This window comes from Excalfactoria chinensis, chromosome 6, assembly GCF_039878825.1.
Source record: "Excalfactoria chinensis isolate bCotChi1 chromosome 6, bCotChi1.hap2, whole genome shotgun sequence".
NCBI lineage: Eukaryota > Metazoa > Chordata > Aves > Galliformes > Phasianidae > Excalfactoria > Excalfactoria chinensis.
In genome coordinates this window covers 31,773,553-31,908,320 of record NC_092830.1, presented here as the reverse complement: position 1 = coordinate 31,908,320, position 134,768 = coordinate 31,773,553, and the positions used below count along the sequence as shown (strand labels likewise).

The following is a 134,768-nucleotide window of genomic DNA, read 5'->3' as shown; positions in this document are numbered from 1 at the left end:
CTGACGGAAAATGCTTCTGTGAGTCAAACTTTGCATCCATCAGGACATAATTAGCATTAAAACTAAGATCTGAGCTTTATTTCTGCCTTTTTCACCTGTAGAAGAGTCAGGCACATGAATCTAGGTGGGGAAGACACAATGCAATCATTCAGAGCACCAGCTCATCCGATGAGGACAAAGGTATCCCACGTTCAGACAGAAGCCTTTTGTACAAGTGTCCTGAGCACCAATAGTGCTATTGAAAAAAATAATAATAACAACATCAATAGTGTCTCCTTTATGCATGTTCAGAGAGAAGCCTGCTCCCATGCAGCGTAGAAGGCCCAGTTGTCTCTGGTAGGCTTCTGTTGGACTTTGAGTTGTCCTTCTCCACAAGGAGCCTGATGAAGGCATAGGCATCTCTTAACTTGGGATCTAACAGCATATCCGTGGCCGGCTACACCAAACACAGGCGCAAGAAGCGTGACAGAGAGGCATTTCCCCCGTGCACAGGGAGAAGCGGAGCACCGCCGGGCCGCTCCCGGGGAGGTGGAGGCGCGGACCTCGGGCGCCGGACGGGCTCAGCACCGCGGACAGCGCCCGCTCCGCTGCGTGGCCGCGTCCCCGCGTGTGCGCGGAGCCTCATGGGCTTCAATCTGAAGCCTCCGCTGCTCTTTCCAAACCTATAGTTGTGTCTTGGAATCTGCTAGGAATATCACACTGTGACAGTCAGTTGGGCCAGACGGTGCAGACCTAGTCTGACATTCACAAAGCTCCAGTTCTAGCACTTTGTCCATTTGTTTTCCCTATATGTACTCCTCCCACGCTCGTTTATACCATTTGTAGGTATAAACTTTCTCCTGCTATGCATTTATATAATTAGGCTAGTCAGTAAGCGCTGCTTTAATATGAATAATGACAATAAACTGCTTTTCTATACTTCAGCATATGGTAAAAGCTGAAAACTATAGCTTCAACATCAAGCTATTTAATGAATTGTAATGCTAGTTTATTTTAAAACCAAGATAAATGATCATTTTCTACCTGTGGATACACTACCACAATTAAATGCAATTGTTAACTTCCATGAGACCATATTAATAAAAAAGAGATTTAAGGAATTCAGTTGAGAGCTTCCAAGAAGTTAACTTGCTGAGTATATTTACCAATAAACAAGCTTCTGCTAAGAGAGTCCTTGAAACAGCCCAAACTTCATGACTAATTGGCATGCTTATGCAGATAACACAGAAGGCAAGATGGAGAATTTCAGTGACAAATAAGATTTGCATTGTTCAATTCTGTTGGCCAAAGCAGTGAAAATTCCAACAGCAGAACAAATCCAGGGCAAACAGGTAACAGTAAAGGAATAAAAGCATAAAGCACTTTATCTCCTGTGAGCTGCATCAGCATGGAGGAGTCCTTGAGAAAGTATTTCTGCCTCTACATGGCTCCATGAAGTATGTAGATAGGAAGTATGATCTCTTTCAATCAAGGTCCTGAATAGCTCTGGTGTAGTAGCTGGTGAAAAGCTGAATATTTTTATCCTGGTTATCCTAAACTTCACTGCTTAAGATTCTAAAGCAGACACAACAAAAGTTTCAGCTAGGATTTTCTTGACTTTTCATACAGAATTAATACATGTACTGCTGTAAGTTCTGGATGTTTGAAGATTTGTAGCATTAGAGACAAGAGGTCACAAACACCAGAAGAAAGAGAAAACCCAATTCAGTTTATGTAAGATACAGTTCTTATATGTGATGTGTTTCCTGTTTAACAGCTGCAGATTGAGAAAGTGGAGGACTTCTGTACTTGCAGAGTTTGATTTGGCAGGCAGTGGTAGTTGGCACAGCATGGTGATTACCCAACTGTGTATAGGTTAATATCAAATCTATTAATTCCTGACAGTTCTTGAATACCAATCAAATGAGTTTGTTTCTTCTAACAACACTAGCAAGAAGTATCTTTAGTCTCAATTAATGTAAGAGTTCATCTGCTGGATGATTTCTGAAGTACTTTTTTAGAGCTGGTGTAGCAAAGGGCTGTAGGACTTGCATTTATCATTTTTCCGTCGTTGGAAATGTTTATGAAGAATGGACAAATTTTCCCCTGCATTTAGGATTCAGGTTCTGAATCCTGAGTGGGATTCAGTGTATATGAGGAGCTGTGCCTTAGTCTACCTAACAATTTAAAGAGACATCAAAGAAAATTTGCTTTTGGAGCAATGTGTTCTATAACTTAACAATTGCAGGTCAGCTGAAACGCTGGACATTGGCTGAAGTAGAATACTCACCAAATGATCACTAGATAATATAATGTGGCCTATTGCTATGTAACAAACACAGTTCCAAGCATAGCTGAACACAGGGTGCACTGAGAGAGGGGAAAAAAAGAGAGTGGCACAATCAGCACCTCTATTTTCATTGATCACAATAGGAAAAAAAAGAAAAGAAAAAAATAGTAGTAATATTTTCTAAAATTACATAGAAAAAAGAAATATTCTTATGAGCAGGAAATTACCAGCCTTAATGGATGGTTATTTTTTACAGGAGAATAATTCTTTTCAAAAAAGGTGTTTAGGAATTCTGCAGTGGAGAACTTCAAACTTGAATCACACAACTGCACTAGAGAAAGCTAAAGGGAACGCTTGGAGAGTACAAGCTACCATTTACCTGATGCTAAATACTAGAGTGTGATCCTGCAGCCCTATTTACAACAAATTCTGTCTGACTGTATTTGGCATCGTAAGGCCTTTGGGGTCAAGATGCTCAGTTTCTAGTTTTGCCTTTTGGGTCTCAGAAGTACGGAAGCATTTCAAACCTTGTGCTTCAAAAAGAATTTAGGAAATGCACAAGAGAGCCAACTTTTAAATGAACTGGAAAGATTCTATGAGGACAGAAGATCAACAAGTGACCAGGACTCCAACTGTGAAAGAAAATGTGAGAAACAGGCACCTCTTCTACTGTGAAATTGGTCTAATTCTTGGGGCCTTTAGAGTGGCAGTATCAAACAACTGGCCGATATCGTGTACACTTTCTGCCATCCACATGGCATCAACTCCATTACCACATTCTGTGAAGCACTCAAATTTGCCACAGGTTTGTTTAACCCTTCATTTGAAAGTGGAGGTGGAAATTTCTTCCCTCACTGGAAGCTGAATGTGCTTTTTCTAACACACCTGGGAAGCCCATGGCTCCATCCTACATAGAAATAGCTCTTTAGAATAAAAACAAAAAACACCTATACAGCTAGGAGCCATATGAAGTGAGGAGGCAGAGGTAGCTGATCCATGGGCTGTAAGTGCAACCCCCCTTTTAGGAGACTGCAGGGTAGGCACATGGTGTGGTACCCCCCAGACTACAGCTGCATCGCTGGCATGCTATTTATTTCAACATGACAAGTATTTGCGGGGTTTCATTTACAACATCTGATCATTTTGACAATTTGGGAGAATTCTATGTATCATTAATGAAACAAGCTAGAACTTTGGTAAATGTAGTCACGACCTATGCTTCACAGACCTGCTGTGTCTTTCCCTCCTGTCCTGCACTGTCACCTGGAGAAATGAGTTTCAGTGGGTCTGGTTGACAGTTCTGCTTTAGTTTTTATTCTGTGCTTGTGTCGCTAGGACTTAAATGCTGCAAGACTCTATGGAAGGAAAAAAATGCAGTGTGCAGAATACCTCTTCCTTGTTCCTTGGGAAGCAGCTCTTGCTAGCCTAGCCACCCTTACTGTTTACTGACAGCATGCGGGAGTAGCTTTTTAACGAATGTATGTGTTCTTGTGTGATCGTCTTTCTGGAGGGCAAGTCAGGTAAAACTGCTTTTTAGTAAAAGTGCAAACACAAAGAATTGTGAGATTCCTTAAACAAGCGATCTGATTCCTTACTGTCACAAATTCATAACAGATCCTGGTTCACAAAGCTGTATTGATCATCTTTCCAAAGGAAGGAATCTCCACAACGATATTATTGAAGAAAGGAGGAACATTTTGTTGAGGAGCTGTATTTCAAGCAAAATAACCCTCCAAAGAGCATTCACTTTCAAATCAGTAACATGCAAGTGTAGCTAACTCACAAAACAGCAGCCAGTTACATGGCAGATTTCAATGAGGCTTTTACAAGAAACAATGGGTCTGTTTTTAAGGGCGGTCGCCCTGTTGAAGTGCATTTCTCTGAATGGATACAATGCTGTAGTGCTGAATGGATTCAATGGTTCTGTCTCAAACATGTCCAGGAGTGTCTAGAAGTGGGTGGAGGTAGAAAGAGCTGGTGAGACCCTTCTGGTGGTTGACTCAGGCTGCCTCTTCCAATCCTTTCTTTGCTCTCGCTGGGGCTGCGGTTTCCTTTTCCTCTGCAACAAGCTTCCTTCTCTGCATGAATTTTCCCTGTCTGGATATAATAGACTGAATTTTGTAAAAGTGGACTTAAAGAATTCAGGCATAACTTTGCCCGAATGAGATGTCTGAGTAGCAGAGGAATCTCTTAGGAGAAGTCAGTAATGCCTTGGTTGTCAGGTGCCTTGGCTATTTGAAACTGGGAAGGAAAAATACGTGCACAGATAGAATATAACGTAGGAATCAATCCTGCCTTGGCCTCTGTAAGGAAAACAAGTGACCTTAATGATCTATTCTCTCTCTAGAGCACTCACAGAGAAAGCCGTGCTCGTTCCAATTCAGCTGTGTGCCCAGCACACAGCACAATGGATCTCACTCCTCGGGAAGCTCTAAGTGCCACTGCAATACAAATAAACAAGTTCTGCACAAGATGGTGAGGGCATCAGCAGCCTACAAAAAGCAGCTCTTGGGGCCACATGGAGACTGGAAGTGGGGGCTGTTTACCAGCAGTGTTTACTTAAGGAAATTCACTTCCCTCGTTGAAGACTACAGTTCAAAATGTATGCTTCCCTTTTACCTTTATCAAATTTCGCATGCGCACTCCTCTACATGTCAAAATTGGAACACAATGACTGCAAGCTTATGGGGGACAACAATGAACAATGCCATAAAATACAAGAGATGAGGCAGAAATATATAAATAGCTGCAGGCCATGATCTGCTCTCACTGCTTGTGTGCAGCTCTATTAATACTAATAGGAGTTAAGTGTGCAGAATAAAGTGACAGCTATTGCCCCTCAGCTCTGCCAGCAGTTTTTAAGTACTGCAGTGTCCAGCCAGCACTTCTACATGCACTACAGGGCTGCCTCTGCCATCATGCAGAAGCTGCCTCAGACCTCAGGAATAACACATTCTTCCGGTCCTGCCTTCTGCTGTAGGATGTTTTTTAAGGTTCTCACCTCCAGTCTCTTCCAGGCTGGGATGAAGCTGCTGAGTATGGCCTAGATAGGACAGGGAGTTTTTTCAGCACTGTGTAATCCTCCCAAAGAAATCCTTGGTCTGTTCTTGGAGTGGGATTAGAGGGGTGGGAGGGGTCCTGACTACTTCAGAAGATGAAGTCATTTGATGTTGGAAAGGATGTTGAATGAATAATGTATAAAATAAGGATGGTGGCTATTTCTTTGTTCTTAGACCCCGTTTTTGAAACCAATTTCCAATAGATTTTAAAATGCATTTTAAGTGCAGCTCACCTACATTCCAGTCCCATTCCAGTGGTTAGCAGGTTTTTATGTACTGAGCCAGACCTTCAGGGGAAGTTGCTGCGCGAATTACTTGAAGCTTTTATTCATCCTGGGGTCTAAATATGTACATGTTAGCTCACACACAAATAAAAGAAGTTGTAGAGCAGATTGCCCTGGGAGGTTCAGCGCACTTGGACACCTGTACTCTACTGCCAGCATTCAGGGTACAGGTCGACCTACTCATCTCTGCTGCTGACATGCCATCATAGCCCAGCCCCATGCAGTCACAGCACTCACACCCCTACGGGCCTGATGATCCCATGCAAAATCGTGGGAGCTTGGGACATGATTCACACATCACCCTCAGGAGGATTCTGGGGACCCGGAAGGAGGGAGATGCTAAGACAAGGTTGTTGCTGCAAAATTAAAGCTACAGGCAGAACTGTGAGGTAAATATTCTTCTAATCCACAATTTAAAGGGAGTGCTTTCTCCCTCTTGCCCTTACTGTGATGCCCACTATGCAGGCAGGGTACTTAGACTTGGCTCCAGAAGCAGAACTTGAAGCTTACTGTGCCTTTTGAAAGAAAATATTGAAGGGCCTGTTATATCTCTTTATTAATAGGTTTTGACTAATCCTCTATTCATTGATGTCCATTATGAGATTATACGGCTAAAATTAAGTTAGTACATACAGTATGTCTACAATGAATTCAATAATTGTGTGTTTCTAAAGGAAAAAATGGTTCAATAATTATGGCTGAGACCAGCAACTGGCATCACAGTCTTTGTTGGCTGAGGAATATTGCTAAAGTGGGGCAGCTTTTATTTGCCTTTACAAGTTAAACCCCAAAATTGAAGTGGTTCAGCTCGCTTGGAAGAAATGTGAAGGAGTGGAAGTAGTGTGCAAAGGGCACAAGCATGCATTTTTAGGAGGAATCAAAAGCCCCAAGCTGGCATCAGCGAGATGTCTGGTGGCAGGAGTTATTCTCGGAGGAGAAGAGATTTATTAGCGGTTACATTTGCTGTTTATTTCTGTCAATAGGATTTGTGTGATCAGAAAATATGTCATACGGTCTAAATCCTTTTCTGAAATGGCTGTATAAGTGAAAAATTAAATAGTTTTGTTTTGTTTTGTTTTTTTCCCCAACTAATTGCATGTATTTTTAAGAGGCCTTTTCAGTGCATATAGTGCATATATTTGCTTTTGACTCTTGCTATTTCTCATAGATCAACAGGTCATTTTCTGCAGAACTTAGATCTAAAATGAGATAATTCCCTGACAAAACAAAAGGGAAGGGGAGGATGTAATTAATGATTCAGTCCTTGGGTTTATAAACTAATTCCATGTGGTAGCTTGGAGATGGATTTGTGACTGCAGCAGTGGACCTGGAGGCCAGGGAACTGGTATGAATCCAAGCTCTGCAGCTGTCTGACAGCAATGACAGCAAGACCCTCTGCTCCCTTAGGGCACAATGCTAGTCGTTGCTCTGCTCCTCAAAGAAGGACTTTCTCACAGCTGTGCCTGTGTAGTAGCCCACCCTTGTCTATTCAGGTGACCTCTTTGAGATGAGGGTTATGTGTCTGATAAGCATCTACTGCAGTTGTGCACAAATGTGGTAGCTATAGTCACCAACAAAGCCAACCTGCATTACTTGCTCCTGGGAGGTTTCGTGGATCTGACACACAAAGAACTACATCATCTGGGGACCAAACTATGTTCATGATATTTAGAAGAGAAGATGAGGTTTGTTTGCTGCTTTGTATGATGGAAGGTATTTTTGTGATGCTGAACTAGCTAAAGCATTGCTTTCTATTAATTGTAGTTTGCTTTATATCTGGTTCTCATTATGATCAGGCTTGGATGACACAGCAGTTCTCTGTGCTTAAGACAAAAACAGCATACCTAAAATATTGTTCCTGCCTGATTACTACTTACATAGATAGAATATGGGCACAGGTGCCTTTGTGAGGAGCTTCCAGGAGATGCAGAATCTCACTATAAAAATAAACGGCCCAATACAAGATGTAAGTAAATGCTTCCGGGCAAAGTCAATACCGTATGCTACAAATGGCTACTTGCTGTGCTAAGCAGATGAATTGCAAGACTTTTGCAGGATGCTTGCTTCTAACCATAGCAGGTTTTGGTTCCCCCAAAATCTCTCCCTCTGTGTTGGCCCTGCTCCTGGCTGTGCTGCCTGCAGGATGGTACCCAGGAACCAGGCAGAGTGACCTCTGCAGTCCTTAGGCACACTGTTACTGACCCGTGCAGGTGTTATTTGTACAGTCAGGGTAATACCTTTGTTTTGAAGGGGAATCATCTAAAGGGCAGCTGCAAAGAATGAAACAAGGCAACATGAGAGCTCCCATCTTCACACTGCATCTTGACAGTGGGTGAAACCCTGCCCTCATCAAAGTCAGTGAGATTATTGCCTCTGACTTGCAGAACCAGGAGCTTCACATTTTAAATAGATGTGATATGATCTCTGCAGACGCCTGAAAGAACTGCAAGACTGACCTGAACGATTTCCCTCTCCAAATATGATATATTGATCTGACTCATGCCACTCACATTAGCTGTGTTTCCTTTTAAATCCTAGTCTGCCATCTACTCTGGTCCCTGGTGTGTGCACCAGGCCCAAACTGATCTAGATTTCATTTTCTGCTGCTCCTCCTTTTGTCCTTATGTTTAGTAATAGAAATCGGTCAAATCTTTGAGCAAAGGTTGACTGGTACTGAGCTTGGATGGGATGCATAGCACCCTAGACTGGCTAAAGAATCCTCACAGAGAGATAGCGTCCTCGGTAAAGCAGGCAGTGAAATTCACATCCAAATCCACACAGCGAAGAAGCCTCTTAGCAGGCAGCGAGCTCCCTACAGACCACAGAAGAGCAAGGAAGGAAGGAGAGACGTGCAGCAGAGCAGGCAGCTGAAGAGTAATTCTCAGAGCCATAACATTTCAGGCGGGGGTTTGTAGTTCCTGAATCATTCCAAATACTCTTTGTTCTTGTTCTATCAGTCTAAAATCAGGAGCAGCGCAACATATCAGGTATAGCTGGTGCTGCCAGTTCTCCTCTTTTGTGTGCTTGCACTCATCCAGTGAGAGTTTGCACTCTGTATTACAGAAATGGCAAACGCTAAAACCCTGCTGTATGCTGTCTCTGGAGAGATGCTCATGCAAGACATTCACCTGGCCATTCTGAACAGCAAACCGATTTGAAAACAAACAAACAAACAAAAAAGAGCCCCAGCAAATTATTTCTCTTGTATACTCATGAAAAGAAATAAGAGAGAAAGTCCTTGAGTACATTACTGGCTATAAATCATGCCAGCCTTCATAATCATGTTCAGAGACAGTGGAGGAGAACAAATGCAAATGGTGTACGCCTGTTTGCAGAAAAACTAACCTGGTTGGGTAACAGGAAAACAAGTAGGAAAAAACCCATTAGGAAAATATTTTACATTCTGTCAGCTTTTGCCTTTGTCAGACAAGAAGTAAAAAGGCAGGAGAGCATGATATTAAGATGCCACTACCTAATAATTTCTTGATAATTGCCCTTCAAGAGCAAATGACAATGAAATGAGTAAGGTAGAGCTTTCACCCACTCTATCCTGATTTAGGCAGTCTGCTTTGGTACACACTTCCTTTGAGTAAACAGTACCTATAGTTATACGGGATCTATTCACCCATTGATGTACCAGGGATTTATGTAGGTGAGTCCCATTAATGCTAATGGAAGTTATGTGTGTAATTCCCCTTTTTCAGCAATGAGAGAATAGACCTTTATGTTTCTAAAGTAATTACAGCCTTAGCTCTGGCGAAGCTGTTCTCCCTTCCCTCCCCCCTTTGATAACTTCTTTGCTTCCCTCCCCAGCATTGACTCTGGGAGAAAAAAAAGGGATAAATTCCTCCATTCAGAAAGGAAAATTGGAGAAATAGCTGAAAGGTGAAACAAATGTAACTAGATCCACTCATTGTGTGGAGGAAATGCAAATACAGGAAGCCAAGCTACATCCCCTAGGTTTGCTGTGCTTTTGGGGACAGAAGTAGATTCATTTTCCTTAAATTGTGTATTCACTGCGTATTCAGTTTTCTGAGCATGTCGGTTATTTAGAGAGAATGAGTTGGGGTTTATTTTTGGCACTTTATCCTCAATCTGCTTTAGAAAAGCTTCACGTCCTGATACTGCCAGACTTTTGCAGAAGGTGAAGGGTAAAGTGAATGGAAAGTTTCAAGAATGAATTAGTTGATTCATAGAAAACACTGTTATCATCTGGGACTGAGCTGGGGGATGGCATAACCCATCTGGGAGCTCGAGCAGCCCGGAGTTTTGTGACACCTCCTCTTAATGGGGTTTCTCAGCCTGGGGCTCAATGCAAGTATCACAGGGTGTGCTGTACATACAATCAGACTCCCAAGTTGTAATGTTACATTCCCGATTTTGTGACAGTTTATCTCCAACAGTCACATGCCAGCCCTTTTATTAAGCCACCCCATCTCTAACATATAAGTGCTAATATTTTCTTAGTGCGAAGAGAGGGAGTCAGATTCATTGATGCATACGGGGTGTGCAAAACACAGCTGCTTTATTTACCTGTTTGGTCACTGGAGGTTTATCTGCTTAGAAAAACATGGGCACAATATTTAGCATCCTTTAGAAAGCCTAGGTCAGTTTTGCAGCAGCTGACATCATGTGCACTGTGAGCCCTCCTCCCCAAACTCAGCACAGCTGCCTGGTTTGGGGCTCACTGTTTCCTACAAGTAGGTAACAAGGACTGTTCTGCATCCTGCTTTGTCCATATCTTGGGGCAGCCCCAGCACCCTGGGAGCCGATGAGAGCAGGTGTGAGCGTGGCTGTGGAAACCCTCCTTCCGGAAAAGCCACAGATGTAAATCCAAAGGCTGAAAATGCAACTTTAGGAATTGACAGAGGTTATATAGCACACAGCTCAAAGTTTTTGGATCCCACAGCACATTCTGCCTCCACTGCTTTCTTTCATTTAAATTCTTTATCTTTTTTTTTAATCTGCAATAGAGATCAGCAGGGACAGACAGGACCCAGCAGGATCAGTTCCTCATTTAGGAATCCATCTATTTTGTTAATCTGTCATAAAAATGAGCTGTATACTCTTGTGGGTCTTTGCCACCTGGCAGGGCAAGCAGCAAATATCCAGTAGTTTCCTATAGGCTCACCCAGAGTTTAATACCCCTCCTGCCATGTCAAGAGAAGAAAGGAAGAGTGGGTGGAAACTTTTTTTTAAGTATCAAATCAGTCAGAACGCTGATTTATTTTCTTAAAAGCTCGGTAGAGATTAACCCCAGTGACATTTACAACACACATACATTAACTGGATTGAAATACCACTGGAGCTGTGACTGTGAGGGGGAGTGATGGGAAATGATTGGAATGGGGAGGAAAAAAAAGTTCAACCTACACACTATGCACTCACCTCCCCAAGGACACCAGAGTGGTGTTCAGAGGCCACTTCTCTCCCTGTTATTTTTTTTTAAGTGCAGTAATAGCAACGGGAAGGCATGGCTTTATGTATCTTGGACAGGTACCAGACCACAAGCTTCACCTGAAAGCCCAAGGAAAACCAAGAGCTGCTTGGTGCTTTGGGGAAGTTACTTTTTCGTTACTCTGGAAATAAGTAAAATGTGGATTCTTCTCTCTATTTTTTTTATTTATTTTTTTAAAATTATCCAGTCTGTTTTTCAGGGGAAACCTTTGCTTTGCTATAAACTTCATCTTCTGCTCTGGATCCCATGCATCTCAAGAGCCCTGCAAGGTCTGTGGGAAGCACAGGTGGGTTCACAGCAGTATTACTCAGCCAGTGCATTCCATCTGTTTTGCTGACTTCAGGCTTGGTTTATAACAAGGACTTTTTTTTTTGTTGGAATGTCTCAAATATGCCTCTGTTCCTGGGGACAGATACCTTGTGCTAGTAGGCAGCTCTCCAGGTACATCACAGGACAACATGTGGTAGCTGCACCCATCAACATCCTGCTCCACAGTCACTCCAAATTCCTTCTTCTTGCCTTTGTTCATGCCATGAAGAAGTCAATTAAAACAGAAATAATCCCATAAAACATCCAAAGTTATCGACATATGTGCCTGTGCCTCACGGTGACAAATAGACTGAGGGCAAAGGATTGGTAATAGTACCTCAACATTGGCAATTAATTTTTGGTATTTCCATTCACTTCATTGTTCAGCTTCTGAGAAAGAAAAAAAATATTCAGCCTGATCATCTGCTTTTCTATCCCTGTTTTATGGTATTTTAGTGGTCCTGCGCTGTTCCCAATATATATTCCTTACCTTAGCATTTTAAAGCATCTGGCACAGAGATGATGATAGCGATGAATCAGCCATTCACTTTGAAAACGCACCATGAGATAACCACAAATGACCAAATCCTAACTTCTACCATTTCTTTATTTGGCATTAAAAAAAAAAAAAGCTCATTTTTCAAAACACAAGCACGGAAGATGCTGACAACATCATTTCAAGACCTTCCTACATCAGAGATCTTTTTTGCTGCTATGTCCAAATGGGTACTCAGCACATTGTATTCTGAAACGTTAGTTGGTTGGTTTGACACAATTAGTGCAACCATTGTGCCTTTGTCTCACCTTGCATTTCTAACTACAGGTCCTTGTTCTTTAAACAAGTTTGTTGGTTAAGGGATCTATCATTTTATATGCCTCGAGTTTTTTCTTGCATTGCAAATGCTCATGGAAAAGGCGTTGTCCTTTGGTGCAAGAATTGCTACTGTATTTTCTTTCCTGTGTACACTCTTGTTCTATGGAAGCTTTTATTACTGGGTTTTTGCATTTAACACCTTGAAACACTTCCATGAAAAGACTCCTAAGTGTTTTGCCCTTGCCTAGAGCAAATGTCTAATGAAAAAGATTCATTACGAACAAATGCACAGATGAAAATATACCAAATGTATTCTGTCTAAAAACTTGCGTTCAGCAAAATCATAATAATACGCACACTTCATATCTTTCTGCTTTATCAGGCTGTGGGAGGCAAACTCCTTTGACCTATGAAGTTGATCTGTGAACTGTGTCAAAAAATTCAAAACCTCGCGGTTGAGGTTTGTGCATTCTATTAGCATAATTTACCACCCAAGCTGTAAATGTACACTTTGTACAATGGCATGCTGAACAGATAGCATTTTATAGCGTCCTGAGGGGGATTGTTTACACCTAACATTTCTTCTGCAGGTTTGATTACAAGATTGCAGTAATAGCTATTTTTTTTTCTCCATTTTTCCTCCCTCACCTCTTCTTCCACTCCCCCCTGCAGCTGCTCTGAAAGTGCCTAATAGCAATGTCTTCTCGACTTCATACTCTGGATGTTTATTTGTGGCCCAGAAAGGGCAAGTGGAAAGCAGAGGGAAGCATGATTTGGCTTGGGCTTATGCCACTCTGCTTGGGTGATGGAGAGGCCATTTTGGGCCCTTATTCAGACTAGTCTTGTGCAGCTCCCCCCAGGTGAAGGGAGAGGCCATGTTGGACCCTCACACTGTGTTTGGGTTTCTCCTTCCACAGCCCCCAGCCTTCCCAGATGTGGTCTGTGCACTGGCAATGCCAACATGGAAGAAGAAAATCCAAACGTGGGACTGACACGCATGCAGCCCTCAGCTTTTTGTGTGGAAGGGATGTTTGCTGAGCTTACTTCACTGCTCCTCCTGCTTTGTACACCCAGCTCGGAACCAGGAGGATGTTGTGTGCCGTCCCCCCGCTGCCACAGCCCTCTAGCTACACCCTCCCTTTTTTTTAATTCCTGAAATTAAAATGTGTTGGAATGCTCAGTGCCGCTTTTCACTCTCTTTTGAATGGGCCCTTTAGTTTTTCACACCAAGGTGTCCTTTGGGGTGCCAGGTCAGGCTACCAAAACAGCTTCTAGGAGGGGATTAGGACCAATTAACATCTTTGTACACAAAAGCCACTGGCAGCTGAACAGGCGGCCTGGTGGCCTGCTCGGGAGCTGCATTTTAAATAGGGGCCTTCTGTACTTGAGCTCAAGTGGGAAGAGGCGGAGAAAGTTTTTATTTATAATTGAAAATGCTGCTCCTGGATGAAGTCTAATGAAAGGCAGAGTGGTGTTCAAAAGTATCTAACAAATACCATTTGAATATTGGCCTTTATTGTATGATTTCCATCAAGGATAGCGCAACAATATAGTCATTTCTCCTACATATTGAGATGGAGTGATTTTTCTTGTAGAGGAAAACAGCTAAATCCACACGTTGCATCGGCCCTTCTAGTTTTCATTTCTTCTTTTAAAATCAGCTATACATTAAAGGCGGTTGGCAGGGCGGCTGCTCGGGAGTGAGAAGCATCCATCTCGGTGCTTTCTAGGGGGAATTCTGCTATTCATCCACTTGATCCACCAAAGCTCAAGCCCATAGGAAAAAAATATATTAAAAAAGCAAATTTAACTACATACATCAGGATGGAGTGGGAAGGAGACCTACTAGGGAATCTCCGTGTTTTACGCAAGTAAATTTGCATTTCCACCCCTTCAGTTAGTGCAGAGGAGAAGAAAAAGGACTCAGAGTCTGAACCATTGAATTCAGCTGAGCCAGATCCTCAGTAGAGGTAATGGACTTCTTAGCTTGGCCTTGGGTATTTTGCACCTGACTTAATATCTTTACTCATGCCCTGCTTTGTTTTCAGCACCTATCACTTCTAAATCATCACTCTTGCAATCTGGTCAGGCATTAAAGCCGAGGAAAGGGAAGGAAATATATGGTGTGTGAATTACTATTGTACAAGACCCAGTAATTTACAAAGGTTTGTAAGTGGGAGTTTTGTGAATTCTAAGCGTTACTATGTTATAAAGATTGTAATGAGACTGATTTCTGTTTGTTGAGGATGAGTCTTTCTCAAATACAATATTTGTAATCACAGCATAAACATCCAACCTCACCCTTTCATAACAGTAATAGCAGTGCAGTTTTGCATATTTTTATCTCTCGGAATGAAAAGTCATTTCTAGAAGTTTTCTAACCACACGTTTTGTAGGGAGAAGATTCATGATAGGAAAAAAATTGCATGACTTCCAGGCAACCTGGAACCAACATCCTGATTGATATGGCTAAAAGGAAGGAATCTCACTCTGGAAAGATGGTGCACAAAGTTTCTGAGAGGCTTGCAATCGGATAAAAGAAAGCAAATTAGAGGGAGACCATGAGCCCAGTCTGTGCTGGCTTAGCTGCAGTGATGTGTGTGAAGGATGGGGTGTGTTAGAAGAGCGCTGAATGTCATTTGATATGGTGTTTATACATTCATTTTTGGTATGTAGCTAAAATATGGATTTTTCTCCAGTTGACGTGGGTAGAAAAACCCTAATCATGATCATTTTCAGCCTCCAGGCTCAAATAAATAATGAGAGATTCCACAGTGTGGTGTTCTGCAGCAAACATTAATACACTCTATGTGTGGCTTTGCCCCGTCCTACCCCCTCTTTAGTTTCAGATACTGTATTGTATTTCTTCCGACATGTTGATTCTACCTAATGTTAAATGGTAATTGGTAGTAGTATAGGTGGGGAGAGAAACATTGTTATATTTTGTTCATTTTTCACACTTCAGCAGTTATCCCTTTCTCTCTCTGGCTGTACGCTTATTAGTGTATGAAATGCAGGTGTGTGGGAAATGGCAAGCACACATTGACAGGTTATTTTGTTGGCCACTGCCTAATTAGTAGCATAGTGGATGCACCCTGCTAAGCTTTAGTGTGGTGCAGTAGAGCTGGTCTGTTCTAATTTCCTCACAGCTTTGATATTCAGCAAGAGATTGACGGTTAGCACAAAGAGCCAAAGCGCGACGGAGGCCTGCAGAAACAATGGCCCTTCTTGCTTGTAGACACCACAGATGTGAGAGAAAGCTGACTAAAAACAATTGGCCGACACTGTCTAATTGTCTCCAATGTCAGCATCATTAATGTTTTCCCATGTAAAAAGTAAAAGGCCAAGGTTGTATCCTCCCTTTATTTTGAGTCACATGATTATGTAACTTACTGAGATTCAGATTAAGTGTTAATTGTATTTGTGCAATAAAGAAACTGAAGCTACCTTGAATTTAATGAATATGTACTTAATTAATTTTGACAGCCTTTATCTTTATTACCTATTGAATAATCACAATCAGAATTAATAACATTTATAGGCAATTAAAATTACAGCCTATTTAATGATAATATATGTTTACATCTTTTGCTGAGATACAAATTATGAATACTTATTAGCAAAGAAGTTGTTTCCCTGCCAGGAGGGTTTCTTGTCTGTGTTAACAGCAACAAACAACAATAATCAGTTCAACGTGTAATAGTGCTTTTCACATCAGACAATCTCCCAAAGCACTACACAAGGGCACACGAGAAAAGGCTTCACAGAATTTAAAGGTAATCACTAAATGGCAAAAAATTGTAGTGTGCCTGGAACAAATGCTTCAAAATTACACACAGTCAGACAAGTCCGGCAATATTTTAGCAGTTTTAAAGCTTTATTTTTTTTTTTTTCCAAAGAAAATACTAAAAATATAGAAGATCTTTAAGGGTGCAACATCAGATTCAATGGCGATGGCGTAATATCTGGCCAGAGCCATAACAGACAGCATCCAGAATGGCTCCACCAACGTCACCATGGTTTTTCTGGCTTGCGAGAGCTAACAATTCTTTTGGGCCCAAGGTTTTACACAGAAATCCCAGTTCTTTGGTACCAAAGAGTTAGAACAAGTGCAGCTCTGGTTTTACCAGTGTCCACAAGAGCAGGCAGTGTGATGGGAAAAGCATTAAATCTTATAAATAAGTAGGTTCTGAAACCACGAATCCTTTTTGCCACCACCAAAAAGCAGTAGGGCCACCACAAATGAAAAGGTCCATAAGCAGCAAGGATACAAGCCAGCCTGAGCCCCTTGCCTTCAAGAATACTGATTTCCCTTGGATCTCTTTTGTTTATTGATATACATATAGGCATTGTAACACATTTCCTATGAGCAATCTTCAGAAACCATCAGTAGCTGACAAACTAACAGTATCCCCAATAAAACCAGCCCTGTCCAGTACGTGAAGAGAACAACAATCTAAAAAAGGGGAGAAAAAAAAAAAAAGAAAACCAACAAAAGGAGCAAATAGTGTGACACAGGTGTGAAAAACAGGAGCTCTAGAACTGAGGCTCTAACAGCTGTTGCAAAGAGGTATGAAGAACCCCACTGTTCTCAGGTGGCTGTTTTCCTAGATGGATGGGCATGGGGCTCCTTAACTGGGAGCAGGGCTGCCCCAGCTGAGGCCACCTACCAATTACTGGGGAAGAAAGAGCCTTCCCTGGATCCTAACTGCACCTGTGGGTACTCTGCTGAGTGCTGGTATTTAAAACAGCCCCATGGGAGAGGGTGTTTTTTTTCAGTTCACATCAACTTGGTCTGAGTGTTCTTCAGGTTTGTGACTTGTGTGTTTGGTTTGGTTTGACTTTGCATTACCGATGCGTGTTTCTTGATCTTCTATCTCAACTACTGGGCAATTTAGTTTATGCATTAATTTATTTCATTTAAGCAATTTTTGTATAAAAACCTTTAGGTTCTAAACAAGCAGTGCCTTTCTGGAAAGTAAGTGTGAAGGTAGTATCCTATACTTTGTGCCACTGTAATCCTAGTTGAACGCAGCTGCTAAGTGGTTACTGGTTATGGTGTCTATGTGGAGCTCATGGGATACTGTGCTTGAGTGGCTGCTAAGGAAGCAGTTGCCTATGTGCTGGAAAGGAGGAGGGGAGTAGAACCAGTGTGCTAGGGGCTAGAGAAGATTGGGGAACAGGGAGCCTATCATTCAGGGAGGTTGATGGCTTTGTTTGCTCACCTTATCAAGCTGAGAATGGAAAAGTTGAGCATGTGTGGGGAAAAAAAAACCTTAAGAGAGAAAAGCTGCTTAATCTATAAGCTAAGGTTGGTGCAGTTAACAGGTAGCTAAATGCCACCTAACCTTTGGCTTATCATCTGCGTGGGCTGGTAACCAGGTAAGTGTGAGCAGAGTCTACCTGGTCCCCAGAGGGAAGTTGGTAAGTATACGAAAAGTGTGGTAAGAGATGATGTACAGGGCTGGACAGGGTATCCTGCATGATCTACTGCAGCTCAGGTTTCCTGAGTACTGGAGGATCTGGTCAGATTGGATGTGTGCAGGCATCTTTGGTGTGGAATAAAGGGTTTTCTGTCTGTCCTGACCTGAGAATCTGGGCTGTTAAATTAAACTGAAGTAACAAACAAAATGGCAAAACTACCTTTTTTCCAAATAAATGCATGCTAACATTCCTAAAACTGAAGTAGCGTATTCGAGGGCTTCTTGCTTACCACCTAAAAGTTAGTCATATGACTGACTCCCAGATAGGCCTTTGGCTGACTGGCCTCATGTGCAGGGAGGGAACAATCAATAACCAGTAACTGCTGGGTATTGACAGAAGCAAAACAGTGCATTGCTTTAGAATAGCTATAGTGTATGAAATCATTATGTTACCTTATAAAATCAATCAGCACATATATTAGTACACCACTCATTAAGCTGCGGAGCGCACGATCAGTATTTTTGCAACCCTGAATGTCTGATGCAGTCTCTTGTATTCAAATATGAGACCCAATTTGTTAATGCCATAATACATCAACTTTGTTATACTTGGCTTTTCTTTTTGATCAAGCATAAGGAACAGAATTACTCATCCGTTCTGCAGCTGTATGTACTTACATTAGCTTCACTCACCTTAGAAACATGTACTTAGTTGTATCTAAGATAATTGAGAGCTCAAAGACAGATTACTTCAATTTAGGACTGAATGTTACCCTTTTCTGCAGTGCAAGCAGGTGCAGGGAGGCTGTGCTCCTTGCATACCTACTCAAAAAGTGTAAAACAGGGGCAGATGCTGCTTGTGTCAGAGAGCGACCTGGGAGGGCAGAGGCATGTTGGCCTTCTGATGGAATGACAGCTAAAGGTGAGACCTTGCGGGGCTCTCTTAGACCTGATTATTTCCAGGGATTTTATTTCCTATTGTAGAGGTCCTAGGGCTCAAGTCTTACCAAGCAGTTAATTTTTAGTTGTTGGGTGAGTAACTGCTTTTCTCAACTTGCCCAGCTGTGTGCTGCAGACAGAGCATGCCTGCAACTGTGGCTTACATTAAAAAACAAAATGAGTATTCAGCTTGGTTTTCCTTACTTGATCTCTAGGCAAAGGGTAAGCTACAGGGGTCTGCAACTTCTAGGGCATCATCTTTTCCTTGGTGTGGCAGAGTAAGCAGTGCTGCTGGATGGTTGTTCACAGTGAAGCACTGCCCTTGCCTTCCTCAAAGCTCTTCAGTGCCATACTTGACAACAAAATGACAGAAGGTAAGCGCTTGTCAAAAACACTGAAGCCATATAAAAATAAAAACAAAACACAGGTTCTATCTGAATTGTACATCTCTAGGGAAAATGCTCCCTCCTTCTGTAAGGTGCTTTGGAAAGCCTTTAAAGGACAGTGCCTTCGCTATCTGTGCTGGGAGGCCTGAGCCCCAGATGTTGTGGGACACAGGATCCCTGTTCCCAGCTAGGAGCTTCTGCACCTAGTAAATACCAGTTTTCTCCTTTGAAGTGGTTGAAGCTTTGCCTCTAGAAATTACACTGTGTTTCCTGCCAAAAGTATGGACTATATCTAGGTTTCAAAATCTAATCCTCTACAAGTACTTCCCTTATCATTTATTTATTTATTTATTTATTTTTCTTTTCACCGTGTCTGTTTTCTTAGTGCTCTGAGAGTTTACCTGTATGCGTTTTGTTTATCTTAATAAAAGGCAATTTAAATAAATGGTCACGTTTCATCCATTACTGTAGCACCCATCAGAGAGATCAACAAATGAAGTGAATCTTCCTGGAAATAAGGAGGCCAAGGAAAAAATGTAGGTGAGTTTTCTAGTATCATTCACTTGGATAATGGCAGCATGCAGTAATGTATGCAGGAACAACAGTATCGACTTGTAATCCATTATGAACCAAGGTGTTAACTTTGTTTCATGGTCTTGTTTTCGTTTTCTAAGACTTCCCAGTGGCTTTTAATACTTTACATCTTCATTAAGGATTTTAAAAGCAAAGATCTTTGCTTACATTTAACATACTTTCCTAGTGCTGTGATGAAGCAGTCACTTGCTAATGGATTTCTGAATGCCATTTTCATTACAATATTTTTCTAAGACCCCTATCTTCCTCTATTATTACATTTGCTTTAGTAAAATGGTTGAGACTGCTCATCATGTACTTTAGGTCCTTTAAACATTGTTCATATTTACCATTATGTGAAGAGTCAGTGTTTTATTTATGTTAGAATAAAGCCATAATCCAGTTTGTATTTGGCAGCTAAGTGCGTTTATGTAGCACATATGTTTGTTCCCAGGACAGATAATAGACCATCCTCCTTCAGTATGAATCAGTTGTGTAGTTCACTTTGAACTGCATGTGTGGAATATTGGCTGAAGTATTAGTCAATGCAGACTTGTAAGTGTTTAGGGATACCATGATGCCATAAAACCAAATTCATCTGCATAGGATAAATGGTGTTACTTAGGGGAGATGGAGCAGCGGCAGCTTGACCATCTCAAGCCTGACTGTGTAGCCTGTAGGAGCAAAGGAGGATGAAAAGCTATGAAGTCCTACTCATACGTGAGTAGCTGCTGATAGCAGAGGACACATGAAATTACCCTAATTAAGGCACTTTGGAGTGGTTTAGCTAAGGAGACCTTGGCACAGAGTCCACCCTTTAGTTAATGAATTAGTCCCCAAGTCTGGTAAGATGCTACCAGCCCAACAGACTTTTCCTTGGCTGCTTTTCTCCATTCTCCTCAGACAGCTCAGAAGAGCAGCTCATGAGATGGGGACTGAGAGCCCAGATCTTCCCCCTTTACTCCAGTGCCTCGGAAATGAAACAGGTCCTTCACTGCTGCTGGCCAGGCTGGTACCTTGGCAGAGGGTTTGCCTCAGTGGTGGTTCTCCCAGGGTGTCCTGTACCTCTCTCTGCTTTAAAATTCTCTTCTGAACTGTATTAAAACACAGAGGGAAGGCAATTGTTGTTATTAAAATACAAATATCTCTCTGTCATCATCCTATATTGCAGCTATCTTGTTAATGTTAGTCCAATAGAAAGTAGAGCTGGCTGTTGTTGTTGTTCCCTGGATGTAGTTTTCCAAGTTGATGGCCACAGAGATGCACTTGTATCTTGTGTAAGAATTAAACTAAAATGTATATTGCTTTTGGTTCCCCAGGGTACTGAGCAATTCTGTGGAGTAATGGTGAAGAGTAACACTAGTAACGTTAAGATGCATCACAAAAGCTCTGCAATATAATTCTGTATTTTTACTAATCTTTTCCAGTTATTCCTGAACAAGTATGTTGCTGATTCAGCAGCTCAGGATTTGCTCCAGTGGGTAGAAGTCAAGGAAAGAAAAGCAATTCTTGGGCTTGATGAGTGTTACGCTCTACCTTAATGCATCATATAACTGATCTGTCAGGAATGTTTCAGACCTATTAATCCTGAAAATCTTCTCTCAGTTCATCTGTGATTCATGCTGATGGCTCTCCTCTCTTGGAGCAATGATAACAATGCTTCATAGAATTCCTACACAGTAAAAAGCAAATGCTACCCTTACAAAGGTGGTGAATTCCACATGTTGAACGTGCCAAAGCAAGGACAAAAGGCCCAGAGCCTTGAGCCTGAGGGCTGCTGATGGGCAATAGGAGTTGTGAAAAACAGCAACAGAGGTTGTTTAATGACAGTACTGGTTGTGCTTCCTTTCTGCAGATTTCTATTCTCATTATCTATTGAAGATGTCTCTTTTTTTGGAGGTGGATGTGGGTGGAGAGGCGTAATTGCTACATACTGTCTCCAGGCATTTTTATGACAGGTAGGATGATGAGCATAGGGCTTAGTGAGAGCTGGATAGGTGTCACTGTAAAGCAAGCACTGGTTATTGAATGCAACCCCAAACAATTCCAGGTGGGGAATCCCTGCCCCAAGCTCCAAAGGGTGGGCATCGTGAACAGTGCAACCCACTGGATCCCTGTCATGTTTTCAATCTGCTGAGCAGGTGAGAGAAATGAAGAGGGCAGGAAGGCAGGGGGAGACAAAGTACACACTAGAAGGCTGATTCTTATTACACTGCTCAATATTGTCTGCCTTGTTGAACTCTCATTCCTGTGATACGATCTGACCTTTTGCTTGACTTTTTCCCTGCATCGGTTCTGCTTCTAACTTGCACTGTTTGACCATCTGTAGACACCCTGAACCTGTAGCACTGCAGTGGGGCGGGTGGCTTTGTGTTAGACAGGAGGGCACTGAGTGTTCAAAAGGTATTTTTCTCCTGCGCCCTCGATGAGAGGATGATTTTTCTGATGTTTGACAAAGCCAGTTTGTTCTTAGCTTGGAACTCATAAGTGAAGACATGTTTTGAAAGCATTACTCAGATACTAACTGTACAGCCTAGAAACAAACACTGTGGAGCATTAAAAGCAGCAGAATAAGAAAAACTATATTGAAAGTGCAGCTGGCTTTTAGTAGCTCAGGTTGTGTGGGAATGTGCTCTGGTGCAATGGTGTAAGAGGAGATGGAAATTCAAATACCAAACTGTTCATCTTTAGGCTGCCAGCTCAGACTGGGTCAAGGTTTATTTGCTGGTGTCAATAGCAAATAAAATTCTAGAAAGAGAAAGACATTTGCATCTGTCAGTGCTGCTAAATTTAGATGTGAGTTGTGGGTGGAACAGTTTGTAGTGGCTTTTAACTGCAGTGTGTTATTCTTCAGTGGAAAGAGTAGGGACTATCTCACCAATGGGGTATGCTAAGGGCTTTTGTCAAATCTGGATGGGCTTTGGGCCTGCTGTCATGCTTACAGCAGAGCTTACTGGAGGGGTGCTCTGGGACCAGCAGCTCTGACCTTGGCAAGCTGTCTGAGACTATTGCCTGCAGGTTTGGTTGGAGAATCCATTATCACTTCTACAAAAAACACCTAGTTTATAAGTCAAGTAATGCTTTGATGGTGTAGAACATGCTGTTCAGACCAGCTTCTCAAGATGGACTATGATCCATGCAATACACAAAAGTCTGTTTCTCACTAACCATGCCAGAATGTTGCCTTTACCAGCTTAATGAGTGTGTGCTCTTAAAACAGACACTACTCTTGATGTTGTATAGGAAGTAAAATATAAAAATATATTCTTGCCAAGCGTTTGTTCGAAGAAATCTGCTGCTCACTGAAGGCTGCGTGTCCTTGGCTTTTCCACTTCCAGGCAGGCTCATAGCCATGTGTGCATGTTTGTATTTGCTGGGAGGAACAGCAGGGCTTTTATACTTTCTTTTTTGTTGTTGTTGGTGGTGAAATCTATTGTGGCTGTCGGTCAGTTCATCCAGCATGGGACCCAGAGCCAGGATGTGTCAGTATAACATTTTTATTGCAAGATTGTGCTATGCCTATTTGAACAGTTTGGCTGCAGACTTCTAAGCTGGTCCAGGATGTTACTGTACAGAAGGATACCCTGCCCCAGTAGTCTAGTGCCATGAGAAGGGACAGCCTGACTGGCTTGTTTAGCTTGGAGAAGAGAAGGCTCCAGAGAGACATCATTGAGGCCTTCCAGTACTCAGAGCTTACAAGCAGAATCAGGACTGACTTTTTATATGGTTTGATAGTGGCAGAATGCCTTTAAACTAGAAGAGGGGAGATTTAGGTTAGATGTTGGGAAAAATTTTTTACTCAGAGGATGGTGAGGTGTTAGAACAGTGCCCAGAAAGACTGCAGATGCCCCATCCATGGAGGCATTCAAGGTCAGGCTGGTTGGAGCTCTAGGCACTTAATCTAGTGCCTGGCAATCCTGCCTGTGGTAGGAGAGCTGGAACTGGATGACCTTAAAGGTCCCCTCCAGCCGAAGCCATTCTATGACTGCAGTGACAGTAGAGAATGAAGCAGCTTTGCATCTCCCCCTGCTCAGCCTTGTGGCTATTGACAGGGATGCATGCTGTACCAGCTCAGGCTAAAAGGGGTCATTGCCCCCTTGGCTGTGTTCCCCCTTTCACTTCCTTTCTCCCACACCTGCCACTGTAAATTCCTGTTCCCCTGAGGAATTGTGGAGATTAGATCCTTTGTTTAGGGCACTCTGACCCAAATCTTTTATTTGCTATGCTGAGTGCCTAAGTTAAGCTCCTTGTAAGGGTGATAATTTTGTGTTTGTCTTTAGAATACTACCTAGAGGTCTTAGCTGACTTTGGGTGGGCAAATGCTCAGGTTGTTTTTTGTTTCTGTCTGGAAATCACAATCCTTCAGGCTTTTCTCTAATTAGATGCTTCCTGGCAGAGACCAGAGCAGCTTCACTGATGTTACTGAGCTGTGTAAACCTCTTGCAGCAGGGATTACTGCTTTGCAGTGGCAGCCTTGCAGATGTTCTACTCCAGATGTGTATTACATCAAATGAAAGGGGATGTGGCCATTACACTGTGCTCTTGCTGCATCTCCTGGATGGTTCAGAGTCAATGGACACGCGATCTCCCTGACTACTAAGTCTGAGGGTATCACATCTAAAAATCCAAATGGAGAATGAAAATGAGTGGAAGCTTTAGGTCAAGATATACAGAAAAGCATTGAGTGTTCTTCCAGGCAGCAGCCCTGCAAAATAGCCAGCAGTGGAAGATGAAGCTGTTCCCTTCTGTAACCGGGGTGGGTGCTATCCACTATCCACATAGAAGATGAGGTGGCATTAATGCTCAGATCTTCATCGTCCTTATTGCTACATTAGGGCCTTGTGGCACCACACCTGGGGTCAAGCAGCTGTTGTAGGGATGAGCTCCCTTCTGGTGTCACTTCTGAAGTGTGCTAGGCAACAGGGTGAGTTTCCTGTCAGTAGCCAGGTGGTAATTTCTTGTTTTATCTGGGATTGCTTGAGCTGGCATGCTTTGTTTTGAAGAGTGCTTGAATAAACTGTAACACCTGATGTATTTTAAGTCTTGCTTATAATTCATGTGTACATCTGCTGACTGCCATGAGGAAGTTCTGTGCTGTGAACTCCGTCCTTAAACTAGATCTGAACTCCCTGTGCTCTAGAAAACTTTACACTCTGTGTGGGGAAATGGAATTAAATTGTCAACAAACAATATGAAGTCTCTCAGACAATGCAAGCAATAATCTTAGCTTGAAGAAGAGGATCATCTTTGATAGTATGTGGTAAGACAATCCAGACTCACTGTGGCAACAAACTCCCAAGCTTTTCAGAGTTGAATAATGCTAGAGGTTATGCTTCTGGATGCCACTTCTGAAGTTTCAGAGGGTTGAAGCCCAGGAGAGGAAGGATAAGCAGGTGGGAACATCCCTGTCCCTTCCTGTCTTCCGCTTTGGAAGAAGCAATCTGTGTGGCCAATGTATCCCTGGCTGGCTCTTAAGCATGATGGCAAGATGATAGAGCTTCTCAGCCAGGTGAGAGTATTTTTTTCTTTATCCAAAATCAGTGGTCATATAAATAATGAAATGTGAAGATGTGGTGTTAGGCAGGAATGTGACCCTGATAACTTTGGCCTAAATCACTGAATCTTTTTGGTGATGCTAGAAACAAAGATAAGCTAACCCTTATATTAACATATACCTGGCACAAAAAGACCTGCTTTTTATTTAGTCTGAAAGCAGTTTTAGCACATACAGAAATGTTTTGATTCCTATACATCTGTACATAAGCAGTGATGTACCTTTGTAGGAAGTATAAAAAAAATAAGTGTATTAAAGGGTTTTAAATAGTTATGTGGCCCTCTGTAAAGTCTGGCTGCAGTACAATGCCCACCAACCCAACCCCTGTTGTGTTTATAGCCTTTGGAATTACCTATGAGATCATTCACTGAATGATTCACTTTATTTTTTTCTCCTTGATTTTCAGAGGCACTTAGCATCAGCACAGCCCATCAGTGTCTACACATTTAGGTCTAGGCCTTCAAACAACCAGGAAATGAAGTGAATGCTGTCTCTTCAGTTTCTTTATTTGAAGCATAACATTTTTAAGATCAAAGCTAAGCTCTTTTGTGTGATCTCCTCTCCAGAACTTCAGCTCAGGAATGCAGAAGCAGGGTGATTATTTAGTATCTCAGACAGACTTCTGCACGTCATCTTTAAGTGGCTTATACGACAGAACGGCCTGATCTCTGGCAACAGCATCCCTTCCTTAATGCTTTGTTGAGCGCTTCTGTATGCAGCTGGTGATGATTCAGAGTTTAATGCTTGGCCCTTTGCCTATGAGTGTGCAGTAGCAGTGATGGAAGCAGCATCCTGCAGGAGCCACCGTGGGAATGGCACTGCGGGCCCTGCAGCACGTCCTCATTGCACTGCCCACATCGCTTGGGTTGTTTTGCATGTAAGCTTTCTCAAAGCATCTTCATCTTATCAGGAGTCTCTTCGTATGGCCAGTGTGAACTGTATCCTTATCTTCCTTAAGCAGCAAAAGGAGAAAATAATAGAGGTAGGGATATGGGGATTGCTTGGCATTCTAACATGTGGTGTAAGTGTCTGTCAATGCAGTCTGAAGCAAGTTCTAATATTTCCTGTTGAGCAGTCAACAATGGCAATAGTTGCTCATTCACTTGCAAGACAACATGGTGAGTCTATGAAAGTAGATGTCTCCATCTCAGACGATGGTAGTGGGAAGCTCTGCTGCAAACATTCAACTTGAAGTTTGAAGTAGGCTGTAGGGACAGTGCTGCTTTATTCAGACAAACAGCTAGTACAATTTTTCTGCTTCTTTCTACCTTTTATCCTTAGGAATAATGTTCCCAAGGAACCTTTTGATTTATTAATGCTTATCATCATCTAAATTGTTCTTTGTCTTTTAGTTATTGCCACGTGTTATTCTAGGTGGTGCTCATAGGAACTTCTAGAGAAAGGAAAAATTATTAACCCCTCTTTTGCCCTTCCAACTTCTCTTGACTTTAATAAGACATGAAAGGCAAAAATTTGAGACATCTGTTGTTTCTTTCAGCCATTTCCACCGAGACATTAGATTGCATTTCAAGCACTCAGCTGAAACAAAACAACTCACCTTGCGATAACACTGCTTTATTAGATTACTGCATTGCACTTGTTTGGCATGATGTAGTTTTTTTTTTCTCAGTCTTCCTCCATTTTTGCATTAAAACAGTGTTTTTGTGCAGTTCTATGGTAATTTATTATACATGAGTAAGCATGTATGTGATATGCAGAAAAGAAAGAAGCTGGTTTAAAAAGTGTAACAAATACCCTGAATCTTTTGATCAGACCTAGAGATGTAGCTAATGCAGGATTTTCCATCCACCTTAATAAGCTGCTGTGCAGGATCTATATACCAAATAAAAGTGCTGACAGTGAGAAAATGATACACATTACTTCTGGTGATATAAATAGAATTCTATGACCCAAGAAATGCAGTAGACTTCACTTTGTTAAAATAGGTTGAAATTAATAATTTTAAAGCCAGGTGGTTAATAAAAACTAATCTTGGCATGCTGAGCAAGGTTTTTACATCAACTGTTCACTCTAAGGAGTTCTTCTGTTTGGATGGGGATGGTATGGTCAGTATCATGGTCTGCTGGCTAAAGTGCTATGCACAGGGCCATGGTTCCCCTGTTCACACTCTGTTTGCAGCTTTGGACTCCAAGAAAGAGCTTGCAATAACCTCTTGCTGCAGATCTGGAAAGGCCATGTGAGACCGAGAAGTTACAGGGCAAACCATGGGCTCCAGCCAACTCATGCAACAAGTTCATTTGGGTGGCTGAGGGCTTTGAGGAATGAGCTGCTCCACAAAGGTGCCAATAGCAGGGAGCCCTCCTCCATGCCAACAAACACTCTGGGCTAGGCTCAGTCCCAGAACAAACTTCTTCGGACATCTATTGCAAAAGAATGGATTTGATCCATTACACCATTGCCAGTAACAGTGCTTGAGGATATGATGGCAGCTGCCCCATGGTATGGCATATCAGCAAAAATTAACCCTGTTGGAAAGGATGTACATTTCTTTTCCACGTGATGATGAATGGTTGGGTATGGGGGAGAAAGTTTGCCTGATAGCTCTGTGGAAGTAAGTTTGCTTGTTCCTTGGTCCCTTTATTTCTGTCTTGTTGAAGGACTTCCAGACGTGCTAGTTAACTTGGTGAAAACCTTTATGTCAACTTGAAGTACTGTCTCTGGCCCTAAATTCTTACAAAGTGCCTGATTTTTCTACTGGAGTGAATTAATAGAGCTCTATAGCATACATTAAAGCCACGGTGATTTTTATCAGCAAAATACCTGGCATAATTATCTTAGCATAGCAAGTGAGGTCAAGTGGTGTAATGTAATCCAACACCATCTAAAGAATGCATGTGACAGCTTTGTTTTGCAAGAAGGGAGTAGAAGGGCTTGTTGGAAGGAGAGCCCAAATGCTCTTTAATTCACCGAACTAGCATCTGACCCTAATTATGTAGTGAAAATGGAGGTAGTGCAGGCACCAGAAAATGGTCAAGTCTGCAGTGGGAACAAAAGCATCAACTACTGTTGAGGTCTATGTAAAGTTCAGCTGAGAGGAGATGAGAGAGAGAGGGAGGCAGAGTGGCTCCAGTTGCACATAAATACTTGATGGAAAGTGCATTGAGGAAGCAGGGCATTGGGTTATTTCTCATAAGCTGCAAAATTGCTTATAAGTGAAATGAATTGTTCTTCCTGAAGAAATTAATTATGAAAGTAACTTTACAGAGCGCTGTAATAAGGATGCAAGCAAAACAACAGTGGTATTGAATTCAAAAGCCGTGCATAATGAAAGGGTTATTAACATGTCTGTGATCACTACCAAGGGACCTTGACTGTTGTATAGTAATGTAAGTTTCTAACTAACTGATTTTATTTTGCCTGACACGATGTTAGCTGTTTACCAAAGAACAAGGTCTAAAACAGCATTATCAACTCCTGGAGTAACTTAGTGTGGAATAACTCTTATTCAGAGACACTTCATTAGCTTTTGGTGTGTTCTTTCCCTATGATTGCTCTCATGGTAAACATCTATGCTTGCTGAAATCTAATTCTGTCCTTGTTCAGCAGTCAGTGTATGGGCTAAGAGATACTTACCTAAGATTATGTGACTAAGATTTATTTATTTTTTCACCCAAGCTGGTAGATCACACCTTCTTCCCAGGACAGAAAGGTAACTTGTTTTCTATTGTCACTTACTGTCATTAAACAGCCTGACAGGTAAAATACTGCAACTGTTTAGAGGTCTCATAATTGGAACTTCTGCACTGTGCTCCTGATTCAGCCCAGGATACCAGCACCCTCCTCTGTGGCAAGGGCACATTGCTTGCTCATGTTTTACTTGTTGTCCACTGTGATGCTCAGGGCCTTCTCTGGAGACCTACTTTCCAGCTGGATGGTGCCCAGCAGGTACTAGTGTGTGGGGTTGGTTGCTCCTCCATAATGCACAATGTTGCACTTTCCCTTGCTGAACTTCAGGAGCCCATAAAACCCTGCTGGGTTCCTTCCAGCTTGGGATATTCTGTGTTTCTATGATATTCAAAAAAGAGTATTTGTGATGCTGTAGAGCACAACAAAAAGTTTATTGCCACAATATTCTCATGCATACCTTAATCTCTACTCTAATGGTCCATTTTGTCTAAAGAGTGATGGAATACACCAGGGAAATACTTCAGAGAAGTGAATAAGAGACACTGCAATAACTACTGGAGGTAATTACAGCCTCCCCAGTGTAATACTGGTGAAGCCGGGTCCCATACATCAGGAGAGAGATCTGGAGACTGAGTCACTTTCTTGCTTTCCAGAAGCATGGTATTTGTCCCTGACACGCTGGGAGCAAATGGGATCTCTTGTTTTGTGGGTGGGAACATAGTGAATCACTTCTTAGCTATTTGCTTTCTCTAAATATGTGTCTTTGCATTCGTTGGCAGGTGTTCGCATCTCAGTGGGAGAACGTCACCTCCTGTCTGTCCTTGTAGATAAAGGGAGCACCGATTTCATCCAAATTCAGTGAAGTGAGCATCCATAAAGCAGAGTGTACTGCTACGAAGGGCAGGTTGCTGTAAGTTGCCTAGTTATCCTTTATGGCTGTAAATTCAATTTGCAGCATTGTTAATTACAACACAATTAAAGTATTTGAAAATGCCATGCTAAATACTTTATCTTCTGATTTATTCTCCAATCAGTTTGTGCCTTTTTTTGTGCGTAGACATGACCGCCATCCTAGGAGGGAGGAACTAGGAAAGATCATGCCTTTATCTCTAATCAAATGGTTATGTTTTTCAAATGAATCCATATTATCTGGGGTTTTTATTTGTAATCATAGTTGTACTTTGGTTTGAATGTGTGTTGATTAGTTAGTTGTCATCTTAGGGGAACATGAAATGCTCATATTTACCCAGATACATTATGCTAGCTGTTATTCAGCACTGATTTGTTTGATGAAAAAATATACATTATTTCAGCAGATTATCTGCTTAGTCTTATTCATCGTGTCAATTATGTACTCAAATAGTTATTTTCATTTCATTTTTAATGGAGCTTATTAATTATTGCTTATCTATGCAGTGATTGTGTAGTTTATTTCACCTTGTCCCTATTCTCTCCCTATTCCCCTGAAATATGTCTGCTGTAAAGTGATTAACATATGGCTGCAGTCGTGCCCTGAGGGTAACTTCAGCCTGTAGCCACAGTGGTATCCATAGGGCAGCTCTCCTCAGCTGTGCCATGACAAGAATTCATTTAGGCTTTGCAGAGATGGATGGATGTCATGGCTCTAGAAGAGACTGAGAGAATGCAGTGACAGTCACAGAAGGTCCATGCTCCCTTCTTTCTCATAGAACAGAAAGTAATGACCTCAGCTTGTACCAGAGGAGGTTCAGATTGGATATTAAGAAACATTGCTTCTCAGAAAGAGAGGTAATAAAACAGCACAGGCTGCCCAGCAAGTTGGGGTAGTCACCGACCCTGGAGGCTTTCAAGAACTGTGGAGATGTGGCACAGAGAGATGTGGTTATGGGGGTGGGTTGGGGTTGGACTGGATGATCTTAACCTTCAGCAGGAAAAGAGCTGCTATCATTCAGCTCTAGTTCTCTCTCCTATCCCTCTTGTAACTTAGAGGCAATCACTGGTTGAGGCGTCTGTGCAAATCTGCATGGAGATAGGAAATTGTGAAATGCTGGAAAGATCTCTTCATGATATTAGCTTTGGTGTGGATGATGGAAACCAGACACAAAGGTGTGATATTTTGTTCTCAGCCCCATCACCCACAGACCTTATCAGGGTGGCAGAGCATACGGGTCATATAGTCCCATTAGAGGCTTCTGGAGACTTCACTTTTCCCTTTGTTTGTAGCCTGTTCCAGTGCTTTCACTAAGAAAACCCTTTTTTAATACCCAGCCCCTTGTCTCCCTCCTTACAGTTTAAAACCTGCACAAATTCTCCAATCCAATGATTACTGAGAACAGATTATTAACAATTTTGCAGTAGTCTATTACTATATATTATTATTTTTTTTCTCTCAGTTTCATCTACAGCAAATAATCTCCCCAAATGCACCCTTATTTTTTCTTGCTGAGTCTCCTTAGCTGGCCTGTGTTTCCATTTGAAGCATGCCATTAGAAGCTAACATGCTGTTCTCTCTGATGTCCCAGAGCTCAGCACGAAGAAATTACCGTGTGTCTTATATATGTACTTATATTCCAGTATTTGTCTTTTGTTTGCAGCCATATGTTGCCTCAATTTAGTGTAACTTCCAGAAATGATGCACTTATTGTTGCATATATAGAATAGTTAATGTGTAGATTAGTATAGAACTGTGTATAATGATACCCAGCTTAAATTACTGCTCCACTTGAACAGGACCTGAATTTGAATCCCACTTTCTAAAGTGCCTCTAGCCTTTCCCTAGTGGTTATCAGCTGTGGTTCTCAAAGCCATGCACAGTCTGTGATAAAACTATTCCAGGTCTTGGAAGAAATGGTACAGTGGGGTAAAACTGAAAGACAATGGTGAATCCATCTGAATTTTCCTCTCCACAAGGATACGGATAGCTATGGTGTCATTCACTGACACGGGTTTTCCAGCAGAAAGTGACCTAATCCGGGGTTTTCTCCCTCATCCCAGTGCTGGTTACTGCTTGGGAACTGGACAAGTTTTTGAACACATTCAGCCTTAGCTTCCTGATTTAACAAAGAAGTGATACTATTGAAGTGCTATGACAGACTGGCTATTTATGTTCAAAGTACAATCCCGCTTCTCCTTCTCTCATACAGGAAGCAATAACTACCTGATCTCTATGTAAACATTGTGAAATCCCATGCTGGATGCTTGTATTGCTTGTGCCAGCTTTTTTATGGCCTCAATGGTTTACTGCATCTGCTGTCAAAACATGATATAGATATTACAACACAGAATAGTATGGGTAAAGTGAGCTATCTCTTATTTAAAATAACTTGGAAACAATGAACTGAATTCATGATCCAAGGAAGCACTTGTGAAGAATTGTGAATTAGCAAATTCAGCAAGAGTTAATTTCTCTGTAGTCTGCTAACTTGAAAAAAAAAAAGTAAGCTTGTCTGGCAATTAATGATTCATTAACACCTTTGAAGAACGATGTCAGTGTGGCTTTCATCCTACCTGCTATTGCAACCAGAAGGGTCTGTAACAAAGACATCATGCTTTAAATGCTTGCTTTTCAAGGTACTGTAACTTGACCTAGTTCAAAGTGAATAAGAACCATGCTGAAGCTGCAATATTGAAATTATGGAAGGGAAATGTTTTTGACCCATAATACTTTAATTTGAATAAATAAATAAAATAATGGAAGAATTGCTTTACTGTCTCTGTGGAAATCAAAGAGATTTTATGCTCTGTTCTGACAGCACACAACAGACAGAACATTGTTGCAAGATGAAGATGCCCGGCGTCTTGGCACAGTGCAGCTCTATACAATGGTTCTCTTGCAAATCCTACTATAGTGCTGTATGAAAGATTGGTCTGGGAATAGAGAGGGTGATATCAGCAAAGGGATGGGGAATTTGGAATGAAACCTGTGGCTGAAGGGAAGCCAACGGGCAGCCCAAGGAAGGATGCTACAATTCAAAACACTGGCAAAACTGCTCTGTCTTAAAGTGGGGGCTGTTTGAAATCAAGGTCAGCCCAGAACTCTGAAGACTTAAATAAGACCTCTGTGTTACTCAAAATGGATGCATTTATTGATGTATAATCCTATTTGTAGCCTTCATGTTCAGCTTCTGGTTGCAGACACGGATTCTGGTTGAGTCTTTTCCACTAAGCCAAAAAGCCCTCAAGTACCAAGGATTTTCTCCCGTGAAATTAACATAATCCAATAATTTGCTTCCTGTTTTCTCAATTAAAAAAGATCAACAGTTTGGAGTCCCTCTTTTCAAGCCTCGTAGCACTTTTTTTTCCCCCTATTTTGCTTTTTCTACAAAGGACTCTGTGCCACCTTTTGAAGAGCTGGATTATAGTATCGTTGTTTTGATCTTGTTGATACCATGGGAGAATTTTTTGCCTGTAGTTAGTGAACATCCCATTCTACTGCAGCATCTCACGGGCAGCATGTCTGTTATTATTTGCACGCTGCTTCCCACAGCTGCTACAGAGCCTTTGCTTTCCAGCATAATTTCCCCTTCTCTGAGTATGGCTGCCTGCAGGAGCGTGGATTTATAACTTCACTTTTAGAGGAGTTAAATGCATTTTATGCTGACTAGTTCCAAAGAAGCTGACTAGCTTCTGAACTTCCCCACGTGGCCTCAGTAGCTGTACCTGAGCATATTGCACCACTACAGCTCACGTGGGCTCCTGACTCCTTTCCAGGGCACCATTACATGTGTTATTAACCAGGTCTAGGACAGATAACACTACAGAATAACAACACATCTGGTTGTTTTTTAAAGGTTTACTGAATCAAGAAGAATCCGGGATGCAGTCAGGTAAGAAAGAGGCAGGAAATCTGAGCAGCAATTCCTAGTGAAGCTTTTTCTTCTTTCTTTCACAGATCTAACTAAGGTCACCGTGTCTGGGGCGATGTTCTGTTTTCTGGATGCCGTGGTGTGCTACAGGCGCTTGCCAAGGAAGGAGATGGAAAAGCTTTGCCTTTGCCAGTGCTTAAAGAATGAATCTGAAGACTGCTGCGGTTCAGTGGGCCGCTACTGTGAGCAGCTCCAGTGTGACTGAGAAGAGGTTTTTAAAAGTGAGCTCAACTTCAGATTTATCCTAGCACTGTCTATTATGAATCACGAGTCTCACAGCATTTGGTTAGTTACCAACAGAGACAGCAATTTCATTTCAAACTTTTCACTTTAGTTTCTAAAGTTCAGCAAAGAAAAAAACAATGGGGTAGAAACAAACTCTGCAGTGAATGCATGCAGTGAATGCATGCCAGGATCCAGAGGAGCTTGGTAGGGTCACTGCTTCAGCACAGGGATAGAATCAGAGAGAGATCACTTTGGTCTGCTGTGATAGGACAAGGGGAAATGGTTTCAAACTGAAAGAGGGGAGATTTAGACTGGATATAAGGAAGAAGTTTTTCACAATAAGGCCAGTGAAGCACTGGCACAGGTTGCCCAGAAAGGTGGTGGATGCCCCATCCCTGGAGACACCCAAGGTCAGGCTGGATGGGGCTCTTAGCACCTGATGGAGCTGTAGGTGTCCCCATACATTGCAAGGAGTTAGACCAGACAGTCTTTAAAGGTCCCCTGCAACTCAAACGATTCTGTGATACTATGCTCACTGCCAGATCCTCTCCTTTCCCTCTCTGGGATTGCTGGATAGAACAAATGTGCTCTTCACAGGCAAACGGAGCACGATCTCCACCAAAACCTGATACTGTCCCAACGTTCTGTCTGCATTGGACGCTGGAATTGCCCCGCAGCTGCTTCTGGAATCTCTGGGAATGCTGCTCTCTGCGAACGGTGTACAAGCGCTCATTAAAGTCCCTTTCTCTGCCCAGGAGCGCTTCCCTCCTGGCCTCTGTACCAGCCAGGACACGGCGAACATGACGAGAACGCAGGTTTCCTCTGCTCAGAGACTCGAGCGCATTTTCGACCCCACGCAGAGCAGCAGCACACCGACTGCCTCCGGGCGACCTCCCCGCCGCCTTCGCACCCCTCAGGACCCCGGGGGTCGCGGCGTGGCTTCAGAGGGGGCCGCACGGCCGCCGCTCGTCACGAAGGTGGCCGCGCACAGCCCGGGGCGCGGAGCCGCCGCACCCCGCACATGCTCACTGGGGCGCCGCGGGAGTCTGGGCATGTGCAGAGCGGAGCGGGCCGGGCCGTTCGCCGCGCCCGCCGCGCCCCGGGGCTACGAGAGCCGCCCGAACGCTGCCAGGTGCAGCCGCGCGAGGTGAGGCGGAGCGGGCCAGGATGAACAGCTCGGACGAGGAGAAGCAGCTGGAGCTGCTGGCCAGCCTGAAGGACCGAGGTAGGGACGGGCGGCGCCTCCGGCCGGCTTTGGGCGGACCGGCTCTCCCTCCTTCCCTCGGCCGCCGCGGAGCTCGGAGCGCGGCCGCAGGGAGGGGTGGAGGCGGCGGTGTGAGGGGGCTGCGCGGGGCCGGGGCGCGGCCTGCGGCGTGGGGCTGGCGGCGGGCGGTGCGGCCTGGGCGGCCCCCGGCCCCGCTCGATTCCAGGCCCCTTTTTGGGGGAATAAAAACAGTCTCGGATACGGGCGCCGGCACGTTGCGACTCTGCCCCTTGTCAGTGCCGGTCCCTGTTGCCTCGCCTCTCTGCACCTGTCGGTTTTGTGTGCTGTCAGGGTGGGCATCGAGTGAGTGATGGAGCAGGGCCGGCCGAGGGCGAGGAGCGCGGCACGTGTCTGGGTGCTGCTGCCTCGCGTGTAGCCTGCGGGCTGGGCGCCCATAGGGACAGCTGGGTGTCAGCGTGACCTCCCACGGTGTCAGTCTGTCCTCTTCCCTTTGGAAGAGGAACTCGACAGGAGTGCCGAGGCATGGAGAAATGAAAACGTGGCTGTGATGGGCTTCCTGCAGGGGCTGTTTCATGAGAAGATCCTTGCTGTTTCAAAACTCCGTGTCCCTGCTCTGTTGTGTGTGGCAGGAGGTGCTAAACCAGCCCATGAAACTGCTCCTCTCCTAATCAGCACGTGAACTTCCCGGTGATACAGCCCGGGGCTAGTCCTGATATGCCACGAGTTTCTGTGGAGCCTTGGTAGTTCCGGTTTAAATGAATGGAGAGCTGTTTGGGTTCCCTGTGTGAGTCACTGCTCAGTGCTTTTGTAGGGAAGTTCAGTGCTTCAGCCTGATGAAGGCTCAGGTCCTGAAATACTGGAACACACTGTGTTGCTGCTAAGAATGGGCAAGGAAAAAAGTTGGATGCTCAAAAGGTAGCCTGTATTTTCACTAGTCAACCTGCTTCCAAACCAAAGTGGTCTAGAAAAGTTTCTGTCTTGCCTGGTTAAACAGGTGGCAGTCACTGGGCTTAGTTATCACTCATCTGAGTCGTGAATGTTTTCTTTTTGGTTGTCCCAGCTGGATTCTGACTTGTTAGAATGGTTATTCTTCAGAAATCCCAACATATTGAAATTGCTTTGAGTTTTCTCATTGACTTCAATGTTGATGTCTGAGTCTTCTGCTCAGGTAGACTGGGTGTCTTTTAGTGTCTAAAGAAACTTTATGGGACTTCATGAGTTAGTTCAAAGGAGGGACGCTGTAACTTGAATACCGTAGATCCTCTTAAGCTGTTGAAATAGAAACTAACAGGCAGATCCTGCTGTTCATGATAGATGTCCCCCAAATGTTTACTTTTTGATGTTGAATTGTTTTAGATGGAAACCAGCACGTTATGCTGCCATGCTGCAGTTAAATGGTGTTAACTGGTGGGGCTGAAGTGTCCTTTGTAAAGAGCCCAGAGAGGGTTGGAAAGAGGAAGAAAAAAAACCAAGTAATTTTCCTCTTTGCTGCTTCTAGGGTGTATATAAGGTGTATGTACTGTTCAGGAGTCCAGTGTTTATTGCATTCAAAGTGGTATGTGGCTTCAGCTTATTGCGGTGTTATGGTCTGTTGTCAGATTTCTGGATTACATGCATTGATTTCAGTTCAAACACATTCTCTTGGTAGCCTGAATTCAGTGTGTTTTTCTGGTGTTGAGAAACATCCTGGATGTGATGCCAGGTAGCTGTGCTGGCTGGGTAGGTGGAGAGGGCAGCAGTTGTGTACGTGGCTGATTGCAGAAACGTCCCGGTGCTGCTTTATTTCCCTTACCAAGGTCAGCAGATTGCACCTGAGGCAGGTATGGTGGCTGCTGTGCAATTCTCAGTGGCAGCTGTGACACTGACTGGTGTCTGGACAAATTCACTTGGCTGTTTGGCACAGCTCTGTACAGAGACAAGGACACTGAAACTGTCCGTGAGCATGATAGGCTTATCTTTCACCCATGCTGAATTTTCCAGGTCCTGTGGATTAGACCTGGATATTTGACACTGCTTGTACTTCAGCTTGCTCTGTTGCCAAGTTTAAGGTGAACGTTGTGGAGAAACATGATCTCTGTATCAATGATATTTAAGCCTTAGAAGTATTATTTTAATTTTCATTCTGTATGAAAAATAGCTTTCTGAGGTGGCTTGATTAGATAAAGCAGGTATGTTGCCATGTTTCTCTTTGATTTTATTGATGCTGCTGAAACTTTGCTCATAAAGAAGCACCTTTAGCTGTGTCATGGCTTTGTTCAGCTGAAGACAGCAGCCATCAACCACAACATTGGGAGTTATGTGTTATGTAAGCGCTTCACCTGCCACGAACTCCTGATCACATTTAGAGTACTACATATGTGTTAATGACAAGCTCTTGCTGTGATCACACAAACTTACTCTTTGTGGCAGAAAGGTAATTTTTATGGCCACAGGGATTTCTTTATTCAGTTGGGATGTCCTGTTGGCTTCTGCATTCCCTTCTTTAGGGAATATATCTGTGGTTTTGAGTTTCTGTAAGCAGAAGCCATCATTTCCCCAGCAGACCCCATCATGTGTAAGTGTTTTCTTCATTTGTTAAACACTGTTTCCTGCTTCAGCTTTTTGGTGCAACACTATCTGTTTTGTTTTTTTCTTCTCAGAAAGTTGTGAAGGCAAATTGTTTGATATAAGCTTAACGATTGGGCTTTATCAGGCTGTGGTATGTTTAATTTCCCTTTCTGTTTTCCATGGAGCTGTGGGACTCCCAGGATGCAGTGCAGGATACAGCAAAGTGTTTGCTAATTGAATCATGTAGTTTGTACGTGGCTGAAACTACCAATGCCATGCCATGTCCTGCTGGAAGAGAGGTTGCCTGGGCTTAATGGAAGGGATCTTTGACTGTAAGATTGGGAACAACAGAAAAATCCAGTCCTTCTGGCCAGTGCTTTTATTCCTGGGAGCAGTTCATAGGTCTTCTGCACACATGGCTAGTCAGGAGATTGTTGTTCAAACCACCTCTCTGATAGCAACAGATTTGGTCTGACTCTTCATTTTCCAGGTACTCTGGGATAAGCAGTGTGGCAGAAGCCAGCCTGATGGAGCTTCTCTTGTGCTCTCCCTGTCAGGGATGATTCTCCCCCTCACGGTGTCCAAAGCTGCCAAAGGCCAATTGTGGATTTGCTGCTACCAACACAGCAACTTCATTAGGATTGCTTTTTGCACTGCAAGCTTTGGCTCTTGCCTGCACCAGTAAATACATGCCCAGCCTGCAGCGCAGAAGGACAGGTAGTTGGAGTGACATGTGCTTTCCTTGTACACTGCTTATTTTTTATGATTGAGTAAGTCTGGAATGCTGAAGTGGCATTATAGGCTGATTTGACATGGAAGGGCTCTCCATCTACTTGAAGGCCACTCTGGTTTGCAGTACAAATGCTGAAGTATATGAGTGTAGAATTTTCTTATTTGTGGTTTTTAATATGCAGCTTTAGAAGGTGGTGGGTTTTTTTGTTTGTCTTAATAAAAGGCTGGGAAGTCTCACTGTGTATACATGCAGGTGTCTTTTCTGTTGTTCAGTGTAAATTATAATCATTACATGCTTGTTAGTAAAACAAGGTCAAAAGAGTAACAAGTGCTTTTTAACATAACACGTATGTAAATATATAAATCAACTAATTGAGGTGACGCATCTTCTGTTAGTAAATCCAGGTTCAGGCTAGTTGAAAATCAGTGCTGGCTGGGAGTACATTTTGCGTGGGTTGGGAGCTGTAGCCAAGAATATTCTGTTCTTTTTCCTTCACAAAATGTTTGTTTCCTTGGTGTTGAAATCAACTTATAGCATTGCACCTCAGTCCGCATGGTTAGCCTGCAGCAAAGGAATTTATATCCTGCCACATTATTTCCAACACACTACTGCGTATCAGGGATAAGTCTGTTAAACTGAAATCAGTGTCAGGCAGTGGCAGTGTTCCAAGGTATGTGACAGGTATTTAGTAAGGTGGTTCAGGGGAGGTGAGTGGATGCAGACTAGGAATTTTACAATCCATGTGCGTTACAGTGCTGGTCCTTGGAGAAAATGATGTAAAGCTCTAGAATTTCAGTAGCATCTTTTTAGCGTGGCATCTTCCCTTGTTTGTTTTGCACATCGCTAATTGTTGTTTGCAGGGTAATGTAAGTATAGCATGATCTGAATGAGCCAATGTGAGGTGTAAGATTTAGGATGCTGAGATGCCATTGTCAAGGATACGCAGTGTGGGAGCCTTCGTAGAGTAAGGAGAAAAAGTTGTCTGGCTTCTACAGAGGAGTTAGATGCTGTTGTACCAGGACTTGCCTATGGTTTGTCAATCAAGGGAAAAGTGATAATGATGCTTTTTCTTCCAAAAATGTTTTTAGGGCTAAAAACTCTGAGTTCTACATCATGAAGTGACGTCTAGTCGCTGATTAGATTCACTGATTAGATTCGTGACACTTTCAGAGGTAGCCTCAGAACTCTGTTGAACATTAAACTTTGAGAAGGTTTGTATAAAATCTCCTCTATCTAATTAACCCACACAACCTCCGTCGTTAAAAATTACAAGATCCACCAACTTTCCACTCATGTTCTCATTCCGTGATGAATGTGTTCTGCTCTACCACAACAGCAGCTGAAGAGGGAATGGCTTCCTCCAACTTGCAGTTCAATTCTCAGCCACACATAGGTGAGCTGCTAGCATGGGTTGCTGGAGGGTTGTGTAAGTTCCTGTCTGCCTGACTTTGTGGGAGCTTGTTTTTGTGTCCCGGCCTGAGGGGCTAATGACTTCAGAACTGTTGGTTCACAGAGCAGATGAGAGCTGCACTCACAGTTTTCAGTCATTTACAAAGCGTTGCATAATAAATGTGAGTTGGCCTTTAAGTGAGCACACGGTATCAGTTTCCAAGTACAAGGAAGCAGTATCTGCAGACACAGACTTCATCCTTTTCTTGCATGTCAGCGCTGGTGTTAGGAGCACAGAAATGGCTTAAAGTAGAGCAGTGATCAGGAGGCATAGCTTTTACATTCCTGTGTAAGAAGTGTGTTTTGTTTTACTTCAGGAGCTCGTTCTTGGAGCAGCTACACCAGCATGGTTGCTTTCAGGTTAACTTAGCAGCAAGGATTTGCTATGGCCCTGTGCCTGGTCTGGGCACACCAGAGCCCTGTGTTAGAGGGACTGGCTGAGGAGCTGCAACTGCAGTCTGTCTCCCAGACTCCTTGTACATTGCAACCATGTTACTAAAATAAAATGATCTCGGAGAAGATAATAATGTGAGTTTGCTATGTTTGATATATTTCTGTGTGAGTAGCAGTTGTGCTTAATGCAAGCAGAGCTGTGATGTCTTGGACACAGCTTTCAGGAGTGAGTTGACTTTGTTTTATTTCAATAGATTTTGAAACGCTGGGGATAGGGGAGAAGAGAAACATCGCAACAGTGCACAGTGTAACAAAAAATCGGGGTATTGAAAAGCTAGAAAAGAATAGTGTGTTTTCAGGTGGCTCATCTATCAGACTTTAAGTGGTCATGCCTTCAGATGAAGTTTCTCTTACCATCTTACCTTACAACATCTCTATTGTCTGAAAGCTATGTATTAATAACCTTTATCCAGTTCTGCATAAGTTGGCTTAAAATAACACTGGTGTGCTGGCGTAACTTCCTCTTTTATGTGAGAACATTTTGAAGAAGTGGGTACTGAGGGGCTGGAATAAGAGGTAGGATAATGTCTCATTTTATTTGTATAGTATGCCTCTTAAGGACTGAAGAGCTTCCTTCTAGCACGCTTAGTTTCTTTAGCACTTTGAAGGTGTGTTCACACTTTTCAGAGCAATGGTAGAATTTCTTAAAGGCCAAAACAGTTCTGGCACACACAGAAAAACATCCTTTTATTTTTATATATCCCTGATTATTTCTGTGCATCATTTACTGATTTGAAACAAGGGACCTTCAGCAGCCCGGAGGCAGAGCCGTTCCTTGCTGATCCCTGCAGCCAAGTTCTTGTGTGATCTTGGACAAATCATGCTGTCTTCTTATGTCTTCCTCATGGAGTATAAAGGGAAAAAGCATCTCATGGGACTTCTGCTGTGAGAAAATATTTAAATAAATAAGGTGATCAGTTCTTCTTGAGGTACATATGCGTATCTGTGTATAACAGAGTTGTGTTAACCACCTTTTCTGCCATTAATCTGTAACCTGAGCCACTGCGGGTTTAAGCTTGAGTCTACAAGCCAGTGCATTCACCTTGTTATTTTTGAACTCAGTCAATAAGATTGTTTAACTTTCCATTGATCAAAAATTGATTGTTTTGAGAGCTACTATCCTTTTCAGATGCTTTCCAATTACTTCAATTCTAAAAGGATGTCTGGTTCATCCGTAGGCTATTAATGAAGTTATTCAAAATCTGTGTAGATAGCCAGAAGATCTTTAAAATGAATAAGTAGAAAGCTAATCTGAATAAAAGAGATGCTGCAATGTTAACCTTTTTCTTTATTTTTCTTTTATAGCTATTGGCGAATATGAAGAGCTTAGAGCAGAAAATAAGAAAACAAAAGAAGAGGTTTGTATTGAAGGACAGTTTTTTTAATACTAAAATGTTAAATACCAGAATACTTCATTGGATATGAGTGGTTAATCTCTGCTTTTGTCAGCTCCGCTGATTATTTAAAATAGCATCACTAATCAGTACTTCTTGTACCTGTGTTGAGGAGCAAACAGAATAGCTCCCAGCAGCTATTCTAGCTTTCTTAGACCAGAAAAGTTGCTATAAATGTATGTGTATATATTTAAGTGACTACTTCTGTAGCTGGTTTACATTGTCAGCATAGGCCAAAACAAGTGTTTAAATAGTCTTAGGAAAACTTGGATCTAATCGTGGTTATGTTACAGCTTGGTTTGTGTACTGATACTTAACAAAGAGGAAATAAAACAACTTCTGCCCTAACCCAGTCCTTCTAAAAGTTCAGAATGTGGGAGTAAGATTTCTGAAGGCACTCAGTTCTCTCTCCCCACTAAATTCCTTTGAATAGGAGGTATCTCACCTCAGCATTCAAATGCAGCTTAATACAGATTTGCAGTATATTGCATGTCCTTTTGTGAAATACGTGCACTTGTGTAACTTGAAGAGACTTTGAATGTATGGACTGAACCTCATTCATTACTGTAGGCTTCATTTTTTTTAACGTTCTGAAGTTTGCTGGTACAAACATAAGTGCCACTTTCCTTGTTGGTTAGTGTAATTATGATAAGCTGTCTTTCTAGTAGTGAAATTCAGTGCACCAAATGGCAAGGTATCTCTTCTTACCCCGGACTCCTGTTCATACAACATACTTGTTTTCTGTGAGGAAGCCTGACAAGAAGAGAGAACTTGAAGAGGGGTGTGATGACAGTGTTGTGTTGTCTAAATCATTCTCAGTGTGCAAAAGGTTTTTAGCAGGTGTTTGCCAGAAGAAACTGTCATCAGTGAAAACCTCTTAGATAGTGGGGAAGGCAGTGAGGGCACTGCCCCTCTGTGTGGTGAGCAGAAAATTCCCCTTTCTCCGGTACTAGGGAACATTATTAGCTACCAGAGCATGAAGGTTTAGTTCTGCTTTCTGTGAAGTCTAAAAGGCCAGTTTTAGTCTGGTTGTTATAAATGTTGCAATTCAAGGCTGTAATGGGGAGACATTGTCCTTAACTACTTCCTCATTATTAAAAAAAACCTCAGAGCTTCTTTTCATATTATGTTTCACCAGTGATTCTGTATATATCCACTGAGCTCAGCATATTCTGCTTCTCTCCCTCCTTCCCACTGATACTATCTCTTCTGTGCTTGTTCCTGCATTCCCATTCACTGTCCTACACCAGAGCCCCAGATATCCCAGGAGATCTGTCCTCAGTATTCATTGTTGAGAAAAATGTGGCAGTTAACTTCTAGTGCATGGGAGGAGTCTGTCTAACACAGGGCACAGTCTCTGGCAAAGGCCAGCAGTAGAGAGGGAGGAGTGTAAGTTCAAATGTGATACCTCCTCAGAGTATTACAGTCTGCAGGCTGTCTGTAACCCTTATCTTGAGCTGTGTGTTTTCTGTGTGTTCTGCCCTTGACAACTCTGTCTTTATTGCATGTGTGGTCCGTAAATCCACCAACCCCCTGAGTTGGTGAATTGGCTTCCATCACATGCAAGGAGTTTCCCATGCCTGGAAAATGAGTGCTCCAGCTTTGCCCTGAAACCTTGTTCTACTACCTTGGGAGTTTCTTCAGCAAATTTGTTTTTTATGTAAGGGATGACAGGGATTTTTATGGCAGGGATTATTGTTCAGGAAGGTTTCTTTGAACTGCATTTTTATTAAGATTTTTTTGTTTTGTTTTGTTTTCCAAAGGCATTTTAAATGAAAAGCATAATCTTTCCAAAATCAAGATGAAATGAGATGTTCTGAGGTTACTGCTACATTCTGCTTTTCTTTCTTTCCTGTTCCTCTTTTCCACAAGATGTCTTATTACTACATATGTGTAGTCACTCTCATGTACTTATTCTGAAACCTGCTATGATGTTTTCATAGTACTTGCATAACAGTTGAGAATCCTCCAGCACTGAGCACTTTCTTAACTGATTTGCCCAGCTGTAAGATGAGAGGTGGAAGAACCTCCATCCTATAGACTGGTGAGCTTATGTATGCAGTTCTGCTTAATTGCTGAAGTGCTTGGACTCAAGTGGTTAAGTGTGAGGCCGTAAGTGCATTTCTTGTATGCAAAAAGAATCTACTGTTAAGGAGTTCATGGCTGTGTTTCCTTACAGTACTAATACTGGAAGAAACTATTGTAGGGCTGTGTAATCCCGCAAGCTTATTAGTGTGTACAGTGTATATAGTGTGCACAGCTCTGTAACTGTATGTATAGTTTATGCTTTGCAGGATCAAACACAATGTCAGAGGAATTATGACACAGGCTATCTGTGTCTTTGCCTCTTGGAAGCTGCAAGTAAACTTCCAATTTCTGCCACTGGCTTCCTCTGTATCCATTATAGATGCTGTGTTTGCATCCAAGATGAGAGAGAATTTTTTAAAGACTTGCAGATGATTTGTGGGAAGTACCACATCAAGTTAGTCCTTATGTCTGTGATTGTGATGCACTCAGTGTAGTTTTTTTCCCTAAGTCACCAGTACATTCGTATGACTGAAACATGAACTGTCTCAGTTAAATAAGTGGAAAATGATCCTGCTTAATATTAGATCTTATTGGGACTAAGTGCATTGCAGACATGTAACTCAGAATCAAATGTAATTTTAGTTCTTGAAAATATGTGCTCTTTATCCCGTATTTTTTTTTCTTTTTCAGATTAGAAGGTAAATTGTCTTTTGTATATGCTGCTTTGTTTTGAAACGCTGCTTAAGAGATTGCTACTAACCTTGACAATTCAGGGGTAAAACATCAGATCTTTGGTCCAGTGTATCTCTTCCTCACTCCCTCATTTAATTAAGTAACCAACTACACATGTGTGCTACTTCACACAAAACGAAAGGTAACTAACGTTCAGTTACGCACAAATATAGTTGATATGCAGTTCTGACGTATTCATAGTCAGATCATGAATAAATATTTGACTACTTGCTAATCAGCCAGAAATGACTCCAAATGCTGGTTTTGACAGTGTTTTGTCATTCTGCCAGTAGGGAGAAAAAAAGAGCAAGACAGCTTTCCAAAACAGTAGGTGTAATACTGTATCTCTGATACATCATTCATGGTGTTTGTTCTGCTAAAGCACGTGTACAGAGTGGATTATATGTTTTGTCACCAAATGGGAACAGAGAAGGGATTCTGCCTTGATGACATGCTCATTCTTTCTAGGAGCGTAGCAAATGTCATTGGATACTTTTGCACGCTGCACCAAACTAATAATTTTAGAACAAGCATTAAATCTGCATAAATTGTACAATCTGTGTAAAAGGGACAGAATGTATCTTGTGTTGCTTAGCAATGGCTTAATTGACTATATGGCTACTATGTGAACTTGTTGCATTTTAATATCTGGGCTGAACAATCTCCTTCTTGTTTTTGCCCTTTGAAGGCCTTTTACTGAAAGCAGTAGGAGCTTATGCAAAAAGTAGTTGGCAAAATAGATGACTGTTAGATGAAAATCAGAGATGAAATCCACCAATTGCCTCCCTGAAACTAATGGCAAAAGATCACGGGGTGAGCGGAGTGGGTGTGCAAACCACAGCCTTCCAGGTGGTTGCATACACTAACTATACATCTCCTGGTCGTATCAGGTTCCCTTGCTGGCATGGCACCCTCTTGGTACTGTGCTCCTTCCCAGTGCAGGCCAAGTTCATTTACTGTCATTCATGTTACTGAGTATGCAGTGTTTGGAGTGAGCACCATTGCTTGCCATGTAGGTGATCTGCTTCTAAGCAGTCAGCATTTTAGTCAGTTCTCTGCATTAGAATGGAAAGGATCAACTTCAATTGTTTTCCTCGAAAGCAAAAATCTCATATTGAGCTGCATCTTAAAATTACTACTTTAAAGGTGAAGAATCAAGGAATTAAAAGAATGAGTTTTGGAAACTGAGCTGTTACTTCTTTCTACATGTACAAATGCAATTACTTCTTATTGCCAGGAATTTAATGTTGGCTCCTGTACCAAGTTCAGGACTGAAATGTCTACTGCCTGTTAGCATAGGTTTATATTGGGATAGTGATTCTATAAACACTAGACTAAAACATAGTAAATAAAATACTATGAATGGTTATTTTACTGGAACTCTTAGCAGAATAAAGTTTAAAACAGAAGAAATGGCTGACAAGCCAGATGTAATCTACTTTTATTCCATTTGAGGATATTCTTGAGTTTGGAGCTGTTGGTTACTTCTGACAAGGGAATGTTTGCTTGAAAACGGCTCTTCTCTTTGACAGTTCATGCACTTGAATGTGAAAAGCAAGTGATGTATTTTACAGCAGTAGGACACTGCTTCTCTTTTAACATTTAGGATGAGTAGCATGCTTGTTAATTAACAACTCTGCTGTATGTGCCTCGTGCTGCCTTTTTGAAATGAAGTGGCCTTGAATTTTGATGACTTCTGTACGTTCTGTCAGAGCAGCTAATATATCTACATTTGCTGTTTTTCACCATTTCCTATCATCGGTGTTTTTTGTTACAGGTCTTAATTGCTTTGTGTGAATAGCTTGCAGAACTTTCAGGTTACAAACAGTACAAGGAGTTAAAGATAGTCTCACCTTTCTCTTATTTTTAGCCAGTTGGAAGATAAACTATTTTTTGTTTTTGTGGGGCTGTGTAACGGCTCTGCTTGTGCAGGTCTGATTGCAAGACAAAAGGCAAACTGCTTTCCATTGATCATTTCAGCAAGGGCAACAATCTGCCACTTGCCTTTTCTTCTTGCTCTTTTATTCTGAAGTGCAGCAGCCACCAACAGCAAATATTCAGAAAGCTGTGACTGGGAGCAGGAATTGCTCTGCAGAGACCCAAACCTGCAGACCCTGATTGTGCAAAGAAACGTGTAGCTATCAGGAGAATCATCTAGTTTGCTGTGGTCCGAGTGGAGCTCTCTGCAAATAGCACTCAAGGTGAAGTGGAATGGGTCATTTAACTTCCCCTGTTGCTGTATGGGGAAAGCTGTTACGCTTTGCAGCATGTTAGTGGGGGATTTCAATAGGAGCTTTTTCTACTGTGATAGAGGATGCAATATGCTCGTTACATCAAGGTTTCCATCAGCAGGAAAGCATCTTGTTGACTTCCACAGGCAACAGATTAGATACTTAAAATGCTATTTTTTTGTATATTTTTTTTTATAATGAGCATTAAAAAGTACTTTCTCACTTAATGTGCAGTGGGCTGTAAGCCTGTAGAGTGCAGAAAAGTCCGTGGGTGAACTATGCCAGTATAGCACAGTGTCTCTGTTGTAAGATGTGAAGAGGCAGCAGCAGCTCACGCTGCTCCTCCTTTGCAGTGCAGCTGTGCTCTGCAGGAACAATCAGAACTGCTTCCTTTCTGTGTCTTACTGCCTTCTGTTCTTAGACTGTGCTGCTGCTGGTAAGGTAAGACAAAATTCTGCTGAGGAAGCTGAGAGGGAGGGCGGCAAGTGGCAGGATTCTAGCACACATTTCCCTTTCCACCTTTCCTATGCAAGGCTCTCCTGACTTCTTTAACACCCACAGTGCCAGATGAAACAGTGTGTCTTTGTCTGGCACTGCCTGGGCAGCATAGCTTGCTCCTTCTGCAGCTCTTCCCTGTTTCACAGACCCTCATCTCTGCTTAACAACTGTCCCTCATCTCATCAGCCAAAGCAGGAAGAGGAGAGATTGCTCAAGTGCAGCTCCTGCAGGCAGCCATCGGCAGTAGCTTCCAATGCTAGCACTGACACCGCTCCCGTGGTGCCACCGATGACGGCCTTTCCTTATCCAAGAGCAGGTCCTTCTTTGGGATTCATCCAAAGTCCCTTGGTGCTGAGAGAAGGGCTCTCTTGAATTTGGCTTCCTTTGAATCGAGCTCTCCCCCTTGTTACTTAACAGCAGGCTCCTTTCCCGGCTAACTCAAAGTGGGTCTTCATGTGGAAAAACTGAAAATCGAGCAAAATCGTTTCAGCTTTCTTCTTTTCCCAGTTCTGTTCCAGTGATTGGAATCCTTGTGACTGCAGGAGGAGTTACACTGTAAGGAACTCAGTCACATAGATCTTATCCAGAAGTTGATTTGAATACGCACGGCTGTGTGCGAGGAAGAATGTTGGTACACCATGAGTGTGAGATGTGTTATGTGCCAGTCATACTTCCCCTCGGGTCATGTGTTTCTCAGTGTGGTTAATCTCTGACTGTGCCTCTTGTGAAGTTTGCTCATTTCTGTGGTTTCTTTCATTTGCTTATAAAAGAGGTCTTATTAGAAAAGTCTATTGAACGTCTGTTTTGTTCTTTGTCTTTGGTGAAATCTTTCCACTGTAAGATCAGTGATTGCAACCCTTTGTAGTATTAGCGTTAACCTGAAAGTTAATGAAAGTGAGATAGTGTGAAAATGAGTATCCTTCCCTTTTTGAGATTGAATCCCTGTTCATAGTGTTAGGAAACTCAATTGAACGTCCCTGGTTATTGAGTGTGGGTATTTCTATTGCATGTGGTACGAATAGAAAGGGATATATTTTCTCAGTCTGTTTGTGTTAAAGAAACTGGACTTAAAGCGTATTCATGACATACAAAGTATTGCCTTTTCTGTCATGTGGTACCTGGATGACTTTGTTTATAACAATTTTGGATAACATAGGTTTTCTAAAACATTTTGAGTAGCACATGAAGTGGAGTCAAAAATCAAGTACAACTTGCCATTCTGTAAAGAAATGCTCTGGATGATGACTTTCAAATTAAAGCTCCCATCAATCTAATATGACTGAATGTAAAAAGATATTATGCTTTGATAGGCGTCTGTACATTATTGTTCCAGTAGGTGATTTTGTTTATTTTTGCGTGTTGTGACTGACTGCTAATTAAGTAACTGGGATCAGTGTTTCATTTCAGTTTTCTCTTTTCCTAGTGTGACAAAATCAAGCAAGAACGAGATGAGGCTGTCAAAAAACTGGAGGAGTTTCAGAAGAGTAAGTTGATCTGTTAGTGGAAATTTCTTTGATGTAAAGGAGTTAAGAGTATAGTTTGACATTCTATAAAGTGATGTGCAGAATGCTGAGATCAAGGTCCACTTGCTGTTTCTCCTCCAAAGTCTTATTTTAAGGAGCTAATCGGTAAGACTTCGATCATTTCAGACAAGCTGCTGTTGCAGAGTTTACAGGTTCTGACACAGGTAGCTATTTTTAAGGTACAAAAGGGTGAAAACAGTGGTACAGATGCGGCTCTGTCTCACCAGGACATTGCAAGTGAGAGAGTAACACATGCTTGGAGTAAGTGGGATTTATCCTACTGCTGAAGCTACTGCTATTAATAATATTTTTATTGCGAAAGCAAAAAAATGCTTCAAGCACAGACATACCATCAAAGGTTTTTAAGATGATTTGACATCTCTTGATAACTTTCAGAGCAAGTTCTTCCTTGCCTAAGCTATGAGAATGTTGATACTCAGTTCTGCACTTCTATGGTAATGGTTCTATTGAAACTGTATGGTGTCTGGAAGCAACAAAGCACATCTAATGGGAGTGGAAGTATCCTGGAGGACTAGCTCCTTAGAAGAGACAATTACAATAGGATTGTGGTCTGTTGTGTCTGGTTTATGCCATACGGTGAACTGCACGATGAAGAATTAGAAACATGGTTGAAGTAAATGCAGGATAAGGAAATCACATGGTCTATACTTTTGTGTGTGACTGTGTTAATAGAGGAACTTGCTTGCTTCTGTTCTATAATTGTTCACATGATACAATTATGGAAAACAGTGTAAGATCAACAGGAATCATCTACTGCCCTAAATGATCGTAGATAACTATTCTGTGAGGCAAGAACGTTCTCTCAGAAGTCTGTTTCCTCTGGGAAAAAATGAAGCCCGTTCTGTTTTTGTTACGATACGAGGAATACCAGAGTGTGGCAGAAAATGCCAAGTAGTTAAGACATAAAATTTGAAGTAATATTTGATGTTGTAAAATTTTATAGGTTTCTTTTATCTTCCTTTCACGTTTCTAAAGGACATACCTTGTAAACATAGTGATAAAATGCCAGAAATATTAGGATTTTAAGGCAATAATAGAGCCCATTATTTAAACGACAATATAAAAGGCAATTATATTGATGAAGAGCTACATCGGCTTTGTGTCTATGAATAAACTTGGCCTGTACTCAGCTTCTATTTGTTCTCCTGGCATAAACACATATTGTGTGTGATTCCAGTTTAATGGGGCCCCGTTTGTATGCCAAGCAGCTGCATTTTAGGCCCTATTGCGTGATTTCATAGCTCTCTGAAAATTGGTTCTATTGAGCACAAGAGATAGAAGGTGGTGGTGGGGGGGAAAGCTTCAACACACAATCATTTCTTTTCAATTGGAGCCAGCAAGGTTGATGACAACATGACCATTGTGTTATAATGATAAGACCACTAAGGATCTGTACCTCTCATCAAGGCTTTCACACAACAGCAGATACAATTTAATTCACTGCTCTGTCAGCAGTGCTGATACCATTATGCCGTCTGTCTCCACAGTTATAATCACTGTCCTCCGAGAAATGCAGTTGAAATGATCTTGAGCAGTCAAAGAAACTCTCAATTAAGGCTGCCACTTCCAATGTGTCAGATTGTGTCTTATGCACTTGGTACAATTTTCACTTCCAATCCTGTTTATTTACAATGTCTACCAGTAATTACGCTTAACATGTCATTTAGTGAGGGTGCCCCTGCCAAGGAGATTGTTGGGTGCTGTAGTACCATTGAGTGGGAGTTTCTCGCAGTCAATGCCATCAGCGGCTTTTAGTCCCTGATGGGATGCAGTAGTAATGTTGATAATGCAAGTATCGTGCTCATCAAGTCATAATTAGATGCCACTCAAATGTGCCACTTGTAATAACAGTGTTGATTCATGTTTTCTCGGTGACTGCAACTACTAATTAGTTAAGTGGTTTTTGGTTGGCCTGCATTTGCTGCAGATTATTATTACCCCTGAAAAAAACTGTCAAGGTTAGAGATGTTTCAGGCCACTTAGTGCTGCTTTATGAATTTTAATATTGACATAATAAGAACTTTGGAAAGACTTAGGAAATAATATATTTTTGTATTTAATTTGGAAAGATTTTTTTTTTTTTCCCCTGAGTTAATCATAATTGCAGGTTAATTAAGTTTAAATGAACCAAGAGTAATCCCTAGTTCTACCATGTGAGCCCAATCCTTGTTTCCTAACTTGAGCTAGCTTGACTTGGGGGCACTGGATTTCTGTCTATGAAATGGGGGCAGCTCTGGGTCTCCATTGGCCCCTCATCCTGGGTAGAGCATTTCATTGCTTCAAATTTCTAGAGCTAAGTGGAATAAAAGCAGAACGGAGATGGATGCGTATTACCTGACGCCTTCCCTCATTCAAATCAAATGTAGCCTCTGGTGATGGAGTACTTAGAGCACATAACTTCTCTAAAGCCAGAAGAAAGGGAAATAAAAGACAACCAAAGATAGATGTGGTGGTTCTGCTATTAGAAGACATTATGAATACAGTTTGTGGACCAAGATTTCCCAGTCCCCCCCTATTCTTTTCCTGATTTGGAGGGCGTTTAACAGCCAGTGCTTCAGAGGACTGAACTGCAGTTTTTCGACTCAGATGATCTGTGGAATGCTTACATTTTGTAGAACTTATTAATTGCATGCAGCTACTGATTTGGCAGCACGTTCCAGTGTATTGCTGGCTTCCTATGTTGTTAACTATAACATTAATTAGTATTGATTAAGTACCAATAAAGGTGTGTAAGTGAAACTTGTTGGCAGTCTATATTTCCTGTCCCGAAGCCTTGTTCTGTGGCCATTAAGATGTTCTCTGGGTGTCAAAGGGGATGTAAATGTCTCTCTTCAGGTTTCAGGCAGAAGGCACTTTCTATTTGTTATTACTGTTATTCTATTACTGTTAGTACTTTTGAAACCTGAGGGCTGGAGGGTAGAAATAATCTCTTTGTATTGCCTGGTTTAATCTTGTAGTTTAAACATGAGGGGTTCTCATCTTGTAAAATCTGCATCTGTACCAAATTGTCATGGAACCATAGGATGGCTTGGGTTGGAAAGGGACCTCAGGGATCATTGGGCTCCAAAACCCTGCCGCATGCAATGTTACCAACCTCCATATCCAATGTTAGACCAGGGCCACATCCTGTCTGGCCTTGAACACCTCCAGTGGTGGGGCATGCACAGCCTTTCTGGGCAAATTATTCAATTTTCAATTGAAATTCAGTTTTCAGGGAAATTATGATGGCAGTATGGAGGGACAGTCCTTAAATATCGCTCTGGTTCCTTGAATGTTAATGAAGTGAAGCTGGTGAATAACGATGATCAGGGAGGCTTCTGCTGGCCTTCTGCTTCCTTAAGTTCACTCTGGATTCTTCAGTTCCCTGTCTGAGTTGCTTAAAGCAGTGATTCGTATTCAGTGTTCAAAGCAGTTCCTATCCATACAGGTTATCTAATTATGTACTTCCCAGTTTTTGACATTTTTACGTAGACATTAAGAAGGTGCAATACTTCTGATCATGGGATGCATGTGTCAAATGCAGGAAAACAGTGACTAATTTTTAAATTCTCCCCATAGTTTCTCACATGGTTATTGAGGAAGTGAACTGTATTCAGAATCATCTTGAAATTGAGAAGACATGCCGTGAAAGTGCTGAGGCTTTGGCTTCTAAGGTAAGAATGACACTGTTTCTGTTTCATACCATTTCTATTATCTTTTTTAACTTGTTATTGTGTGCATCGCCCATATATGTTTTTGCATATATGTGGATCTGTGAAATGGTTTTGAAGTAGCAAAAGCTAACGCCGTACGTGAGATGCAAAATACAGTTCTTGACTGAGGATAAAAAAAGAACACCCATTTGAATTTTTTTTTTTGCTGTTTTGGAAGAGTAAGTCATGGACCAACTTGTTGATATCTCCATTTTATATGCATTTAGGTTAAATGGAAAACAAGTTTTAGAGCTGTCCTGTGTGAGATATAAAACAGTAATGAGCATTTCAGTGTCTGAATCAAATGGAAAAAGTCAACCACTGCATTACATTTCAGGTGATTGTTTGTGAAAGCAAAGCGAGGGCAGGGGAAAGGTGACCTCCGCTGCTCTGTTGATTGCGTCTAGTCTGATGAATTTAGCAAGTGTGTAATTTTCTATATTCCATCTCATCAGAAGTGCATTATTATTAAAGAATGTTTTTATCTCTCTGTTGTATATTTTTGGTTGTATAAAATGCATCTGAGCCACTTCATCAGAAAATGGATTACAGCAATTTTGAACCAAATTTCATTAGCAATGCTGACTGCTTTTTTTTTTTCCCCCCTTCCTCTCCTCCCCATCCCCTGCCCGAAGTACATCTTTAGATATGGTAAAAATCACACCAGCAAGAAATCACTTTAATTTAGATGCATTAGCAATGTACTTTCTGGAGGTATTTACTTAATTGTTTCCATAATGACACTATATTAGAATTCATAAGATAGGCAATCAGCATATACATAAGAAAATGAATGTATTTATGTAACTTTTCTTCTCTGTGCTCTTTCTGTAGTGGGTATGCAGGGGCAGTTCTGAAGCCAGGTTTATCCCCGGGGGCTGCTTTGCCAAAGCAGATTTGGTGCCTTAAGCTGACCGCACCGTGCAATGTTCCATATGCCCTTCCCATTTTCACAGCTTTGTTCTTTGGGAAGGAGATGAAGTTCTGGGGTAAATCTTTAGTTAGGGGGCCAAGGAAAAGGTTGGATCAAAAGCTATTGCTCAAGCAGGAGGTCAGGGTAAGGTTACTTATAAACCAGGCATGTGCCTAAGCATCCAGCCCAGAGTGGTTTCTGTCTTGAGGTCTGATACGTAAAGAGTTGTGAAATGAAAGACATATCAGATAACATATGTTGACTCTTTAGAATATTGTGGTAATTCTGTCCTCGGTGGAAGTACAGTAATTGTTTGGTATTTGTAGAGGTTTTCTTTGACCAGTTGATAGAAGTGGCAAAACCAGACAAGCTTTCAGGGGCACAGCCTCTTTCTTCAGGTTATTCAGCTGGGGCTGCTGTTGGTACTGGTACATGCTTGACAGTCTGGAGATGAAGCAGCTATCAGAGACAGCATAGCAGTATGAAAGTTTAATAGTAGATTTGGTTTGAGCCTATGCAGGTTGTTTATTAGTCAGAAGTACCAGAAAGGAATGTCTTCTCTGATGGAAAAAGGGCATGGATGTGAATTATCACGTTGAATTCAAGCCTGCTTACAGAAGAAGGAGGAGAAGCTTCCCATTTTCAGACCATTTTAATACTGAATGGAGCATTTAAAGGCATGTCACTTTGTCTTGCTCTTTGTTCCTTTCAGTACAGGGGGAAAATAGTTGTGGTTTTTTTGTTGCACAACAGCTTAAAGAAAGAGTAACCAGCTTCTTACTGTTTGCACTCTTGAACTTTCAGCTGAACAAAGAAAATAAGACCTTGAAACGAATTAGTATGCTTTATATGGCAAAGCTGGGCCCAGAAATTATCACTGAAGAGATTAACATTGATGAGGATGAGCCATCCACTGATACGGAAGCTAACTCTGGATCATGCAATTCTGTGCACTGTCAACAGCAAATAAAAGGTAAGCATTGTTGCTGGGTCTACAACACCATAGCAGAAGTGGTCTAGAAAGTAGCCATGTTGGCCTGGGACTAGGTGTCTGTCTGGCTCTAAATCATGTTTCTGTGAGTGGTTCTCAAAGGATTTCTGGGAAAGGCTGTAAGGACATGGTAGGCCCGTAGTGATACTATGTAATGGATATGATAGAAATATGTCCTGCAAAGTAAACTGCGGTGCAGTTGGAAAATGGGATCTATGCAGTCAAGAGAGTTTAATGTTACTGAGTTGGTCAAAGAAACATTTCCTCCTGTCCCTACCAAAGCAAAAGGTAAGCAGAAGGACAAGGTCACCTTGATATTCAACTGCACTGTAACTGTTTCAGAGCTTGTGAAACAAGACCCTCCTCTGATGTTTCCGCTGTGCACCTTTGTATAAACTTTGTTTATATTCCAGAGTTACTGCCAAATAAGCAAGTTCAATAAGAGACCGCTGTACTGGGAAAAGCAGTGAAGTTTGGGAAGTTCATTGCTATGATAAATCTGTGTTAATACAAGAAATCTCTGGTTTCTTTTTCTCAGGCTATTTGTACTTTGATACACAAAATCTGCCATTCTTTCCAGTCTAACTCTGTGGTAAAGTCCTTGTAATTCTACGTGATCTTATATCTCAGTACCCAAAAAAGGAGGGTGCCCGCATTCTGCTTTTTGAGACAGAGACTTATATAGTAGTTCACTTTAAAAGAGCAACCAAGCAAAACTCATCGTGGTTGAATTTTTTTCTGATAATAAGTTACAATAGCAAATGCTGTGTAAGTACAACTGTCTTGAACTTCCAGCTTGACCTTGTTAACTGGTGTCTGTCTGAATATTGCAGCCTCAGTGAATTGCTGAAAAGAATAGTGTTCTAAAAAGTTTTTTCTTTTTTAATCATCAAAAAAAACCCCCCAAGAAATAGACGTGTAGAATGACATCCTATAGTAAACATCTTTCCATCCTACAGATGTAGGAAAGGAGGCAAAAACGATGTGATCAACACCGTGCAACCCATCTAAGTCACAAATAAGATTCTGGAGTTTCTCCTGGCTTAAACTGGAGAAAGATGTCAGATATACTGTTAGAGAGGGCAGAGATTCTGGCTGCACATCAGAGGATGGTCTGGGAGGGTAACAGAGCCAAATGTGAGATTTCCAGGCAAGTCTGTACTATGTTTGCTTTCTGCCTTGCTGAAGAATTCACTAAATAACAGAATGTGAAACAAATAGGACTTCTCCTTTCTCTGTCCTTATTATTAAATGTTAATGGCCTTGCTTTTACAAGTGCTGAGTACTTTGAAAGTGTTGGCATCCCATTTGCTATAGGAGAAATACTCTGGAAAGTGGATGTGTGTGTAGCAGAGTGATCTAACAGCATGTACCAGAAAGGAATATCAAGGCTCTGTTCCCTGGCTAAGCCTTACTGGTTGGCATCAGTATTGAGGAAGAAGTCTAGTTACATCTCAGATTACCTGCAAAGTGAAAGATTGCATTCAATGAGAGGTGTTTTCAAACCTTCCCTTAATGTTTTGTGGTGCTGCCCAAGCTGATATCTGCTCTTCTGTTTATGTCTATGCTTTCAAGCAGTTCTACATTGTGTTAGAGATCCTGGAAGTCTTTCAGCTTTCTCAGCAAAATTCAGGATGTTTCTTTCAATGATTCACTCCCAGTGCTTTTCTAGAAGTTGTATCAATAAGGAAGCACAGTTTGAGGTTTGATGAATACTCTTATTTATTGAAAGGATAAAGTTTTGATCCTATCATATAAACATAGAGAAAGGCAGCTCATCCATTAGGGAGAGGTGACAGTGAAGCCAGAGCTCCAAATGGAAATGGAGGGTGATCTCAGAGCAGTTCCTGAAATTCATTTATAGGTTTTGCATTGCTTCTTCATTGTAGCTGTTCTTTTCAGATGTAACAAGAACTGAAAAGTCAACTGTGCTGTTAAAGCAGCTGGTGTGTACCTTGTCTGGGAAAATAAGCATTTACTTTATGCATTTAAAAGATTCAGGTATATGGATATGCTCCCTTCTCTGTATACAGAGGTTGATAGATGTACTGTAAGGCCTGAATTAATCCAGTTGCAATACATTTCAGTGAGAGATTGTTTTCCCATTAATTTCACTGAAAAACACACAGGAAAAAAGAAGACTTGGTTCAAGAATCTTGTGGGAAAAAGAAGCCACCTTCTTTCCTTCAGAATGTATGTGCCATTAATTGAGAGGAAAAGAAGTTTCTTGAATTGGGAGGAGAAGGTGGGGGGTAATCAACATTTTGAAGATCATTGTCATCATCTGCAATTGATTAGCAATGGTTTTCTTAACTGGTGGCTGGTATTCAGTGAGCAGCAGTGTCATGAAATACTGGAAGCAGGTGGGAAATGAGAGCACTTACTGAAAGCTAATATATATCAATAAATTTGTGTTTTTGTGGTGTTTTTATGTTAACCTAAACCTTGATATATTATGTATGCAAACTGATCTCCTGTTAGGAAGCGATTATAATCAAATGGTTTATTCCACTGTGAATTTAATTTATTTCATATTTTCATAATTAAGGAACAGAAATTCTGAGGGGAAAATTACAAGCATTAACTCTTCCATCAGTAAAGGTTATATTCTGACTCTGTTCACATAATGTTACAAAGACTGAAAACTGGCAGCTGTTCAGGACAATTTCTTCAGTGCAAATCTCCCAAGTATTAACTGCCTGTTGTTTTGTTTATTTCCCTTGTGACAAGAACTCATGATTCAAAAAAGAACTGAAGTGCATTAATTTGTTTCAAAGGATGCCTATTAAAAATTGCTTTCTGCTACCTGAGTACCAGAGTCTCTGTGATGTGAGTCTCCTGAGTAGGACTGAGGATGCTTTGCAGTGACAGAATTGGTCCAGTTATAGCACAAGATGAATCATTCAGAATGCAGATAAAGGCGGCAGCACTGAACAAGGCAGGCTGCCACAATAGGGTGAATCTGGAGCTGGAGCCCAGTTAGACATCTACTATTTGACACTTCTGCAAAGTTCCTAAATCATTGCAGATGTGCCTTGAATAATTCCGATGCTTTGTTCAGAGTCATTTTGTGTTTGTCTGCTTGCACTGCTATGATGTTTCTTTTGTTATTTTCTTCCAAGAGTAAAATAAAAATGTATTTCTCATTTCCTTCCTCAAACTGTAGAGCTGCGAGATCAAATCATATCTGTTCATGAGGAAAAGAAGACCTTAGCCATTGAACTGGAAAACCTGAGGTGCAAACTTGTAGAAGTAATTGAAGAAGTATGTATTGTACCATGGAAAGCGAGACCACGTTAGTGTGTAGTCAGTACTTTTGGTATCTCATTTTGCTAAAAATGCTCAGTTGTGAAGTTAATTGAATGCTGTCAAGTCAGAAGTCCTGCCAGCCTGCCCATATGATGGTGCATTTAGAGTACACGTCTAGAAGGGACTTTCTACGTCAGAGTTCAGTCTTGCTGCTATTATTGGCAGATGACTCTTCATTATGTGTTCCAGTGCATGTATTTTCACTCTTATCTCCCTTGCTTGACTTCCTCTCAACTATCAGCAAGCTGTTTATTTTTTCTTTCTTAAACCTGTGCATGTGCAATAAATACTTCTGAAGAATTTCTGTTTTAATCGGTGCTGCTACTTCATTGAACACGTCCTTGAGTTTAGCCATTGGCAGTGCCCTGTCATGGTAATTAGACCAGCAAATTGGCTTTCTGAGCCAGCAGAATATTATTCCTGTTTGAAAACTGGATAAGCCATGTGCTGATGCAGATCGGGACTTAGTGGTTCTTCCTGTCTGTGCAACACTTGAATTCAGAAAGACACAGCTGACAGCTCTTGGACAATGTACAGAGCTCAGGGGAAAAGAGGGAAAAAAAGCAACTGAAAACCAGCAGCTTGTCTGTATTAAAAGGCAAGCGGTCCAGGGCAAGCTGGTAACTTTTTAACCAGGTGCTGTGGTGCCTCATCCAGAAAGGTTGAAAAGATATTGTAGCTGGGGATAGTACATGCTGTGAGAATGGGCCATAGGAGCTCTGCTGTAAGGATTAGTTTGTAACCCTTTAATCCTGCTTGTGATAGGGGTCTGTAAGTTGGGGTCAAAATTCTTTCTGTCCCACGGGAAGCCATAGCATCAAGACAGCAGTAAGAAACAGAATTACTGAAAGCAAAATGTCGCTTGCGTTGTGTAATGTGTTACGTGCCTTATGCCCCTAACTAAAATAGCCTTATTTTTTATTTATTCTTTATAATTTTTTAGGTGAATAAAGTGAAAGAAGAAAAGGCTGCTTTGACAACAGAAGTTAATAAACAGCAAAAACTGTTGGAAAAATGTAACAGAGGTATGTTCCCTCAGTAGGTGCTCTAAAATATATTATAACCTTTGCAGAAGGTTACGTTGTTATTTCAGAATTGGAAAGACTATGTAAAATGTACATAGTCAGTGTTTTCAAAGAAACGAATGAGTGCTGAATTACAGACAAATGTATGAACTCCTAGAGGGACAGCATTTTACCTTCTGTGGATGCTGCAGGTGCCCTTTACCATCGGGATGTTTGCTTAGTAGGGCATGTTCTGTAAGCTTTTGGGTGTTCTTTTCTTGTCCCTGTCGTGTGTGCACTGCTTGAGCCTGTGACAGGCAATACTTGAGGACTCTTAAATCATCGATCTTTGGTTAGATTGATTGAACAGACTAGCCTGAGGATGCTTTTTATGGGTTGATGTTACAGATTAAAGGTTTCCAAAATCAAAAAAACTACCCCTTATTTCATGTTTGCCTGTTACTCTGGCCCCGTGAAATCATATAGTAAAGGGACATTCTAAACCTGACTCAACCAAGGCTGGCAAAATACAGTTGCCTTTGACATGCATAGTAATGCTTGGTAGGTTGAGCAGGGCTCCCCTGAGGCTTTGGTTGCTCTCACATGCAAAAGCAAAATATGATCTGTTACTGGAGTTTTGAGGCTGGGCTCCACCAGAAGGTGCTCTACCTTTAGTCATTAAAAAGAATTAACAATCCTGGAGCAACAGAGAGGGAAATTTTCATGCCTGGATGCTTTGTTTGAAGATTTCCTAGGACAGAGGATCTGCTCTCCTTTCATCTAAAGAGCGCTGATGAGAAGTAGCATTCAGTGCAAATTATCCACCCAAATATGCATATTTTAAAAGACTCATTTTGCAACTGTAAGCTGCACGTTTTCTCGCATGTTTTCTAAGGTGGTAGCTTATAATACTTAGCCTGTAGGCTTAATAACACACAGATGTCAAACTTTACCCTGCAAGGTAATGGCATTTCTGAAGAGCTGTGACTTGGCAACTTGGAATATACCTACCTAAACTGATAATAGCAAGCATGCTTCTTTGTGGAACAGTCATGAAAGAATGGGTGAAACTACTTTCCAACTGTGGGTGTTTTCACTGATAACTGAAGCTAAAAGTGATCTGAGAGGATCAAGGAAGCGGAGAATTTGCATGACTACTCCTAGCTGGTGTTGGTAATGCTGAGGAGAAGGCTACCCTCTTCTGAGCAAATTAAAAGAGGTGGTTTTCTTGCAAAAGGCTGAAATAAATTGAGGGAATCCTTCCTTGTGCTGGGATGATAGAAGGAAGCAGTGTTGTAGATCAACAGTTTCAAGCTCTGCACACCTCTGCCTGACAGTGAGAATAAGGAAGGTGTAAGGTATGGCTGGGTGTTGACTGTGAAACGGAGATGAGGAGCACCAATGTTGTGGCGTTCTCAACCTGATACTAAGACTGGAGGGTAGAGATTATGTAGATATGAGACATTGCCTCAAACACCTCATTTTGTGGTACAGCCTTTTGATTTAGAGTTCACAAGTTAACACAGCAGTAAATTTGCTCAGCACTGCAGGGCAGGAAGAGTGTTACTCTGTTCAGATGATCAGTAATTGTGTGTATATATAGCGAGGCTTAGAGCAAAGAGGATAAATATTGCAACATCGACTGTGTACAGAAAAGAAAAATTAATTTACAACTTCATTCAGGAATTTGCAGTACTGAAGAATAATAGCCTAAATGCATGAATCAAGCAGGACTTTCTTCTTATGCTGTTGTATGGGAAGCTGATAATCACAGCCTGAACCTCTGTTTAATCAGCTGAGGCAAGTGTGGGGTCAGCTGTGGGAGCACAGGTGAGGGTAATTCAGCTGTGCTCCCGGAAGGGGTGGAGCTTGACTCCACTTCTTCTAGACTTCATTTAAGGGCTGACCACCACTAAGGCAGCATCTCTTGGAGATCACTCCTCTGTGGAGATTGCCTCAGCATTTTTCAGCCAGACTGAAGGCTTCTATACTGGTGAGTTTGTCCTATAGATAACCATTTTGATATTTATCACCATCCTTCTTGTGTTATTACCATCTTCATATTATTTTCACCTTACAGCTGTGGTTTGACATCCATTCTGCTTTTACTTCTGTTTTTCTTTCATTCTTGTAAACAGTGTCCGTGCTAGCAGTAGAGGAGTATGAAGAGCTTCATGTAAACTTTGAACTGGAAAAGAACCTACGAAAGAAAGCAGAATCGTTTGCTCAAGAGGTGAGTAATCAAGAAAAAGGGATCTCTTTTGGTTGGCCAAAGCCCGACCAGCCTACTTGATTTCAATTCCTGGCTCATGCAAAAGCTGTCTTTAAATTTCCATGTACTATGTAACTAATGTATATTTTATACGTGAAACAGACTTACTGTTTACAGAACTTATAAAGCATTACATAATTATCCACACAATCTAGCCTTCTTCCTTTTTCAGGTCAGGCTTTCAAGTTACAACAGGCTTAATCAGCCACAGCATTTCAGTGTGTTGCACATAGTGATTGGGTCTGGGAAGAATTAGTTGCCTTTCTAGAGATACAACTCAAAGCATTGTATATTTCTTTAAAGATAGCTAAACTCACAAGAAAAACCAACCCCAAACAACCAAGTGATAAAATAGAGCATTAATTGAGGCTGATGTGAGTTCAGCTGCTATTTAACACGTGCCTTTCAAATTACCAATTGCAAAGAACCTTCGAGTTGAAAAATTGCTTCTGTATGCTATAAAAGATATAAACTCCTGAAGAGGAAGGTGAGATACTGGGTAGCATTTTGGAATGGCCAGTGACTGCTCAGATGGCTTCCAGCTGGCAGTGTCGCTTGGCCCAGAAAACACTGATAAACTGTCATTCTGTTGATAGACCAAAGCTATATATATATTTTTCCCCCAGGTGCATTTTCTGTTTGCACTCTGGATTTTGAGAGTTCTGCATTTGGGTTGTGCTTCAGCCTTTTCTAACCTGTGCCTTATGCGCTATATTTTCCTTAGTAATAGCTGGGCTTCCTAAATAATTGTTTTACCAGGAGCTCTGCTTTTAAAGAAAGCCATTTTACATTATGCGTTGTCATTATTGAAATACCATAAGTAAGGAAAACATCTGATTTTAGATTTCAAAGCTATGGCTGCTAGATGGAAATCTTTAGCCTTAAGGAGATCACTTTGCATAGGGAGCTCTTTTGCTTTTTGTCTTTGCTGCTGCTGGTTTCTTTTCTTGCTCTTTTAGTGGGAATAATTTTTGTTTACTACTCTGGATCTGACTGCGTCTGGTCAGGGCTGGTAGATGAAAGCATATTAGTAATTTAGGAACTGTATGGAAAACACTGAGTATGCTTATTGTGCTCAGTTAATATTGTGTTTTGCGCTGGCTGTTTGATTTCTTTGGGTATGAATAGAGTCATATAGGAACACTTTAAGCAAAATGTTTTGTGCATTTGAGATATAACTGTATACAAATCAGAAAACCTGGAAAGTGGTGGTGAGGAAGTTGACCAGGTACTGTTCATGAGCTCTCTGTCACATGAGCTCTCTCTGACTGTGCTATGTAAAGGCTGGAGAACGTCTCAGCAGCTGAGCAAGGGTACTGCTCCTCTTTCTCTTCATTCCACCCATTACACCTCTTTTCTGTGTTCCCCTTTGCAAGGTCACTGTGTTGACCCCTCAGGAAAACTATAGCTGCCACCTCCTGCCTGCTGTCAGTACCTTTGCCGTGTGTCTGAAATGTAACTGTATTTCAGGCAAAGCAAAGGCAGCTGACACGTTTTTCCTACAAAAGAAATGAGAAAAATGCAAATATTTTCCTAGTTATTAAATTATCCATCTACTTTTTTTGTGATATGAAGCTGGATGTAGTAACATGCTGTTAAAATCAAGATATATTGGAGAAAAAACTGCTCAAGAGAAATAATTTAAGTCAGATAGACTGCACATAGATCATCCTCCAAAGCCTGGTTATACAGAGCTCTGTGGGATGGAGCCCACATTCCTCTGCAGGACGGAACTGCCCATCTCCCTTTGCCGCAGCTTCAGTGCCATTTGCATGTTGAAATTTTGCCGTGGTGGGTTTTTTGTTGGTTTGCTTTTCCTTTAGAAATAGAAACATCTGCAAATTCCCTTGACATTATTTCAGGTAGGAGTGTTTATTAGCAGCCCAAAGTTATAACGTCAGATGTTGCCTATATTTATTTACTATGTTTTACAAGCAAGCTTGGTTAGCTGTGGTATCTGTGGAACTATTATTTTCAGGAAACAAATTTCAAAGAGGTGAAGCATGTTCACTTAGCAAGTGTTATTACAATATCTGTCTCACGTTTCATACTGTTCTTTGCTTTATCTTTTGTATGGAACAATTACATGCTTCTGTTCATTACTAACAATAGAGGACTGTGTGTAAAGGTCTCGCATCCCTCAGATGTGAGTAATTTGTGACTGCACAGTTAAACTGGCTTTTGGGTCATATAAGAAGATTACCTGGTACTGCAGGTCCAGCATGTTGCTTTTGTTCAGATGCTTAATGTGACATTCAGACATACCTTGATATATCTTCCTAAATATATTTTCTGAGCTTTGAATAATGAACTGACGCTCCAGCTGTTAAATACAATGCCAAAGAAATTCTGGTTGTTTGCTAACAACGGCTCCTTCCTTGTTTGTTTGTTTTTTGTTTCATGTCATTATATTAAGATGGAAATATTCACAAATGAAATACCATAGAATCCTTCGAGTTGGAAGGGACCTTTAAAGGTCACGTAGCTCAGCCCCATGCAGGGCTGGGCAGGGCCATGCAGAGCTCCCCCAGGTGCTTTGAGGTGGCTGTCCAACAGCGTGGTGTGTTGCCTGAACCCTTTCACCCCTGGAGCACTTTGAGAAGGGAAACAGGCTCAGATTTGTGTGCTTGTCTATGCTGCAGCACTGCAGTGATTTTAGTATATTTTAGTGCGTTGTTTTAGTTAGTGATGTCTCCAATAGCCTGTCTATGGATGTAGCCTATGCAGAGCTCTGCAGCAGAGGATGCCATGAGCAGCTGCCACAGCTGTGCTCCAAGTGATGCCCTTTCCATCCTGTGCTTCTGACAGGAGATGGGGATTTGCCACAGGATGTGAGCAATTGGGACTGCTGGTGTGAGAGAAAGGGGAGGGGTGTGTGTGTGTGTGTGTGTGTGTGTGCAGGAGCAAATGCAGTTGGGGTGAGACAAAAGACAGAGAAAGGGAGCAAGTGCATTGGGGAGGGAGAGAACACTTGAAAATCAGCTTTTGATTAAGAATAAAAAATAAAATAAAATCCAGTGCAGCTTTAATTATAGTCATGCTGCTGGCACCACCATAATATATATTTAATTAATCAAAAATGATCCAACTTCAAACATTAGAATTCGTGCTCTTTAGAGGTTCTAAAGAAACTGAGTAAATATTGTCAGCCACGGTGTGGAGAGCGGGAAGGAAAAAGAAAAGGGTTTGAAGTGAGTCACAATCCATTATGAAAGGTACAGGAATCTGCATAAAAGAACTAAATAAATAGAGTGTGTAAGGGGTGGGGGGCATGGAAAAATCTGTACCTACCTGAATAAAACAGGGTTGTTAACACGGGAATCTTGGCAAGCTTAACCAGAATTCTAGTGTCATGTTTTAAGAGACACTTTAAGATCTCTCAGCTCTTTGTAGAGCAGTTTATAAGCAAACAAAGGAAGGAAGAGAGTATCTTGAAGGCCATTGCAATAATACAGAGGCTAGCCCTGAAAAGCACTCTTCCACAAAGATGAGCAAAGTACAATACATCCAGCCAAAGCAAGCCAAAAGGGGTGGAACACAGTGCAAGATGTAAATTGAAAAGTCTTAACAATGTAAATATCCTGGGAGTTTCAGGGGAAAATTTTGGCATAAACGGTTGATTAAGCGCACACCCAACACTGCAACAATATTTTGTAAAGTGAACAGTTTATTACAGTCCTGTGTGCTGGCACAGAGGTGACAGCTGCACCTGAAATCGCTTTGGAAGCCTCCCTGAGAAGAGGCAGCGTGCTCCCAGAGTTAGTCGTGAGCTGTTCTTATCTCTGCATCTCAGGTAAATACAAATGGAGTGTCAAACTGCTGATCAGATCTGTTGGGTTCCTCTCACTCTCTTTGGTTTCCCAGATGTTTATGGTTATCTGTAAAGTATTTTGTGATTGGAGAAGCTGCACTCAGAACCGTCATCCAGATGGATTGTGAACAAAGTGGGTCTGTAATGTGCCTTTTCCCTGACTTTGCTCCCATTTTTCACTACTTGTTAATTTGTTTCCCTCGAACCGTCTTTACCCTTTACCTTTACCAGTGCATAGTTGACGTGTTACTTTATCTGAGACTGCATCTTCCAGAATCGAATGGTAAAAGGTGGCTGTCATTTTATATCACTCAGGAAAAACTACTGTCTTTCTTCACAGATGCCTGCACTACTCATAGGATTGATTGTGTGCTGTGAGTTTGGTTATCTCAGTGATTTGTGTGCAAGCTCTGGAAGAACTCTTCATTGGATGTGTTTGTGACTTTGGGGTTAATTCACGAGGACTTTTGTGTTACCGTGCTACATCCATGAGAGGGTACTACAAAGCCAGCACTCATAGAGCAGTTCTCTCTGCTTACAAGTACCACACTCTGTGCATTGCCAAGGATGGTCTGACAGAAACTGGTGTCTGAAGATAATTAATTTGCAGTCCAGATGATTGAACTGGAAATAATAATTAAAGAGAGTGGTTAGTGCTTGAATTCTCCCAAGCTTGGATGTTAGAACTTTTGAGGCATGAGCCAGCACTAATATGCCTCATCAAGCTTTTTCCCAGGAACAAGCTTGTGAGATGGTGACAGATTAACAGATGTATGTAGGAAACTCTTTAGTCTCTCTCTTTTTTCCCCCCTCTGGTTTGTTGTTGTATTTTGCTGTTCAGGGACTTACTCTGTTGGGGGAAAAAATATGAAGAGTTTCCCTTCTCTTGCATAAAATACTATGGATCATTTGGGAAGAGGGGAGTGACTGTTGGCTGCCTGTTGCTGTGCAATGCTTCAAGCTGTGGTTCCAATTGACAGTCAGGTTGGTTCTGTGGTAGTTTGACAATCTGGGGTTAGTTGTTTGCTCATTTGAAAATCCCAATCTGTGAAATCACTGGAAATGCTCTGGATTTCCATAACTCATACTGTTCTTTGTTAAAGAGAGTCTCATGGTGTACCATCCATGCCCTTGCTATTAGCTGTTTTAGTAATCTTGTCTTCCTGTTTGACGTCTCAGGATGGTAATTCTCCATAGGAGTAGATCCGATCCAAGGCAGGAATATAAGCCCCTGATACAGAGTTTTCAGATCTGAGTAATGCTGCGAGCACTTAAAGCTGAGCACGTGCCGAACTAAGTTACCTTCAGAACCATTTATTTGTTGTAGCTTTTTTTCCCTGAGTAGTGCTTCAGAAACCTCTGAACCCACTAGAACACACAGGCTTTGTAACTCACACTGGGCTAATGTCGCTGCTCGATACGTAGCATTGAGCCTGAGTGTAGGGAGAGCATTTCTAGGTCAATGTCCAAACTGTGGCTGAGTTTCTTAATGTGCTTTAATGAGGTGTGTCTGTTTATCAACTCTGCTGTCAACCCCCCCCCTTCAACACTAGCCATTGTCTCCTGCTGTAATATTCATATGAAGTGAAGCTCACGAGTCCAGATGTCCTTGATAATACGGCTCCATTCAGCAGTTATGAAGTTGAAGTGTGTGTTTATACATATTTTTTCTTATTAGCCATGGAACTAAAATACACTCTTGGACTTGCATTTCAAATCCAGAGAGCCTCCTGAATTCAGAGCCACTTAGTGCTCTGTCAAGCCATAATCAGGCGAGATCGCTCTTTCTCCCACATCACATGAAATCTTTCTTACAGCCTGTTTGTTCCCCTGGGGAGATGCAGGTACCTTGATTCTGCCTCTCTTGAGGACTTAATGCACATACAAACATGGGAATATAAGGCTTCACGTTATCAGTATTGCAAAAGACATTGGCTCCCCTAGATTATGGCTTATGTAAATGAGTGCTTTACCACACCAGGAGGTTGGCTTATTGATTCCTCAGTTGGATGTGGAGGAGATGGAGCTGTCCTGCCAGGGGTTTGACATCAGGTCCAGCTGGTCAGTTGACCGATCTTGTTCTCTTTTCTGTTTGAGCTTCCACGTCTTGCCCCTGCCTTGATACACACGTAGTTTTATTCTACTTGTTGTAGTGTTTGCCCTTGACTTTTCTTTCACTTTAGTGATTGCCTTAGTATAGCAGTGCTGCAGTATTTGGATGTTATTCTGCCCTTCAAACTGCAGCTAAGACAATAAAGTTATTTCATGTAGCGAGTACTCAAATGAGTAGTAGTCGTATAAGAAACATCACAGCACATGGATATTAAAGCATTTCCTTTGGCCTCGTTTTGCTCCTGGGAGAAGAGTTAGTTGGAAAGCATCCAGTTGTACCCTCAGCATTGCTTGAATGAGGCTCGCAGTTCCCAGGGACTCAACACGGACAGGGTTGCTTTCTAACTCTTTTTTAATTAGGAAGAATTCTTTTTTGTAGCTCTGGTGTAAACAAAACCCAGCTGCAGCGACTGCTTTGTAGGGTAATGGTTAGAGCAGGGGGCTGAGAATGAGGCGTGGCCTCATTGAGGTCAAGGGAAAAGCCTTTATTATTTTCAGCATTACCCTCCCCAGTTTTTGTGCAGACTTTTGATGCAGCGTTGGCCAAGTCGCAGATTTTCTGCACTTTGGAGCTGCAGTTTGTAAACTGAGGGGAAGGATGCACTGCTGCTTTGTGCAGCACTTGCAGGGTTGTAAAAGGAAGATGAGAGGCGGGCATCCTTTGTGCGCTCTGCCTTTGGTTGCAGTTTCCGTGGATTCCCCCAGCACTGACTGACGCTTCTAGCATTGATTAGGAATACTCAGCAGATAATTGTCGAGCAGGTGGCAGAGTCGGAACTAATCCATCAATTGGTTAAATTCCACCTGGTCCAAATAATCCTGTTAGTAGCTATTTCACCCTTTCAGCAGTTTCTTTAGTTAATATTCAGGGTTGTGCAGGCAGACAGGTTCCAACCTCGCTAAAGCGGTAATTGTTTTAATTTAACATTAGAATTGATTTTACGGGTCTCTTTTGTCCTGTGTCAAACACACAGAGCAACCTCTCATAAACTTGCAGCTGGTTCATCACCAGCTCTTTTCTGTGTCATCTGTTACAACCATCGTGTCTGGTTTTGGCCTTTCATTTAGGATATGCTGGTATGTGAAGTTGCAGGAGTGGGAATCAGTTGTGGAATAGATGGGGCTTGCAGTGAGAAATTCATTATCATGTCAAAAGCAAGAAGGACTTTTTGACTTTCCTAGTGGAGTCTTTCGTGATTATTGTAAGAAGAAGGATACTTGGCATGTCATGGAAGTAACTAATAAGGCTAATTGGAAATAAAGGACTTCTCTTAGGTGGCAAGTGAAGGGATGCAAGGTGATGGTCTCCTGTAGTGCCAGGGGAGGTTGAGACTGGATGGTAGGAAAAATTTAGGGTGGTTCTGAATTGGTGGAGTCTCCATCCCTGGAGAGGGTTTAAGAGACATGTGAGTGTGGCACTTAGGGGTGTGTATACAAATATAGGATGTGTATAGGGATGTGTATACAAATACAGGAGTTGCAGTACTAAGGTAAACCTTCACAGGTCGAAGTGGGTAGCACTGATTCCCAGCTTCTTTTGCCTTTCAATTGCTCTTGCCACAGATGTGACTGTCTTGGTTTTGGGATGAGAAACCAATACGCTGCGTGCATTTCAGCTCGCAGCAGTGTGCGGTTTATGGTGAGCTCGCTTCCTGTGCATGTTTGCTTCGTGTGGCAAACTCACACCTGATGACATTCGTGCAGCTCACCGGAGAGGCCATGAACTGAGGGCAGTGAGCAGGGGCTGGCTGTGATCTCCTGTCTGCACACAGCCCCTGACGATGGCCGTGCCCCAGGCCTGCTCACAGTGAGCCGTGCAGAAAGCAGGGGGAGGGTTACGCTCTTAGCTGCAGTAAGCATTGGCAGTTCACCCTGTTTCATTGAGTAGGTCAGACAGGAAGAAGGCAAGCTCTTTCCCTGCTCTCTGTGTGTTAGAGTAAATTTGTTAGGTAGGGTTTGTTTTAAAACAAAGCATAGTACTAGAGCCTGCATGCATTGTTTCCCCTTCATCGAATGCTTCCAGTTCTTTATTGCCTGCCTCGTGGCGCAGCATTGCCCAATGAAGTGTTCTCTATTGGTTTTGTTAGTATTAAGGCCGCATCATTTGGCTCTTCTTGGCACGCAGAGTCAAGCAGGGTATGTTACGAGTTCAGTGTGGCCAGGAGGTTCCTCATTCTGCATACGCTGCCAGAGGAGAGGTGCTTTCTAGAAAGACACAGTTAAAGTGTCTGTGCAAATCACAGAGTGCTTGCTCACAAATCTGCATCAGCTGATGGTTCCTTACAATCCGACTGTACTGAAAGAAAATACAAATCACCTGGCACTGAGCAGGAAGAAACCATCCTTCGGTGTGTAGAACCTGCAATTTTGGCTGGTGCTAAGTAGTATAGGAGCTTTGCAAAATCTCACGGAACTTTTATATATGAAATACTGCATTTTTTTTTTAAAGTATCTTCTTGCTTGTGCTGTGCTGTGGAGCGGTGTTGTCACATTCTGAAGGAGCTTGTGGCTGTTCTCTGCTCTCCTGTAAGTGGCATGCTTTGCTGAGCTGTGCACACTCATCTCCAATCTCAGCGTGACCCAGTCCCTGTTTCTGCTGTAAGAACAGAAACAGCTGAGCTTTGCAGAAGTGCAGATTGCTGTTTGGTGGGCACCTTCTTGCTACCTGGAAGAGACATCAGGATGAAGAAGAAATTCACCAAGGAATTTGTAGGGACAGGAAATAATTCTTCTTCTCCAAGCTCCTCAATAGACTGCAAGAAGCAGGTTTTATCTCTTATGGGAATCTCACATGCTGATGTGGATGAAGCCTAGGAAAATATGTGATATTTGTATCGGTGTCATGCCTCTAAATGGTTGGATTTTTTTCCTCATGTATCCATTCCCAGGATCTAAAATATTACTGAAAAAGAGAAAACATGAACTTCAGCAGTCAAAGTCTGAAATGGATCTGAGGGCAATTACATACACTGATTACACAAACATGAGCTGAAATGCATTTCCCAAAGACACTCAATCATGTATATACCCGGGTGATGGTGCAGTAAGTGGGCCGCATGCCAAGGCTGTCTGGTGTACTTGAGATAGCTTGTGAATTCATTGACTTTTCCTCCTCCATCCTGAATCCCTTTAATATTCCCAGAGCCCCCAAAAACGGGTTGTTCATTTTTCCAGGAAATGAATTTCAGACACTCGGTTAAATCACTTTTGCTGCCATTGTGCAGGTAATAGAGGCGTAGCAGAGCGTTGTTCTGGTTCCTTTCAGTTTAAGCTCAGTTCTCGTAAATTTTACCCTCAGGCTTTTCCCTTCTTTCTCACCACCTTCCCCTTTATTCCTGCTGTATTAACTTAATATTGACTTTGTTGCTTTCTTTCCAATTGTTTCTCTTTTTTTCCAAGACTTTGCTTAACTGTTGTTTTTGTTTGGGGCTGGCTGTTTTTTTTTTCTCAGATGTTTATTGAACAAAACAAGATGAAAAGGCAAAGCCAGCTGCTTCTGCAAAATTCTGCCCCCGATCAGCAGCTTCTGAAGGCTTTGGATGACAATGCTAAGCTAACCCAGGCGTTAGAAGAAGAGCGGCTTCAACATCAACAAAAGGTAAAACTGCTTCTCATTTCATGCAGAAATCTTGGAAAGCTTCTTGAATTGAAGGATGAATTAATGCCGTGGTTTGCCAACTACAGGTTAAAGAATTAGAAGAGAAGCTAGAAAACCAAGCACTGCATAAGGAGATTAGTCGCCTTAAACAGCAGCTGGAACTCTTAGAAGAAGATAAAAAGGAACTAGAGCTTAAATGTCAGAACTCTGAAGAAAAAGCAAGAGACCTAAAGCATACAGGTAAAACTGTGTAATGAGTTTACTTTTAGAGGTATAACGGAGTGAGTGAATGATACACATCTAATGGAATTACATGTGCTGGATTTGAGACCCAAGCAGCAGCAGCTTTTGTGTAGCTGAGATCACAGAGTTGTAGAATTGTTTGAGGAACCTTTAAAAGCCATCTGGTCCAACTCCCCTGCAGTGAACAGGGACACCTACAGCTCCATCAACTGCTAAGAGCCCCATCCAACCTGACGCTGAATGTCTCCAGGGATGGAGCATCCACCACCCCTCTGGGCATCCTGTACCAGTGCTTCAGTACCTTTATCATGAAAAACATGTTTTTAAATCCCCTCTCTTTTAATTTGAAACCATTTCCCCTTGTCCCAACAGACCCTGTTCAAGTGTCAGTCCGCTTCTTTCATGTAGTCCCCCTTTAGCTACTGAAAGTTCACTCTCAGATCTCCCTTCTCTTCTCTGTACTGAGCAGCCCCAGCTCTCTTAGTCTGTCCCTGTAGGGAGGTGTTCCATTCCATGCATCATTTTTGTGGCCCTCGTCTGGATGCTCTCCAGCAGGTCCACAGCTCTCCTGTACTGAGGACTCCACATTTGGATCTCAGGATCCAGATGTGCACTTCCCGTGACGAGAGGTTCAGCAGTTGCCTTCAGCTCAGAACAGTCATGTCTAGTATGTATCTAGTATGCATGTGAAGGATAAGCATTGTAAAACTTCTGTACTACAAAAACTCTGTTCTTAGATTGCCCTCCGTCTTACAGATGGGTATGTACATCTGAGTGGATTTCTGTGTATTCAGCCAATGTGTGCTCCTAGATATAAAAAGCGAGTAAGATTAAGTGAGGAACTTTATTTATTGCTTTTTATTTAAAATTGCTTTTAAAAAGGGCTCCTGCTGCGTGCAGCCTTACTATGAGAACTGTGGGCCTATGGTTTGTTAATTTGATGGTCTTTGTTTTCAGTCCTTTATTCAGCTGAAGGCCTAAGCAGGTACTAGTTTTGAGTTTGAACCCCTGTCAAAGTCCCAAATCCTTATCGTTAGATAAGTCCACAGTTTTCTGAAACGTATTCCTAATAGCAGTATTAAAGCTTGTCAGCAGTGTTTTTTGTTGGAGCTTTACATTACCCAGCTTTAAAAATACACCTAAACAGGCTTCGGAGTTTTTTTCTCAGCTGTCTTTGGAAAGATCTAAACATTGCAGCAGATTTTGTCCTTCCAGATTGGTTTGTCTTTCAGAAGGAATTTGTCAACATCAAGTTTGTACCTGGGGTTTAAAGTCACTCCGTTATTTGTCTCTTACTTTAATTGTAAATGGTAAAGACTGGAATTTCAGTTTGAATTAATTGCAATGAGAACTGAAGAGTTATATGCAGAAGGGAACCATATCAAAGTGGGATAATCCTATTCCCCCTCAGCTTGAGCTATTTGGTGAGAAAAAAGAGGCCTAAGTCCATCAGGAAGACATGGTATCAGTTTCTAGCCTTATCTTTGTTAATTTTTTCTCATCTCTTATTTAGTTTGTTATTTAAGGCTGCATACGATGCCATTCTGTGTTTTCTGATGTACACTGAGGACTCGTTCAGCTTCTGTGGAAGTGCAGGAGGCTGATGTGCCTCAGACCTCACGTAGGCAGCAGTAGTGTGAATGTGATCAACTTTTATCTGTCCTGAGATTTTACAGAAAGAACTCCATTTGAGGAGGAGTGTCATTTTAGTTTCAGAAGTAGCCCAGGTTGCAGTAAATGGCTTAGTGGGATTTCTGTGCAATTAGGAGGCTGCTGCGAGTAGAAAATGTTGCCTGAAATAGGACTTCTAGCAACTGAGTGGTTTTGGGGTTAATTAGTAGCTTCTTTTGCTTAAGCGGTCAAAGTTTTTAGAGCAGATGTGAGAAGCAGAGTCCTCACTCAAGGCTTTTTCTCTTGCACAGTTGATGAACTTCAAAAACGAATACACCAATCTGAAAATCCTGCACCGCCTCCTCCGCCGCCACCACCGCCCCCTCTCCCTCCTCCACCTCCTCCTAACCCTATACGGTGAGTGCTTAAAGCAAGAGTCTGTGCTCTTCACTGAAGGATAGGTCGAAATACAGAATATCTCACGGGGAAAAGTGTCTTTACAAAAGGAAGGTTTTCTCTGTCTGCCCTGGGTTTTATTCCTTTCACTTTGCAAACTGGACTCTCTCTTCACTAACAGTCTTGCACCCTGACCAGTTGTGAACAGTGTTTGTCATCTCAAACCTGATCTGTTGTCTGGACTGTGACTTTGGAGGATGAGAGACACCCGTCTCCTCTAAATTTAGGCAGTGTTTCTTTTATTCACCTGATAGCTCTAATTACAGACTTGTGAGGTGCTTGTCTGAATCTGCTGCTAAGAATATCCCTTTGAACCAGAGGATATCTTGGATGATAACTGTTGTCCCTTCCTGTCAGATAAAATTAAGATTGAAGTTTTCAATGAACCATAAAAGAAGTGGGCCAATACCATGTGTTGGGCACTAACCACAAGTAAACGGAGTCCTAGAGTATTTGGCTTAACTTTAGGAACGCAGGTAACATTACTGTTGGCTCTATATTTGCTTGAAATAAGACACGCTGCAGTGCACTGTTGAACTAGGAGGAAATAGATATTGGCATCCAATATGTTTTGTTCCATAACAGTCCCCATTTGGTTTAGAAATACCACTTTCAAAAAGTCTTGGAAGTCTAAGAGCTCTCCTTGCCTTGCATGAGCCCTTGTTTTTGATAATCTTTCCCTCCATTTTATTTATTATTAAATGGACACGGATAACTAACCCTTTCTAACTTCTGTATGGGAAGTACATCCAGATTTCTTGCTAGCTACTGGATTAAATATGTTAAGACAAACGGTGAGTGGGGAAAATTCTGACCTTTGTCCATCTTGCTCTGTTTTTAAGAATCTAAGTGTTTTCTGAACAATTGTGTTAGATCTTTTGTTGCTTTTATCTTCATTAACTCACTTGGTTTTGCCTGCTTCTTTCTCATTAATGTATAACACAAATTAACTTTTGAGTGATTTTTCTTTGAGTCCTTTCCTAATTGGGGTAGGTAGCACTATCCATTTTAAGCCCTGTGGTAGCTAAATCAGCGCATTTCTTTACAGTACCATAAAATGTTTGTGAGCATAAACTGTTTCAGAACCTGGGTGCTGGATGGAGCTTTAATGCTTTATCTCAGAGAGGTCTCCCAGCTTCTTAAAGAGCAACGGGGAGTGATAAAGCCCCACTGACATACTGGATGCGTCTAGGAGCATCTACTTGGGCTTTAAAATGAATCATTTCCTTGCCTGGGTTTTAACAGTTTGACTGTGGTGAAGGGATAATTATTTAACACTGTAAGAAGATTACAAACTTGGAATTGGTGAGAAGATACTGATCACCATATTTAAGTGTCCTCTGGAGAATAATACTTCACTTTGATATCTGCAGCCCTTCCTTCTTGGATTTTATTTCGGTGCTGGAACAGCTTCAATTTGTCATTTGTCAGAATGAGACGCTGTCTTTTAATATTCAAATCTGAAGTGTTTTGATTTGTGCCTAATGTCTGTTAAAAAGAAATAAATTTCTCTGGTGCATTTTGATGGGAGGCGTTGTGGGGGGTAATTCAGAACATACATCCGCATTCAAGATCTGCTAAATGAGTCTGTAAGTAGCTGTGTAATCAGGTACAAGCAATCTGTTTGTGTGACGTGTTCACAGTTCATTCTAGGAGGGCGTAGTAGAGAACGGAGTGATAGTCTGCAGTTTTGTTTTCCTCAAAGGTCTCTCATGTCAATGATTCGCAAGCGGTCTCACGCCAACACCAACGTGAGCAAGAAGGAGAAACCTCCTCAGCAGGAGTCAGGTATGGCTCACCCTGCCACAAGTCGTGTATATCGTTCACCAGATAAAGCTAGTGAAAATGAACTGTGTGTACCAATTGTTATGCAAATGCTTGCAGTTGTCAGCATTAACGATCGCTGTCCGTGTCCCAGCATATTCATCTACCTTGCAGTCCAGAAGTGTGATTGCAGCCCAGTTATACGAGCTCTGAGGTGGCAGATGGTATCTTTGGCATTGTAGCTTTGCTTATGTAAACTCTATCAAGATCCCAAGCAGATTTGCATAGCCCTCTTCAGTTATCTATTCCCCTACAGCTGAGCTTGTGATCAGCATCCAATATATTTTTTCCAAATGGGTTTTAGTATGAACGATCACAAACCTTAGGGAAGATCTGCTGTAACCGAAAGGAAGATCCTGTCTTACTGCTTCTGGGTGTCATGCTTATTAGAGACATCAGCGCACTGGTTTCACTCACTGATGTGACAGAGATGTATCTTCCTTTATTAATCTTTTCCTGTGAGGAGAAGGATGTTCCTGTTTATCACAGACTTGCAGGAGCTAGTGGAAATGCTGCAGTTTTTATCCCTTGATCCATATCTCATGAAATGACCTCTCAGAGCTGACCGTACTGCTAATCCTTCAATAATACTGCAAAACTAAAACAGAACAGTCACGTGCTAAGGTGGCTCCGAATGCAAAATATCAGCTGAAATTGCATTTTATTGTTGTTTAATGGAAGCTGGAAGGTTGATAATGGGAGTTAAGTACAGATTGATAGATGGCCATGCACGCTTGAAGTGGCAGAGCCAGTCAGACAAGAGTTGCCAGTTAAAAGAAAACACCAAGATTTTCCTCATTGTTTCTCTCTCATAAAACAGTAGGAGTTTGTTTGCAGTGAATAGCTTAGCTTATTTTGGTGACACTTAAGCAAAGAAGGGGGCTAGAGAAGGGAGCCAGGGTGAAATGATGGAGGGTGTAACTGTTAGAGAAGAATTACTGCTTACTGATGGTAGCAATATTGCAAGCATGGCTGGATTACTGGATGGGAACAACAAGCAAAAAGAGGAAGAAAGCATTACCACCCCTGTTTTTTAGGGGAGGAACTGAGAAGTGAACTTGGACTTGGGGAATCTTTGGGAAATGGTGATTTGTCCGAGAAACAAGATGCTGGTGTGGGTAAAATGATGAGACGTGACCTTGTGCTGAGATCGCTGATGAAGAGTCAGTTTTATCTTTCAGTAATAGCTAAATTGTGTTCCCTTCGTTTATCAAGTTTCCTTACCTCGAAGCATCGTAGATGGTTTGATTGCATCTTTTTGTTGAGAGTTACAAACAGTGACTGCAGGGAATACTATGGAATTTATGAGTTCCCAAAATCCTACTTCATTATTTACTAGGAAACTTGAACACTTCTGACCTTCCTTCAGTCACATGAGCTGCTGCCTCTCTTAATAGTTGAATTGTTCTTGAAATACAAATAAAAAGGAGGAAAAGTTCTTTCTCGATCGAGTTGTTATATCCAACCCAGGGCTTGTTTTGACCCTCGTTAAGGATTTAGGATGAGTGGTTTCGATCCCATACTGCCAATTAAGCTTTTATATTTGAAACAGCCTATTTGTGAAATGAAAGCCTGACATTAAATTGGCTTACAATACAGAAACTGCATTTCTATGAATCATCAATAGTGCCTTGACAAGTGAGAGATCACAAGTCTATTTAAAATTCTTATTACGTAAGGTACAACGTTGCAGCTTTGAATAGCATCAACCATATTTCTCCGTGTGTTTCTTTTATATGGTCTTTTTTTCCCTTTTTGGTCTGTGATGTTGGGTGTCTTTTGTTAGAGTGTCCAGAACTCTGAAAAGTTAACGGGTGTTGTTGAGGTTCATCACAAAGTTTCCAGTTTCTCCTGTATGTTTTGCAGTCATGATAGAGAATCTCTTGAAAATCAGCCTGTTTGTTTCATGATGTGTAAGTTTGGGCTGGATATGGCAAGCAAGCTGTTCCGGAGACTGTTTAACATGGTATTTTCTTTCTGCTAATCCTCTGTAGTTCGTATTTAGAATGTGGTTATCCTCTTTGATTTTGGAACAGGTGAAGAAGTTACGGATCTGAAGAGACAAGCGGTTGAAGAGATGATGGACAGAATTAAGAAGGGAGTTCATCTCAGACCAGTCAACCAGTCGAGCAGACTGAAAACAAAGGTCTGGAATAAATACCAAAGCAGCAGTATTAACTGAGCATAGTAGTTCATACAAAAACCAGTTTTCTATAGAAGGTTCAAAAGAATACGATTGCCTTGCGTTCCTCTTTTGCTTTGCTCTGAGTTTATCATGGCCTATTTCCGCTGGGCCAGATTAGTAAGCATGTGTTTTATTAACATATGTGTATTATGTTTATTTACAGCCAGAAACACCAAAGCCCTCTGAAAGTGCAATGAAAGAATTAAAAGGGATTCTGGTGAGTTCACGTGCACTTTATATTTCATTGTTTTCATGGATTTGACATGACCTTCTGTGCATAAAAGCTTGTAATTGAAAGTTCTGTGTTGATGTTTTGGTTTGAAGCAGCAGAGCAGTGTGTTCTGGTTAATCCCTCAGTCATCCCCACTTTTGAGTTCAGTGCTATGGTGTTGGTCTTGCTGAGATAACTTACACTGGAGAAAGCTAACCTGTTAACTGTGCTCCAGGTTTGTCTGTTCCTGCCACTAGAGGGGTTGCTGTGTTCTGCATCTGCCATAGGACCTTTGGAGACTTTCCATATACTCGCAGTATTTTGCCTTTGTAAGATGGAATATGGTAAAATCCTACTTGTGTCAGAGCAGAACTCATACACAGTAGATGAGACTCTTTCTGATCAGCCGTAAGAGCACCTAGATAATAACTCCAATATTGCATTGGTTTATGCAAGACAATACAGCAAAGAGAATAACCACTGCAATGCAAATAGCTAATTGGGACTTAAAATCATAACGTATTAAACCAAGTCTTTTCCCATCACATTAAAAGAGGGGGAGAAGGGAAGAAGTAATGTGGAGAGCCACCAGACCTTAATGCCAAGCTGTAATTAGAATGGTGCTCAATTAAATATAGAGGTATAGAGAAAAGGAAGAAAATGCAACATGTTGGTTGCTTTAAATGGAACTCCATACATATGTGCATTGTCTGCTGTGGTGTGCTGTTTGTACTTATGCAGGCTCAACAACCCTGCTGAAGGCCCTTTCATTTTCTAATAGCAGTTTCATTTCTTTGATGCTGTATCACTGACATGGAGGGAGACTTGATTATGTACTTCAGAGGAAGCAGAAGGAGATCTATAGTTACAGTGTCTTGACTCGTTGTTTTTGGGTTCTTAAGGATATTTGCAGTGTAAGACATATTAAATAAGACCCAGTTCCTGTCTGCTCTTGAGACCAGTCATTATGCACAGTCAGACAACAAACATGGGGGTGGGATGTGATGGGGTAAACGGTTGTTGTTACGATGCTAATTACGCATTTCACATAGACCTCCATAGAATTGTTGCATACAAAGCATTTATGTTCTGTAAGGCGCAGAGTTTGAGCACAACTCAGTTGCTCAGGTTGCTTTTGTATACGTATGTTACTACAGGCCTGCAGCACAGTGGTCAGAAATAATGTATTTCTCAGTTAAATTTCAAATAGTCAAAGAAAATATGTTGGAAGTGGGATGTGGTGGTGCTGAGGGTTTAGTTGTCATGCTAGAAGCCTGAAAGCAGCTCAGCTTCTGCAGCTTGTGGTTGCCCTTCCTTTTGTCATTGACTGTTCCCACTCAATTTACATGTTTGTCAACAGAAGTTGTTAAGAATGGTTTTTATTTAAGCTATGGAAGAACGTAGAGGAGTCTGATATGTTTTGGAAGACTGAGTAAAGAGATTTCCAAGGGATTCCCAAGGATGGCAAGACTTGGAGGGAGACTGAGACAGTGTATGGATGCTGTGATTTCAGTTATGTGATAAATGTTTTGGAGAAAGTTGGTTTTTCAAGTGGGTGCTGTTCCAGTAACTGAGCTGTCAGGTGGGAAAGACATGCAGTATTTTCCATGTGCCTGTTAAAATGAATGTGGGCACCTTTGGGAAGTCTCAGGCTTCAATTAAAGCCTTCTCTTCCCCTTGAGCAAAATGCTGCTGTCACAGCTTAGCTGAAACAGAACACTAACGCTGGCATAAAGCAATAGCAATACAACAGTGGATTTCTATCCTGCACATGTAAAACACTGTTTTAACCTGAAAGCTAATCCTGCGTGTCAGAGAAACCATCAAGTGTGTGGAAATATGCTCACATTTATGCCAGATCAACCAGATTCTGTGATACAGTAACATGTTGAAATTGCAGCTGGTGCTCAGTGACTTCTCCAGGCGTGTGCACACCTGAGTACAACACAAGCACACTAAATGCACAGCATGCTGGGTGAGAGAAATGTGGCTCCTTGGCATTTTGCTAATAGAGGCAATGTGCAATGTTTGAAGATCTTCTAAGCTTTAAGTCAGAGCTTCACTGCAAGCATCAATGTTTGTTTATTAGGGATCCACAGCATTGTTTCTTAAGCCTGATATCAACCCTCAAAGGTAGGCAGGTATGGTTAATCCACAGATAAAGTTTAGATGCTCTCTAAACTGTAGGGAGAGTTTTTCAGTTAACATAGGACTGCACTTGTCTTCCGGAAACTGAGAAGGCTGTCATCACATAGCAGGTGTGGGAGGTGTGGTGCAGTTTGTTGTGCACTCAGGGAGCTTTGTATGCCTGTTTCTTGCTGCAGGAAACACTGAACAAATCCACTAGTTCCCGAAGCTTGAAGTCCCTCGAAACAGACAGTGGTGAGACTGAGCTGGAACGAGTTCTGCGACGTCGGAAAGTGACTACTGACCAGGACAGTGGCAGTAAGTGCCCCGACTCCTTGATACATCTCTACCTGCTCCTGCATTGAGATGCTCTTGAAGATTTACTTTCTCTTCCATACCGTTGCTTTTTCAGCCATTATGTCTTTAAAATTACTCTTGAAAAATCCATTTTGATTCCTGCAGGTGACTTGAGTTCTTAAGCCTTGTCTCTAGACCAGTCAACTTGGCTAACATAAGCTTTAAACTTTCTTTGGGTTTTAGATCCCACTGGAATCTTGGCCACGTCGGAATCCAAATCTCTGCCTGTGTTGGGTTCAGAAGCCAGCGGTGTACAAACAGCGTCGAAGAAGAAAGATCTGGAGACAGAATTCAGTTCCAAAGTACCCAATTCAGGTCCTGTTTCCAACCAGCTGAAAGATGTCACGGATTCCAAAGCTTTGTTACAGTAAGTAAAATATGGTTTTCTCGATAGCGTTCAGTACTACATCTGTTTAGCTGATGCGTTTTGAAAGTGGTTTCACTTCAGTGCTGCTTAATAGGATAAATGTAGTATCTACAGTTCTTTGCCAGTGATTCCTCAGATAATTCAGTCTCATGTGGAGAAGGTTGAATTTCCTGTAGTAAAGCTCCTTTCCTGTAGAATCTGTGGTCCTTGTTCATTGCAATAAAATGTTCTTCTCTGCCACCAACAAAAGAAAGACCTCAAGATTTTTTGAGGAGCAGCAAAGTTGAGGGATTTTCCATATCCCAAAGAGCACGTTTAGTTCCAGGGGCAACTCCTGATGTTATTTTTTAAGATAGTTTTTGCTCAGTGACCTCAGTATAATAATATTTTCAGATAGAATCATAGAAGTCTTGCTGGTCTGCATGCAGTTGTGCTGGGCAGTTGCTGTCAGAATGAAATGAATGCAGCCTATTACCCTTAAACGTATTTGGATAAAAACTGTGTCTTACCTTAAGATGTTGAAATTGAGGTTCTTCAGAGGAAGAAATAAAAAGCAGTTAGTCCTGTGCTTGCATAGATGGAGAGAGGGGTCTTTTATCACGGTGGATTGAAGATCCAAGGTGCCAGTTTGGTATCAAGGAGCTAAACCTGCTTTAGGAATACTGGTTTCAGGCAGATCTGCTGGAGGACTGGCTTTGTAACAGCACCACCCTCCTTGTGAAGCTGGGCTGTGCACTGGCTTGGAAGTTCTCCTCGTGCTTGTTCTTATGAGCTGATGTTTACTTCACTCTCCTGCAGGTACTTCTATCGTTTATTCTTGAATGGGTGAAGAGCCCCGTTTCCTTTCTGTGCCCAGCAGTTTTATTTACACCCAGTTTTCAAAGCAGGCCACTTTTTCCACTCGTATTTTCCCCTTTTATTTCATCACAGTATTCTTAGAAGTAGGATAATCTTCAGTTTAATTTAATCAGAAAGACGAAGATTTGTTCAGCAGGTAATTGGAGATGTGAATAGTGCAGTTGCGTTTGGTTGGACTGCTGGAAAGGTCCATCCTGTCAGAAAGGTGAGGTTGTTCCTGGAAAATACTGTTTGTAGTTTGTGGATTTCCACAGTTTGGAGCAGAAAACCTTCATCAGAAAAACACAGCAACTCCCACCACCTTTTGTCTACCTTTTATTCCACCAAACTAAGTGGAAATTGCATTTGCAAGAAAGGAAATGAAATAATTGCAGGCCCCAAGGTCTTGTAGAATGCGTGGTGAATTGACAGTGAAAAGGATCTTGTGTTGACAGTCACAGTTGTTATGTGTTATAAAAGCGTACGTGAAGCTCAATTTATTTCTCAGCTTGCCTATTCAGTGACATCCTAAAAGACACATTTCATTTTAATTTATCTGTTTAAAGCATTAAAACAAACGTGATGGGCCAGATTCCTCAGGGCTGCTTTGTGCCCAGTCACTGGTGTAAACCTCAGAAAGCACTGGGGATGGTTCTCCAATGGGAGAGAGAAGGTGCCAGGGCACTGCAGCCCATCTGCTGGGTGGGCAGGGAGGAGTGGAAGTAGCCAAGGTGCTGCTGAAGTGCAGGTACTTTTCTTTGCCTTCTGGGTGCTGCTTGTAGCAAAAGTGAGTAGAGGTGTAGCCTGCAGACTGCAAGGAGTGCGGTGCTGTTGTGAGACAGGGTTCATTCCAAGCAGACGTTGGAAGGAAGTTCATTTGTTGTACACATCTGACGGCTTAGATCTGTAAGCAGTGTTCTAGGCTTCCCTGGGCGCAGCTGTACGGGCAGTTTAGTTTGCAGTGTATTTCTGAAGGGAATCTCCCTGTTGTCCCCTTTTGCTGTGCTCAGATGTGCATCCTGCAAGCGGTTTCAGTGCAAGAACCAGATCCCCAAGTTCACTCTAGGTTGAAGCTAAGTCAGAGATGTGATGCAGCCTTCAGTGGCTGGCCCAGGGGTCACACAAGAGCCAGTTCAGTGCATAACCCCTGAAGGGTACTGTGAGGACATGGGTGCAAAGCACGGGCTGTGTCTCCTGCTGCTCTGCTGTTTCCTAAAGCAGTCTGTGTTAACTGAACGAACCGCGTGCGGCTTTCACCAGGAACCCTCCCTGACAAAGGCATACAAAAGACTTATTGTGGCACTTCTCCCTATTCATACCTGCGATAGAACGATGCAGCTGTCTCATCATTTGTGATTCCTTGAAGTCTGACAAAGGTGTGACCTCCCTCAGCTGTTTGCAGCAGCCAAGTGAACCTTTTATGGCATGGCAGAGGATTGCATGTCTCATAATCCCCAGGTGTCTCTTCCAGTGCACTGCTTAGCTCTTTTGTTTGTTTCCAGCTAGATTTTAAAGCACAGCTTCATGCAGAAAACCTTACAGGTGTAGTCGTGCATGAGGTGTTCATCTTTGCAGCGCTGTCTCTTCACTAAGACTTGTGGTCTGAAAGAGGGTAATACTTAAAAACATTTAAGTGCTGCCAGCCTTATGCACCTTTCCTTATTCACATGAAGTACAGCTGTTCTTATGGAGAAAGAAGGACGTGAACAACGCTGACAGAATTTGGTTTGTTGAGTGAAGTCCAGGTTCCCACACCAGCACCAACTTGGTGACAACCTAAATGCTGTGAGACAGTGAGACTGCAGTCTTTGGTTCAGGCAGGGCTCTATGCATGACGTGGTTATTGCTGCAGCTCAGTGCTTCCCCAGCATCACCCCCAGCACAATCAGATGGGGGCAGCTGATGCTGGTCACCAAAAGAGGAATAATGGAAAAAGGCTGTGATGTAAGTCAGTGTGGTTCACCCCGAGATTTCCTGGTATTCAAACTGATGATAACTCAGTTAATTCAGAAGGAAAACTTCATGTGCAAACCACAAGGTTAGGGGTAATTTCAGAGCAGGGAATTGCTGGAACACAGGTGTGCTGCCTTGAAGCAGATGGCTTGGAATGTGTGAAGTTTAGCTGAGGTGTGGCCTATGTGAACTATATGTGCCCTATAGAGGGACCCAGGCCTTATCTCAGTGTTCAGGTAACTTCCTCTGGAAATCATTTCCCAGATGTTTAACACAGCATGGCTGTCATTCTGTGTCAATTGCTTAGCAGATGGCAGGTGACAGCGTGGCTCCTTTGGGAACGCGGAGCATTCCGTGACTCCCTGCAGTGCAGACACAGGAGGGAAAGGTGTGTCTGCCTCTGCCCCGTCTGTTTGTTTTGCCTGTTCCTCACCCCCAGAATTTGGTAAACGTTTTGTTTCTGGACAGCAGAGACCTCTGAGAACAGTGAACTGCAGAGAGGGTTAGTCTTAATCTCATGATTTTCTGCAATTAAAGGATTTGTCCTCCTTCTCCTGGCTGTAATCTTAGTACCCCTGAATCATCCACCAGCACTGCAGGAAGCGGCTCAGCCGCAGCGAGGCAGAGCTACAAAGGTTTTCCAGGGCAGCTTTTGAGCGTGGGCAATTTGGTCTGAACAGCAAATGAAGGAAACAATGGGATGTTCTGGAAGTTTGAGGTCTCCTATAGTTTTAACTGTTTTAAAAGCTACTGTCACGTGTGTTTCTTAGGCACTGCGCTGCATGCTCTGACTCGCTGCAGGCAGAAACTCTTGAAGGCTCCTCGTGGAAATTAATTTGCTGATCTTTTTTTGAGCATTTTCCAAGCAGTGCCTAAAATGGGAAGGCTTTGCCATGACTTGATCCTGCAGAGCAGTCAGTCTGCGGTTGCTTTCTGCTCACTGCTGCATCGTCACAGAGGTGCTTCTGAAATGGAGCATGGTGCTTTCTTCATGAACACCTGTTGGCAGACACCGGCAGAGGAAGGAGCCAACAAACTAATTCACTTGTGTCACTGTCCGCATCCCATGTAGCTCGCATTGGACAAATGCTGAATTGAAGCCTTTTTCAGGCTTGTAATCGGTGTTTTTCTTCCTATTGTTTGGTTTCAGCCTTTTGGTTCCACCTGTTGCTGTTGAATTTAAAAATTCTGAAGTATTCAGTAAACAGGGAAGGATTGATTTGGAGTTTGAGTAGTTTTATTTGAAGAAGGACTACAGGTGTCTCAGTGCTCCAGAGCAGAGACCTCACTGAGAGGCAAGGACTGCATAGTTGGTGTTCTGCAAATGCTGGCTTTTCTATCAGAGCTCTTTAGCCTGGGTTCTGTGTGGAAGACCAACCTGCAGTTCCCCATGCTTGCGCAGTGGGCGTTGCTGGAGTAGATTTGGGGCGGTATTTTCTAAATAGAGTGTTTAAATAAATGAATACATTTTCCTGGATGGTCCATTTAGTGTTTTGCTTTTGCATGTTGTTAGAAAATTGGATGAGACTTCTTCCAGAATTCTTTTTTGCAATATTTAAATAACATCCTGGTTTCTAATGGAAATATGTTCCAACGATTTCATGAACAGAGCATCAAGGAAGGTTAAATCATAGTAAGGTTATCATCCTAACCGGAGGAAACAAAGAAAATCATAGAATTATAGAAGGCCTGTGTTGAAAAGGCCCACAGTGCTCATCCAGTTTCAACCCCCTCTTATGTGCAGGGTTGCCAGCCAGCAGCCCAGGCTGCCCAGAGCCACATCCAGCCTGGCCTTGAATGCCTGCAGGGATGGGGCATCCACAGCCTCCTTGGGCAACCTGTTCCAGTGCGTCACCACCCTCTGTGAAAAACTTCCTCCTGAGATTCAACCTAAACCTCCCCTTTCTCAGTCTAAAACCATTCCCCCTTGTCCTATCGCTTCCACCCTTGTAAACAGCCGTTCCCCTTTCTGTTTATTTGCTCCCTTCAAGTACTGGAAGGCCACGAGGAAAATCCAAGTCTCAGTCGACTGTCTGATACTGAGTTTGTCCTTTTGTATTCTTACTGTAGGTGATTTACAAAAGGCCCAGCAGCACTGCTTCACTGATGATCCATTGGCTATAACCCTTTAATTGCTTTTGATATTCTCCTATAGCAAGCAGTCCTTCTTAAGGCTGCACGGAACTTTGTGTACCTCATACCATTAATCTAAAAAGCATTTGTCCTTTAAATCAGGTTTTCATAGTACAGAGTTTATGTACTGAGTCATAAAAATAGCCCTATGAACAGTTACGTATGGATAATAGAACTAGGAGCTCAATTTCTGGCTTAAGGCTGTAGCTGGACAAACAGCAAGAATACTGATAGCAATATTAACAAGCTCAATGAGGGAAGAGCTTTGCGTAGGGCCGGACTGGACAAATCTGTCATCATTCCAAGCTGGCTAACTGCAGCTATACTAATTGCTTTATTTGTAATAGCAAAAACTGCTCTTTGAAAGAGGGCACCAAAATTACGTTCATTCTTGCACTGAAACTTTGTTATGGCTGCATTCTGCACTTGACAACTATTGAGCAGGAGCTACAAATCCCTAATAAGTAGGGTTAATAATTTCCAACAATACCTCGGCTCTAACAGCAGCACTGTCAGGCTGGAGCTGCGGCAGCGTAAAGGATTTGAAGAAGGGGATGCTCGCACAACGCCGCCTGAATAGTAATTCTTATTTTTATGCTCGAAACTCTGGTTTAATCACTGGTTTTCTCCATTAAACTACCTTATATCGACATCTTTCATTTTTCTGACCTTTGAAGGTGGTAAATATGATTGCTGTTTTATCCATTTTTGTTATAAATGAAAAAGACTTCAGAGCGTTTGGCCGTGCATCAGTTGTTGGAATGCTGCCATACACTAATGCAGACTCCCCACTGTGAGCCCAGCGAAGAATTATACTTTGATTCACCAGATTGTATTAAATAGTCCAGCTGTTGGGATTTGAAAGATAGTTACCTCCAAAGTGAAATAGAAATGAACTTGGCATTTACGGCTTTGACCATTTTTATAGTGTTGGGCAATCAGCTTTTCAGAGGTAGCACTTTTAAAAATAACCCTCTTCTTCTTACACTGCTTTAAAAACTTTAATTTGCTGTAATGTTCCAAATAGTTTGTCGCGTATTCCCTGGAATGATGGGCAACTTTTGCATAAAATAAACATTATTTTCCTGATGATATAAGTAGCTTCCCACAGTAATCAAGTGAGCCTGAAACTGCGTCTATTAGCACCGCTTTCTGAATTAATTGACTTACACTGAAGTTCTAATGGTAGAGACAACTCTTGTAATTAAGGCTTCAACGCGGAGTTTCATTCAGTACCTCCAGCGCTTCAGTAGCGAATGTGTTACCTTTGCAGTAAAAACAACAAAAAAAGGCCATTCCTTATGAATAAGCGTGAATTTTAAGAAAATAAAAGTGGCTCTAGATTAGTAAATGGGCGTAGTGCACATAGGAGCCTTCTTATGGTAATGTTTTCCATCCATTTTGGTGGTTGCAGCTATGTAGTCATCCATACAGAGTCCACCCTGTGGTGTAGGGCTCTATCTGAAGCTGTGCTGGGTGTAGGTGCACAGCCATAAGAACCTCTCTTTGAGCATATCTGGTTATGTACCCACACGCATCAGAGCCAGCTGCTCTGGAGGGCTGGTGAAGGAGCCCATGTACGTGAGCTGTGCCTGCAGAGCAAGGCAGCTCGTGGGGCAGCCTGAGGATGGCGTGGGAAATATCCCCACCTGCCACGTGTTCAGGTCACGCTGTCCTCTTGTTGGCCTCTTTCTATTCTGGTGCACCCTGGCTAATCTAAGGATTTACCTGCATGCTCTCAGCACTGAGGCAGAGCTTTTGAACGTGGACGAGTGTCGTTAGTGCTTAAGCCAGCCTCAGTGTATAATCCTGGTGACTCTGACCTTTCCTTCCTCTCTCCTTGCTCTGAGGGATTTTCATCTGCAAGAATCTGCTCTGCAAGCGGTCAAGGCCTACTCTCATTTCTAAAGCAGGGAACACAGGTCAAGCGCTGCTCTGTATTTCAGCAAGCCCATTGGGTGAGTTATCAGAACTCACCTGCACTCCCTCCCAGCCTGTTGGTGCTGAGCTACAGTAGAAAATCTGCTTTTGCTGCTCTTAGCTTCTGGTGTGCAGTCAGGTGCGGTGTAGTGAAAGCCCCAGGATGCAGATGTGGAGAAGCAGCCATGTTTTGGGCTACAGAAAACAGGAACAGGCAGCATTTTCTCTTGCTGGATAAGGGGATCCTCAGTCCAGCTCAGAGATGACGAGAGAGAAAATGAATTCTTACGCTTATCTTTCAGATGATACCCTGTGCTCCACAGGTTCGTTTCTGTGATGAAGCATCTGACTTGACTTGTGTAACAAACGATTCGGGAAGGGTAGTGCGACTGCTGCGTTTTGTGCGCTGCTATCCGTATGTAACAGCTGGGATCTGTAAAGCTGTTTACCAGCCGAGCAGACCAGCGCAGGTCACAAACAGTAATAACATATGTGCTTTTCTGTGGTTTTCTGAAATCCGTGCGTTGTCGCCTGTATTCATCTCTCTGTCCTTCTTCCTTTAGATCACCGAGTCCTACGGAGTTGTCAAGAAAAGCTTCTACTAGTGAAAAAGAGACAGAATCTGTTGTAGTGTTAGATCCCGTGTCTGCCGGTGGACATCGGATGACTGAAAACGCACTGAATCAGAACAAAACAAAGGAAGAAAAAAGCGAGTCGCTGCATAAAGAAAGTAACGTTGAGAAAATAAGAGAGACGGACAGTTCTAACTGTTAATCCCCGTTCTGAAAGGCTGTAGCTTTTGGGCGTCACGTCAGTCGCTTAGGTGCTGTACTGGGGGCTGCAGCCTGCGCTCCAAACAGTTGTCAGTAACACGGATTGAAATGGTCTTTTGTATGCAGTTTTGTTACGTGCAGTAGTGTTAAATAATGATATATCACTCAAAATCCCTTTCCCTGTTTAGTTTTCAGGTATGGTTAATATTTCCTTAGGTATGGACGGTTGCCTTACTTTTCTTTAAACTGCATTTGAAAAGGCTTTTTCAGTTATTCTTTTATTGAGAAGCTGCTCTGCTAAAGGTCCAGAAGCCCCTCATGTCCCTGTTGAGTTTGGGGCAGAGCCTATGCGGGTGACTGCGCTCCCTCAGCTTTAGTATGGGGGTATTTTGATAATTAAAAAAAAAAGAAGCAATTTTTAGACACGTTGCTTTAAAAATATTTTGATATCTACCGACAAAGTTTTGTACATCTGCACACAGCTGCCTCCATGCAGGCCACTTGGATGACGCTGAAAGCACAAAACGTAACGTTTCTGTTGTAGTTTCCCAAGCACACAGCGAGCCCAGAGACGGAGGCATTGCAGCGTGTCGTTTTGTCACCGTGCCTTCTGGTGATGGTAGTGCCAGAAGTCTGTGAGGAGAGTGCGGTGCTCTCTTTTGGATCAGCACCTCTTCAAATGAGGATTTATCTCCTGGTTTCTCTTTCAGTCTTACGTAGCACTTTGGTACGGATGCAGCTGAAGTCTGCGTGTGCTGCTGCAAGAATGAGTTATCGTGGGCTTCTTGGAATTCCTGCATTTGAGATTCAGCCGTTCTAGGATTGCAGGTCATTTGGAGTCAACATCTTGAGATGTTCCCCGGTGAAACCCCGTAGCATCAAGAAAGAATCCTTTGCTTTGATCCTAGTACAGAGCAGAGGCTTGAAGTTCTCCTTTAGGTAACACTTTAGATTTCTGTATTTGGTAACGCAGCTCCCTGTTTCCCTCAGCCCTGATTTCCTATGAGGACAGGGAGGTTGGTGCATAGCTGATTTGCTGCGTTGCCACTTCCCATTCTACTGTAGCTTGTTTTTAAATCCAGCACAGTACCTCATTCTGTTACAACGAACAAACCAATGTCATCAGGGAACAAATGCAAAACCTAAGGAGGATCGGTGTAACTGAAATTGCGTGCTCGCGTACCGGAATGCACTTGGGTTATTTTCTGTTTAATGGTTTGAAACAGCGATAGTGCTGAAGGACGACTGTTCTGAGTTTGTTAGTTTGGCTCTGCATGCAACTGTCTGGTGCTTTTTCTCCAAGTGAAGTGATAGTAATGAGTGTGGTGGTTTCACATCTTTTCTGGTGTTTCTGCATGTTTGCTAAGATAATCTTGGATTTGATCGAATTACTGAACTGTGTTTAATTGCTAAACCTGGGGAAATTTGTCTCTCCTGATTTGACACTTTGCTTTCTGGAGGGTAGTGGTGGTTTTGGTGGTTGATTTTTCACTCATGTATCTATTACACTGAATACAAAATGCAGCGTTTTATATATGCCTTTTTCCTTGGGTTATTACTGCTGTATGATATACGTTCAAATTATAAAAAAAAAACGAACCAGAAGTTTAAAAAAAAACCAACAACCCAAACTTCTTTTATGTGAACTCTTTGTTACCTGCAACATAAATAATTTATTTATCTTTTCTCTGTTGCTTATTAAAAAGACTACTGACGAGTTTCCCAGACCTTGTGAAGTTGTTATTCCTTGCTTCAGACTGAAGCGAGCTTCCTAGTGATGCAAATTACAGCTCTGTGCCCTACATTTGGAGTTTGCACCGATGCACTTGTATTGATAGCTCGCTAGAACTGGAGCGACATTTCCCTTGTAGGCCAGATCTAAGAGCAGCATTGAGGGTTGTGTGGGGGGGGATGGAGCAGCGTTAACAGTCAAGGCCTTTGTTTTATTTGTAAAATGCTATTTTTTTTTTGCTGTTTGCCACTGGCTTGCTCTTTGTGTGGGGAGAAAGCTCTGCTTTCTCAAAACAAACATTTGGTTTTGAAGTTAACACAGAGGTTTTGTCAGCTTGTAAATACAGCATAGAATTTTGCGGTGTTTTCAAACTGCAGTCAGCGTTCAGTTAACTTGGTTTCAGCTGAAAGCAATGGTCTCCTGGGGAAAGAGAAATGAGTGTTTGAATGCTTTTAAAAATTTTTAGCTGAGGTGCTGGAAAATAAATGGGTTAAAGAACAGGCAGCGAATGGATTCCTTACCAAAAATAGTGCTCAGAAATTTACCTGACAGACAGTTATTTTGGGCAGCCTAGGTCAGTGTGCTGCTCTCCAGGAGCTGAGCAGGCGTGTTGTGACCCTGCAGGGCTGGCACAGAGAGCTGTGAAGGCACCGAATCTTGCTGTGGGGGAGGAAGGACTTCAGCCTGTTGATTTTCTGCCTGTGATTCTTCAGCAAAATCAGTAAATTCAAAATTTGCATCATACCCTGAAGTAGAAGAGAATAAAGAAGGTTGTTCTTATTTTGCTCAAATCTGGTTTCTTATACTGTTCTCTGATGCACTCAGATTTTCTTTCCACACTTCTAGATAATGCTTACATCAGCCTTTAAACATCATGAAGGTTTGGTCTTAAGAACCAGATGGTTACAGGGTAAGGACGTGGTGCAGGAAGGTGGAGGTGTGTCTGCCTGCAGCAGGGCCAGAACTGGATGAGCTGTCAGATCCCTTTCACCTCCAACCCGTCTATGATTCACAACAGCCTGAGCTGGAATATTAGTTCCATTTCCTTCTTCACACCTCACCTGTTGCTTACTACCCTCACTCTTGCTGCCCTTTCTTTGATCATCCATCTTCCTCTGCACTGATGTTCTTGCAAATGTTCCCTCTAGCTGCCTGTGCCTCCTTCCTCCTCATTCCCTGTCTCTAACAACTTTATATAAGCTCAGGTTCAGATGCTGCTTTTGACACTTAACATCTCTCCTTACTGCTGTTTTTCCTCAATCGCATCACACTCACTGCTAATATTTTTTTTGTATCTTTTTTTTTTGCCATGCATACAAAGCCTGCCCTGAATAGGTCACATCTGTCTGTGAGTTCCCAGCAAAAGGCTGACCAATCTGTGATTTCATCTTATCAGCAGTTCTCGTCTGCCTTTCAGGTGCAGTTGGGGGCTGAAACGCAGCATCAGCATTGGGGCTGCAGTAGATGAAGAGTTCTGTGCGATCCCAGAGCCTGACAGAGGAAGGCAGCAGGCAGAGCCTGGCTCCCTGTAGCTGCAGTGCTCCTGGGCCAGCTGTGTGCCCTGTTCAGCCAGTCCTGAGGGGGTCTTCCTGATGGGTCAATGTCACCTTCCATCCACGAACCATTTACAGAGACCTCCATGCTCAGCCCTCCAGCGTATTTTGTAGCTTGCAGCCCAGCCAAATGAAGAGTTTGGTATGCAGCTCAGACATGCTATCTCAGTATTTCCCTGCTGTTGATTTAATTACTGGATTTCATTTCTGCCAAATGATTAACAGCTTCAGGAATTGTTGCTATTTCATTTTATGAGATACAGTTTTAAACATGTCAAACTCAAGCCCTTTTGTTTAGACTATATCCATCTGAATAGGAGATATATCAGTATTGCTAAGGCAGTGAAAGGTCATCGTTCTTTGTAATTATTATGACTTGGTTTTGCAAACACATTCTGTGGAACTCATCAAAACAAATCTGTGTACATTTCTGGTTGTGGGTTTTTTTAAATGACGACTATGTGAGAAAGTGAAAAATGTCCCAAACTTGAGATATTTTCAGTAATTTCTTTTTTTGCTTGTCAAATGTTGCTATTTCATGTACAGAACATAAAGAAAACAATAGCAACAATAGAAACAAGGTCAGATGACTTAGTTCTCTTTCATTTTCCTTCACTTAGCCATAATAAATTTGTGCAAACTCTTTCCTTCCTTCCTGCCTTCCTTCCTTCCTGCCTTCCCTTCTCTGCCCTCACACCCCCCAGGACTGTATGCCTTTATCCTGTCTTGATAGATACCTGAGCAAGTGAGAAGTGGCTCTAAAGAACAGTTAAGTATTTAACTGTATAAAGTGGTGTAAAAAGAAGATGCAGATCAGGAAATGCAGGCAGATGCATACAAGTGGCTAAGGCTGAACTTGCATCCTCAACTTGGATTTGCCTTGGGTTTTATTTAGTACTTACCCATGCAATTGTAGCTTTCCAAACATTTTGCTGTACATATGATACACAAAAGGATGGTGAAATGAAGTTTTGCTAGCAATATATACTTAGGGGCTTAAGGGAAATGTGGGCTTTTGGGCCTAAAATTCCATTTTGGCAGCTTTTCGGAGTGTTATCTGCATGGTTTTTGTTTTGTTCCTTTTGCACTGTGGGCTTCAAGACTCCTACCAATTAATTCTGGAAAAAGGCTTAATGTAGGCTACTCCTCAAGAAGGGGTCTATTTTAACATTCAGTAAACAGATAATCCATTAGGACAACAATATACATTGTGGCAAGTGCTATCCTAGGTTTTTTTTGTCAGCACTTATTTATAGTCTTTTGATTTCGCTTCCCTCCTGCGGTGCAGTTTCAATCATTCTCCCTCCAATCTTTGTTCCCGTATTCATTGCAAGCTGAAAACAAAGTAAGAAAGAAGCTCATACGTAGCGTTTTATTCTTGGCCAGTTCTTCCTCTATAGCAAGAAGGCGGTTGTATTTGGTCACCCTTTCTCCGCGGGAAAGACCTCCCAACTTGACAAACCTGGCACCCAGTCCAACAGCCTTGAAACGAGAAAGTGCGTATTTTAAACCTATTTGCTTTGGGGAGTGAAATCATTTGTAATAATTATACATGGTACCCTACTTCCAACTTAACAATTTTCTTATCTTTTTACAGATAATAAACCTCCTTTAAGCAGAATTAAAGTCTCCCGATGAGAGATTTGCTGGATGCAAACAATAATTTTCACTGGCATACAAGGTGGAATTTTATTTGCAAAGGTAGCTTTAATACAAAAAGCCTAAATATATCACTGTTTAACAATTTTATAGATAATATTATTACCATTCGGAAATGTTTTAAGTAACTCACTTTTTTTATAAACTAAAGCAACCAAATAGATCATATACCCTTGTGAATATACTCCCTGCTTTGGCAAATTTCCTGCATCTTCTTTTTAGACTCAACGATTAACTCTCTGTGAGGGAATAAAAAACAACCCTAGAAAAAGGCCATTTTGTAAAGTGTTTCTTTCTCACACAGAAACAGGCTTTCTCCTAAAAAATAATTCCTGTTCAAAGCAGTGTTTTGGCAATTCTGCAGTGGAATAGCTTTCAGTACTTACCAGATCCACAAGGCTATCATCAGAAGATTCTCCATCTGGACTTCCTAATATGGTAATACGTCTTTGACCTATATATAACAGCGTTGTACAACCTTCATTAGTATATTTTATAAATACAACAGAGATAATGTTTACATTTTTTGTTCTTTTTTTTTCCATTGGGCTAAGATGAAATGCAACTCATTTCACGAAAATGGGAACTATTCTGGTTTGCTGCAATGATGGCATTAACGGCGCGTTTTCTTTTATTTTCAGCACAAATAAGGGGATACCCAACATCCTATACCACTTACCTCTAGCTGATGTGTCCGGTAATGTATCGTACACGCCAGGAGGCTGTTCTGTTTCTTTAAACATGCTTTTTTCCTACAGTAATGATTTTTCTTCACTGTGAAAAGGAGTTTACCCTCATGACTGAATGAAATGTTTAAGTTGCTTTTCACTCACTTTGGTAGAGCGATTCCGGAATTTTTGAGTGAATAAGGAGAAAGAAATTATATAAAATTTGTCTATTTCTGGGGATAAAGATGGATAGAACAAAAAAAAATGGTACAAAGAAATCTTACGTAAGAAATTGCACAGGTTTAAGTACTGGTACTATAAAGGCTCAGTAATATGTAAACTGTTCTTTTAAATGCTTTGGACTAGTTTGGATTTCTTAATTATTAATACTAATCTGAAGCGAAATTCAAATTCCTCAACTGTATCATCTGTTTCTTTTTAATTCTGACATCTAACGGCGTGACTCTTATCTGCTGTGTCAAAGGGCATCCACATTCAAAACACACGCAATGTACTTGCTAAGCTTTTGAACAGAACATGACGGTTCCTTCTGACAAACGCTTACTAAAATAGAAGTGGTGGTGATTATATAAACAGATGTAATATTTGTAGGTGTAGCAACATGATTTTGTGACTTGGAGGGCTTGCAAGCAAGCATTTTTAACCTGTTTACTCACCATCTAGAAGTCCAGTCAGTTCTACAAGGTCTGATATCTTGGTTTGATTAACATATTTTAGGACAACACCGCTGCACATTGGTATGTTTATATTCTGGTCTGTTTTAAGCTTGGAAGTATTTGTGGCAGCATCTTCAGCAATCAGGTAACATTTGGAACCAAGAGCACAACACACATTATTCCACTGCTGCCTGTCCTGCACAAACAAGCAAGCAAATACTTGAGGTTTAAAACACAAAACTGAATGAAAACTCGAATTGAGACGGCACAATTTAAACTTGGAAAAGTATTTTTGGATTTCATCTTACTCTCGATACAAAGATATATTTTATATTTTGAATCTGTCCCTCTATGAAAATAGAATAATTTTGCTTGGCTTTTAAGATTTTGCTAGAAAACATAAATTTGTACCTGGAATTAATCAAAGATAGTTACCCAGCAGGAAGTTTCAAATACTTCAAATTAAACTAACCGTAGAGCTTTGCTATTTTAATTTCTTCTCTTGTGTTGTATTTAATTTATGTGGACGATAAAACAATTTTCTATTGTTTCATTCAGAGGGCTCATTCTTGTGTTCATATTTTCAGTGTCCTTTTTTATATATTTTTTAATATAAAGTAATGAGATAGGAGGCAGCCACAGACTTGGTGAAGTACATGAGAGGATGATCAGAGTTACAAGACTGACCCATAGGGGACTGTGGAATACAACACTCTCTTTCCAGCAAAGCTCCAGTTTTTTAGGCTCTTAATTTGAATGCACTGTCTGTGTGGTACTGAGATTTAAAGATAAACAGAGGAGAGGAATGGATAATTTGAAAATGATAATAATAATAATAATAAATTTAAAGATATATTTGTTTTTTATGTCTCCAGAATGCAAAGTTCTCACATTAAAATGATGCACAATTTGAAGTTAATAATTGTGAAGCTAATAACTCTTGGTCTGTGGGTCACACTGAAATGTGTAGCTTTATACCTGCAATACGCTCAGGAGTCTATTCTCGCAAAGCTGTCAAGCCCATAAGTAACTGAAAATGAAGGTTTGACACATGGTCAAATGTTTAAACTTAACCACTTCGGTATTCTTCTATCTGGCAGTGGATTGTTGAATTGGTACCACAGCTAATTGTCAAGGACCTCATTATCTGTGGCAAAGATGTAGCTTGGGTTAGCTTCATAGATGTGCTGCGGGGGGAGGAGGACAGGCATTTTCCTTAACAGTACTGTCTGTAGCAGTTAAATTTATATCTTTTGGTAATATGTGGAAAATGAATTATATGTATAAATGCTTCTCTTTGAGGTTACACCATCTCTTTGACCTATCTGTAACTTGATAAAACGTTTGTCTTCTACTTTAGTGTATTAATCTATTGCCCACATCAATGATCTTCTCTAACACTGATCACAGTGATAAAACGCATTTTGCAAGTTCTGCTGAGCAATGCTGCCAGCTACAGATTTGTTCTGGCTTTGGGTATAAGTCTCAGTCATAGGGAAGAGCAGCTATGTGAGTTTTTTGAATGGTTCTAAGGAATGCACAGCTGTATAGCTATGTAGAAATTTCTAGCTCCTTCCATATAATGTTCCACGTAATGTTTGTATATCACATGAATTTTGTAATTTGTTTTTTATAATACAATCTGTGTTATTTGTTTTCATAGGAGGGAAAATGTAATATGTAATATGATGGTGCTTTAGGAAGTAGAATCAGGAAGAATTGGCATTTTCTCCTAATAGTTGTGCTATCCATATTCTGCTCACGTCAGGATTATTTTCTGTCAGGAATTAGCTCAAACATTTTAAAAAAATATAAATCTTGTAGTCAATTAAAGATATACAAATGAATTAATGCATGCGTAAACATTCTGAAAACAGAAGCTTCATATTTGGTCTGTTTTGTAAAAGCATGAAAAGTTCAGTGGTTTCACATAAACTCTTACCTCTTTCCTTAAGGGATCTACTAAGGCAATAATAGATGGAAATTTATTAACCAGTTCCACATACATGTCGACCATTTCATCAGGACTTCTGAAGGTTCCAGTGAGTATTTCATATTTTCCTTTAACCTAGAAAGTACAGGACAAAGTGTAAAAGAAGGGCAGTTCTAACACACAGTACTAATAGAAACACGCAGGTCTTGTGACTCTGGTATCTCCATTAGGGCATATTGTGTGTTCTTCAATAAGCACACATTCACTCTGCCTACTTTATTCTAGGTCTGTGTGAACATTATTATGGAAATCTCTGCCTGCAGTAACAGTAAGCTCTTGCCAAATATTCCATTCCCAAAACAAGGGAGATCTCTTTCAGCATTTCCTAGGCAACGCTGTCAGTTTTATGCAACTTTGTCATAAAGTTATCAATATTTGACATTTTTATTAAATCTTGCATGAAAAATCTCGTTTCACTTCCCGCCCTTCCCCACAAAAAAAGGTTAATTCTTAGTCCTTATTCGCATAAGGGAAATGTTGCTATGAGAAAAGGAGCACACCCTCCGTAGTCAGAAATAGGATACTGCCTTTCCTTGGTGCCTTCCCATTTCTAACAAATAACTTAAAAACAAAAAAGGGGGGTGGGGGGAGGGAAGATCAAACAATCAGAAACAAAAACATAGGGAAAAAAATCAATCAAAAAAAATATCCCCTTCTCCCTCCCTCCCCCCCCCAACACACAGAACCAAAACAAACAAACGACCCCTCTTCCTCCACACACACAGAACAGCCGCCCGACCACCACCAAATAAAAGCTAGTTTCAAACCAGTCCCATCTTTAAGGAAAACATAAACGATAACACACAAGTAGAAGGATTATTAAGGGATTATGAGCACCCTATCAAATCGTGCCAGAAAGAAAACACTGCTTTATTGACCGCAGCAGTTAAATAACAGAATTACTCATAATTCTTTAAGATATTGCTCATTAAAACTGTCAGGAAAGCAACTGTTTTCACAGAAGATCCTGTGCGAATTGGGGGCTTGTCAGTACAGTGTATCCAGACAAAATGTCACGCAATACTGAATCACAGAGAACAGCAAGTTTCTTTTTCTGCTCAGAGAAAAAGCTAAGTGATATCAGAACAAGGGCTTAGAACTTTAAGACTTCAGCTGGAGATGAATAATCTTTATCAGATAGAAAACTTGAAATCTAATCATTGTATATGAATGCTGATATAAAGTGAGATAAATGTTACCGGGTATACAGTACTGAAGTAAAAATATACAAAAAGGTCAAGAACAGATACAGTGAAATAAAACAGAAATAAGCATCAAGTGGTGCAAAGGGATTACAGAAGTATATTTGCATAAATAATTTCTTGTTCTTCAACTTTAAAGACAAGATAGATAGAAGATTAATTTGAGATAATTACTTAATTTACTCCTCGTGGTGAACTGAACAAAACAGCATTTGCTGCCTGCATCTCTGATTCGAAATTGCCTGAGATGTTCAGTGTCAGGAAGCTGCTTTGCTGAACAGAAGGCAGTACATGCTTGCCTGTTAAAAGTTTGCTATCTCTAACACAGACTCATTTGAAAAATGTTACTAAATAAACAAGCAGAGAAAAGGAATAAATGTGGCTGACACAGGGCAGCTTGTGCCATTTGAATGATAAAAGCTACACTGTAAAAGCAGCAGAGATTTTTGTAGGAAGGATGCAGGCCATAAAGAGAGGCTGCCTTGCTCCACTGAGCCTTGTTCCATACGAGGTGTGTAAGTATGCTGCTACAGCAGCAAAGGAGGAATACACACCAGCTCTTATAGCTCCCACTGCACTGGGCAACAAAAAGGATGTCTGTGTAGCTTGCCCTTTCCCTTACAATCCAACAGCATATCTTCTGAATTTATAGCACTGATTCAAACATAATTTATAAATGCAGAGATAATTCTTTTTCTTTGCTGTGGAAAACGGTCAAAAGATTCTGAGCAAGTCTGCATTGCAATAGTAAAGTATTAACAAGTAACTATTTCAATAAAGAGCAGAAGTAACTTACGTAGTCCATTAATTCATGAGCAGCACAATTAATTGCTAAATACATATCTGTTCCTAGCTCCAGACCTATATTGTTGCAAGCTGTTTGCACTAGGAGGAGAGGTTGCTCTAGGTTATCACATCCCATTATTAGGCAGCCTAAGTGTGATATTCTTTTTAAGGCGGGTGGCTGAAAGGAAAACAAAAAATAATCTATTTACGAGTATATAAAACTTGCATATATATTCACTGTTATTACAGACTGCCTGCAATAATCATCACATAAATCTGTTCTCAAAAACAGCATTAGCACCTTTAGGGATAGTTCTGTATGAATGAGGGTTTACCAAGCATGAAAACTTTTTCTCATCCTGTGTTTCAGACAGTCCACAAAAGCACGAGTTCTTATCTGGTAATATTTTAATCATCTCACTATGGGAAGCACAGCCAGCATGGCATTTCCATCCCACTATTTTGAAACTCATCTGTAAACTACAGATTATGAAGTGGAAATAAAAAAACAATAAAACAACAAAAGATCATTTGAGTCATACAAAATAATGCCCTGCCACTATTGTGAGTGCTGCCCTTCGGCTTCTTTTTCTTATCTGCCATTATGTATAACCTCAAGCAGGAACTGGGAATTCAGTGCAGCATGACTAAGAGGGGAGTTAAGTTTCCAGTGTTTAGGAAGCAGCACGATACACAAGTTTTACAGGTAACAGTTGTAGGCTTACAAGATCAGAGGTGCTAGTACACTGCTAATGCTACAGGCCTACAGAATGTTCTGTTGGATGAATTAGTAGGTTTTCTATTTCAGAAAAAATCCCAGGTTCCAGAAGTACGCCCTCTTTCCATTACTGTTCCACAGGAGGGGAAGGTATAGTCAGAAGAATCCAAATTATTATGTAAAATAGGGGCATTTGGAATATTTAAAAGTCCTGTATTGACCTTTCCAAAATATTAAGGCAGATTTATGTTTCATTTTTAAGGATGTTTTGGTTCCCTTCGGTTTTTTATACCTTGTTGAAAACTTAAAATCTCTTTTCTTACCGAAGCTTTCTTCTCTTTATTACGTCCTTTGCCTTTCTTACTGTCTGCTGGTTGAGGACTGGGCTGTTGGCATTGAAGGAAGACAGAACCAATGAAACAATGCCATGTAAAGGTCCAAAAATGACACAGACTTTACATTAAAAAAAGAAAAAAAAGTTAATGCATTGACCAAATTTTGGTCTAAAGAGATTGCATATATTTAATTTAGGAGATAATATTCAAGACAAGGAAACTATAAGCAATTAACTCATCTTATTTTGCGGTGGTAGCTCATTTCAAATATTTATTTCTATGCATGCATCATCCAAAACATGTTTTTCAAAATATTTCCACCGTGGCTATCAACAATACACAGTTCTAAGAAATGAGCATCTAGACTCTATATTGGAGGAAACCTAACCTTACTTTGCAAAAAGCATATGGAAATACTGAGCTTGATAAGCTACTGCAATAATACTACTTTGAACAATACATGATTTGTGTGAGACTTAGCAGAATCAGAAACAAACAGCATATGTTCACTGTGTCAGTATTGTTCCCTAGAAGACTTTTCATGATATATGTAATGAAATACAAAAGTCTTCCTGTACCTAGAACAATGTTTTATTCTATCTTCATTAATGTAATATCACTAAATGCCCAGTGTTTTATTCATCTGTCAGGGAGCAATAATTCTATTCTGTGCAATAAGACTAAATGTGATAATATGCAAAATATTCTGTGTTTAAGGTTAAACAGACAGTAGGAACAGAAAGACCAAATGAAGTACATCACATTAATAACACATTTTTATTGTACCGCTTTCCCTGCAGGCTCCAGCAGTCTCATCATTTCTTTTTGAATGTCCAGAGCTCTTTCTATGCCCTGAAATTAAACATCATCATTCTTCATAAGAAAGATCAATTACTTCATTCTAACTGCTTGAATCAGAGCACTTCTAAACACAGACCTCAATATAAAGTCTTTAAAAAATATATATTACAGACTTCCTAAACACAATTTTCCTTCGAGTGTCCAGAGCTAAAAGGTTAGTAGCAGTGGAATGAACAGAAATATTTGATTATGCCATTAAAAAAGACGGCAAAAAAGTGGCCTCTTCCACCCAAAAAACCTAACAAACCCTTTCCAGGTGAAACAAGTAAGCAACATTTGGTCTGCCTAGTATTCAAGAGTGGGAGTGTCCACAACTGTGAATTTCTCTAAGGCTACCTAACTGAAAACTGACCAAACTGACGTTTCCAGGCAGCAGGGAAAGAAATGCTGTCATTGTTTCTAGAAATAGGGATTGGAAGAACACTCCAGTAAAATGAATCTGCTGCTTTTAACACAAGACTGGTTTTGGCTGATTTAGGGAAAGCTTAATGCTAACTCTGTAAATCATATTTCACGTTTCCTTTAGCTGTGCCTGTAAAAGAAAACTGAAAAACTGAAGGGGGCAGAAGTCAGTCACAGCTGACAGCGTATCAGCACAGGGGAAACTGCTGTGCTTACTGCACTGCAACGAACAGCTTGCTGCTCTCCCTTGGGCACTGGTTGGAATTAAGTCTTTGAGTAGTAAGGAATTGGTAACCTTGTTATGAGTTCTGTGTGACAGTTCTGAAAAGTTAAAGGAAGAAGAAAGAATCGAACTCAGCTATTTGTTCAGGTCACCAGCATACAAAATAGAAATCACAGCCCTAATGTAGGCATCTTGTGCAGATACATTCTTTAATGCACCATATGGCTAAACAAAAAGAGGGTGTTGACCCAGTCTGTCTCATCCATCCTCCCTGCCCCTTGAATAGATTTTGTTCTGCTTTGTATCCCCTTCTAGCTCCACAATTTCATTTTTAAAGCAATCTATTCTCAAAGATTTTATGCTCTGCTGTGAATTTGTTGGTGTTTCTGTTTGGTATGAACAAATAACTAACAGTATTTGTAATCTAGGAATGTAAAGTTACATTTTTGAAAAGACTCAAGTGTTTTATAACAGATTTCTGTATCTTCTTTAATGCACTGATTTTTTCTCTAGTACTCTGACACATGTATCCATTTCAAAATGTTAAAACTTGGGCCTTACAAGTAAACAAAAAATGAAAAGAGCACTTTCTAAGGTTTCTACTGCAAAGTTTGATGTGCTCGCTCACATATATATGAAACGTATAGAATATATTGATTAAAAAAATAGGATGTATTATTAAAGAAACCAACAAAACAATACCTGTTTGATGGATAACTGAACTGGTGGTATGAGCATAACTTCTTTCACTAATCTGAGTTTTGCAAGTGAAAATCTTTCACAGCTCAACAGAGTAACCATTGGGAGTGGCAGAGTCATTTCTTTAGGTGGATCCTGTCATTGAGAGTGGCAAGTGGAAAAAAAAAAAGTGTTAGAGAATCATTTACTGTGTGTTTTAAGTATGGCACAGGGCTGCTTCTAAGCCTGCTACAAGCAACTGGTTTCAGAATGTATTTTATGAGGTCTATTTAATCCCAGTTTCATGACAGATTCCCAACTTGACAATTGTGGTAATTAGAGTAAACAAGATGACAGAAGTTACATGTACCTGACTGTTTTTCAGCAGTGCAATGTGTAAGTACAATGGGGTAAGATTAATAGAGGCACCAGCCTTAGCTATAGCGAGTGATGTTCCCCCAATGGCTAAGCTGCCACAGAGCACTGATTCACTGGGTTCTGCAGGTGGGATTGTTGTCTCTGCATCTGACTTCTTCCCTGCAAGACAGCGAATAGCAGCTAAATATTTTACTGCTTTAAAACATGAGCCTATGTACCAGGGTTATGCAAGCAAATACAATATTCACATTTCAGTACTGTACTCAATATATTACAAAAATAATAATAATCAGTTGTTTAATTTAATCTTGTCATTAGCTGTATATGACATGACCTTGCAAATAGGTAAAGTACCTGTCCTCACTCTGATTTCAAATGTGTTTCAAATCCATCGCTTTCAGCCATTGAAATCTGTGTATATTTACATGGAGTATTGTCAAATCATTTTTTAAGTTTTCTGTGTTGTTATTTATTGGTCTCCTCATATGCTCGGCTTTTGCATAAAAGACTTGGAATATTACATTATAAGCTGATTGGGAGTCTACATACTTGATTCCAGCTAATAATGAGCATGAAAAAAAATTGCAGGCCTATTAGAGTTGGATTTTCAACAAAAGAACACGTCTTTTAAATATTCCACACACACAGACTTGTTAAGATCTTGTTAAATTTTCAAAGGAACTTATTTCCCTTTCAGACACAGTAAAATAACTTTTGTCAAAATGCTTGAAGCCCAGCATTTCCCGCTATTATTACCTACCCTGCTAAGATGTACAGCAAGCACCTATGTGAAACTGAAATCATATGCACTGGGTACTTATTTTGTGAATCAGCCAAAGCAACTGCTTTGGTTCCTACTAAGAATGATATACAGTTTTTCCCTCCCTGTGGAAGTTTTCAATAAAATACTTAAATAGTTCAGCATACAACTAAGATGGGCAACAATAGAGGCCCAGCAGGACCTTCTGTGGATATGCTGATTAGATTAAGCATTATTTGCATACCGTATACAGCTTTTATACCTCTTACGTAGAGGATAAAGAGCTACACATGCACAACATCAGTAATCCAGTATTGAGATGCTCTGGTAAACAGACGGCTGCAGATGTTCCATTTCAGGTTAAAGGTGGACTTACTGTGCACATGTTGAACATATGACTTGGGAGGATATACCAGTATTTTATGACAGTTCAAACTAAACTGACAAGCAACTGACAATTTGTCAAAATGGTATGACTTCCAGTAAATGAAAACAGGGAGATCTTTTTTTCTGAGGATAATGTACCTCAGTAACATATTGTGCCTTTTTTCCTTTCTTTTTTTGCTGTATACATTAATTCTGTTTCTCTACTCTCGTACCATTCAGTACCATTGTCTCCTTACTTCTTTTTCACCCTGCGCTGCCTGTCTTTCCCATCTCATCCCCTTCCTTTCACTTCTCACCTTTATTTCCTCCCTTTGTCAGTGTTAGCCACAATTTTCCCTTCCTCCCTTCCCCTTTCAATTCTTTTCAACTTCTATATTCAAACTATTTCCATTTTCCTTTTCAGTTCTATGATTCTTTTCTTTCCTTATCATTTTCATTTTTATTCTTCATTTGCATCCTCCTCCATTCTTATTCCTCATTCTGAAGAGTAATAACCTCCTGTCTACGCCAACCATAAAACAAAGGCAGAAACTCTGTTCAATAAATGCAAGCGAATGATGACAAAACTGTGTAGTTTTCCTCTCTCATTTCTGAAGTAGAAACTGCTGTGATCAGAACGAAGGACAGAAAGAAAGCAGATGGTTTCAGACAGACTAACCTAACTCTCCAAACAGGTGACACTAGTCTTTAATGAGATTACTACAGGAAGAATTTTAGCATCTTTGTCAATTTTGGTATTGCACAAAATATTACAAGGAAATCAATCAAAACCTGTTTTTGCTTCCTTTTTTTGCCCAGATGGTGCCACTTCTGATGGAGCACAAGAAGTTATGAAAACAGTGTCTTCTTCTTCTTTCTCTTTTTCAATTTCTTTTTTTTCTTCTACCTTTTTTGAAAAGTATTCCCTGAGAAAAAGAACAAAGGTTAGCAGCTCAAAATGTTGTCATGCATGCCATAGGAGGCACACGATACTCGCTGGAGAACATGCTGGAGATGGATTAAGAGCATCTGTTTGAGATTCTGCCCTGATTGTGTGAAGCTGGAAAAGTCAGTAAATTACTGTTTTTGACAGTTATCTACAACACTGAATAAAGAAAAAGAACCACAAGCGAGCATAACAGTCCTCAGCACATGATTTTCAGATTGCACTGGTTTGAAAGTGAGCTCTCTGTAGACACAATCTCAAAGATAATCTTAGTGTACAAGATCCCTGTTTACTTTGCATGGGTAGTACAGTGGTAAGCCTGTCATAACTTTATGACATGTAGCAACCTGTTTTAAGTTGCTAATTCAGTAGGTCAGCTGTGTGCTGTCAGGCAGGTGCTTGCAATCCCAGAGTGGCTGAATTCAGCTGCCTGCATAAAACAGAAACTGCATACATTTGCGGTCACAGCCACCCCATTCAGGCAGACTGAGTATGTAAGCTATATGCAGTAATGCAAACAATATATCTAGATTCAGCTCAGTAGTCTAAATCTAATTGTCACGAATTCTTATTAAAAATGGCATAATTTTCACATCAAAGTTATAAATCAGCAGCAAATCATACAGTGGATGGGCTTCTCATGCTTAGCATATAATATACATAATACACAAAAATACTTAAAATACATTAATTATTGTATATGCTTTTCCCTTGAAGTATAAATTAGTAGTATTTCAAGTGAATAATTTGTTCTGCAGTAGCTAAAAAGAGGAGAAATTATGTGCAAAGCTTACCCAAGCACCTTATCAATTTCACACTGGTCAGTAGGCTTCAAGTCTCTTAACATTGTGTTTAGTGATTCATTCACCCATTCCACAGCAGTGGTAACAGAGTCATTTCTTTCTTTTTCATCAGCTTCGTTTGTTCCTGATAAAGCATTCTCAGGTATTTGATAATGAGAAGAAATTACAGCAGAACAAATCCTCTGCAAAATAATACAGAAAGGCTGACAGCATTAATTCTCACTTGGAAATGTCTTTCTTAAAGATTAAGAAGCAGATGTCCTTATCAGTGCTACAAGGACCCATCTGCAAATCAGTTTGCTCCGTTTAACTTATATTTTTTTAATCCAGTTCCTCCTTCCTGGTCTCTTACATCTCGGTACTCACAGACCTTGTTTAAGTTTCTCAATCTAAAGTATAACTACTTAAGAAAAAAAAACTCGTGACAGATCTGTTTTACATATGTATATATTACTATCAGAATGGAAGGATTCTAAAGATCACACTCTTTTCATGGCATCTTTCACTGCAGCTGTTGTTATCCCGCTGTACCACAATTCATCAGCATTTATGCTTAAAGCCATTTGACTCAGCTATCACCCACATCAGCCTATTGGCTCAAAGAAAAGTTGTTCCTTCACCAATGCTTTGTGGATACCGTACAACAGGTTTTTTTAACATCACTATTTACTGAACTGATGAGTCACAGGGATACACATCCACTCACTAAAGCTGCAAAATAAAATGCTCACGAGGAGTAGAATAGTACATTTTCCTGACAGTGTCTTATTCAATAAATAAGGAGCAGCTCACACCTTCTCGTAGTTTTTCACAGTGCAGTATATTTCCACTTCTAATGTTGGTTGACCAACTCCATCAAGAACTTTTCTTCCAGCCACTTTGCATATGACTGGAGCTTTTGAAAATTTAGAGAAGTAGTTAGCCTTAAATGAAAGAGAAGGAACTCATTAGGAGACGCTTTCTATGCAAACAGGTTTTTATTCCATGTAACAAATTTAAATCATATCCACCATTGAGCATATCCATTTATTCGTCCCAATATCGAACATACTCTTGTTTATGTCTGCAGTATCTGCTTATGAATGGTTTGGTATGGATTGGTATGAATCCAACTCAAATCTCAGCCTGGAAAGTCCAAAACTACATCCGGGTTAAGACAATGTGTTTTATTTTGCAAAGTTAGTGATGGGTATCATCAAATAGCTCCAAAGCCTTCTAGAAAACAGGTGATTATCCAAGGTTTAATTGGATTTACACTATCAAACGAAACAAAAAATCATGTTATTCAAACGCTACTCGTGAAATCTGCTTACATTAAGGCTCACACAGGACGGTTCAGTGAGTTGATAGACCACAGTTATTTTATCTGTGGATATGATCTTGAAAAAAATGCATCTCTTTGTTTGGAATGTGTCAGGAGAAAGATTCCAGAAAGGAATAACCCTCTGAAATGCCTGCAGAGCTGTGCTAGGAGCTGTGTTACCACAGAAGCCAACTGACGCAGCACAGAGGTCAGTGCATGGTGAAGCTGGGATTTCACATGGAGGTGCAAGCAGAGCGCTCTTAATTATTTATCAGACATGGTCTTTAATGGGCTGTGGCACTGACATCACGGGCTGAGCGAATATAGTTGGGGCTCATCTGTATTTCATGAACACCAGCGTCACTTTAAATAAAAAAATCACATTGCCGTGTGGGGCTTATTACTGACTTTCTTGGCGGTTTCATCCTCTTGACAGACGGTCACCAGAGCAAAAGCACGGCTTAGCTCATGAGGAGACACGAAAGAACAGAGGCCAAACATCCAGCAAAGCCGGAAGAGCGCCAGCTCCATCTCCCAGTGGGGATGGCGATGCACTCGGAGACAGGAAACACTGTAACGCTTCCACAGCCGCTGCCCGCCCCTCCGCCCCGCCCGCCACAGGCAGCGGCCGCCTCAGCCCCCGCCCCACCGCCCCTCAATGGGAGCGCCTGCGCGCTGCGCCCCGCCCCGAGGTACCAAGTCCCCGTAGAGGTCTGCGGGGCACAGCGGGAAGAGGGCGTTGAGAGCGTCCTCCATTCGCTGCTGCACTCGGTGGACCCTATAGTATTCCGCCGCCTCCCGCCGAAGCTGCTCGACGGTATCGGCCTCCATCGCGGGGTCGCTGCTAGGAGACGGCGCAGCCCGCTGCTATCGCGAGACTGGCGGGGCCGCCTCTCGCGGCCGTTACCCCGAGGCGGGAAAGCCCTGAGGGGCGGCGGCGGGTCCTTGTGCGGGTCGTAGCTGCCCTTGGGACGTGGCAGTGAGCGCGATGTTTGTGCTGTTTCTTTGCTTAAAAACTGCGCCTTCCTCTCAGGCTGGTTATGAGCAGGTATTGTTTAGTTTTAAAAAGTCTCCGAACGACGAAATTGTGTAAGATTATCATCCTGAAAGAGAGACAGATTATGGTCTGTGAAACGTCTGGTGAGGGATAACGCTGCTGCTGCCTTTAAAAGCCCTTTACTTTGGATGAAAAGAAACGTTTCACAACCTAAATGATCATTTTTAGTCTGCGATTTCCTACAAAAACTTTCACTTTGTTACGCTGCCCATTGGTAATTTTGTTGAAGTAACTGAAAATGGAGATACTTAAAAAGCTGTTAGCCACACGCTTCCTCGGCTCTAAAATCAATACGTGTGGACCTCTGCTCATTGTACCTTTGCTTCTCTGGGCTGGGTGATAATGAAGAAAAATCCCCACTGAATCATTTTCTTTTCCTTTCACATCCTTCAGAAATAACACGGTTCCTCTCCAGAGAGTTAAACCTTCTTATTTATATATATTTTTTTTCTTTTCAGCTTTTTCCTCTGGGGAGGTTTCAGAACTGGCACTAGTCATGCCCTAAAGAGAGTGGAAAGAGAATGTGTGGTGAGGCTTTCCTGGCTCGGAGCAGCTCAGCGTGGTGTCTGCTGCTCCTTTATATCATAGAATGGCATGGGTTGAAAAGGACCACAATGATCATCTGGTTTCAACCCCCTGCTATATATATGCGGGGTCTCCAACCAGGCTGCCCAGAGCCACATCCAGCCTGGCCTTGAATGCTTGCAGGGATTGGGCACCCACAGCCTCCTTGGGCAACCTGTTCCAGTGCATCACCACCCTCTGTGTGGAAAAACTTCCTCCTAATATCTAACCTAAACCTCTTCTGGAGGGTCACTCAGCTGGGTGTGACATGCACAGTAGCTTCATACCTGTGTGGCACATGGCTTGGCCCACAGCATTCCCATTTAGTTAAATGTTCCTGTGGGAATGTGGTTCTTTGAGGTAATGGTGCTTGTGTAGTGCTTTGGAGGCTCCAATACTTGATTACTATGTAATATGATGTGGTTTGGGGGTGCTGCCTGCTGCTGGATTTTGCGTTTCTTTAACTTTGTTTCCCACCTTCTGCTTTTTAAGGGGTTCAGAGTAAAATGTGGAGAAACAGCATTGTGGCTGTGTTAGTATTGATCAACAGTCTGGGAAGAGAAACTTGTCGATTTCCCTTGCTAGTTTTAGGAAAACAGTGAATCAAAGCAAGTTGGTAGTCACTTTCTACAATAATCTCTCATTCTGTTTGAATTTGCTGTTTGAAATGCTACCAAGGCTTCCAAGTATTTATCACATCTGCTTCATGATCAAGCGAAGGTTGCATGAATTATTGGCGTAGTCTTGTAATTTCCATTAACAGTAATAGGAGCTGTAAGCATGTAGAAAGAGGATGGCTTATCCTATGATCCGACCTATTATGAAGTATTTAACTGATTAGTTAGGGTGCTGCGAGCCACTTCATACCATGGGTGAACTCTCGGCAACCCCATTATCTTCATTAGGCTTGTGTGGGTGTAATTAATTGGTGTTTAGTTAACAGTTGTGTTGAATGAAAAGAATTTAGTTCTATTTCTTTTAGTTTTATTGGCCCCGTAGTGCTAACAGGCTAAAGTGTAATTACAAACTCACTAATCAAAGTGCGTGTGGCGAGTTCTAAGGAACTCACAAGTGAGGGAGAAGCATGTGATTGGTGTGGATCTGTCCTTTGCCAGATGAGCAGGTACAAATGATGCCCTGCGGTAGTTCTTTTTCACTTTTGAATTGCAAAGATGAGTCAGTTACATAGCGTGTACACTTAAGCAGTACCGAACCACAAACGCTGCTGTTATCCCTTCAGTAGGGGTGGCCAGTAACGCTGCAGTGTGATGTCTTAGCAGATTTCTACTCAAAATGTTTATAGTTTTGTAAACCTTTGGTTAGAAAAATGAATTTTGTACTCCTTTCCAGAGAAGCCATATGTAAATTTTTATCTCCTTTTGATTTTGTTGCAACTCCTTTGTCAGGACATACATTATGATCAGCTGCTCCTCATTTATGATACCATATTCTGTACGCTACTTTGTTTTCCCAAGCTGCTTTATGTCTGGCTTGAGTCTTGTAGGAGTGATTATCAGCATACTGCTAGGCATGCTAAACCCCAGTACAGTATTGCATGCCTGCATGTGGCATAAAGGGTATGATTTTTACCATTCTGAAATGTTGCTGTAAGGGCATAAATGTGGCCCTTAAATCAGTTAAGATCTCACTGCCATCTATGTTCTTGTAGGGTTTCACAGAGGAGTAATGTGTGCTTATTGCACTGCCAGGGTTCTGTGAAGTCAAGTCTGGGTGTATAAATTATAAACTACATGACATTTCCAATGAAGTCAGGATTGCTGTTTTATCTTGGCAATACAAACACTCTCACACAAATATATTATTGGCTTTAAGGCATCCTGATTTCTTAAAAAGGCTTTTTAAGGTTCTTCCCTTTACATGTAAGAATAATTTGTGTTGTTTTTCTTTTTTTTTTTTTTCTAATTCTTAATATTCTGTACAGGGCAAATATAAGTCACAAAGTTGAATACAGTTTTATATGAAGGACCAAGACAAGGATTGAGTCATAGGATGCAGCTAAGCATAATGTTTAGGTTGGACTGTCCAGATAAAAGTTATCCAAGAACTTCTGTGATATATCTAATAGATATTAGGAAATTCATGTTAACAATTTAGCTTGGGTTTTTGTTGTTGTTGTTGGGTTTTTTTTCCCCCCCTCTGTTATTTTAATTTCCAGAATACTCATATAAGTGTTCATTTGCCTTGAGTAATTGTTCTCCGCTCCAGTGGTTACTTCAAGTTGAGTGGGTTTTTGGTACTAATTTCTTTCTGAAGTTGGAAGATTCTTCCTGTGGGTCTGTATGGCTCATGCTGTGCGAGGGTGAGCGAGGCCTTCTCCAGAGGCCACAGGCCTGCAACGTGAGAGTTGATAGACATTCATTTATCATTCCATCTCTGAAGGTAATTTGGAATGCGTAGTGCATCAGGTCAGCTCTTTCAGCTGATTTTTCAGTTTACAAAAGATTGTCCTCAAATTTCTGTGATGCAACTGTTATTTTTATAGCGGAGGTTATTTTTTTTTTGTAATGCACCACTTCTTGATGAGTGCTTTGATAGTTTTACTCCATGGCACCAGGAGTTCACTACACGATTTCTTTGTGCGTGCAGCTTGAAGTACCCATTATGAATTTTAAAGACATTATTGAAGCCTACCTATTTCCAGGGTGTTGACATGATGGATTATAAAGATTTTTGTCAGTATATTTTCAATGGGATGCTCTGCAATGTTTAGTACTCTTGTGAATATTTACAGAGTTAAGATGTTACCAGGCTTTGTAAAACTCACATACAAACATTTTTGATAACATGAAGAGTGTTCGTGCATCAGTTATTGTGTATGAGTTATTGATACAATCTTATAGGTCGTATGGCAAGTGGGCCGTGCTGCATTTGGTACTCAGACAAAGCAGTGATCAGATTCAGAGAGCTGAAAAGCAGGATCATCTACTTCAGTCTTCTATGTCTAGGGAAGAAAATCTTTTTTACATAAATCAGTGGAGTTTATTCTTTCATCTTTTTTATTATTACTCATTTACGGTCAGAATAGTTTCCTTGGATGTGCTGTTTTTGTTTTGTTTTTTAATTTTTCAATTTTTATTTTTATAAAACCTTTTGTTTTCAGAGGATGTTGCCAACATTGTTTTAAATCTGAATTATATTTTAGCTTTACCCTTTGGGTTTTCCTCTTTCTTTTAAGAATCTCATATTTTATATTGGATTGAAAAACCCCTTCGTTTGCTCAACCATAGTAGAAGCGTTACTTGCAGTTCCAAGTACAGAAAGTTTTGGGGTGGTTGGAGGCAATCTGTTCCTGACTGCAGGTCAAAGGCTTATATGGTTGAGAAGCTGAACTAGTGCAGGTTATCTATGGGGTATATGAAAATTAAAGTTTTAAATCAGATTTACAGAGAACCTTGTAATAGTTGGAGTGTGAATATTGTGATGAATGAGAAATACTTGCTGACAGATTTTTGAGAGAAGCTGTTCTGTTTCTTTCTAGGAAAAGCAAAGCTGACAGCAGAGGACTTTAAGGAGTTCAAATTAAAAGGTAATTTTCACATTACTGTTTAGAATGGAGGCTTTTCTATATCCTGTATTTTTTTCTTTCTTTAACACATTTTTTGGGACCAAACTGAGTATGGAAGAAAAGGAAGAATGGCATTTTTTTTTTTTTCCCCATGGTATATCTCCTGATTTTTGCAACCTTAATCACTTGGGGCATGTCTTGAACTTTTAACCTTCTTTCTCCAGCAATGATGCTGTGAATAATGGACTCTCTTGCTTGACACATAACTAGATTGCAGTTCAAAGTGGATGTCACAAACACTATTGCACCATCTGGAACAAAAGCTTGACCTATCGTTTTGGGATAAGCCCACAAGATTATATGAATTTATAACTGACTTAGTTTGTTTTCGAGGTACCTAAACTGGTGCATTTCTAAAAATATTTTTTAACAGTTTTTGCCTCTCTGGATGGTATTTTTTGCACAGAGATCTGAATTTTCAGATCTCGGATGAAAGTGAGGGGGGGGAATCCCGCACCCCCCATAAATGTTAAAAATTTCCTATGAGGCCAGGGAAGTGCTGTGTGCATTGCAACACTAAAATTGCCTGTTTCCTACTATTTTTGTTATTGCCATTGTTACCTTTAACAGCTTACTTCAGTTTGAGACTTGTTTAGTAAAAGGAGAGAAATATTGTTCCTATGTACTCCTGGAAAAAATAGTAATAAAAGAAGCTGGATGCAAACTGAAAAGCTTTAGGAAGTGTAGCTCCTGAAGAATACCCAGTGTTTGCATTTCCTTGTACGATACTCAGTTACAAATTTGAACACCCCCTCTCAGTTATTTGTATGGATTGATAAGATAACCCCAGGCCTTTTCCAATTGAAGAGTTCCAGCTCTCAGTTTTGTTCGGTATGAGAGATGCTCCAGTCCTTTAATAATCTATGTGCACTGTGCTAAACGCACTCCAGTAACTTAATATCTTTCTTGCATAACTTGCATGCATGGAAATTGCATAACTATATTTGATTATGCTAGTGTAAGAAAGGTTTGAAGGAGTATAACTGGAACTATGCTTAAGAATAGTATAGTAATAGTACAAGTATCAGGCTCTGGGTTTCTATCAGGATTTATCAAAAAACCTGTGTGTAAGCCGCTGAAAATATTACAGGCTCATTCATTACATATGGCATTGATAGGAATGTACCTTTAATTCTGATACAGGTCTGTTGTCTAGTCTCCATTTCTTACAAGAGCTACTAACAGCAATGTGAGAGGAGAAACTGATAGAAATAAGTATTCGGTAATAAGTTCCTCTAGAACTGGAGGAAGGGAAAGCATCTGCAATTGTACGTTTTGTGATATGTGTGTAGAACAATGAAAAAGACAGTATGGAAAACGTGTCAGCCAGAAGGCAGTCAGTGCACCTAATATGTCCAAACAGCCCTTACAAAAACCGCCACTTTCCACAGCAAGGAAAGAGGACATGTTTGTTGTTAATGCTGATATCCACCCATCAGGCCTAGAGTAATATCCACAACTGCATTTGTCAGAGTTGTTTAAAAAACATTTGTTTTTTCCCTTTGCCTGTTTATTGATACTCAGTTTCTCCATCCATTCATGAGGGGGTTAACAGTCCAATGTGCACAATGTTGAACACTTCTGGCACTGCATGCTCTGTTTCAGAAAGTGAACGTGAAATTATTTTTGAGCAGTGCCTGTTCTATTTTAAAGTTAAATGAAATCCTGGCGCTTGTATTTTTAGAAGCTTAAATCCACAACGGACTATCAGATCATTTACTCTTGACCTCCCATGTATACCAAGCTCTGCATTGCTTTTTTTGCATGTGATTTAAAAGATTAAACAGTTTTAGTTTTAATTTGAGAATAATTGCTGCCTGCTTGCAGCATAATATCTTAATAAAGAGCATAGCTCTTAATTAAAAATGTTAAATCTTTTAATTATGTATTCTGTGAGCATTGACTGTAACAGGCTAGAAAATGAGCATAGGAACATCTTAAATTCCCTGGCTGCTTGTCAGAAGATCGTAGAGCTTTTCTTTTATGCTTTCTACTTCTAAACAGTCAGTTTTCAGGGCTGCCATGAAGTGTTTGTGAAGCTACTGCGCCAGCCTGCCCTGTGATGGGAGTTCATTCAAAGGCCATGTTGTTTCAGGACAAGCATCAGTAGCAATTACCACTTCCAGCTTTTCTCTGGAAGTGTGAGTTTTTGCCAGGGGCTTCAGAGTCAGTCTGCCAGCTTAAGCTTCAGACAGAAAGAAAGATCGGTTATTCTCAGCTTCCTCTGTCAGTTCTTAATGTTTAAATTTTAGATAGAAATTGTACTCAGTGACTGGTTGTGGGGCTGCATAGTTGAAAAATAACATAGCTATTGCAATTATTGAATTTTCAAATTACATTTGTAAATAAGGATAGGAGGGAGCTATTTCAGGCATCAGCTGGATCCTCTTTATTTCCTTGCTATGGAGCGTTACATCATTCAAAATATTTTTAAAGTAATTCTGAGTAAGTTACATAGTGGATTTGACAAACCACTGCTTAGGTTCAATGGATACCTTCACTAAAAGTCACTCAGCTTATCAGCAGAACCATGACATTAATTCCAGCATAGGAGTTCAGGTTTTGAAATATTTAACATATAAACCAGCTGTGCAGGCGGTTCTCTGCTCCATGCAGTTACAGTTACATTAGTTTAAATCTGGTTCAGTTATATTGCAAGATTATAGCCTGGATCTTTCCAGATGATCTTTTCAGTCAAGCTGATTGGTGTGTGATACTGTGTAAAACAACCACCATGTAGCTGCCTATGTTAGAGGTATTACCAAAGCATGAAGAATTTCACTGCAGTGATGACTCAGCACATGAATAGCTTATAATGATCCTGTTCTCTGACCTTTTCCCCAGCCTCTAAAAACCTTTCAAAAGCTATTTCTTCTTTCTGGAATTTGTGATTTAAAAAAACCCAAAGACTTATGAGCTCGTAATGGTGTATTATTGACAGTATGTGAAGATGTACAAAAAAAACCCCAAACTTCATAAAATGAGGGAAGATGAGATTTTGTGCAGTTTATCAGATTTTCTTTTCTGATTAAGATTTTACAAATATGGGCTATTTTTTTTTCCTATTTGCACAGTCATCCACACAATTGTCACAATCACAATTGTGATCTTAATTTTGTACCAAGTCTCTCACGCCTACATGCTAAAGTGATGAAAATCATGATGCCTTTGGGTGCACTCTTGAACCAGTGCATAACATCACAGAGTTTTTGTTGTTACTTACTGTGTGCTTCAAATGAAGAAAGGAATTAAATATGGTCTCTAGATATTTCTGTTGTTTTGATTGTTTTTAGAATCAGAGTGTCCATATGGCATTTTTTATAAGCTATTGCTTTGTAAAGCTGTGGAGCAGGGCAACACAACATGGTCTTGTCTGAATAGCTGATAAGTCACTGTAAGCAAATGACTGATTTGGAGGGGATTAAACTCACGGCACTATTCAGTAACTACACCCACTTCTTCAGGCCACTCTGGGCTTTCTGTAAGGGCATTCTGCATATGTGCAACTTTTTAAGGTTGAAAAGAAATTACATTAGTCTGGTTTTAAGAAATGGAATAAGAAACGGGGAAAATGCAAAAGATGCAATTATGTAATGTTATCCCTCAAAGCTAAAAGAAAGAACACATTAATTCAATCTAAATTGGAAAAATTTGTCCTATGTGAATTGTTTTTCGTTGTTGTAGCTTCTCTAAAAATAGTCATGAAAACATAAAATATATGAAAGTGGTCCTCATAAAGCACAATCATCCACAAGAGCTGGCCATGGCAAACTTGCTCTATATGCCCAGATGTGTCCATATACGGGAGCTGCTGCTTTTTTGCCTCCTTGTTCTTGAACTTCACTAAGAGCTTTCAATTGCTCTGACATTTTCAGCCAAGGAAGTAATAGTTGTTGCTGAGCAGTATTCTACAACCAATTATCTGATCATTGGTGCAATCCTCGCTAGAAAGGAGCCAATACGATCAAGTTAAATCATTACAAAATCATTACAGAATGGCAAGAGAAACAGAAGGAGGAACAAACCGAGAAAAAGGGGCTCATCTCATTAACGGGTGCCTATGCTGCAGGCTTCGGAACAGCAGACAATGAAGTTAGCGTGTAAGACAAAGCTGTAGAGTTGCCTCCTGTAGCTGTTGACAGGTCTGAATCCTCTCTTCAGAGCCCTTTGTGGTTATAGTGTGAGGCACCTGCAGAAAATGTGCCAAAACTAGGCAGGGAGCACGAGCTTTTCAATAGGCTGTCACCTCTCTCTCCCTTTGCCCACCCCTCTGATTCTCAGCAGGAGAGGAGAAGCTATACTGAAGAACTAGACTGGAAAATAGTCATGTGATGGGAAAAGGGGTCAGATATTGACACCTTACTGTTACCAACTTTCTGTGCCTTTTAGAATTCAGCTTCCTCAACCCCAACCTGACTATTTACTCTCTTTGCCTAATACTGCTTTTAGTCTAATGCCTCTAAACAACAGAATTATAAGGACAGGCAAGTCACCATCTGATTACTGTCAGCAAGTGCATTTTTTTTTTTTTTTTGGTAATGTTTTCCTATTTCTGCTCTGTAAGGGAAGGTACAGATTTTGTTTTCATTAACAGACTGTTAAACAATGATTTGAGTACTGCCAAAATTGCCACTGACATTATCTTACTGGTGAGTCAGGGGATCAAGCCAGGCTTCCTCCATGGGTTTCTAGACTTGGTCTTGTGCTTTAGTAATCTGTATTTAGAAGCCCGAATTGTTTTAATGTTTCTAGAGTGGCCTATGCATACTTATTTAAAAGGAGAATGAATGTACTTGGTTACATACAGACACATTAAGATTATTCCATATGAATATGGAATAATCTTTAGAGCTTGGAGAATTTTTTCAAAGGAGGGAGTTTTAGCCATTCTGAAAATGGTCTTTGTGATTCTGAGCATGTTCACGTATATACCTGTACTTCTGTAACATTTTTTGTTTTCATGTACAGTCTTGCTGTTGTGCACAGATGGTATTATTAGTGCAGGGGGCTCGGTGTCCTAATCAACCCTTTTTATACTTAGCACAGACACAAGATAGACTGTTTTCTGAAAAGAAACTCAGTGGATTAACAACGCTTGCATCTGCACTCCAGGGTACGCATTTGTTTTGTATCCTCATTGTGGCATTTTGCATACAAAACTTGGCTCCATCTCGGTCAGAGTTCAGGAGATGTGTGAAGTATCAGATATACTCATCTGTATCAACAAATAACTTTTTGTATGTATTTTGCTGCCAGCAGTGACTCAATTTAGGTCTTTAATATGCCTGAGTGATATTTTGTGATAATGTTCTATCAAAAGCAAAATGAAATTATTTGAAGAAATGTTAGGAGGACAGAGTACCGTTAGACCTTCATCCTTATATATTGCTCAAACACCTGATAGCTCTATCAGGGAGTTGCAGACCTGGATTAGGTACCTATATTCTTCTAATAGAAAAAACAAGTACATGAGGAATACAGTTAGAGCAATCAGATGAATATGTGATTACGTATTTCTTTATTCCAGTATGGGTTATGTGTACTTTACCTTTCTGATGTCCCCTTAGGGATGTTGCAGGTAAGATCGCATTTAGTTGTTTGTTCACTCACCAGCGCACTCCCCAAAAGGCAAAGGTTTGTATCTGATTGTTTAAGACCTTGCTTCTGCTTTGAACATGTCTAGTTCCCTTGGAAAAACGTTCTCCGCATCCCCATCCCCCTTTAGAGAAAACAAGTGAACTATTCATGCAAAAAAGTGTGTGTGTGGTTGGGAGAGTGGGGGGGCTGCAGTGCCACCGACAAACCCTATTGAAATGCATTGGCTGTTCATTTACATTCACACTTTTTTTAATAAAAATGTTAACTAATGATGTTAAATGCTTTGCCAAAGGTCCTGGCGGGTCAGTAGCCGAAGTGCCATTTCTGCCTAATTAGGGCTCTTGTGGCAGCCTAGGGGCCTCCTGATGCAGTGGGTGACAAGCCAGGAGCTGACAGCTTCAATCGGCTCCAACAGGAAGGTTGGGCTGGTCATGTTTTCTAACTCAGCCAGGTGTTAGCTGAATGTAGGGGGGGTCTTGGCCAGACCTGAGCATTCGTTTGATCTTCCTTTCTTTCACTTGCTCTATTTTGAGCTCTTCCCTTTGCCTGTCCCGTCTTGTGTCAAGGTCAAGAATGAGCTTGACTAAATCAGCAATTTCATTTATCTCTGGGAGATCATTAGCACTCCTTCTTTCTCGCCCCCACATAAACCTTAGGCACTGGTGCAGAAACAGCACTGGTTCCGAAAACCAGGCACTGAGTAGTCCAAATATAGAAAGATATAAAAAGGAATAAATATAGATCCTTCCATAAATAAAAACTACTTCTCTGGTACAGCTCTTTTCTTTATTGTTAATGTATATTAACATTTCCCATCAAAACACTGTAACTAACTCTAAGATACAGACAGAGAAAGCCTATGTTTAAGGTTTTGTTTCTCACTACTACTGTAGTGAAAGCAGTAGAAAACAGTGCTGTTAAACTACAAGAAAAGTAACAGGGTAAATTAGATTTTCCTTTGTCCTCACCTGTCTTTTAGTAGCAAACTGACCATATTCATATGTGGCCACATTCTTTTGATAATTGGCCAGTCCTAGGTGTTTCAACATCTAACAACTGTAAAATCAGATCATCAGTATATCGGGGGATTGGCTTTTTTGAGTGTCTTCGCTTGATTACTCAATAGCACTTTAACTTCAGCTGACTTATGTTAGTTGCTGTTAACTGAAAAAAATAGCCCTGTATTTATAAAGCATAAACACCTTGCTGGCCATTGTATAAGAAACTTGGAATTGTAAAATACCGCATAATGGCCAAAAGCGTTAGACCTGATTAAAATGGTAAAAAATTCACTAGATTTCTTTCCATTTTCAATATAGGAGGAATCTGATATTCAAATGCGGTTCATTTCTTCAGATCTTATAACTAGGTTTCAGACATCTCAGTTTAAACAGATGAATTGAACTAATTCCTATTTACAAAAAAGTCACTGTGCAAGAACTGCTTTGATTTTGATGGAATGAAACTTCAGTTGAGGTAAAAGGTAGCACTTGGGTGGTAACAGACAACTGCTTACTGATGCTCCATGGTAATGGCAGGAAACAAGAAGGGAAATTATAAATTGCTGAATAGCTGTAGTCATACTGTAATGTTAGATTTATATTTTTATTTTTACAAAAAGAAAAATTCAGCTCTGCGGAAAACAAATACATTTCTGTTGTATTTAGCAAAATTGAGCTACGAAACAGTGTGAAATTAGAACTGACAGCCAACAAGCAGTTACACTTTTAGAGCATGAACAATTCCAATATTTTATTAAATACTTATTTTCAGTGAGGACAAATGTTACAGTAGCACAGTGTTCCATACTGGGAGTCTTATAAGTTTTGTTATGCAGTTTAGGACAGTCTCTCTGACTTTCTACTCTGTAGTTTCTGCTACTGAAGCACAGAGGTAATTGTGGGAAATTCATTCCTTTCAGTGGAAAATTTAAATAGAAAATGTGATGAGTCACATTAGTCCACACCTTGTCTGATCTACTTTCTGGATCTGTACTGTACATCTAACTTAGACTATATTGGCACAAGAAGAATTTGGCATGTGAGACTGTTACTGTCTATATAGCAAGCTATGGGGTGATTTCCAGAGAATATATATTTTTTTCTTCTTTTTGATGCGATTTTTCATAGTTATGCTTCTGTTATACACATGGTAGTGTTTCATTGATACTTGGGATGAAATAACATGAAGCAGAATGCTTGCTGTTTCCATATTACTAATTTCCTTTGCTCTAAGATAATTCTATGCACTATGGTTATGCAGATGTGCTCTGGTGATATCAAAAATACCAATCACCAATTTGATAATATTCAGTCATTGTATTCTGCATTCTGCCTTCTGTTTGCTTGTGTAGTTTTAATGGCTACTACCATACAATACACAGATCTTCATTAGATTTCAGAAATACATGTATAGCTAAGAGTAAATAATTGGCTTCTGTTGCACCCCAAAATACTTTGTTTGTGTAATAACATACAAATAGTAGCAATGTACATATCAAATATAATTTTTTAACATCTTAAAGCGCAGTTCATGAAAAGGTAATACTTATGAGAAGCTGTTGAAAACAGTGATAACATGTAGAGTACAATGAGGATGTTGATATTTTCTGAAGTTACTGAAATCTATCCTTTATCCCTGTTTTACTGTATTTACCTATTGCAGCACATCACATAGCCTCCAATACGTGTATAATTCATGAACCTTAAGAGGGATATGTGGATAAGACAAGCCTTCTCTACAAAAGCATTTCTTCTACTTTTCATTGTCCTTGGAGTCTGTCCAGAAATTCCTGCTGGATAATCCAAGGGTTACATTAAACTGCAGCATGCAGCCTTATAGCTTATCTTCGTAAAATAGATCAAGTGAACTGAACTAAGGAAAAAGCGTCAGGTTTTGCTCCAAATTTCTTCTTCTCTTACGAAATTCAGAAATGTTTCTTTATCTGTTTGCTCCTTAAGCTGAAACTGGATAGCCGTGCTGAATGTTCACATTGTAGAAGTTCGGTTGTTTCCTTTCTTTGTAACTAACTGGTTCACGTGTGTATTTTTCTAAGGATGTCTTTCTTTATTCGTTATTGTTTAAAATTATCAATGTGTTTTTGCACAGATGAAGAATAATTCCCTTCACTGAAATCTGTGAGAAAGATTTTATTTACTCAGTCTAATCAACAACAAGAGGAAAGTCCATGCACAAATAGGAGAAGTTGTGCTCTTCTGCAGAAATCTTCCCTACTCAGAGCAATAGCTCTTGCTTTCATTAGATAGATTTTGGTGATGCTCAGAACTGAAACTTATTTTAAACTTTAGTTGTCTGCTAGGAATAATCACGGCCTTGGAGATGCAGCGTGTGCCAGCAGTCCTTCCTCTTACCAACTAGCATGTTACAGGAGCTTAGCAGCAGTCACCTTCTTAATGGAGTCTTCTTAATTCATGTGCAGTTTAGGGCAGGAACAAGCTGCGAGACTTGGTCAATGACCCGTGAATCCAGTGAAGATTCACCCAGTGACCTGCAGTTAGTGATAATTCAAGGCTCTAATGAATCTATATTTTTCCACTCTTCTTGTGTTTTCAGTCTTTTATTTCTGTCTTCATATCAGATCGGTAGAATCCATCTGTTAAAACTAAATACAGTGACATGAGGTCTGAAAGGGTCAGGAGCAGAAGAGATTTCTTTCCTCCAGATGGAAGCTTTAAAACAACAGGGAATAATTACATATAAATGCAAGAATGCTCAGGTAACTGATCGGATTTTATCTGCCTGATCCTTACATGATGCGAATAGTAGATCGACCTGTCCCTGAACTCTCTTGGCAGCTTCACGGAATGACTTAAACGAGATCAGCTAAAACGATTATGCTAGATGGGTTTTAATGATTTGTCAAACCAATTCATCAGCTTGTTTCTCATTGGTACTTTCGTTCCATCACGATACATGAGCTGGCTTTCTGTGCTGATTGCATCTTGTCAACAAAACCATTTAAAATTCTGGCGGCACTGTTTTTGGCTCTAAATGGGAAGTTGCTTCAGGAAATACCTGTGCATTGGACATACACAGAATGATCCAGCAGCAATAGACAGTAACAGTGAAGTTGCTGGAATTCTCAGCTTCCTACAAATGAGTTTTTGTCACTAAAGACAGCTTTAAATAAGGAGAATCTGTAATAAAATCAGTCTAAAACATTCCCACTCTGATCCAAAGTGTCTGGAAAGATGGGAATGAAAAATTTGAATTGCTTCATCTAAACTTTAGGGGGTCTGTGAGGGAAGAGGATTTTCCAACTGAACATAATAGAACAAATTCCAGAATGATTAGAGACTGTGTTGTCTAATTAATTAGCTTTTGTGGTAGTTAATTAAGTGGTCAGGAGTAGTATATGAGGCAGTAAAGTGAGCTTTTAGTATTTAGAAGAGGCAAAGGTTATTTATAGGGAACTGAGTGATTTAATTCTGTTACACTGCAAAATTTTCATAGACACACATTAATATGTTTTAAGATTTGAAATGTTCTTAAATGGAAGAATGACAGTTCAGTCCGTGGAAGAAAATCTCATCATTAATACTTGGGCAAGGCTACTATATATAGACAAGTGCTCTCATTTTCTCTCTTAGATACCTACCCTTGGGGATTCAAATTCTATTTCTCATCAGTAAGATGAACAGGACTTAAACCACGGCAGAGAACTTCTGTCTCATAAAGAGCAAAGGTAGAAATATTCTTCTGTTTTCAATAATGTTCACGTTGTGTGTAAGAATAGGTTTTTGAAGAAGGAAGGAGGCAGATTTATCTCTAGGATTGCTTCATACATTTATGAATCTGAACTTCTGGCTTTTAAAGGGCTCCCTTGATGCTTAAGACTGCAAAGTCTGTATGACTTCTGAATATAAACTGACATAGCATCTCCTGGGCTATTGCAAGATTGCTTGGGATGCCACTGTAAGATCTTTGGGATGAGATTTAAATTTCTTGCCTGAATTCAGTAAGCTGAAACTGCTGTATATTACTGGTAGTATTTGAGATGTCACTGTTGATTAGCTGTCTTTCAGTGTTGATTTATCCTGAAGACTGCATAACTCCCTTTGAGAGCCATCTTATTTGATAGCAGAAATAGGTATAGTAGTGCTCAACAGTCCTGACATGTAAGTTAAGTTTATATGAATCTATGGAAAGAGGGGGATTCTGAGTTGGGTGTGCTTAGGCCTTAATCATCCTGAGAACAGCCAGGTCAGATACCTAAAGGTCCCTCCAGTCTCCAGAAGGGGCTCTTGCTGTTCAGCAGATTATACTAGCTTTCAGTGTCTTCATATTTGAACCTGTATGAATTGCACAGCCATCACGTTGCTAGGACCCAGTTGTGAATAGGCTGAGTACACGTACTTTGGCAGCCCACATATGGTGCTATAATGTTAGTTTGCTTAAGAGGGTTGCACATCAGATGCCATGCTCGAGTCCTGCAGGGACAGAAGGCAGAGATCTGCAGAGAGGAAAACAAGGAAGAAGTGAAATGAGTGGGAAGAGTGGACAAGGAATCCATCACTTTACAGTGACTTGTATCAAATGGGTAAGTGCTGATGGTGATACCAATCCTGTACCTTTTCCATATGGACACTTTCCCAAATGTGTGGTTTTTTCCCCATTTCTCTATCCAGTTTGGTAGCTATACAATGTTCCCTTTTTTTTTTTTTTTCCTTTTTTTTTCCAGGTCTTCTACGGCTTGTGGCAATACGTCTTTCTTCTTTTTCTATTATTCACAGTTAAAGACTTACCCTGTATCTCCAAACCTTTCTGATAGATTCCATAGAGAAGAAAATGATTCTGGGGAAAAAAATAAAAAAATCTTTGAATGCATTTTTTGAAAAATATTAGGACTTAAAACTACCTTAAAACTCCCTGCGGGTTTAATGAGAGTGCTTGTTAAATTTTCTAGATACAGAAGAACAATTTGCTAAACAAAATCCCTTCTATCGTACCTTGGTTGCCTGTCTTTCTTTTTTCTTCTTCTTCTTCTTTTAAACTTCAGAATAAATGAAAAAATTGATCTGTGTGGTCACTGAAACATTAAATTGTCTTATCTGTCACTTGTTCAACATTGGCTTCTTAAAAGGGAAAACAACAATCACAATCAGCAGTTTCACAGCGCCTAGAAGAAAATAGAAGCTATAAATGGACAGATGAATTATGTGCTTCCAGTGGTTTTCAAGGGAAGCATTTACTGAGGGAGAAAATTGTTTTAATCTTATAACAACTAAGGAGTGTGGAGTTTGTAAAAACATGGAACACCTACACATAAACTTAATTTTTGTTGCATAGGAACATATACAAAGTAGCTTTCAACAAAAATGGCTGTGAAACAAGCTCTTTCATTGTTCGATATGTTATTTTATATCTTTAACAAATCTCTGTGAAGCACTTAGGGAAACCTAAACACAGTGGGTCAGTTGAGTATTCAGCTTTAATAGTATTGAATAAATAAAAAATAAGAGTGAATCTTCTTTTAAAATGGAAATAAGTAGAAATTTGGGTCATGTGGCATGAGTGTTTCCTTATTTTAAGAGAGTGGAGGAAAGGGGAAGCTAGAATCAAACCCAAACAAAGAACAGCCTCTGCAGTCTTGTTTTTTATTTTCCTGGCCTCTCTGCATTTATAGCTTTTGCCAAGATAAAGTGTAAGAAAATGCACATTTGCAAACCTGCCACTAGGAGGCATTGGATCAATTAATCCTGGCCATTTGAGCACCCCCTCCCTCCTCTTGTCCAGCTGTTTTGCATTCAGCAGCACAATGGAACCACATAATTTGTAGGGAGGGGAAAAATCAGGAAGCTTTCAAGAATTAAATTCTCTCTCTCTCTCTCTCTTTTTTTTTTTTTCCTCAGAGAAATTAAGTAAATAATGTCACGTGCATCCAAAATAAATAATATAAATTATCTGTTATAAAGACAGAAATATAACCTCTGAATCCTGTGTTATGATGTGACAGTAATCAGAATCATAATTTGTTTCATAAAATTAAGCTGTTTTTTTGACTGAAGACTGCCAGGTAAGGCAAAGGAGAGTTTTTGTTTATACCATCACTGGAATGTACTTCCAAGTGTAACTGTGGGATTTTCTTATGGTTTCCCTCTGTGCTGGAGTGAAAGAACTGCTTACAATACTGAGTAGAAAGAAGGAAGGACTGGGAAGTGAGGATGTGCTTTTGTTTTCTGTTCTGAAGTGTATAGAACAGGGGGCAGAAAAGACATACGTTTTGTACACAACATTGATAAGCATAGGAGCTGGTTTCTCTGCAAAAAAGTGAATAAATTCAATTTTAAGTGGAAACGTGTGGATACATTACTTAGAGATGAGCTGGAAATGTCAGTCCCATCCCTGTTTGTGTATGATCCACTATTGGTAGAGCTGTGATTAAAACCTAAGCAAGCAGAAGTGAACTGGTGGGATTTCTTTTTAGAAAGTTGGTTTTGTTACGGAGATCTCATTATGGATTCCTAAGCCTTTCTTGCTGCTCAAAGGTATAAAGTTAGGTACAGCCCAAGTTTGTACCTAGGTGCCAAGCTGGTTCTCACCTGGTTTGTTCCGATGGAGATGAGTATAGCCTGAGTCTGCACTAGTAGAGTTGTTTTGAAGGCTGACTGCAGTTCTGTAACGGTTAGTGAAACAAGCTGATGGTGGAGCACAAAATATTTCTGTTATTCCAAATGCAGCGAGTGGAATTTTAGAGGTGGAATGTGGAAAGCTCAGCTTGTATAATGGAAACTGATAACGAGGGGCTCAGAGCTAATGTGGAACTTAAACAGCTGTTTTTACTTAGGGATTTCTGGGTTCTTTTGACCATGTGTAAAGTGAAGGGGTATCTCTGCATAGGACACATTTTATTTCACTTTGATCAGAAGTAGCAGTCAGCAAAGTTTGCTCAGACTTCTGTATCTAAAGAAAAAGGGCAGAAAGAGAGCAAGTAAGTGTTCTATTCTGCAGAGTAGCATGATTGGTTGCTATTAGAACCTTCAACATGGGACTCCTTGGTGACTTCTCTGAGTTCTGTCACAGTTTTCTAACGTACAGGTGGGATATTGATGCCTACTTGACTTTAAATTTTAATGTTTGATTCTTTTTCCGCAACTCATTGCCAGTGCTGACTACCTTGTATGATAGAGAGCAAGATTTGCATTTTGTTTAAAAGGTTCTGGCATGAATTAGTACTTTATGTTTTAAATAGCATTTCTGCCTGGGATTGGTCCACAATCACATACAAAACAGCATTTTAATTTTATTTGATTACTTGGGATAATATGGACTGTATATCTCCTGTGTCTCTAGATGTAATGAGTAAAAAAAAATACATTAAGATGTTCTAGCCTTGCAGTTGCTTAAAGTTCAGCACATAAAAACAAATGCACTTGTATATGACTGTTAGAGAGCCAGTGCAGTAATGACTGTTCAATCTGTGGTTTTCATTTATAGGGAGAGATAAAATAGTTAATGCCTTAAAGAACATTTAAAAGAACCTTTTTTTTTTTTTTTTTTTTTTCAGCCTTGTTTTGCTTTACTTTTTTTTTGTTGTTGTTGTTGTATTTGTGAGGAAAATTATTAACCTAATGTATTATCCCCTTGTTTATATAGAGTTATTCCATGGGACTCCTACAGAAGATTCTGTGCATCAACAGAAGCTTGCTGCATCCATCAGTGTGGAATGGATGGTACACATGACCATATGGAGACTCCCTGCATAGAGGTATTCCTCAGTTCTTAGTTTTTCTTAATGTAGTTCTAAAGGTGATGAAATGTCAGATCAGAGACAGAAATGTTAGAAATAACCAAAATTGTGCCTGCAGTGCAAAGCAGTGGGGGATATGATGATCAGGAAGGGAGGTAAACATATGGAATAATCTAGAAAATTAGAGTTCATAAATAGCTGCAGCCGTAAGGCTTTTAATATGCCACTCACCAACCTTTTCCACTTAGAGTGGCTGAAATGTTTACAGTGCTTTTTTGGGTGGATAATATTTAAGACCTCAGTCACCTTTTCATTTTGAGAAACTGCATATAAACATGTATTTATGAAATGTAATTTTGGATTGCTACAATGAGACTTAAAAGTAGGCATAAGTCAGTTCACAAGTATTACCTTCTCCATAAGTACTTCCTCATTGCCTTTAGATTCTGTAAATTTAGGAGAGAGAGAAAAACAGAATTCATATGATTGAATTTATTTCTTTAAGGGCTGATCAGTAGCATATGGGAAAAGGTAATATCAACAAAATCATTTTTGAAGAAATATTGACCAGATCTTCAAGTTTTCATCCTATTCCATTTTCTTGCAAAAATGCAAAAGCCTCATGAAGAAACAAAACTTAAATTACAAACCTCTCAAGTCTCTAATCTTCAGACGTGAAATTTCATGTTCTGGGCTCCCATTTCTTTGCAAAGTTGGGTGATAAACATCTGTCCAGTCATCAAAAAACTGAGTCCTGGAGCACTCAGCCTTAAGAAGGGAGCATGCCTTCTAGCAGGGCTCTTGTCAGCACTGGGTTCTGCTAAACACATATTCCACAGCTGCAGTGTCAGTACTCTGACCTTTCTTTTGCTCCTTGACCCACACATCAGATGCAGCTGGTCAGATAATCACAGATCAGACTGACCACCTGCGTCTGATGTGTGGGATCCAAAAGTGGGAGAGGGCCATGGCACTGCTGTATAAAAATGTGCAACTCTGGCAGTGACAGAGTGCAATACAAAAGAATGAGTCAGTGCATGAGACTTGACAGGTCTGCTTTATAGCACAGCTGGGGATTCACCAGATCCCACAGCACAGGGAGTGGGAAGGGAAGTGCTTTGTGTGCTGCCAATTCCCCCCTCTTTGCAGAACAATCCTTAGAAGTCTGTTTCTGCCTGCATAACTTACTAGCCTACCTAATGAGATTTGCGGTGCAAATGCCACAGCTAAATTTGTCTTACAGATAGTGAGGAAAGCACTTTGGTCTAAGAAAGCATGATTTTTTACCTCTTCCCTATTTATTTCATAGAGAGTTCTTGTTAAGCATTCAGTTTTTGAGTCAATGTTATCAAAGCTACATGTTTTGACAGGTTCTCTCCTGTGTGTGTGTATGTGGAAAGGTTCTTCATGTACCTCATAAGTTGAGAGATATAATTTGAACAGAGAAAATTATGGTTCATAATGCACTCTTGTTAGGTGACATGACTATGCTTAGTCCACTGCAGGACAGCCTACACAGAGAAATGCATATTTCCATATAAATTACAGTATACTGCAGCCAAGAGATCAATTAGAATGTCTGCGACCAAGAACTCTCAAGTGTCTCCATTCAGTCTGCCATTCAAACGAGACGAGAAATGCGTTCAATTGGTGTAAAGAATTTGAACTCTTTCAGGGAATGTGTAGAGACTGCCGGAAAGTGGCATTCCCTGCAGGGTGGGACTTGCAGATTCTGTGAGATCCAGCAGGGAATTTTAAGGGTTCTGTAACCTAACATTTTGTCTCCTGTTGAGAGAACAATTGCAGAACCTGCTGAATATTGTGGAAGAAATGATGATTTTTCATTGGCCAGATACAGCTGACTATGCTGGCTCTGCTATGTGTTTTATCACAACTTGATTGTCTTAAATCTGTGATATGATTTATTTGAAAAGGAGCTTGGAGGACTTCACAAGTTATGTTGCAGATACAAGTGTTGAAACACAGGTCTTCTGGAATGAAGTATCATGGAATGAAATAACTATTTAACAATACACCGTAATGTTTCAATGACTGAGACAGGAAATTCATTCTTAAAAAATGGAGTTTTTGACCAGAAGTTGTCAAAGTTGTGTTTAACTATGAAGTGCCTGACTTTTACCAGAAAGTTCTAAGATCCTTCCCTTTGCCCAGCGCTGTAAAGCTTCCTCTTGTCTTTGATAAGGCAGCAGCAGAAGGTAGAAGATGTGATAGTTATTCCAGCTTGGGAATGTCCTTACCTTAAGAGGAAGAAATACAAATGTAATAACATTTAAATATGAAAAATACCTCTAATTTTTATTTCTGTCTAAATATAGCTACATAGCAGTTAAGAATATAACCAAAATATATTTAAAGAAACATTCATATACATCACAATTTGCTTGAAATATACTTTTCCTGCAGTTGTTTTTTACTTTATTTTCATCACTTGATGGTTTGAATATTGTTTTGCTACATTCTAAGCAAGCATCCATCTCCCAGCAGTTACTGAGCCTTTCTTTATTTTCATGGCTAGCTTTTTCTCTTTAAAAATATTGTTTGAATGTAGGAAAGATGGTAAACAAAAAGATTTCTGTTCATGAGAGATATGTATTGAAGGAGAACTTTTATTCAGAGGGATGTTTTCTTCCATTCCTGATTTGTTAAGTGAATCGTAGTATTTCTAGAAGATGCAGAGTTTGCAGACGTTTCCTATAGGGCTCCAAATTAAGTGTTCTACATTAATTGATGTCCCAGAAGTGTCGTAGTATTTCAGGACACATCTTCTCTCTCATTTTGGCATCTGTTCTTCATGTTGACGTGGCTGCAGGGTGTCCAGTTTTGAACAACCCTCTCCATGAGGGATAGGGGAGCTGCACTTGGGTAGAAACTGGTTCAGGTGCAATACTAAGTGTGGGCTGGAAGAGAGAGGACAGGGCCTTGAGGAGGCCACAGGAAGGGGGAGAGACCAGCCAGGTTCCAGGTCCTGATGGGTTACAGTAAACACTCAGCCTTACCAGGAGCTCGTGAGGTATAGTTTGCTCACTTGCCTCTCTTTGCGTGCATGTGGTATGTGTACTGCTGATCTTAGGCTGTTGTACAGCGCCCTGGTTCTTCCCTCCCTCCCCACAGAGAACAGGCTTCAGCTGCATGATGGCTGATCACCATACAAAGCAATAGCACGCCCTCGTCTGGATTACTGTGTCCAGATGCAATCAGTGTGTGCAAAAAGGCACACAAGAAGGGAAACAACAAACAACTAGGGGTGGGAAGGATGGGAAAAACTTTTCAGTAGACTGTGTTTCATGGAAAATAACAAGAAGTAAGTAATACAGTGTATGATGAATAACATATTGAACAACCTGTGGGATATTCCAGCGTACCTGTGCTCCCAGTATGACAGTGAGGGCTATGCTATGAATATTCAGTTTCCTTTTAGTTTCAATGGTAATGTAAATTTAATGTGTACGTGTATATACAACCTTACACATATGAGTTTTGTACATTTCTCTCTATATGTGTGTGCATATACATGCCAGGAGGATAAAAGATTTGATTGTTTTGATTTAGATTAGAAAGATCTGTATTACTACATTCCAGTACATAATGTAAGTGTGCTAACAATGGGGTCTTCCCCCATTTACATGCTGTAAGAAATACTTAGTATGAGCTTTGAACTCATCATCTATAGGCAAGTTGTTCCTTATTTGAAAGTAGAAGATGGAGTGTTGCTTAGAGATACTGCTGCAGTCCTTGTGAATAAAAATAAAACCAGTCTTTTTAAACAAGCTGTTGCTTCCCATGGTGCAATTACGGCTCTGAGGCTGTACCTGTGGTAGCCTACCATGTCTGAGTCAAATTCCTAAAAAGGATCATGAGTGCTATGTATGACTTCTCAGTTTTATGGCTAGCACTGACTTCTTAACACTCTGAAGCCTGATTGTGTTTAAAGCTGGATTATCTGTTAAAAACAGCTGATTTTAATTAACCAGAGGGATATTTAAGTTATTCCTTATTTTCAGTAGGACAACAAAATGTATGAGGTATTGATAAGCAGAACTGGTAAATTCAGTATTGTCAGGTGTGCAGAGGATATCACAGCAGAATAGCAGGGTGATAAGAATACAGTGAGTCCAAGAATTGCTTTTGGATTAAGAAAGAAAAAGAGAGAGAGGTTGGAAGTGTTTTTAATTAGCAATAATCCACTGTTACAGTCAAGGAAACAAAATATAGTGTATTTTGAAGTAAGTTAATAGAAATATTACATGGTGTAAATAAATCACATGGTGTATTTTAATAGGTATTATGCTTGGTGAGTTGAACCACACGATGGCAGTATACTGTAGGATAAAGACAGGAGTCTGCTGAACCAATCTGAAGAACAGCCTCACATATGATGCTTTGCCATAGTGTTACAGTAACTTTTGTCTTTAGCATCATGGAATTCTAATTTTAGCACAAGGAGGATTTTCCCAAGGATCTGGTTAAATATACCCAGAAATAAACGTTTTGAAAAACAACTCAAGCTTATTTCAAATAAACCCAAGAGCATAAGAAACTGAAGAGGTTATAGCTTCTTCCAGATTCCTAATACCATGACCTTGGGAAAATGCATCATCTTTGAATGCCAAATATAACTTAATGTTTCTAATCCCAGTGAAGCCAATATTAAAACTGTTGTACTTAGTGAATTTAGATTAACCTTATAACCAGGGACAACAAAGAAAGATCCCAGTTCTTATTTGTGTTGCAAGGAGCCCTGCAGAATGACCTTTGAAAGGTCACATGGAGAATTCTGGGTCCATATATGTGTCTCTATAAAAAGGTGGGCACTCGAGTTTTGTCTGAGGCTGGGGCCTCTCCTGAGGTAAAGAAAGAAGCAGCAATTAACTCACTGACAGATAAGAAGAATGAGAGTGGATTGAGTGCATGGAACCTGATCTTTCTTTCACTTAAATTAATAATAACTGCTAAACAGAATTTTCTAGAAGTTTTTGTATGTGGCCTTTTGTCTTGCTCATGAGCTGCCAAGTCAAGCACCCCTGGCAGTGGTCCTGGCTGTTCTTACAAAGAAAAAAAAAGAAAGGTGGTAAAAGAAATATACCCTGCAATACCCTGCCCTGTTTGTTTGTTCCAGCGCAACACTATCCATAATCCACAGCATGCCTTTAAAACAATTGCAGAAGCAAAAATGCAATGGGTTTTGCCACATGTGTTGAAATTCTTCTTTCTTCCGAAGTGTGAGGGATGGGTATCACATTGTGCTCTGATAGTTGAGTTCTGGTGGATTAGGGTTAAAACAAAATCCTGAATTGAGTCTCCTTCTCTTCCCTGTTTTGAATGGCAGGCGATTAGCTTGGGTTGTGTTCAGCCTTTGTTATTACAGAGCTCAGTGAGGGCAGTTTTTGGGGCATGCTGCTCATTCTGGCTGCAGTTTTCAAAGATGTGTCAAATTTTTCAACTGTATCTCCCTTTGAGATTATCTTTCTCTAGGAGCCATAAGAGAATTCTCACATTGTGGTTTTACAGACACTTCTTTAAGGACTGATCTTAATTGAAGAACTTGCACAATTACAGTTAAGTATGTCCAGTATTTGCAATGAACACTGACTTTGCCTTGCTGCAACCCATTCAAAAGTGTACATATACAGACATAAAGCAGCACAGGGCCCGTGGGCAATAAGTGCAATAAAACCAGATCTTCCAGCAGCTGGGTCACACTATGGTTAGCTGCAGCATGCCAGGAGAGCACAGCAAATGGCATTCTCCTGCCTCTGGCAGCAGGCATGTGACGTGTTCGGATGGAAAGGCTGGATGCATCTGAACCAGCCGAAAAGGTCACCATGAAGCTCTTCTCTAAGACCAGAAAGTTATGTTCTGTGTATCTGTGACGCCTTTTGATACTTGCCGTTAAGATTTACAATTTTAAAGTACTCCCTGGTATTTACTATAAGTACTCCTTTTCGTCCTTTCACTTTGTTATGCTTTTAACATTGTAGTAACAATTATCTCACATTACTCTGAATGTGACTCCGTATTTTTCATAATCTTGTCAAAGGTTGGTAATGTTGCTTACACCCGTGTTTGTTAACCACTGCTTTCTGAAGTAATTAAATATGTACTGCTCAAGCATATTAGTCATTTTTACTTCTCTCTGAATTCCCTCCAACTTGTCATTAGACTTTGTTATAATTTTAAAGATTAGCAACAAGGATTTAATCCTTTTCTCAATTTCTAAGTTATCTTAATGTAGCTCAACAAATAATGTAGTAGCATGAAAGTAGCAGCAGTTCCAGCAAGAGATTAAAAGAACAGTGTGATTCCCAGTAACCTGTAAATTCTTTTGGGGAAATGAGCCAGGACAGCTTAAAAAAAAGTTAATATCCTGAGAAAACACCAACGCTAAAGTGCTTCGTAGCAAGAGAAAGAAAAAACCAAAATGTTAAGAGTTTTCATTAAAGTAAATCTATGGCACAATTGATGTGAAAAGCAAAACAGATATCTGATAGAAGTACAGACAGAATATATTTAAGTGTAGATTTCAGTGATACTGTTCCAGCTGAGGTTTTCCAAAGGGGAGGTGAGAACTTGTGGCTTGCCTGTCCCCATGTTTCTGAAAACCTTTTCTATATAAATGGGCAATAATCAGCTGTTGATGTTGGTTTTAACTGATGTTTGTTTACTCACACTTGTATATTAGGCATATGCAATTTCCTGGCTTGGCTTAGGAAATGTCAGATTTTTCCAACTCCGTGTGGTGCTGGAGACTCTTCGTTCATCCCTTGATGTTACATATAAATTGTTCATAGTCTATTAGAGGTAGAGTTTGGAGGAGGCAAAAACAGTGGGTACCTTCTGGGTGTATTTCTGAACTGACACTCTCATTTCAGTAGAAGGATAAGCAGTTTCTGTCCCACAGGACAGCTGTGTCCTTTTTCTTACTTCCCAAGGTCCTATAAACTGCTGAAATATGTAATTGGGGTGACAAATTTCTATTATTATCATAATCAAGGGAAACAATCAAGATTAAACAGGATAAAATATCAGTTGCTATGAAAGTATGGCACAAGATAGCACCGCTATATTTTGTGGTAGCCATTCAGTGTAAGTTTTGGCCACATTTTTGCGTCATATTCTGGGGAGTTGAACTAGATGGCCTGTTAGAGTCTCTTCCAACTCAAGTGATCCATGATTCTATGACTCTATATTACATGTTCTATGACACATCTTCTGATCTTCTTTAAACCTAATTCTGGTCTCCTGACATAGTTGCATCACATAACTGTTGTACATCCTAATGCTGAAAATAAACCAAGAAGAAAAATGGTGTCAATAGCTGAATAATTTTAAAGAAAACCATTAATCAGTAAGATATGAAAATGAAGCTGTCAGGACAGATGCTTTTGCATCCATGTGAGCTACGTGCTGAGCACTGACTGTGTATCTCTGCATTTGCCATTTTTATTTTTATTTTTTTGCTTGTTGTACGCCATGCATGGGAATGATCGAAAAGCAAACATGGCGTGAGCAACATTGAAAAGAACTGAACATTTTGTCACTGAGTGCTTGTGTGTTTTATAGAGCTCACTGAACGAGGCCTTGAGACTGCTTCATTTGCACCGAAGTAGGAAAGGAAAGCTAAAAATGCAGATTTGCTTTAAAATTCAGGCCTTTGGGCAAACAGGCCGAGCGGTGTGGTGTCTTTTCTTGCCCTTGTGAAATGTGGGAACATGGTTGTAAACTTGTTCTCTCTGATCGGTTGGTTCAGCTTTTCTTTTAGATCCCTGTGATTGTTCTTCCATTTGATCTTGTGTGTGGTTTTGTTTCTGTTTCTAAGACATGCCCTGTTCCTCACCAACACATTGGTTGTTCTGGTTTTGGTTCCTAATTGGATCTGTGGTAATCAAAGTAATATTTATTCAAGAATGTTACTGAGTTCAGGTTTGTCTGTCAAGTCAGCGGACTGTTGTTTTGTAAGGAGTGGATTTCCATTTTGTTCTCACCTGAGTGTGTTTAACTTCCATTGGCTTTAAAGAGGGTCATCAGGGTAGTCAAAGGACAAAACAAGCGTTGCACAAACAAACTAGATAATGAGAGTGGAGTTTCTGAAGATGATATTGTGCCATTCTGAATACGTCCTTGGGTGTTTCAGAACGCTTAGATAGCAGCTGCCAGGAATGCTTTTGTCATCTGTGTTTGCTCAAGAGTCTGCAACCTTTCCTTTCAGATGCTGGCCTTACACAGCTTTCGGTGCCTCTGTCACCTCTGGAGTAGATTAGTGTAGTACGTGCTATCTTGAGTAATGCACTGCAATCACTGGAGACTTTGGCTGCTGTGGAAAGTGGCTGCTGTCTTATTTAAAGAGATCGATTCAAGTGTTCAAAGTCCTGAACAGTCTGAATCCAGCATGATTGTGAAATCATCAGTCTGGAGGACTTCAAACTTCAGAAGGTGATGTAACTGCAAGAGCACAGGATGATAGCCTTACCCTTCCCTTCTCTGGACCTCAAGGGAGTTAGATACAAGGAGTTAGAGCTCCTTGACCTCACTGGCATGTGTGTTTAACTTGCATCTTTTACATATTTGAGCTTTTGATCACAACATATTTTTCTATTCTCATAGGTTTTCCTGAAGAATTTATTGATTTATGTAGGAAAGATTGAGGATCTTTTACTGATGAAAGTCTGCAAAGAGTTTCATTTGGGTCTTTGTAGCAGAGTTTTATAGGTCATGTCTGCTGGTTTGTGAGGATGGCTGTTATGCAAACAGGCATGAAGTTGTGATCAAATTTTTTGTCTTGTTCTACAAACCCGCATGCCTTTGTTTCTTTTAAAGATAAATCTACATTTCACTTCAGCTTTGTATCATAAATCTATTCAATTTAGGGGTTTCTGTATATGTACAAATATATGTAATCTTTGCATCTTTGCAATACCTAACTGTATATTTCATATTATGCTACCCTGCAGTCTCAGTGTCATCAGTAGGCCTTTAAAATTTGAAATGCTTTACAGGCTCATATTTTGCTCTTTTGGGACAAATAACATCATTCACATGAAGGTGTTCAAAAGGCCTCTTCTGTATGCCCCTTGCAAGAGAAACTTCATCGCACTGTCAAGACACTGTCTGAAAGCAAGGGAAGAAAGGCACCTGTTTCTTCCAGTGTGCACATCTGTAGAGCTCGTCACCTTTTGACTTAAGCACACTCAAAGCATCTGAAAAGATCACAAGGCGTTAACAATGAAAACATTGGAACTCACTTTAAAAATCTCATTTCAGATCCCAAAGCATCAGCTGGGGCTGAAGCTGCAGGCAGCATACTAGCTGTAAAGCAATATCGGAATATCAGCCTCTTCCAGTTAGCTGTAACCCAGGTACAGAAATGTGCAGGCTTAGAGATATCACTACAAGAGCACAGTAGTCCCTGAAGGGTGAGCAAGGTCCTAGGGGAGGCCAGCCCACTGCTGCTGCACTGGCTGACTAGGCCTAACCAAATCTGGAGGCATTACAAACCAAAGAGCCTTAACAATGAGGCGTAGTAGTGACTTGAAAGGAACTGTGATAGTGGCTACTCACCTATAATTGTTTTGTCTATAAACTGTACCACAATCAGGAAATTACAGCAGGTATCCACGTAAAATTTGTTCACACATAAGAGAAAAAATTTCTCCTGTAAGTGCAACTGTGTCCCTTCTTTATCCATAACAATTGTATGTCCTTAGTATCTCTAAATCCTTAGAACTGCATGTTCTTGCAGTTTCAAATACTTGTAGGAAGTTGCCATTCTAAAAAGGCGAACTTAATAATCATTCCAGCAAAAACCCTCACAATTGCAAGCAGAGTATAAAATCTCACATCGCTCTCAAAATGCGTCGATATACAAAAACATATT

At 40.8% G+C, this 134,768-nt stretch overlaps 2 protein-coding genes and 1 long non-coding RNA gene across 4 annotated transcripts; 2 read left to right on the top strand and 1 right to left on the bottom strand.

Annotated features, from left to right (window-relative positions):
- The first annotated feature begins 16,934 nt into the window (after positions 1–16,934).
- LOC140254503 (uncharacterized) lies at positions 16,935–21,035 on the top strand. Its single transcript, XR_011904239.1, has 4 exons — positions 16,935–17,003; positions 18,771–18,929; positions 19,413–19,481; positions 20,942–21,035. It is a non-coding gene; the product is annotated as an uncharacterized lncRNA (long non-coding RNA).
- A 13,794-nt stretch (positions 21,036–34,829) lies between these two features.
- SHTN1 (shootin 1) lies at positions 34,830–89,045 on the top strand. Its single transcript, XM_072340634.1, has 17 exons — positions 34,830–35,010; positions 41,498–41,550; positions 48,499–48,559; positions 52,178–52,272; positions 54,029–54,197; positions 57,382–57,479; positions 58,468–58,549; positions 60,667–60,761; positions 70,175–70,321; positions 70,408–70,561; positions 72,487–72,592; positions 74,337–74,419; positions 76,492–76,601; positions 76,804–76,857; positions 79,176–79,296; positions 79,519–79,702; positions 87,109–89,045. Exons 1-17 carry the CDS (start codon positions 34,953–34,955, stop codon positions 87,317–87,319), a joined length of 1,881 nt encoding a protein of 626 aa, XP_072196735.1. The 5' UTR covers positions 34,830–34,952; the 3' UTR covers positions 87,320–89,045.
- Positions 89,046–89,118: 73 nt separating this feature from the next.
- ENO4 (enolase 4) lies at positions 89,119–106,224 on the bottom strand. 2 transcript variants are annotated; one of them, XM_072340636.1, is made up of 15 exons: positions 106,058–106,224; positions 104,853–104,981; positions 104,050–104,240; positions 103,102–103,235; positions 101,176–101,342; positions 100,830–100,961; positions 99,428–99,493; positions 98,630–98,692; positions 97,599–97,766; positions 95,550–95,675; positions 93,608–93,803; positions 92,649–92,716; positions 91,968–92,085; positions 89,596–89,796; positions 89,119–89,470 (listed from the first exon to the last, which is right to left on the bottom strand). In XM_072340636.1, the coding sequence occupies exons 1-14, from the start codon at positions 106,190–106,192 to the stop codon at positions 89,621–89,623; spliced, it is 1,869 nt and encodes a 622-aa protein (XP_072196737.1). In that variant the 5' UTR covers positions 106,193–106,224; the 3' UTR covers positions 89,119–89,470; positions 89,596–89,620. The 2 variants fall into 2 exon arrangements, with proteins under 2 accessions (XP_072196737.1, XP_072196736.1); XM_072340635.1 differs by lacking the exon at positions 89,119–89,470 and having other exon boundaries at positions 89,574–89,796.
- Between the last annotated feature and the right edge of the window lie 28,544 nt (positions 106,225–134,768).

What these genes read in the sequence shown, in the direction of transcription:
- SHTN1 (XM_072340634.1), top strand. Translation starts at nt 34,953, where the DNA reads ATGAACAGCTCGGACGAGGAGAAGCAGCTGGAGCTGCTGGCCAGCCTG. An exon ending in ACTGGAGGAGTTTCAGAAGA is followed by an intron (nt 48,560 to 52,177) that starts GTAAGTTGATCT and finishes TTCTCCCCATAG; the next exon opens with TTTCTCACATGGTTATTGAG. An exon ending in TACTGACCAGGACAGTGGCA is followed by an intron (nt 79,297 to 79,518) that starts GTAAGTGCCCCG and finishes TTTGGGTTTTAG; the next exon opens with ATCCCACTGGAATCTTGGCC.
- ENO4 (XM_072340636.1), bottom strand. Translation starts at nt 106,192, where the DNA reads ATGGAGGCCGATACCGTCGAGCAGCTTCGGCGGGAGGCGGCGGAATAC. An exon ending in CTGTGAAAAACTACGAGAAG is followed by an intron (nt 104,241 to 104,852) that starts GTGTGAGCTGCT and finishes ATTATTTTGCAG; the next exon opens with AGGATTTGTTCTGCTGTAAT. An exon ending in ATGATAGCCTTGTGGATCTG is followed by an intron (nt 92,086 to 92,648) that starts GTAAGTACTGAA and finishes TCTCGTTTCAAG; the next exon opens with GCTGTTGGACTGGGTGCCAG.